At 36.2% G+C, this 144,179-nt stretch overlaps 2 protein-coding genes across 2 annotated transcripts; one reads left to right on the forward strand and one right to left on the reverse strand.

Moving 5' to 3' along the window:
* Positions 1-20,437: 20,437 nt before the first annotated feature.
* LOC102810182 (uncharacterized) lies at positions 20,438-67,610 on the reverse strand. Its single transcript, XM_085498093.1, has 14 exons — positions 67,456-67,610; positions 54,681-54,812; positions 46,152-47,557; positions 45,618-45,875; positions 36,243-36,541; positions 35,426-35,783; positions 34,901-35,022; positions 34,441-34,577; positions 33,591-33,764; positions 27,013-27,118; positions 24,466-24,546; positions 23,044-23,163; positions 21,578-22,690; positions 20,438-21,224 (listed from the first exon to the last, which is right to left on the reverse strand). The coding sequence occupies exons 1-14, from the start codon at positions 67,473-67,475 to the stop codon at positions 21,132-21,134; spliced, it is 4,419 nt and encodes a 1,472-aa protein (XP_085354219.1). The 5' UTR covers positions 67,476-67,610; the 3' UTR covers positions 20,438-21,131.
* A 54-nt stretch (positions 67,611-67,664) lies between these two features.
* LOC102800894 (uncharacterized) lies at positions 67,665-86,095 on the forward strand. Its single transcript, XM_085498624.1, has 9 exons — positions 67,665-67,965; positions 71,806-71,952; positions 80,140-80,247; positions 81,783-81,873; positions 82,089-82,182; positions 82,560-82,605; positions 82,837-82,958; positions 85,148-85,306; positions 85,621-86,095. Exons 1-9 carry the CDS (start codon positions 67,825-67,827, stop codon positions 85,814-85,816), a joined length of 1,104 nt encoding a protein of 367 aa, XP_085354750.1. The 5' UTR covers positions 67,665-67,824; the 3' UTR covers positions 85,817-86,095.
* The last annotated feature ends 58,084 nt before the right edge of the window (positions 86,096-144,179 follow it).

Here is a 144,179-nt window from a genome sequence, read left to right on the forward strand (position 1 = left end):
AATGACCCATGTGGCTAACAAAATCACCAAAGGTAGTATCAATGACCCATGTGACTAACACAATCACCAAAGGTAGTATCAATGACCCATGTGGCTAATACAATTACCAAAGGTAGTATCAATGACCTATGTGACTAACACAATCACCAAAGGTAGTATCAATGACCCATGTCGCTAACACAATCACCAAAGGTAGTATCAATGACCCATATGGCTAATAAAATTATCAAAGGTAGTATCAATGACCCATGTGGCTAATACAATTACCAAAGGTAGTATCAATGACCCATGTGGCTAACACAATCACTAAACTTAGTATACATGATCCATGTGGCTAACACAATCACCCAAGGTAGTACCAATGACCCATGTGGCTAATAAAATTACCAAAGGTAGTATCAATGACCCATGTGGCGAATAAAATTACCAAAGGTAGTATTAATGACCCATGTGGCTAACACAATCACCAAAGGTAGTATCAATGACCCATGTGGCTAATAAAATTACCAAAGGTAGTATCAATGACCCATGTGGCTAACACAATCACCAAAGGTAGTATCAATGACCCATGTGGCTAATAAAATTACCAAAGGTAGTATCAATGACCCGTGTGGCTAACACAATCACCAAAGGTAGTACCAATGACCCATGTGGCGAATAAAATTACCAAAGGTAGTATCAATGACCCATGTGGCTAACACAATTACCAAATATAGTACCAATGACCCATGTGGCTAATAAAATTACCAAAGGTAGTATCAATGACTCATGTGGCTAACACAATCACCAAAGGTAGTATCAATGACCCATGTGGCTAATAAAATTACCAAAGGTAGTATTAATGACCCATGTGGCTAACACAATCACCAAAGGTAGTATCAATGACCCATGTGGCTAATAAAATTACCAAAGGTAGTATCAATGACCCATGTGGCTAACACAATCACCAAAGGTAGTATCAATGACCCATGTGGCTAATAAAATTACCAAAGGTAGTATCAATGACCCGTGTGGCTAACACAATCACCAAAGGTAGTACCAATGACCCATGTGGCGAATAAAATTACCAAAGGTAGTATCAATGACCCATGTGGCTAACACAATCACCAAAGGTAGTATCAATGACCCATGTGTCTAATAAAATTACCAAAGGTAGTATCAATGACCCGTGTGGCTAACACAATCACCAAAGATAGTATCAATGACCCATGTGGCTAATAAAATTACCAAAGGTAGTATTAATGACCCATGTGGCTAACACAATTACCAAATATAGTACCAATGACCCATGTGGCTAATAAAATTACCAAAGGTAGTATCAATGACTCATGTGGCTAACACAATCACCAAAGGTAGTATCAATGACCCATGTGGCTAATAAAATTACCAAAGGTAGTATCAATGACCCATGTCGCTAACACAATCACCAAAAGTAGTATCAATGACCCATGTGGCTAACACAATCACCAAAGGTAGTACCAATGACCCATGTGGCGAATAAAATTACCAAAGGTAGTATCAATGACCCATGTGGCTAACACAATCACCAAAGGTAGTATCAATGACCCATGTGTCTAATAAAATTACCAAAGGTAGTATCAATGACCCGTGTGGCTAACACAATCACCAAAGATAGTATCAATGACCCATGTGGCTAATAAAATTACCAAAGGTAGTATTAATGACCCATGTGGCTAACACAATTACCAAATATAGTACCAATGACCCATGTGGCTAATAAAATTACCAAAGGTAGTATCAATGACCCATGTGGCTAACACAATCACCAAAGGTAGTATCAATGACCCATGTGGCTAACACAATCACCAAAGGTAGTATCAATGACCCATGTGTCTAATAAAATTACCAAAGGTAGTATCAATGACCCGTGTGGCTAACACAATCACCAAAGATAGTATCAATGACCCATGTGGCTAATAAAATTACCAAAGGTAGTATTAATGACCCATGTGGCTAACACAATTACCAAATATAGTACCAATGACCCATGTGGCTAATAAAATTACCAAAGGTAGTATCAATGACTCATGTGGCTAACACAATCACCAAAGGTAGTATCAATGACCCATGTGGCTAATAAAATTACCAAAGGTAGTATCAATGACCCATGTCGCTAACACAATCACCAAAAGTAGTATCAATGACCCATGTGGCTAACACAATCACCAAAGGTAGTACCAATGACCCATGTGGCGAATAAAATTACCAAAGGTAGTATCAATGACCCATGTGGCTAACACAATCACCAAAGGTAGTATCAATGACCCATGTGTCTAATAAAATTACCAAAGGTAGTATCAATGACCCGTGTGGCTAACACAATCACCAAAGATAGTATCAATGACCCATGTGGCTAATAAAATTACCAAAGGTAGTATTAATGACCCATGTGGCTAACACAATTACCAAATATAGTACCAATGACCCATGTGGCTAATAAAATTACCAAAGGTAGTATCAATGACCCATGTGGCTAACACAATCACCAAAGGTAGTACCAATGACCCATGTGGCGAATAAAATTACCAAAGGTAGTATCAATGACCCATGTGGCTAACAGAATCTCCAAAGGTAGTATCAATGACCCATGTGGCTAATACAATTACCAAAGGTAGTATCAATGACCCATGTGGCTAACACAATCACCAAAGGTAGTATCAATGACCCATGTGGCTAATAAAATTACCAAAGGTAGTATCAATGACCCATGTGGCTAACACAATCACTAAACTTAGTATACATGATCCATGTGGCTAACACAATCACCCAAGGTAGTACCAATGACCCATGTGGCTAATAAAATTACCAAAGGTAGTATCAATGACCCATGTGGCTAATACAATTACCAAAGGTAGTATCAATGACCCATGTGGCTAACACAATCACCAACAGTAGTATCAATGACCCATGTGGCTAATACAATTACCAAAGGTAGTATCAATAACCCATGTGGCTAATACAATTACCAAAAGTAATATCAAAGACCCATGTCGCTAACACAATCACCAAAGGTAGTATCAATGACCCATGTGGCTAACACAAACACCAAAGGTAGTATCAATGACCCATGTGGCTAACACAATCACCAACAGTAGTATCAATGACCCATGTGGCTAACACAATCTCCAAAGGTAGTATCAATGACCCATGTGGCTAATACAATTACCAAAGGTAGTATCAATGACCCATGTGGCTAATACAATTACCAAAGGTAGTATCAATGACCCATGTGGCTAACACAATCACTAAACTTAGTATACACGATCCATGTGGCTAATACAATTACCAAAGGTAGTATCAATGACCCATGTCGCCAACACAATCACCAAAGGTAGTATCAATGACCCATGTGGCTAATACAATTATCAAAGGTAGTATCAATGACCCATGTGGCTAATACAATTACCAAAGGTAGTATCAATGACCCATGTGGCTAATACAATTACCAAAAGTAGTATCAATGGCCCATGTGGCTAATACAATTACCAAAAGTAGCATCAATGACCCATGTGGCTAATACAATTACCAAAGGTAGTATCAATGACCCATGTGGCTAACAGAATCTCCAAAGGTAGTATCAATGACCCATGTGGCTAATAAAATTACCAAAGGTAGTATCAATGACCCATGTGGCTAATACAATTACCAAAGGTAGTATCAATGACCCATGTGGCTAACACAATCACCAACAGTAGTATCAATGACCCATGTGGCTAATACAATTACCAAAGGTAGTATCAATAACCCATGTGGCTAATACAATTACCAAAAGTAATATCAAAGACCCATGTCGCTAACACAATCACCAAAGGTAGTATCAATGACCCATATGGCTAACACAATCACCAAAGGTAGTATCAATGACCCATGTGGCTAACACAATCACCAACAGTAGTATCAATGACCCATGTGGCTAACACAATCTCCAAAGGTAGTATCAATGACCCATGTGGCTAATACAATTACCAAAGGTAGTATCAAATACCCATGTCGCTAACACAATCACCAAAGGTAGTATCAATGACCCATGTGGCTAACAAAATCCCCAAAGGTAGTATCAATGACCCATGTGGCTAATACAATTACCAAAGGTAGTATCAATGACCCGTGTGGCTAACACAATCACCAAAGATAGTATCAATGACCCATGTGGCTAATAAAATTACCAAAGGTAGTATTAATGACCCATGTGGCTAACACAATCACCAAAGGTAGTATCAAATACCCATGTCGCTAACACAATCACCAAAGGTAGTATCAATGACCCATGTGGCTAACACAATCACCAAAGGTAGTATCAATGACCCATGTGTCTAATAAAATTACCAAAGGTAGTATCAATGACCCGTGTGGCTAACACAATCACCAAAGATAGTATCAATGACCCATGTGGCTAATAAAATTACCAAAGGTAGTATTAATGACCCATGTGGCTAACACAATTACCAAATATAGTACCAATGACCCATGTGGCTAATAAAATTACCAAAGGTAGTATCAATGACCCATGTGGCTAACACAATCACCAAAGGTAGTACCAATGACCCATGTGGCGAATAAAATTACCAAAGGTAGTATCAATGACCCATGTGGCTAACAGAATCTCCAAAGGTAGTATCAATGACCCATGTGGCTAATACAATTACCAAAGGTAGTATCAATGACCCATGTGGCTAACACAATCACCAAAGGTAGTATCAATGACCCATGTGGCTAATAAAATTACCAAAGGTAGTATCAATGACCCATGTGGCTAACACAATCACTAAACTTAGTATACATGATCCATGTGGCTAACACAATCACCCAAGGTAGTACCAATGACCCATGTGGCTAATAAAATTACCAAAGGTAGTATCAATGACCCATGTGGCTAATACAATTACCAAAGGTAGTATCAATGACCCATGTGGCCAATACAATTACCAAAGGTAGTATCAATAACCCATGTGGCTAATACAATTACCAAAAGTAATATCAAAGACCCATGTCGCTAACACAATCACCAAAGGTAGTATCAATGACCCATGTGGCTAACACAAACACCAAAGGTAGTATCAATGACCCATGTGGCTAACACAATCACCAACAGTAGTATCAATGACCCATGTGGCTAACACAATCTCCAAAGGTAGTATCAATGACCCATGTGGCTAATACAATTACCAAAGGTAGTATCAATGACCCATGTGGCTAATACAATTACCAAAGGTAGTATCAATGACCCATGTGGCTAACACAATCACTAAACTTAGTATACTCGATCCATGTGGCTAATACAATTACCAAAGGTAGTATCAATGACCCATGTCGCCAACACAATCACCAAAGGTAGTATCAATGACCCATGTGGCTAATACAATTATCAAAGGTAGTATCAATGACCCATGTGGCTAATACAATTACCAAAGGTAGTATCAATGACCCATGTGGCTAATACAATTACCAAAAGTAGTATCAATGGCCCATGTGGCTAATACAATTACCAAAAGTAGCATCAATGACCCATGTGGCTAATACAATTACCAAAGGTAGTATCAATGACCCATGTGGCTAACAGAATCTCCAAAGGTAGTATCAATGACCCATGTGGCTAATAAAATTACCAAAGGTAGTATCAATGACCCATGTGGCTAATACAATTACCAAAGGTAGTATCAATGACCCATGTGGCTAACACAATCACCAACAGTAGTATCAATGACCCATGTGGCTAATACAATTACCAAAGGTAGTATCAATAACCCATGTGGCTAATACAATTACCAAAAGTAATATCAAAGACCCATGTCGCTAACACAATCACCAAAGGTAGTATCAATGACCCATATGGCTAACACAATCACCAAAGGTAGTATCAATGACCCATGTGGCTAACACAATCACCAACAGTAGTATCAATGACCCATGTGGCTAACACAATCTCCAAAGGTAGTATCAATGACCCATGTGGCTAATACAATTACCAAAGGTAGTATCAATGACCCATGTGGCTAATACAATTACCAAAGGTAGTATCAATGACCCATGTGGCTAACACAATCACTAAACTTAGTATACACGATCCATGTGGCTAACACATCCACCCAAGGTAGTACCAATGACCCATGTGGCTAACACAATCACCAAAGGTAGTATCAAATACCCATGTCGCTAACACAATCACCAAAGGTAGTATCAATGACCCATGTGGCTAACAAAATCACCAAAGGTAGTATCAATGACCCATGTGGCTAATACAATTACCAAAGGTAGTATCAATGACCCATGTGACTAACACAATCACCAAAGGTAGTATCAATGACCCATGTGGCTAATACAATTACCAAAGGTAGTATCAATGACCCATGTCGCTAACACAATCACCAAAGGTAGTATCAATGACCCATGTGGCTAATAAAATTATCAAAGGTAGTATCAATGACCCATGTGGCTAATACAATTACCAAAGGTAGTATCAATGACCCATGTGGCTAATACAATTACCAAAAGTAGTATCAATGGCCCATGTGGCTAATACAATTACCAAAAGTAGCATCAATGACCCATGTGGCTAATACAATTACCAAAGGTAGTATCAATGACCCATGTGGCTAACACAATCACCAAAGGTAGTATCAATGACCCATGTGGCTAATAAAATTACCAAAGGTAGTATCAATGACCCATGTGGCTAACACAATCACTAAACTTAGTATACATGATCCATGTGGCTAACACAATCACCCAAGTTAGTACCAATGACCCATGTGGCTAATAAAATTACCAAAGGTAGTATCAATGACCCATGTGGCTAACACAATCACTAAACTTAGTATACATGATCCATGTGGCTAACACAATCACCCAAGTTAGTACCAATGACCCATGTGGCTAATAAAATTACCAAAGGTAGTATCAATGACCCATGTGGCTAATACAATTACCAAAGGTAGTATCAATGACCCATGTGGCTAACACAATCACCAACAGTAGTATCAATGACCCATGTGGCTAACACTATCACCAAAGGTAGTATCAATAACCCATGTGGCTAATACAATTACCAAAAGTAATATCAAAGACCCATGTCACTAACACAATCACCAAAGGTAGTATCAATGACCCATGTGGCTAATACAATCACCAACAGTAGTATCAATGACCCATGTGGCTAATACAATCAAATACAATCACCAAAAGTAGTATCAATGACCCATGTGGCTAACACAATCACCAAAGGTAGTATCAATGACCCATGTGGCTAACACAATCACCAAAGGTAGTATCAATGACCCATGTGGCTAATACAATTACCAAAGGTAGTATCAATGACCCATGTGGCTAACACAATCTCCAAAGGTAGTATCAATGACCCATGTGGCTAATACAATTACCAAAGGTAGTATCAATGACCCATGTGGCTAATACAATTACCAAAGGTAGTATCAATGACCCATGTGGCTAACACAATCACTAAACTTAGTATACACGATCCATGTGGCTAACACATCCACCCAAGGTAGTACCAATGACCCATGTGGCTAACACAATCACCAAAGGTAGTATCAAATACCCATGTCGCTAACACAATCACCAAAGATAGTATCAATGACCCATGTGGCTAACAAAATCACCAAAGGTAGTATCAATGACCCATGTGACTAACACAATCACCAAAGGTAGTATCAATGACCCATGTGGCTAATACAATTACCAAAGGTAGTATCAATGACCTATGTGACTAACACAATCACCAAAGGTAGTATCAATGACCCATGTCGCTAACACAATCACCAAAGGTAGTATCAATGACCCATATGGCTAATAAAATTATCAAAGGTAGTATCAATGACCCATGTGGCTAATACAATTACCAAAGGTAGTATCAATGACCCATGTGGCTAACACAATCACTAAACTTAGTATACATGATCCATGTGGCTAACACAATCACCCAAGGTAGTACCAATGACCCATGTGGCTAATAAAATTACCAAAGGTAGTATCAATGACCCATGTGGCGAATAAAATTACCAAAGGTAGTATTAATGACCCATGTGGCTAACACAATCACCAAAGGTAGTATCAATGACCCATGTGGCTAATAAAATTACCAAAGGTAGTATCAATGACCCATGTGGCTAACACAATCACCAAAGGTAGTATCAATGACCCATGTGGCTAATAAAATTACCAAAGGTAGTATCAATGACCCGTGTGGCTAACACAATCACCAAAGGTAGTACCAATGACCCATGTGGCGAATAAAATTACCAAAGGTAGTATCAATGACCCATGTGGCTAACACAATTACCAAATATAGTACCAATGACCCATGTGGCTAATAAAATTACCAAAGGTAGTATCAATGACTCATGTGGCTAACACAATCACCAAAGGTAGTATCAATGACCCATGTGGCTAATAAAATTACCAAAGGTAGTATTAATGACCCATGTGGCTAACACAATCACCAAAGGTAGTATCAATGACCCATGTGGCTAATAAAATTACCAAAGGTAGTATCAATGACCCATGTGGCTAACACAATCACCAAAGGTAGTATCAATGACCCATGTGGCTAATAAAATTACCAAAGGTAGTATCAATGACCCGTGTGGCTAACACAATCACCAAAGGTAGTACCAATGACCCATGTGGCGAATAAAATTACCAAAGGTAGTATCAATGACCCATGTGGCTAACACAATCACCAAAGGTAGTATCAATGACCCATGTGTCTAATAAAATTACCAAAGGTAGTATCAATGACCCGTGTAGCTAACACAATCACCAAAGATAGTATCAATGACCCATGTGGCTAATAAAATTACCAAAGGTAGTATTAATGACCCATGTGGCTAACACAATTACCAAATATAGTACCAATGACCCATGTGGCTAATAAAATTACCAAAGGTAGTATCAATGACTCATGTGGCTAACACAATCACCAAAGGTAGTATCAATGACCCATGTGGCTAATAAAATTACCAAAGGTAGTATCAATGACCCATGTCGCTAACACAATCACCAAAAGTAGTATCAATGACCCATGTGGCTAACACAATCACCAAAGGTAGTACCAATGACCCATGTGGCGAATAAAATTACCAAAGGTAGTATCAATGACCCATGTGGCTAACACAATCACCAAAGGTAGTATCAATGACCCATGTGTCTAATAAAATTACCAAAGGTAGTATCAATGACCCGTGTGACTAACACAATCACCAAAGATAGTATCAATGACCCATGTGGCTAATAAAATTACCAAAGGTAGTATTAATGACCCATGTGGCTAACACAATTACCAAATATAGTACCAATGACCCATGTGGCTAATAAAATTACCAAAGGTAGTATCAATGACCCATGTGGCTAACACAATCACCAAAGGTAGTACCAATGACCCATGTGGCGAATAAAATTACCAAAGGTAGTATCAATGACCCATGTGGCTAACAGAATCTCCAAAGGTAGTATCAATGACCCATGTGGCTAATACAATTACCAAAGGTAGTATCAATGACCCACGTGGCTAACACAATCACCAAAGGTAGTATCAATGACCCATGTGGCTAATAAAATTACCAAAGGTAGTATCAATGACCCATGTGGCTAACACAATCACTAAACTTAGTATACATGATCCATGTGGCTAACACAATCACCCAAGGTAGTACCAATGACCCATGTGGCTAATAAAATTACCAAAGGTAGTATCAATGACCCATGTGGCTAATACAATTACCAAAGGTAGTATCAATGACCCATGTGGCTAACACAATCACCAACAGTAGTATCAATGACCCATGTGGCTAATACAATTACCAAAGGTAGTATCAATAACCCATGTGGCTAATACAATTACCAAAAGTAATATCAAAGACCCATGTCGCTAACACAATCACCAAAGGTAGTATCAATGACCCATGTGGCTAACACAAACACCAAAGGTAGTATCAATGACCCATGTGGCTAACACAATCACCAACAGTAGTATCAATGACCCATGTGGCTAACACAATCTCCAAAGGTAGTATCAATGACCCATGTGGCTAATACAATTACCAAAGGTAGTATCAATGACCCATGTGGCTAATACAATTACCAAAGGTAGTATCAATGACCCATGTGGCTAACACAATCACTAAACTTAGTATACACGATCCATGTGGCTAATACAATTACCAAAGGTAGTATCAATGACCCATGTCGCCAACACAATCACCAAAGGTAGTATCAATGACCCATGTGGCTAATACAATTATCAAAGGTAGTATCAATGACCCATGTGGCTAATACAATTACCAAAGGTAGTATCAATGACCCATGTGGCTAATACAATTACCAAAAGTAGTATCAATGGCCCATGTGGCTAATACAATTACCAAAAGTAGCATCAATGACCCATGTGGCTAATACAATTACCAAAGGTAGTATCAATGACCCATGTGGCTAACAGAATCTCCAAAGGTAGTATCAATGACCCATGTGGCTAATAAAATTACCAAAGGTAGTATCAATGACCCATGTGGCTAATACAATTACCAAAGGTAGTATCAATGACCCATGTGGCTAACACAATCACCAACAGTAGTATCAATGACCCATGTGGCAAATACAATTACCAAAGGTAGTATCAATAACCCATGTGGCTAATACAATTACCAAAAGTAATATCAAAGACCCATGTCGCTAACACAATCACCAAAGGTAGTATCAATGACCCATATGGCTAACACAATCACCAAAGGTAGTATCAATGACCCATGTGGCTAACACAATCACCAACAGTAGTATCAATGACCCATGTGGCTAACACAATCTCCAAAGGTAGTATCAATGACCCATGTGGCTAATACAATTACCAAAGGTAGTATCAATGACCCATGTGGCTAATACAATTACCAAAGGTAGTATCAATGACCCATGTGGCTAACACAATCACTAAACTTAGTATACACGATCCATGTGGCTAACACATCCACCCAAGGTAGTACCAATGACCCATGTGGCTAACACAATCACCAAAGGTAGTATCAAATACCCATGTCGCTAACACAATCACCAAAGGTAGTATCAATGACCCATGTGGCTAACAAAATCACCAAAGGTAGTATCAATGACCCATGTGGCTAATACAATTACCAAAGGTAGTATCAATGACCCATGTGACTAACACAATCACCAAAGGTAGTATCAATGACCCATGTGGCTAATACAATTACCAAAGGTAGTATCAATGACCCATGTCGCTAACACAATCACCAAAGGTAGTATCAATGACCCATGTGGCTAATAAAATTATCAAAGGTAGTATCAATGACCCATGTGGCTAATACAATTACCAAAGGTAGTATCAATGACCCATGTGGCTAATACAATTACCAAAAGTAGTATCAATGGCCCATGTGGCTAATACAATTACCAAAAGTAGCATCAATGACCCATGTGGCTAATACAATTACCAAAGGTAGTATCAATGACCCATGTGGCTAACAGAATCTCCAAAGGTAGTATCAATGACCCATGTGGCTAATACAATTACCAAAGGTAGTATCAATGACCCATGTGGCTAACACAATCACCAAAGGTAGTATCAATGACCCATGTGGCTAATAAAATTACCAAAGGTAGTATCAATGACCCATGTGGCTAACACAATCACTAAACTTAGTATACATGATCCATGTGGCTAACACAATCACCCAAGTTAGTACCAATGACCATGTGGCTAATAAAATTACCAAAGGTAGTATCAATGACCCATGTGGCTAACACAATCACTAAACTTAGTATACATGATCCATGTGGCTAACACAATCACCCAAGTTAGTACCAATGACCCATGTGGCTAATAAAATTACCAAAGGTAGTATCAATGACCCATGTGGCTAATACAATTACCAAAGGTAGTATCAATGACCCATGTGGCTAACACAATCACCAACAGTAGTATCAATGACCCATGTGGCTAACACAATCACCAAAGGTAGTATCAATAACCCATGTGGCTAATACAATTACCAAAAGTAATATCAAAGACCCATGTCACTAACACAATCACCAAAGGTAGTATCAATGACCCATGTGGCTAATACAATCACCAACAGTAGTATCAATGACCCATGTGGCTAATACAATTACCAAAGGTAGTATCAATGACCCATGTGGCTAACACAATCTCCAAAGGTAGTATCAATGACCCATGTGGCTAATACAATTACCAAAGGTAGTATCAATGACCCATGTGGCTAATACAATTACCAAAGGTAGTATCAATGACCCATGTGGCTAACACAATCACTAAACTTAGTATACACGATCCATGTGGCTAACACATCCACCCAAGGTAGTACCAATGACCCATGTGGCTAACACAATCACCAAAGGTAGTATCAAATACCCATGTCGCTAACACAATCACCAAAGATAGTATCAATGACCCATGTGGCTAACAAAATCACCAAAGGTAGTATCAATGACCCATGTGACTAACACAATCACCAAAGGTAGTATCAATGACCCATGTGGCTAATACAATTACCAAAGGTAGTATCAATGACCTATGTGACTAACACAATCACCAAAGGTAGTATCAATGACCCATGTCGCTAACACAATCACCAAAGGTAGTATCAATGACCCATATGGCTAATAAAATTATCAAAGGTAGTATCAATGACCCATGTGGCTAATACAATTACCAAAGGTAGTATCAATGACCCATGTGGCTAACACAATCACTAAACTTAGTATACATGATCCATGTGGCTAACACAATCACCCAAGGTAGTACCAATGACCCATGTGGCTAATAAAATTACCAAAGGTAGTATCAATGACCCATGTGGCGAATAAAATTACCAAAGGTAGTATTAATGACCCATGTGGCTAACACAATCACCAAAGGTAGTATCAATGACCCATGTGGCTAATAAAATTACCAAAGGTAGTATCAATGACCCATGTGGCTAACACAATCACCAAAGGTAGTATCAATGACCCATGTGGCTAATAAAATTACCAAAGGTAGTATCAATGACCCGTGTGGCTAACACAATCACCAAAGGTAGTACCAATGACCCATGTGGCGAATAAAATTACCAAAGGTAGTATCAATGACCCATGTGGCTAACACAATTACCAAATATAGTACCAATGACCCATGTGGCTAATAAAATTACCAAAGGTAGTATCAATGACTCATGTGGCTAACACAATCACCAAAGGTAGTATCAATGACCCATGTGGCTAATAAAATTACCAAAGGTAGTATTAATGACCCATGTGGCTAACACAATCACCAAAGGTAGTATCAATGACCCATGTGGCTAATAAAATTACCAAAGGTAGTATCAATGACCCATGTGGCTAACACAATCACCAAAGGTAGTATCAATGACCCATGTGGCTAATAAAATTACCAAAGGTAGTATCAATGACCCGTGTGGCTAACACAATCACCAAAGGTAGTACCAATGACCCATGTGGCGAATAAAATTACCAAAGGTAGTATCAATGACCCATGTGGCTAACACAATCACCAAAGGTAGTATCAATGACCCATGTGTCTAATAAAATTACCAAAGGTAGTATCAATGACCCGTGTGGCTAACACAATCACCAAAGATAGTATCAATGACCCATGTGGCTAATAAAATTACCAAAGGTAGTATTAATGACCCATGTGGCTAACACAATTACCAAATATAGTACCAATGACCCATGTGGCTAATAAAATTACCAAAGGTAGTATCAATGACTCATGTGGCTAACACAATCACCAAAGGTAGTATCAATGACCCATGTGGCTAATAAAATTACCAAAGGTAGTATCAATGACCCATGTCGCTAACACAATCACCAAAAGTAGTATCAATGACCCATGTGGCTAACACAATCACCAAAGGTAGTACCAATGACCCATGTGGCGAATAAAATTACCAAAGGTAGTATCAATGACCCATGTGGCTAACACAATCACCAAAGGTAGTATCAATGACCCATGTGTCTAATAAAATTACCAAAGGTAGTATCAATGACCCGTGTGGCTAACACAATCACCAAAGATAGTATCAATGACCCATGTGGCTAATAAAATTACCAAAGGTAGTATTAATGACCCATGTGGCTAACACAATTACCAAATATAGTACCAATGACCCATGTGGCTAATAAAATTACCAAAGGTAGTATCAATGACCCATGTGGCTAACACAATCACCAAAGGTAGTATCAATGACCCATGTGTCTAATAAAATTACCAAAGGTAGTATCAATGACCCGTGTGGCTAACACAATCACCAAAGATAGTATCAATGACCCATGTGGCTAATAAAATTACCAAAGGTAGTATTAATGACCCATGTGGCTAACACAATTACCAAATATAGTACCAATGACCCATGTGGCTAATAAAATTACCAAAGGTAGTATCAATGACTCATGTGGCTAACACAATCACCAAAGGTAGTATCAATGACCCATGTGGCTAATAAAATTACCAAAGGTAGTATCAATGACCCATGTCGCTAACACAATCACCAAAAGTAGTATCAATGACCCATGTGGCTAACACAATCACCAAAGGTAGTACCAATGACCCATGTGGCGAATAAAATTACCAAAGGTAGTATCAATGACCCATGTGGCTAACACAATCACCAAAGGTAGTATCAATGACCCATGTGTCTAATAAAATTACCAAAGGTAGTATCAATGACCCGTGTGGCTAACACAATCACCAAAGATAGTATCAATGACCCATGTGGCTAATAAAATTACCAAAGGTAGTATTAATGACCCATGTGGCTAACACAATTACCAAATATAGTACCAATGACCCATGTGGCTAATAAAATTACCAAAGGTAGTATCAATGACCCATGTCGCTAACACAATCACCAAAAGTAGTATCAATGACCCATGTGGCTAACACAATCACCAAAGGTAGTACCAATGACCCATGTGGCGAATAAAATTACCAAAGGTAGTATCAATGACCCATGTGGCTAACACAATCACCAAAGGTAGTATCAATGACCCATGTGTCTAATAAAATTACCAAAGGTAGTATCAATGACCCGTGTGGCTAACACAATCACCAAAGATAGTATCAATGACCCATGTGGCTAATAAAATTACCAAAGGTAGTATTAATGACCCATGTGGCTAACACAATTACCAAATATAGTACCAATGACCCATGTGGCTAATAAAATTACCAAAGGTAGTATCAATGACCCATGTGGCTAACACAATCACCAAAGGTAGTATCAATGACCCATGTGTCTAATAAAATTACCAAAGGTAGTATCAATGACCCGTGTGGCTAACACAATCACCAAAGATAGTATCAATGACCCATGTGGCTAATAAAATTACCAAAGGTAGTATTAATGACCCATGTGGCTAACACAATTACCAAATATAGTACCAATGACCCATGTGGCTAATAAAATTACCAAAGGTAGTATCAATGACTCATGTGGCTAACACAATCACCAAAGGTAGTATCAATGACCCATGTGGCTAATAAAATTACCAAAGGTAGTATCAATGACCCATGTCGCTAACACAATCACCAAAAGTAGTATCAATGACCCATGTGGCTAACACAATCACCAAAGGTAGTACCAATGACCCATGTGGCGAATAAAATTACCAAAGGTAGTATCAATGACCCATGTGGCTAACACAATCACCAAAGGTAGTATCAATGACCCATGTGTCTAATAAAATTACCAAAGGTAGTATCAATGACCCGTGTGGCTAACACAATCACCAAAGATAGTATCAATGACCCATGTGGCTAATAAAATTACCAAAGGTAGTATTAATGACCCATGTGGCTAACACAATTACCAAATATAGTACCAATGACCCATGTGGCTAATAAAATTACCAAAGGTAGTATCAATGACTCATGTGGCTAACACAATCACCAAAGGTAGTATCAATGACCCATGTGGCTAATAAAATTACCAAAGGTAGTATTAATGACCCATGTGGCTAACACAATCACCAAAGGTAGTATCAATGACCCATGTGGCTAATAAAATTACCAAAGGTAGTATCAATGACCCATGTGGCTAACACAATCACCAAAGGTAGTATCAATGACCCATGTGGCTAATAAAATTACCAAAGGTAGTATCAATGACCCGTGTGGCTAACACAATCACCAAAGGTAGTACCAATGACCCATGTGGCGAATAAAATTACCAAAGGTAGTATCAATGACCCATGTGGCTAACACAATCACCAAAGGTAGTATCAATGACCCATGTGTCTAATAAAATTACCAAAGGTAGTATCAATGACCCGTGTGGCTAACACAATCACCAAAGATAGTATCAATGACCCATGTGGCTAATAAAATTACCAAAGGTAGTATTAATGACCCATGTGGCTAACACAATTACCAAATATAGTACCAATGACCCATGTGGCTAATAAAATTACCAAAGGTAGTATCAATGACTCATGTGGCTAACACAATCACCAAAGGTAGTATCAATGACCCATGTGGCTAATAAAATTACCAAAGGTAGTATCAATGACCCATGTCGCTAACACAATCACCAAAAGTAGTATCAATGACCCATGTGGCTAATAAAATTACCAAAGGTAGTATCAATGACCCATGTGGCTAACACAATCACCAAAGGTAGTATCAATGACCCATGTGGCTAATAAAATTACCAAAGGTAGTATCAATGACCCGTGTGGCTAACACAATCACCAAAGGTAGTACCAATGACCCATGTGGCGAATAAAATTACCAAAGGTAGTATCAATGACCCATGTGGCTAACACAATCACCAAAGGTAGTATCAATGACCCATGTGTCTAATAAAATTACCAAAGGTAGTATCAATGACCCGTGTGGCTAACACAATCACCAAAGATAGTATCAATGACCCATGTGGCTAATAAAATTACCAAAGGTAGTATTAATGACCCATGTGGCTAACACAATTACCAAATATAGTACCAATGACCCATGTGGCTAATAAAATTACCAAAGGTAGTATCAATGACTCATGTGGCTAACACAATCACCAAAGGTAGTATCAATGACCCATGTGGCTAATAAAATTACCAAAGGTAGTATCAATGACCCATGTCGCTAACACAATCACCAAAAGTAGTATCAATGACCCATGTGGCTAACACAATCACCAAAGGTAGTACCAATGACCCATGTGGCGAATAAAATTACCAAAGGTAGTATCAATGACCCATGTGGCTAACACAATCACCAAAGGTAGTATCAATGACCCATGTGTCTAATAAAATTACCAAAGGTAGTATCAATGACCCGTGTGGCTAACACAATCACCAAAGATAGTATCAATGACCCATGTGGCTAATAAAATTACCAAAGGTAGTATTAATGACCCATGTGGCTAACACAATTACCAAATATAGTACCAATGACCCATGTGGCTAATAAAATTACCAAAGGTAGTATCAATGACCCATGTGGCTAACACAATCACCAAAGGTAGTATCAATGACCCATGTGTCTAATAAAATTACCAAAGGTAGTATCAATGACCCGTGTGGCTAACACAATCACCAAAGATAGTATCAATGACCCATGTGGCTAATAAAATTACCAAAGGTAGTATTAATGACCCATGTGGCTAACACAATTACCAAATATAGTACCAATGACCCATGTGGCTAATAAAATTACCAAAGGTAGTATCAATGACTCATGTGGCTAACACAATCACCAAAGGTAGTATCAATGACCCATGTGGCTAATAAAATTACCAAAGGTAGTATCAATGACCCATGTCGCTAACACAATCACCAAAAGTAGTATCAATGACCCATGTGGCTAACACAATCACCAAAGGTAGTACCAATGACCCATGTGGCGAATAAAATTACCAAAGGTAGTATCAATGACCCATGTGGCTAACACAATCACCAAAGGTAGTATCAATGACCCATGTGTCTAATAAAATTACCAAAGGTAGTATCAATGACCCGTGTGGCTAACACAATCACCAAAGATAGTATCAATGACCCATGTGGCTAATAAAATTACCAAAGGTAGTATTAATGACCCATGTGGCTAACACAATTACCAAATATAGTACCAATGACCCATGTGGCTAATAAAATTACCAAAGGTAGTATCAATGACCCATGTCGCTAACACAATCACCAAAAGTAGTATCAATGACCCATGTGGCTAACACAATCACCAAAGGTAGTACCAATGACCCATGTGGCGAATAAAATTACCAAAGGTAGTATCAATGACCCATGTGGCTAACACAATCACCAAAGGTAGTATCAATGACCCATGTGTCTAATAAAATTACCAAAGGTAGTATCAATGACCCGTGTGGCTAACACAATCACCAAAGATAGTATCAATGACCCATGTGGCTAATAAAATTACCAAAGGTAGTATTAATGACCCATGTGGCTAACACAATTACCAAATATAGTACCAATGACCCATGTGGCTAATAAAATTACCAAAGGTAGTATCAATGACCCATGTGGCTAACACAATCACCAAAGGTAGTATCAATGACCCATGTGTCTAATAAAATTACCAAAGGTAGTATCAATGACCCGTGTGGCTAACACAATCACCAAAGATAGTATCAATGACCCATGTGGCTAATAAAATTACCAAAGGTAGTATTAATGACCCATGTGGCTAACACAATTACCAAATATAGTACCAATGACCCATGTGGCTAATAAAATTACCAAAGGTAGTATCAATGACTCATGTGGCTAACACAATCACCAAAGGTAGTATCAATGACCCATGTGGCTAATAAAATTACCAAAGGTAGTATCAATGACCCATGTCGCTAACACAATCACCAAAAGTAGTATCAATGACCCATGTGGCTAACACAATCACCAAAGGTAGTACCAATGACCCATGTGGCGAATAAAATTACCAAAGGTAGTATCAATGACCCATGTGGCTAACACAATCACCAAAGGTAGTATCAATGACCCATGTGTCTAATAAAATTACCAAAGGTAGTATCAATGACCCGTGTGGCTAACACAATCACCAAAGATAGTATCAATGACCCATGTGGCTAATAAAATTACCAAAGGTAGTATTAATGACCCATGTGGCTAACACAATTACCAAATATAGTACCAATGACCCATGTGGCTAATAAAATTACCAAAGGTAGTATCAATGACTCATGTGGCTAACACAATCACCAAAGGTAGTATCAATGACCCATGTGGCTAATAAAATTACCAAAGGTAGTATTAATGACCCATGTGGCTAACACAATCACCAAAGGTAGTATCAATGACCCATGTGGCTAATAAAATTACCAAAGGTAGTATCAATGACCCATGTGGCTAACACAATCACCAAAGGTAGTATCAATGACCCATGTGGCTAATAAAATTACCAAAGGTAGTATCAATGACCCGTGTGGCTAACACAATCACCAAAGGTAGTACCAATGACCCATGTGGCGAATAAAATTACCAAAGGTAGTATCAATGACCCATGTGGCTAACACAATCACCAAAGGTAGTATCAATGACCCATGTGTCTAATAAAATTACCAAAGGTAGTATCAATGACCCGTGTGGCTAACACAATCACCAAAGATAGTATCAATGACCCATGTGGCTAATAAAATTACCAAAGGTAGTATTAATGACCCATGTGGCTAACACAATTACCAAATATAGTACCAATGACCCATGTGGCTAATAAAATTACCAAAGGTAGTATCAATGACTCATGTGGCTAACACAATCACCAAAGGTAGTATCAATGACCCATGTGGCTAATAAAATTACCAAAGGTAGTATCAATGACCCATGTCGCTAACACAATCACCAAAAGTAGTATCAATGACCCATGTGGCTAACACACAATACTCCCAAGACCAATGCAAATTTAACAAAATATGATTCGGCTTATAAAATACAAAATCCATGTTCTAAATCCAGCATTACTTATGGGCATTACTTAGGGTAATTCAGGAATCAAGGCATCCCCAATGATGAATCTTGAGTCAATACATCCAGAAGAAATGTTGATTAGAAGGAGTATTATATTTAATTAATAATAAGGCATTATAGTCCCACCATATGAACCACAAGTGCAATAATTTAGAATTAGGCAATACTAGGGGAGAAAAAACGGGTAGGGTGGGCGTTATTTCTGTACTTCAAGAACTCACTTAACTCTGTTCTATCTGTAATTCAGAAACTCCCTAGAAAAGCCCTGTACATCAAACAGTAAGTACTATTTGGTATACCGGTAGTAGCCGTATTCACAATAAGAAATGTAAAATTAATAGTTAGATATACTTCATGATAGTACATGTACAATAAGTCTATAGTTGGAGTAAGAATTCCAGTAAAGACGTTCATACCAAGCCAAATTAAGTAAAAGTTGTATTCAGTTAAAATCTGTCAGACTTTCAACATAATCTTTATTTAGTTTTTGTGAGTGTGAAAAAAGATTAAGCTCCACATCATTCATGGACATCACACATTGTTATGTACAGTACAATTTGAATTTCAGGATTGATTTACAGTTCTGGTCTGACTTAATAGTTTTTACGCTATGTTTGGATTTGCAAGTATTTTTTTCTGTTTTAAATAAATTCCATGTACTTAATAAATCATAAGATACAATATGTTCATATCTAAGTACATTTAAAAAAAACACAAAACACATCAACTACATGCACCATAACATATATGAAATACATTGGGTTTTATTTTGACTTTGTTGCTTTTGTTGTGGCAACCACACTGAAAAATATTTGTATTGTATGAATAAATAGTGTATTTTCTCCATATTAGAATCAATAAATGTATTTATCATATGATATAGACACACCACTGTCATTTATGTAAGCACAATACATTATATTACTAAAAGTTACTATGACCTAAGAGTTACCATGGTCATTACTTGGTAATGTCATACGACCAAATATTCATGCACACGACAAGCAAATCTTTTACTAATTAGGTAAATTTTATTTGTAAAGCAGTCCCATTCAAGGAACTGTAGAGTCATTTTAAGTAGTAGTTATTATCTGTAATACAATGTTCAGTCACATCAATCACTGCATAAATTAATGCTCTTCTACAGACCAGACACCACTAGGATAGGAATGTTCAATACTACCAGCATCTTCACCCATTGCCACTCTTCGATGTGTTACAGCCTAAAAACAAATACAATGTATACTTTAATATGTTCAATCAGTTCTACTATTCAACACTCACAATGCCACACAAATACAAACAGTGAATACAAAAACACAGTGTATCAAAACTCATAAAATTAAAGGAAATGATTCTCAGATTGCCAAATTCCGTCTGGCTACCTCACTAAAAAATACTTCACAAATATTAGGTTCAGGGGGAACACTAGAGCTGAACTGTGATGATCAATTGTTACATCACATAGATCTTTTTATGTTCTCTTGAAAAGCAGTTAACAAGTGTTAATCCAATTGCACAAATGATGATAGATCAGTACATGTTTTCAGAATGATATTGTTCAACAATGACCCACCTTCTTCAATATTTCTGCAATGCTGGTTAGCTTATCATGGCTTATTCTTGTGAGATCAGCTAACTGACTTGGATGTGGATTATCAGTAGACTTTAATTTTGCTTTTTGTTTCAGTAGCTCAGACACTGGGATTTTAACATGACTGGCTGCAGGAGCAGCCAACGTTTTTCTCAGTGGATGCGTCTTCTTCAAGGAATGACTTGTTTTGGGTCGTGCACCTTGTGTGATGGCAAGTGATCTTGCTACATCTGGTAGAGGAGGTGGTAAAGGAATGTTCCCAGGTTGTTTCTGCACAGTTGGGAGGGTTTTTTCCCAGGCAGTGGACAGCCTAGCAGGCTTATCAGATGAATCTCTTGTTTCAGATATGTGTATTTTTTCTGGTCTTCTTGGACTTGTTCCTTTGGTAGGCGATGATTTTCCATTTTCAAATCTGATGGAACTATGATCACCCTTCTCAGATGTCACTTTGTCTTTTGGCAATTGAACAGAGCTAGCTGGGTGATCAAATTTAACAAGTGATTTTAAAGATAACACTTTGCTTTCAGCTGCTGGTAATTCCCCTAAATGTGTATCAATGTCACTAAATCTTACAGAGTGTTTACCACTCCCCCCTGATCTATCAGAATGTACATCTGTTGCAGATTTCACAGAGCATTGTTCACTAATAACAGATCTTTCACTGACTAAATCAGATTCATTACATTCCAGTACGGATAAATGTACATGATGCTGCTCATCCACAGCAGTGTTGTCATGCATAGTATCCAATACACTCTGTGGAATCTTCAATTCAAATTCATCAATACTTTCCTTAATAGACTTAACGTTCCAATCCTCATCCTCAGACATACTGTCATTCATCTGATATACATGCTGGCCGTCCAAACAAGGAATAATATTGTCATCCATACTGAGCTGAAGATCTAGTTTTGGGACTACTCTGACACTTGTCATTAACTCCTTGTCTGATAATTCAACTGATTTGTTAACAAGTTCAATGATACTTCTTGCAGACTGAACGTCGTTCATTGCTTCTCTTGGGATTCCAGCTGCAGCAAACAGGTCTCTCCATTCTGGTGGGAATGACAAACCTTCCAGGGATATTAAGATGTCCTAACAAAAGGAAGAAATTATACAACAAGATTGTGAGGCAATGGATGGATTGTACTAATAAATGACAGGCATAACAGAAGACAAAATGATGAGTTTCTATTAATCATGGCACTGTCATCAATATATTTTAGATTTTAGACTATTTTTTAAAGATATTATATTAAAACTGATATCGAAACGCATGAAGAGGGAAGGGGTACTCGATATGCAGAAAAAAATATTTTAAATGTCACAGATCTAGTGAGAATTTAAGCCAATTAATACTATTGCATATATCATACAGTGTTTGAAGCTTAGGTTTTTTTTAGAAATAAACAAATTGGTATTACAATTTGTGTAACCTAGCTCATTACCTTGAAAGATGGTCTTTTATTTGGTTTAGAATCCCAGCACATAGTAATCAACTTCCCTAGCTTTATCGGACAACTTTCAGGAATCTCTGGTCTTTTATTCTCACGAACTCTCTCCATTATCTGCAACACAAAGGTCAAATACAATAGTTAAAAGGGGATGGTTCTCATGTTGAAAGTATGTTGTGAATTCATACCAGAATGTATATAAGCATGTTGTGAATTCATACCAGAATGTATATAAGCATGTTGTGAATTCATACCAGAATGTATATAAGCATGTTGTGAATTCATACCAGAATGTATAAAAGTATGTTGTGAATTCATACCAGAATGTATAAAAGCATTTTGTGAATTCATACCAGAATGTATATAAGTATGTTGTGAATTCATACCAGAATGTATATAAGCATGTTGAGAATTCATACCAGAATGTATAAAAGTATGTTGTGAATTCATACCAGAATGTATATAAGTATGTTGTGAATTCATACCAGAATGTATATAAGTATGTTGTGAATTCATACCAGAATGTATATAAGTATGTTGTGAATTCATACCAGAATGTATAAAAGTATGTTGTGAATTCATACCAGAATGTATAAAAGCATGTTGTGAATTCATACCAGAATGTATAAAAGTATGTTGTGAATTCATACCAGAATGTATAAAAGCATTTTGTGAATTCATACCAGAATGTATAAAAATGTTGTGAATTCATACCAGAATGTATAAAAGTATGTTGTGAATTCATACCAGAATGTATAAAAGTATGTTGTGAATTCATACCAGAATGTATAAAAGTATGTTGTGAATTCATACCAGAATGTATATAAGTATGTTGTGAATTCATACCAGAATGTATAAAAGTATGTTGTGAATTCATACCAGAATGTATAAAAGTATGTTGTGAATTCATACCAGAATGTATAAAGTATGTTGTGAATTCATATCAGAATGTATATAAGTATGTTGTGAATTCATACCAGAATGTATAAAAGCATGTTGTGAATTCATACCTTAATGTATACAAGTATTTTGTGAATTCATACCAGAATGTATATAAGCATGTTGTGAATTCATATCAGAATGTATATAAGTATGTTGTGAATTCATACCAGAATGTATAAAAGTATGTTGTGAATTCATACCAGAATGTATATAAGCATGTTGTGAATTCATACCAGAATGTATAAAAGTATGTTGTGAATTCATACCAGAATGTATATAAGCATGTTGTGAATTCATATCAGAATGTATATAAGTATTTTGTGAATTCATAAAAGTATGCATTTTAGTTCACTGTATATTACCACTAGAGGGCAGTGTTTAACAGCTGCATACTACATGGAGTCAGTATATACGTTATTGTCTGCAATTTCGACTCATAAGTCAATTGGACAGGAGAAAACTAATTCACCATACCTGAAACATTGAAAGTCCTTGATAAGGCCGCTGTCTTGTCAGCATTTCCCATAGAATGATCCCAAAGCTATAGACATCAACCTGAAAATGACATTATTTCATAAATGAATAGCTATATAGTCAGAATATTGTACATCATGTTGGTAGTGTTTATATTTCATGAGAATTGATAAAAGTCAATGTTCTCTCTGTCAAGCACCAAGTCTAATTTGCATAATAATACATCTAATTTGCATAATTGTTTTTGCATAATAATTAGTTTCAACAACAAACATTGTGAAACAACAACTACATATCAATATAAAACATATAACACTAAACTGTAAAAATTACACTGATTGTATAGAATGTTTCAATGGGGAAGCATGATTTGGTTATGTCAAATATCGGGATGGCATGTGAATAGATAAGTATGAGACAAGTGTACCATAATGTATAGTAATCAGTGTTACTGTATGACAGATATACCATAATGTATAGTAATCAGTATTACTGTATGACAAGTATACCATAATGTATAGTAATCAGTGTTACTGTATGCCAGGCATACCATAATGTATAGTAATCAGTATTACTGTATGACAGGCATACCATAATGTATAGTAATAAGTGTTACTGTATGCCTGGCATACTATAATGTATATTAATCAGTATTACTGTATGACAGGCATACCATAATGTATAGTAATCAGTGTTACTGTATGACAGGCTTACCATAATGTATAGTAATCAGTGTTACTGTATGACAGGCATACCATAATGTATAGTAATCAGTGTTACTGTATGCCAGGCATAGCATAATGTATAGTAATCAGTGTTACTGTATGCCTGGCATACCATAATGTATAGTAATCAGTGTTACTGTATGACAGGTATACCATAATGTATAGTAATCAGTGTTACTGTATGCCAGGTATACCATAATATATAGTAATCAGTGTTACTGTATGCCAGGCATACCATAATGTATAGTAATCAGTGTTACTGTATGACAGGTATACCACAATGTGTAGTAATCTGTGTTACTGTATGACAGGTATACCATAATGAGAAATAAGAAAAAAAGAGAAGGAAGACAAAATTGTTATTGACAGGATTGATCAGTCAGAAAAAGCACAAACCGACTAGGTGTTGTCTTTCAATGAACATGTGATTCCATTGAGAGTGCAAAGCACTGAGCTTGTGTAACAAGACACTTCAGCCAAGGTTGTGCAATGAAAAAAGATATCAGAGTGACTATATTGTAGCAATGTTTGACTACAAAGTAGTAGTGTCCATTTATACATCACTGAGCTTGTGTAACAAGACACTTCAGCCAAGGTTGTGCAATCATAAGAAACTAAAATAGCAGCTCTAGTGGTGTTTGGCTTTTAAGGTAGCTGGACTATTATTTGCATATCTGCATTCTACGGTGTGTTACTTAATCAAAAGTGAAAAATAACTTTTTTTGTAAAAAAAATAATTACGCATTTATGGTGGTGATTAGAAGTTTTTTTTTCACTTTTCCTAGTTGTTCAATAGTCTCGTAAATTGAATGTGTCTGGTCAGTTTTATTCAAGCAACGCGTGTCCTGAATTTTAATTTCTGTTTTAGTCGCATTGCCCCCAACTCAAACCACAACACATTGGTAAATAATCCATGAAATAGTTTGTCTGGACACATTCAAGTTCCTCTCATTGTCACCTTAAAGCTGTGAAAATTTGGTGTAAATCTGACGACAATAAGTATACGTTATTTTTTGTTTAAAGACCTTGTATTTTGAAAAACATAAACTCCTAGAAAACGTCCATGAAGTCACAGCAAAGATTTTCAAGCTTGTTTATCTGCACAAGTGACTTGTTTTCCCATCAAAGTGTGTTTTAACATGTGTAGGGAAATCCAAATGTGTAAGGCTATTGGAAACCAACAAAGTAAAGGAATAGGATAGCTATAGTTCGATAAAATCGGCAGATGAAAACACCAAAATCAATGATTTTTTTCAGTGGCTGTGTGACCTTGTGTCTGACACATTCATATGCAAATGACAAATCTGTGAAATAAACAGGGGCGGAGACAAACCACTCAAATGTTTGGAAACACTAATTGTGTGTCAGATAGCTACTGATAATATAAATAATACATCCTAACATTGCTTTGTCTTGAGTTTATCTTTAAAACTTATAGGCACACAGATTAAACCTGTGTTGTTGATTTTGGAAAACACAACTGAAGCTACATTGCTTCCCTTCAGAAAATCTATATTTTAACCAACTTACATGACATTCTAGGTTACGTTGACTTTATCAGATGAAAGTTGATAGTGCATTTCACCAAATAATAAATAAATGTGAAAATCGTAATTTTCAACACAAATAATAGTCTCGCTACCTTAAGTGACATAAATTATACAACTGTGAAATTCCTACATTACTTCTAAAAAAACTTTCTTTTTTTAATTCTAAGTATTGTGTTCGTGTTTGAGATGACCTTAAAAGTAAATCTGTGGAGGCTTTTTGATGGTGATGGAAAAACTACAGTGACTGTTCAATGGACACACATCAATCTTACCTTAGTAGAGATGTCACCTACTGAAGGATCTAACAATTCAGGTGCCATCCATGCCGGTGTACCTTTCATACTACCGGTCTTTGAAGCAACAACATCAGCATCATGTCTAGAAGTAAGAAAAAAAACCCAGCAGTTAAATATCTTTCATTAGAAGACTCCTCCTATATGAGTATTGCTTTGTTATTTAGTTATCTTATCCTATAAAAACATCCAAACTACATGAAAGCTGGCAAACTGAATGACACTACAGAACATTGTATTAATTGTGCATGGTACAAAATGTAGTTGTGTATTTGATGTACCATTATATATGACACATCATATATTTATGTACAATGGTCAAAACATAAAAGAATATACTACGAATGCTTACAACAATGTGATCAAACATTTCACAATGTCCATAAAAGACAATTTCTTTAAGCATTATGGTTTATCCCTATACAAGTGTTGTATTTCCAATTCTGTCTATCAGTATTGCATTCAGTGACAAGTTTTCACTGAAATCTAGGGTACAAGCCAATTGATGATACCACAAATCTAGTTTTCACTGAGATCTAGGGTACAAGCCAATTGATGATACCACAAATCTAGTTTTCACTGAGATCTAGGTTACAAGCCAATTGATGATACCACAAATCTAGTTTTCACTGAGATCTAGGTTACAAGCCAATTGATGATACCACAAATCTAGTTTTCACTGAGATCTAGGTTACAAGCCAATTGATGATACCACAAATCTAGTTTTCACTGAGATCTAGGTTACAAGCCAATTGATGATACCACAAATCTAGTTTTCACAGAGATCTAGGGTACAAGCCAATTGATGATACCACAAATCTAGTTTTCACTGAGATCTAGGGTACAAGCCAATTGATGATACCACAAATCTAGTTTTCACTGAGATCTAGGGTACAAGCCAATTGATGATACCACAAATCTAGTTTTCACTGAGATCTAGGGTACAAGCCAATTGATGATACCACAAATCTAGTTTTCACTGAAATCTAGGTTACAAGCCAATTGATGATACCACAAATCTAGTTTTCACTGAGATCTAGGGTACAAGCCAATTGATGATACCACAAATCTAGTTTTCATTGAGATCTAGGGTACAAGCCAATTGATGATACCACAAATCTAGTTTTCACTGAGATCTAGGGTACAAGCCAATTGATGATACCACAAATCTAGTTTTCACTGAGATCTAGGTTACAAGACAATTGATGATACCACAAATCTAGTTTTCACTGAAATCTAGGGTACAAGCCAATTGATGATACCACAAATCTAGTTTTCACTGAAATCTAGGGTACAAGCCAATTGATGATACCACAAATCTAGTTTTCACTGAGATCTAGGGTACAAGCCAATTGATGATACCACAAATCTAGTTTTCACTGAGATCTAGGTTACAAGCCAATTGATGATACCACAAATCTAGTTTTCACTGAGATCTAGGTTACAAGCCAATTGATGATACCACAAATCTAGTTTTCACTGAGATCTAGGTTACAAGCCAATTGATGATACCACAAATCTAGTTTTCACTGAGATCTAGGGTACAAGCCAATTGATGATACCACAAATCTAGTTTTCATTTAGATCTAGGGTACAAGCCAATTGATGATACCACAAATCTAGTTTTCACTGAGATCTAGGTTACAAGCCAATTGATGATACCACAAATCTAGTTTTCATTGAGATCTTGGGTACAAGCCAATTGATGATACCACAAATCTAGTTTTCACTGAGATCTAGGTTACAAGCCAATTGATGATACCACAAATCTAGTTTTCACTGAAATCTAGGGTACAAGCCAATTGATGATACCACCAATCTAGTTTTCACTGAGATCTAGGTTACAAGCCAATTGATGATACCACAAATCTAATTTTCACTGAAATCTAGGTTACAAGCCAATTGATGATACCACAAATCTAGTTTTCACTGAGATCTACTAGGTTACAAGCCAATTGATGATACCACAAATCTAGTTTTCACTGAGATCTAGGGTACAAGCCAATTGATGATACCACAAATCTAGTTTTCACTGAGATCTAGGTTACAAGCCAATTGATGATACCACAAATCTAGTTTTCACTGAGATCTAGGTTACAAGCCAATTGATGATACCACAAATCTAGTTTTCACTGAGATCTAGGTTACAAGCCAATTGATGATACCACAAATCTAGTTTTCACTGAGATCTAGGGTACAAGCCAATTGATGATACCACAAATCTAGTTTTCATTTAGATGTAGGGTACAAGCCAATTGATGATACCACAAATCTAGTTTTCACTGAGATCTAGGTTACAAGCCAATTGATGATACCACAAATCTAGTTTTCACTGAGATCTAGGTTACAAGCCAATTGATGATACCACAAATCTAGTTTTCACTGAAATCTAGGTTACAAGCCAATTGATGATACCACAAATCTAGTTTTCACTGAGATCTAGGTTACAAGCCAATTGATGATACCACAAATCTAGTTTTCATTTAGATGTAGGGTACAAGCCAATTGATGATACCACAAATCTAGTTTTCACTGAGATCTAGGTTACAAGCCAATTGATGATACCACAAATCTAGTTTTCATTGAGATCTAGGGTACAAGCCAATTGATGATACCACAAATCTAGTTTTCACTGAGATCTAGGTTACAAGCCAATTGATGATACCACAAATCTAGTTTTCACTGAAATCTAGGGTACAAGCCAATTGATGATACCACAAATCTAGTTTTCACTGAGATCTAGGTTACAAGCCAATTGATGATACCACAAATCTAATTTTCACTGAAATCTAGGTTACAAGCCAATTGATGATACCACAAATCTAGTTTTCACTGAGATCTAGGTTACAAGCCAATTGATGATACCACAAATCTAGTTTTCTCTGAGATCTAGGTTACAAGCCAATTGATGATACCACAAATCTAGTTTTCACTGAAATCTAGGGTACAAGCCAATTGATGATACCACAAATCTAGTTTTCACTGAGATCTAGGGTACAAGCCAATTGATGATACCACAAATCTAGTTTTCACTGAGATCTAGGGTACAAGCCAATTGATGATACCACAAATCTAGTTTTCACTGAGATCTAGGGTACAAGCCAATTGATGATACCACAAATCTAGTTTTCACTGAGATCTAGGTTACAAACCAATTGATGATACCACAAATCTAGTTTTCACTGAAATCTAGGGTACAAGCCAATTGATGATACCACAAATCTAGTTTTCACTGAGATCTAGGGTACAAGCCAATTGATGATACCACAAATCTAGTTTTCACTGAGATCTAGGGTACAAGCCAATTGATGATACCACAAATCTAGTTTTCACTGAGATCTAGGTTACAAGCCAATTGATGATACCACAAATCTAATTTTCACTGAGATCTAGGTTACAAGCCAATTGATGATACCACAAATCTAGTTTTCACTGAGATCTAGGGTACAAGCCAATTGATGATACCACAAATCTAGTTTTCACTGAGATCTAGGTTACAAGCCAATTGATGATACCACAAATCTAGTTTTCACTGAGATCTAGGTTACAAGCCAATTGATGATACCACAAATCTAGTTTTCACTGAGATCTAGGGTACAAGCCAATTGATGATACCACAAATCTAGTTTTCACTGAGATCTAGGGTACAAGCCAATTGATGATACCACAAATCTAGTTTTCACTGAGATCTAGGGTACAAGCCAATTGATGATACCACAAATCTAGTTTTCACTGAGATCTAGGGTACAAGCCAATTGATGATACCACAAATCTAGTTTTCACTGAGATCTAGGTTACAAGCCAATTGATGATACCACAAATCTAGTTTTCATTTAGATCTAGGGTACAAGCCAATTGATGATACCACAAATCTAGTTTTCACTGAGATCTAGGTTACAAGCCAATTGATGATACCACAAATCTAGTTTTCACTGAGATCTAGGGTACAAGCCAATTGATGATACCACAAATCTAGTTTTCACTGAAATCTAGGGTACAAGCCAATTGATGATACCACAAATCTAGTTTTCACTGAGATCTAGGTTACAAGCCAATTGATGATACCACAAATCTAGTTTTCACTGAAATCTAGGTTACAAGCCAATTGATGATACCACAAAACTAGTTTTCACTGAGATCTAGGCTACAAGCCAATTGATGATACCACAAATCTAGTTTTCACTGAGATCTAGGTTACAAGCCAATTGATGATACCACAAATCTAGTTTTCACTGAGATCTAGGTTACAAGCCAATTGATGATACAACAAATCTAGTTTTCACTGAAATCTAGGGTACAAGTCAATTGATGATACCACAAATCTAGTTTTCACTGAAATCTAGGGTACAAGCCAATTGATGATACCACAAATCTAGTTTTCACTGAGATCAAGGGTACAAGCCAATTGATGATACCACAAATCTAGTTTTCACTGAGATCTAGGGTACAAGCCAATTGATGATACCACAAATCTAGTTTTCATTGAGATCTAGGGTACAAGCCAATTGATGATACCACAAATCTAGTTTTCACTGAGATCTAGGTTACAAGCCAATTGATGATACCACAAATCTAGTTTTCACCGAGATCTAGGGTACAAGCCAATTGATGATACCACAAATCTAGTTTTCACTGAGATCTAGGTTACAAGCCAATTGATGATACCACAAATCTAGTTTTCACTGAAATCTAGGGTACAAGCCAATTGATGATACCACAAATCTAGTTTTCACTGAGATCTAGGGTACAAGCCAATTGATGATACCACAAATCTAGTTTTCACTGAGATCTAGGGTACAAGCCAATTGATGATACCACAAATCTAGTTTTCACTGAGATCTAGGGTACAAGCCAATTGATGATACCACAAATCTAGTTTTCACTGAGATCTAGGTTACAAGCCAATTGATGATACCACAAATCTAGTTTTCACTGAGATCTAGGTTACAAGCCAATTGATGATACCACAAATCTAGTTTTCACTGAGATCTAGGGTACAAGCCAATTGATGATACCACAAATCTAGTTTTCACTGAGATCTAGGTTACAAGCCAATTGATGATACCACAAATCTAGTTTTCACTTAGATCTAGGTTACAAGCCAATTGATGATACCACAAATCTAGTTTTCACTGAGATCTAGGGTACATGCCAATTGATGATACCACAAATCTAGTTTTCACTGAGATCTAGGGTACAAGCCAATTGATGATACCACAAATCTAGTTTTCACTGAGATCTAGGGTACAAGCCAATTGATGATACCACAAATCTAGTTTTCATTGAGATCTAGGGTACAAGCCAATTGATGATACCACAAAGCTAGGTTACAAGCCAATTGATGATACCACAAATCTAGTTTTCACTGAGATCTAGGTTACAAGCCAATTGATGATACCACAAATCTAGTTTTCACTGAGATCTAGGGTACAAGCCAATTGATGATACCACAAATCTAGTTTTCACCGAGATCTAGGGTACAAGCCAATTGATGATACCACAAATCTAGTTTTCACTGAGATCTAGGGTACAAGCCAATTGATGATACCACAAATCTAGTTTTCACTGAGATCTAGGGTACAAGCCAATTGATGATACCACAAATCTAGTTTTCACTGAAATCTAGGGTACAAGCCAATTGATGATACCACAAATCTAGTTTTCACCGAGATCTAGGGTACAAGCCAATTGATGATACCACAAATCTAGTTTTCACTGAGATCTAGGGTACAAGCCAATTGATGATACCACAAATCTAGTTTTCACTGAGATCTAGGGTACAAGCCAATTGATGATACCACAAATCTAGTTTTCACTGAGATCTAGGTTACAAGCCAATTGATGATACCACAAATCTAGTTTTCACTGAGATCTAGGTTACAAGCCAATTGATGATACCACAAATCTAGTTTTCACTGAGATCTAGGGTACAAGCCAATTGATGATACCACAAATCTAGTTTTCACTGAGATCTAGGTTACAAGCCAATTGATGATACCACAAATCTAGCTTTCACTGAGATCTAGGTTACAAGCCAATTGATGATACCACAAATCTAGTTTTCACTGAGATCTAGGGTACAAGCCAATTGATGATACCACAAATCTAGTTTTCACTGAGATCTAGGGTACAAGCCAATTGATGATACCACAAATCTAGTTTTCACTGAGATCTAGGGTACAAGCCAATTGATGATACCACAAATCTAGTTTTCATTGAGATCTAGGGTACAAGCCAATTGATGATACCACAAAGCTAGGTTACAAGCCAATTGATGATACCACAAATCTAGTTTTCACTGAGATCTAGGTTACAAGCCAATTGATGATACCACAAATCTAGTTTTCACTGAGATCTAGGTTACAAGCCAATTGATGATACCACAAATCTAGTTTTCATTTAGATCTAGGGTACAAGCCAATTGATGATACCACAAATCTAGTTTTCACTGAGATCTAGGGTACAAGCCAATTGATGATACCACAAATCTAGTTTTCATTTAGATCTAGGGTACAAGCCAATTGATGATACCACAAATAATGTAAACATAGTCATACCTGAGTTTAGAAAATCCAAAATCTCCAATCTTAGCTCTGCCATGGGTTCCTATGAGTACATTCATAGTTTTCAAGTCCATGTGTAAGACAGATGGTTTGTGTCTGTGTAAGTAATTCATACCTAAACATACATCTCTGGCAACTTGGAAATATGATACATGATCTAGTGGGGGTCTGAAAACAACAACATTTGTACTTTGTTATCAACTACACCGAAAAATGTCTCATTTACAATGCATGTTCATCATAAGCCAACCCTATGATTATGAAATCTTTCATACAGCCTATCACAAATCTACTGAAAATAATATTATAACATTGACTTTTATTTATACTAAGTATCAGTCCACGGCATTGTAAATACTGCAATGAAATCCTGTCTTGTCACACACGCATAACCAAAACCATGTAGTTTTATATATTACTGTATTTGAAAAGAGATATACAAAACATCTGTACATTGACTTATGACCCTTTGTTTATGTTAACTATGCATTGATTGTAAACAAGGGAAGATGCAATAAAATGTATTACTGATATACTGATTCAATAAAAGTCTGTATTATTTCAAAACATGTGCATATTTTTGAAAGTGCATTCCATGATATTTTTTTTCCAAGCCACATAATGACACTTGTACAAAGATTTTATACTTGTACAGTAAAAGCAATAATTGTTACTATTTGCTAATGAGTTCTATTGTAAAATTACATGTTCATTCTTTTTCGAAAGATATTGTTTCATTTCATGATACGTCTTTGATATACTTGAAATGAAAGAAAACAGTGTTTCTACCCAGTCATGCAGCAATCACAGAAGTCAAAACTTGTGTTCAATACTAGATACTTACATAGTGGAGTTATGTAGAAGAGAATAGAGAGATCCTTTGGACATGAATTCCAATACCATCAGTGGTAGTTTACTTAATGTACACACACCTAGGAGTAACACCACTCTAGGATGGCGTAGCTCTCGAAGTAAATTCACCTGTAAATTAAAATATATTTTATTATATTTGCAAAAACAGAATGAAATCTAGTTTCTTTTATTTTTATAATAATTATTTCTGGAGTCACACAGCATATGTTTTTATTTCGTGTGAAAAAAATAAAGTAAATATTCAAGCATTATAAACAAAGAAATATAACTTACAATAAATAAATAATTTTTTTTTCAAATATGTCATTTCATGTATAATAAAATTTTGAAAATAAAAACACATTCAATTTTGCTGACTGTGTATGCTTACACATAACCATACAAGAAAAGTGAATAAAAAAAGTTGACTATCAGAGAGTCAGTGATATTACCTCTTCAGCAAAGTAGTTTTTATCCTGTATAGATAGTGGTGTTTTGAGTCTCTTAATGGCAACTTCTGAACCATGATAGTAACCTCGAAATACCTGGGAAAATGACCCTTCACCAATCAAGTCTGAAAATGGAAATTATTATTATTAAATCTATTTTATTAATTTTGAAAATGGGTGTCCTCTAAACTCTCAAGTTCAAGCACTGAGTCACAATGATTACTTTCACTGCTATTCTCTAAGACAAGCCTACGTCACAAACTGGTCAAAATCCCCCAAACATTGCCAGCAACCAATCACAGACTAGCTTAAACAATAGCTTTCCCTGACGATAATACTTAGCGTGGGGGAAATTACGTTGCTAACTTGAAAAATCTTTTGTTGTTGTCTCGTTTCCGTTTCCGGTCTGTCTTAGAGAATAGAATAAATCCAGACTTTGAGAAAATTAGTCTCTTATTAAATAATAACAGTGTGCAGTCCATGAATGACTAGAATACAGTTATAATAGTTGAGTCATTTATAACATACCAGCTTCATTGATCAAAATGTCATTTTCTGGAATTTCACAGCTTTTGTTTGGCTCTCGGTGTTTCAATCTATGCAACTCAGATTCCAAGTGACGTATGTGCTTCCTGTGCTCTTCCTTTTGTTTGCGTACCTCCCTCATCAGTTCTCGTTTAGTCACTGTGTTTTTAGATTTAGTCTTCCCTGGTTTAGTAGATTCCACCACTGCCTTGGTTTTGGTAGGCTCGACTTTGTCTTGGCCAGTGACTGATGTCTGCTTGAATATGTCTGACTGTATGTCTTGTAACTGTTTTTGTAGTTTGTCCACTAGTTCTTTAGTAATGTCAGTACTGTCTTTACCTTTTTGTTGCAGGCTAAGAACCTTTTATACAATACATATAATTATATATAAGTTGCTATAAGTTGCAGAATACTGTATTGTCAATATATCCCTGAACATCTGCATCCTACCATATTAGGAAATGTTGATTCCAAATATGGACTGATTAAGCAATAATTCCAATTTTATAGCCACTGACAGTGTGTTTCAAAAGAAAATTCAGCAAGAGAAAGTTTCACCAATTTTCACCACTTCCCAAACCCAACTTCTTTTTGACCTTCCATGTAACTTGGGAATGATTCTCGTTAAAATATATTATTTAGTAAAAATATCTACATCTGGTCCTTCTTGCAGGTTATAGATTTGAATGAGAAATAAGTAACTAGAAGAGAGTTGTTGTCATTACACAAATAAAATTTGAAAACAGTGATACGAATTAACATAACACACATAAATTTCTACTACACTATGTGGAGGACTGTATAATATATACATATATACCTGTATTTCTAATTCCTGTAATCTACATTCTGCAGTTGGTGGAGGTGAAACATCCACACTTTTACTGCTTCTATGGGAGTCTGATTTCTTGCTTCTATTTGTCCCTCGTTCAATCCTACCAGAATCAATCAGCTGATCTCCTTGCACCACAAATGAACTACTAGCAATGTTTGATGGGATGGATGCTGATGATGGTCTTTCTGATTTGCCAACCTTCTGTACATACACACTGTTCCTGGTTTTACTTGGACTCTCAGGTTTACTTGTATTGCTGGGTGTTACTTGGCTTCCCTGGACGCCTGATGGTGATAGAAGTGTAAACTGCATTAGAGTAGAATCTGACTCATTGAAATGCTGATCTACCGTAATATGAGGTGTTTAGTTCATTTATTTAAAATCTTTTTTATGGGGATACCAAGCCTATATATTTCAAAATTGAACACTAAGTATATTCCCGATTTGTATGATCCACTGAAAAAAACTGGTTTGAGTAATTACAACAATAATGAAAGCTTGGATGATTGAAATGTGCTAAATATGTGACCATAAAGTGATGAATGAAACACTACATGAAGAAAAAGAGTGGTTACCAATGTCACCATGGCATTGATTTTACACAGGGAATGATGAAACACTACACTAAGAAAAGGAGTTGTTACCAATGTCACCATGGCATTGATTTTACACAGGGAATGAAACACTACACTAAGAAAAGAAGTGGTTACCAATGTCACCGTGGCATTGATTTTACACAGGGAATGAAACACTCCACTAAGAAAAGAAGTGATTACCAATGTCACCGTGGCATTGATTTTACACAGGGAATGAAACACTGCACTAAGAAAAGAAGTGATTACCAATGTCACCATGGCATTGATTTTACACAGGGAATGAAACACTACACTAAGAAAAGAAGTGAGTACCAATGTCACCATGGCATTGATTTTACACAGGGAATGATGAAACACTACACTAAGAAAAGAAGTGATTACCAATGTCACCATGGCATAGATTTTACACAGGGAATGAAACACTACACTAACAAAAGGAGTGGTTACCAATGTCACCATGGCATTGATTTTACACAGGGAATGAAACACTACACTAAGAAAAGAAGTGGTTACCAATGTCACCGTGGCATTGATTTTACACAGGGAATGAAACACTGCACTAAGAAAAGAAGTGATTACCAATGTCACCATGGCATTGATTTTACACAGGGAATGAAACACTACACTAAGAAAAGAAGTGATTACCAATGTCACCATGGCATTGATTTTACACAGGGAATGAAACACTACACTAAGAAAAGAAGTGATTACCAATGTCACCATGGCATTGATTTTACACAGGGAATGATGAAACACTACACTAAGAAAAGAAGTGATTACCAATGTCACCATGGCATTGATTTTACACAGGGAATGAAACACTGCACTAAGAAAAGGAGTGGTTACCAATGTCACCATGGCATTGATTTTACACAGGGAATGAAACACTACACTAAGAAAAGGAGTGGTTACCAATGTCACCATGGCATTGATTTTACACAGGGAATGAAACACTACACTAAGAAAAGGAGTGGTTACCAATGTCACCATGGCATTGATTTTACACAGGGAATGATGAAACACTACACTAAGAAAAGAAGTGATTACCAATGTCACAATGGCATTGATTTTACACAGGAAATGAAACACTACACTAAGAAAAGGAGTGGTTACCAATGTCACCATGGCATTAATTTTACACAGGGAATGAAACACTACACTAAGAAAAGGAGTGGTTATCAATGTCACCGTGGCATTGATTTTAGACAGGGAATGAAACACAACACTACGATCAAAGAAAGCTTAGAAAGAACTCCCGTGTGCTGAGAGTATTGGAGACACATTAAAAATTAATTCAAAATTACTTGAACTTGAGATATTGATGGAAATGCAGAAAACTAATTATGCAAATAAGGTAACTAATATGAACACATTTAAGTGTAAAATTAATAAGGTCTGCGCAATGTAAAAGTAATAAGATCTGCGTAATGTAATATCTATGTACCAAGTTTCATTGAAATGTGATTAGAACCAAAAGATTATTAATTATTGTGCTAATTAAGAGAATTAATATGAACAGATTTTAACCCAAAATTAATCAGGCTGTCTATTGTCCTAGAGCATTTATGTACCAAGTTTTATTCAAATGTGATGATCAATACTTGAGATATCAGTATTAACTAATTAATTAATTATGTTAAATAGGTGATTAAGAAGCATAAATATTTACCAAAACTAATATGGTGTATAGTCCTACACATGTAGGTTCATGGAAATGTGATGAGCACTCTTTAAAAGTTTCATTAAAATTAAATGAGTGGTTCTTAGGACAAATTAACTAATTAAGCAAATTAGTAGTTAATATGCACAATAATTTATCCTAAAATTAATCAAGTCTCTGCATAGTCCTAGAAGATCTATGTCGCAAGTCTCATTGAAATGTGATAATTAGTACTTGAGATATCAGGTGAAGGGCTGAAAATTAACTAATTATGCTAATAAGGTGATTAATATGCACAAATATTTCTCCAAAAACTAATTAGGTCTCTGCACAGTCCTCAAGTAACTATGTACCATATTTCATTGAAATGTGTTCATTACTACTTGAAATATCAATAGCTGAAAATTAATTAATTATGCAAATTAGGTAATTAATATGTACTGATATTACACTAAAAACTATCTGTGCAGTCTCATATGACATCTATGTACCAAGTTTTATTGAAATGTTATGATTAGTACTTGAGATATCAGTGGAAAAGCCGAAAATTGATTAATCATTATGCAAATTAGGTAATTAATATAAACAGATTTTTACCCAAAACTAATCAAATCTGCGTATTGGTTCAGAGCATCCATGTGCCAAGTTTCATCAAAATCCAATGAGTGGTTCTTCAAATATCAGTGGAACAGTCATGGAACAGCTTGAAATCAGTTAATTATCATGCAAATTAGGTAATTAATATTCATAGATTTTTACCCAAAACTAATCAAATCTGCGCATTAGATCAGAGCATCCATGTGCCAAGTTTCATCAAAATCCAATGAGTAGTTCTTCAAATATCAGTGGAACAGTCATGGAACAGCTTAAAATCAGTTAATTATCATGCAAATTAGGTATTTAATATTCATAGATTTTTACCAAAAACAAATCAAATCTGCGTATTAGTTCAGAGCATCCATGTGCCAAGTTTCATCAAAATCCAATGAGTGGTTCTTCATATATCAGTGGAACAGTCATGGAACAGCTAAAAATCAGCTAATTATCATGCAAATTAGGTAATTAATATTCATGGATTTTTACCATAACCTAATCAACTCTGCGCATTATCCCAGAGCATCTATGTACCAAGTTTCACCAAAATCTGATTAGTGGTTCTTGAGATAACGGTGGAACAAAAAAAGTGACATACATACATACATACATACATACATACATACATACAGACATACGGACATACAGACAGGGTAACTGCAAAGACTCCCTTTTGTGCTTCGCACACGGGAGTCAAAAAGGAGTGGTTACCAATGTCACCATGGCATTGATTTTACACAGGGAATAAAACACAACACTAAGAAAAGGAGTGGTTACCAATGTCACCATGGCATTGATTTTAGACAGGGAATGAAACACTACACTAAGAAAAGGAGTGGTTACCAATGTCACCATGGCATTGATTTTACACAGGGAATGATGAAACACTACACTAAGAAAGGAAGTGATTACCAATGTCACCATGGCATTGATTTTACACAGGGAATGAAACACTACACTAAGAAAAGGAGTGATTACCAATGTCACCATGGCATTAATTTTACACAGGGAATGAAACACTACACTAAGAAAACAAGACATGAAATGTCACAGTCCCCGTTATTTGATTATAAAGTTGTACAAGGAACATCTGCAAACAGGTGAATAAATATGTACTCTTTGTGGTTACAACTCATCATAAAGTGATTTCCGATGATCTAGTTTTGTACTGACAACTAAAAACTTCCACTGACCCATGTTCAGAATCTCAGAGTACACAAGTGCAACAAAACTATTTGTCATACATGTATACTTGCTCAAGAAACTGCATTCATAAATCTGAGTGAACCTTGATGTACCGGTACATGATTACCAAGACCTGGGTTTGTTTCAACATCACCACTGGGCATCAGAATCATTCTCATGTTGTCAAATACAATTTGTACAGTAAGGTTTATTATTTAAAATGTATTCATTGTACATAGAACAACATCTGTTAATTTAACCAATTGTAAAAGCTATGTTTTCAGAGCAAGTACATGTAATAATTAAGAAAGCCAGTTGCGATAAAGGTTGGTCTGCTCACTCCCTTCAATGGAGAAGAAACAAATAATTGAAATCTTTTTAGTGCAGTGATAGTATTGCATTTCAATCATTATTAATAGGTATAAAATACTGTAAACCATTTAATTTTCACTTCTAGATATATTCAGGATTTTGTAAAATTTATGTACAACATTTCAATAAAGTCCCTGACACTCCATGTTGTAGGAACCCAGAAAAAATTGCCTTGCGAAATTGAAGCAGTTCACAGCACCACTGTAAAAAAAAAAAAAAAAAAAAAAAGGTTAAAATGAGTATAGTCAAAGACATGCACATGTGGGTTCATAAGACATATGTCCCAATCTGAGTGGTTCTAGGGATAAGTATCACCAGATTTTACTCTCCGTGATTCAATATCAGTCCTATGTATAACGCTGTGTTGATCAGGCGAACTAATTGGCCCTACAGGTATCGCTATGAAATCACAGTAGTTTTGTATTCTTCTAGCATTTCGACCATGGAAAAATATTTGTTTTTGAAAGTGGACGAATTATTAGAAGAAAAACAGAAACTATTTTTTTAGTATGAATTCTAGTAACTGAAATGCAGGATTGAAAAAGAACAAGACAATACGCAGGATTGATAAACCTTCAGCGAGCACTCCTGAAATTTCAGATCATTGGTACCATGTTTTTGGATACATAAAACATAAAATCACATTTGTTATTGCTCAATCACTTGACCCTGTATGGCACAAGAATGCAAGCTTCTATCATAAAATTGGGTTATTTATTTGATGCAACGAAACATGCATTCACAGCAGACGGAAATTCGTTTGAGATATTACTGGATTTTTGTATTCAGTTTTCCATTTCAACCACAATCATCACTTAGTAAGCTGTGATCGCACATTGGGATACTGACTGTGCATAAATGCGCAGTGTAGTGTCATCAGAAGACTGATTGTTTGAGAATATTTTGCACCATTACGCCATTTCAAATATTATATTAATTCACAGACAACAAAATAAAGATTTTCAACAACGTACAAGTTTTCCCACAGTTGATGATTGTATGGCAATTACAAGGCTTCGCCAGTTTTACTTTGGAAGAAGTTGAAAACAGGTAACAGGAAGGGGCTACATGACTACATCTTTTTTTTTTGAATTTTAATCAAGCATGATTTTTTTTAATTTTTTTTTTTTACAAATGTCTATTTCAGGGCAACAGAAACAAAAACAATAAATGTGTAGGTAGGCATTTTAACAATTGCACAATTAATATTGGATGAAAACGTCATTACCGATAATCATAATTAAAAATAAGATCACATTTAATTTAGTCAGTTTTCATAATGAAATGCATAATAACATGTACTTATAAATTTGAATAAGGTTCAACAGCCTTTTCATTTAGTGGCAGTTTATACACCATAAAACCTCTGGTTTAGGTGTCACACTCAGATTAGAGTGAAAGGCCTTTGGTTCATAGGCATCGCGAAATGTTGGAATTGAATCCCCCAAAAAATTCACATACTGTAACATCCATTATTTTTTTTATAATCTTGTTGATAACGAAAAGTAAAGTATGTTCTAAAAGAAGTTTCGAATAAATACAAACACGAATACATTGCTTAGTGGTTAGTACCGGTAGCGAATGATCACGGTAGCACAATCGGATCATTCTGTGTTTCGCAAGTGAATAACTTACTTGTTTTCGAAGTATTGCAATTGTTGATTATTATTCAGTAATGATTATAATAACGCACAAAAATTTAATTCGTTGAATTTTTATAAATTGGAAGTAATATTCAACTTAGTTTCATCGTAAACGAATGATTTCGGTCGAATGTAAATGCGCGAAGCGATAGATATCCGCCATGTTCTCATTTACACATGGCTCATTTAAATATGTTAATGACGATTCAGTGACCTCGTGGTGAACGCAACGCGGTAGTAGATTTACCGATGTTCTGGCAAGATCTTTATGCTTTGATTTTGACAGGGAAAACGGCATGATTTTTTTTTAATCAAAAAATTAGTTGTTTTCAAAATATAAACTGAGCATTCAAAGAATAATTTAACATTGTTCGCAGAAATAACAGCTCATTGTCGAAACGAAGCTTACCCATTCGGGCTATTCACAATAGGTGTCAATGACTACAGTAAAATATAAAGTAGACTCTTTTAGGCGCCAGGAGTGAATGAAATATCTAAAATATTTAAAAACAAGCAGCCTATCGGCTGAGATAGCTCCGCTGTTAGCAATGCACATTTCAATTAAAGAACTGAAGACATCATTAGAAAATGAACAATATGTATAGTATCAAAGCAATCGGACTTACAGTATTTAACAAGAAGTCGAAAATATCACTTTTTACCAAAAATTACAAAACTATTCACCAAAATTAGAGAATTGAAGATACCATCACAAAATGAACAAATCTGAGAGAGGTCCACATGTAGTACCTATATATGTAATATCAAAGCAATCAGACTATTGGTTTTTTACAAGAAGTCGAAAATATCACTTTTTACCAAAAATGACAAAAATATTCACCAAAATTATACAATCGAAGATATCATCATGAAATGAACAAATCTGAGAAAGGTCTACATGTAGTATCTAAATATGTAATATCAAAGCAATTGAACTATTGGTTTTTAACAAGAAGTCGAAAATATCACTTTTTACCAAAAATTACAAAAATATTCACCAAAATTAGAGAATTGAAGACATCATCACAAAATGAACAAATCTGAGAGAGGTCCACATGTCGTACCTATATATGTAATATCAAAGCAATCGGACTTGTGGTTTTTAACAAGAAGTCGAAAATATCACTTTTTACCAAAAATTACAAAAATATTCACCAAAATTAGAGAATTAAAGATATCATCACGAAATGAACAAATCTGAGAGAGGTTCACATGTAGTACCTATATATGTAGTATCAAAGCAATTGGACTTGCGGTTTTTAACAAGAAGTCGAAAATATCACTTTTTACCAAAAATGTTAAAAATATTCACCAAAATTAGAGAATTAAAGATATCATTACAAAATGAACAAATCTGAGAGAGGTCCACATGTAGTACCTATATATGTAATATCAAAGCAATTGCACTTGCGGTTTTTAACAAGAAGTCGAAAATATCAATTTTTACCAAAAATGACAAAAATATTCACCAAAATTAGAGAATTGAAGATATCAACATGAAATGAACAAACCTAAGAGAGGTCTACCCAAGGTACATATACACCAAGTATCAAAGCATTCAGGCTTGTAGTTTTCAAGAAGAAGTCGAAAAAGTAAAACATTGACACGGACGACGACGACGACGGACGACGACGACGACGGACAATCACTCATATGATAAGCTTCGCTCGACAAAGTCGACAGCGGAGCTAAACATTGACACGGACGACGACGACGGACAATCACTCATATGATAAGCTCCGCTCCATAAAGTCGACAGCAGAGCTAAAAAACTAAAAAAAAATGCCAAAAAAACGCTGGGCGATTTCATGGGTCGTTGCAGACTACTCGACCGAACGTCCATACACGTGTTGTCACTGCACATCGGCCATGTTGAATCGTACGAGATCGGCAAAATCTTCATTACAGCTAACAGTTTAATGCTCACAACATGAAAATACGAATATAATCATATGCAACCTACTATTATTTAATGAATAAGTTGATCGACACAGGGACATCCCCCCCCCCCCCCGAGTTGCGGATATTTCGGAAATCGCAACACAAGCAAAAGACTGGATAACGATTTACTAACTTGAAACTATGTCCCCATGAATTAATCGTTCATGTACAATAATTTGACAGGGTATACAATTTAGAAACTAGTTTCGTAGATTGGAGACAATTGTTTGCTTTTTTGGCTTTTCATAAGAATATAAAGCTGGCAATCATCATAATATTCACGTCCGTACGTACGTCACGGAATGTACAGTAATCGTACCCCAAAATACATTCTGTTTTGTAGAAACTGGAGAACTTACCTTTGCAAACACGTCTCTTATGCCGCCTTCTTGAAGTTCTTGAAATCAAATAAGGTTACTACATTTGTAGTTCTTCTAGTAACTAGTGAATGAGACCACTGAGCCGAACAGAATACATGTATAAACGGTACTATAATAAATTGCACGCAATGGAGAAATCACGTGCTGTAGCGTTACTCACAGATCTAATCTACTGTAAAATATTTTATTTCAGCTGGAATTATCATTCGCTGAAAAGACTTTTTCTGGCTGTTTTTGTATTGAATTTATTTTCATTGATTTTTGACAAGTTTGACTGTAAAATATAGGAAAAAAGGAATATTCGCTGGATTAACTGAAACATTCCTTCAGTGAAAATAGCAAAAAAATGTTGCAAGCAAAAATAAAGTATTTTACAGTAATTAATTTATTCTGAGCATGCGCAGACGTTCTGTCAATGTTGCCGGGAGAGGTAATTTTTGATAAAAATCGTGAAAAAGACCCACTTGCGATTTTCAGATCTGGAAAAAAAATTACGTGCATACTCGGAAGACACTTGTTCATCAACCTGCCAAGTTTCACTGATACCTGCTGTAGAATTTCTGAGAAAATGTTGGAGACGGAAAAAGGACAAAACCTGAATTATATAGTCCCCTTTTCAGGCTGCGCCTGAACGGGGACTAAGAAGTGGTTACCAATGTCAGCATGGCATTGATTTTACACAGGGAATGAAACACTACACTAAGAAAAGGAATGGTTACCAATATCACCATGGCATTGATTTTAGACAGGGAATGAAACACAACATTAAAAAAGAAGTGGTTACCAATGTCACCATGTCATTGATTTTACACAGGGAATGAAACACAACACTAAGAAAAGGAGTGGTTACCAATGTCACCATGGCATTGATTTTACACAGGGAATGAAACACAACACTAAGAAAAGGAGTGGTTACCAATGTCACCATGGCATTAAATATACACAGGGAATGAAACACTACACTAAGAAAGATGAGATTGACATATTACCTTTAGTATACACAGCTAGTAAGTCTTCGATGCCGTCACTATTATGCTCACTGTCATGTGTTCTGTCAGACATTACCTCATCTGACGAAGAGCTTTTTCTTCTTTTATTTTCTTTGTTGATCTTCTTTCTAAGGTGAAACTGAGCAGCCATTTTGTCTCTCTCTGCTTTCTTCAACTTCTGTATCTTCTCTTGATGTTGTTTCTCTTTTTCTTGCAGCTCACGTTGCCGCTTCAGTTTGTGACTTGCAGCATGTATGCCTATATAATAACAATGTAATGAATGAAGATACAATACATGTAAGTGAATAGTCAATAGAATATAACAAAATAATTTGATAATTCACTGAAAGGACAGGTGAATGAACATACATGTATGTGTTCCTTCTGTATTTTCATAAATTAAGGAATGACAATGACAAATCAAATAATTTGACAGCTTAAACACCAAATTTGATAAATAAATAAATAAAATGACAGTTCTCCTATCCCGCTATACATACAGAGTACTTTTATTCTAGTATAAACGGTACTTACCAGATGCAAGTGTTCTTTGTGTAACATTAGAAGAGACAGGTCTTATTTTAGGAATTTTCTTCTCAATGCCCGTAGTGTCAGCACTTCTTACTTGTCTTGCCTCTATATTCTGTGAACACATCTCTGTACTTGTGTGGCCATGGCCGCCTGAGGCTTCTATTGTCACACTCCCTGCAGAACTGTGGTATTCTTTTATATTGTTTTGCTTTGCTTGGTCTCTCCTTGTTGATGACATTTCTGAACTTGCTCTTTGCAAATCAAATTTTTGGCTACATGCAGTGACTTCTTTGTTCAACAGTTTAATGCCATGCATAATTTTACTTAGTGGACCAGGTGATGTAATACCAAACTCCCTCAGCTGTTTTTCATTCAACAGTTTTAATCGTTTCATTGTCACTTCATTCTCTACAAATACTCTAATATACTGCTCTGTATCAAGCAATTTAAGTCCGTACATCCAGACACTAAGTACCGGATCATACAACAGGGGGTCTTTATCCGGATGAGGTCTGTTGGCATTAGTTCTGGGCTCATTGTTCAGTCGTAATGGAACACTTACTCTATCTGCATTTACCTCCTCTTCTCCATCAACTATTTTAGGAATGATTTTCCGACTTTCAGAATCCTGAGATTCTGATTCACTACCGGATGCATTGCATTCCAACTTCAGGTTTTCATTCTTACGACCATCTCTAGTCTGACTAATTTCAGATGTGCTTGTTACGTGTTCTTTAAGGTTATTTTGTGCACAGATTTGTTGCGTAATAATAGAAGTAGAGGTTTCTCCATCATTGGACTCCGATGAACTACTTACACCAGGAGCAGGTATGCAAATATGTATAGGATCTTTGGTTGGCGGATCTCTAATATTTTCAATAATATTACTTGTCAACGTACTGTCTATTTTTGATTCAGCATCACCCTGCATAACTTTGGTCATTTCACCGTCACTCTCAACAGATTTGGGACTGGATTCCTTCTTCGGTGTTTTTACTTTGGCACTGGCTTTAGCAAGCACTTTGGCTTTCATGGTAGCAATTCGTTCACTGTAAGGAGCTGTACCATTGGCATCATCTACAGCTTCTACATTGTTTATATTAGGGGACTTACCGACTCTAATACCTTTGGCTGATAAACCCTGATATGTTCTACCTTCAGACTTCAGACCAGGGTTTGATGTCTGACCCAAAGAAGGCATGTCTGGATTTGATGGTGTAACTCTTTGGTTTTTTTCTTTAGCTGTAGCAGAAGCTTTGGTTTCACCTCTATATACATTCTCTTGAGTTCTGGATTTCTTTTTTGGTTCAGATTTGCTGGCTGGATATTTACCAAGAGTCTTACTTGATTTGTATCCAGTCAGCTGTCCCCTAGCACCAGTAACCCACTTAGCACCACCAACCTCTTTCCTGAAAATAATGCAGATAGATGAACCAAATATGTTTGTAGGATCTGGAAATTTATAAAGAGCATGTACATATACATGTATCTGAAAAAAGGTTTGCATTTATTATTAACAAGCCATGCATGGCACAGTCCCCGTTAGTTATCAAATTTAAGATATATAGTTTTGTTTATAGTAATATAGCTGGAATATAACCATGTCAGGAATATGAGTTTTTAACATTAAAATCATTGACATTTGTATCTGATCGTCAAAAAAGTACTTGTCCATATTGAGAGATATTGCTCTGGAACAGCATTCAAAATCAGCCATTTTGAATACATGTATATATATAACATGATGTATAACGAATATAATTTGAATATAATCAGTCAAAGCATTTAAGAGATATGGCTCTAGAAGCCCAATCATTAAAACAAAATGGCCGCCAGTCAACCATTTTGAATCCAATCTGAAAAATAAAATGACGTGCATCAGGAACCTGTAATGTCTAATGTATGTACCAAGTTTGAACGAAATCCATCCATAAATGCTTGATATTTGATGATTTTTTAGCACAAAAATGGCCATCAAACCAATATATCTGTCTATCTATGACATGATGTATAATGAATATTTAAAATTTGAACATAATCAGTGAAAGCAAGTCAGAGATATGGCACGAGAACCACATTCATTAAAACAAAATGACTGCCAGTCGGCCATTTTTAATTTTATCTGAAAAACAAAATTATTTGCATCAAGGTCCCATAATGTCTAATGTATATACCAAGTTTGAAATTAATCCAGTGTTCTCCCCACATAGAACAAAGCATAGCGGCATCGCCATGCTTGGTGACCCGGCCGCCACGCTTGGGCTCGGACCGCCATGCTTACAACTTCACCGCCATGCTAATAGGATGCATTGTTTACATCCATTTGACCCGCTCACACGTAGCACTGCATAAATTAACACTGTCAATGCCACGGTGGTTTGAACTTGCCGGGACGAATTAAACAGTCCCATTGTTAAACACGTGTGAAGTACGGACGCTGTCAATGGGGAACAAATTGTCACTCGAGTTGCAAACACTGAGATGCTATATGACAAAACATGTAAAGGACAAAAAGGTGATGCCACCCGGCTAAAACACGGCATGAAAAAAAAACATCACTCGTTACTGTCAACTTTTTTTAGATTATTTATGGATACCTTCATAGATTAATGGGTACGCGTATGTTATAATTTGTCCAAGCAAAAAAAATCAAATTTTTGTATTCTTCCGGTCACATGTTGACCTGTGTAGGCATTGACGCTGCAGTACGGCGTCTTCTACACCGATCTGACGAATATCGCGCTAGGTGTGCCGGGAGTTTGTTCGAAATTTCGAACGTTCCGAAGTCAATCGTCGATTGACACGTATTTTACGGATATATTAAATCGTTTCAGAGACCTGTTTACTAAATAATGATAAATGAAACTTAGAAAGCTTGTAAGAACAAACTGGGCCCAAATCGCGCAAATTGCAATAAGTTTACACTGGTTCGGATGGAGTTCTACGCGTGATTTTATTGCGCTCAAGGACGTTCTATTTTCGAACTAGTTGAAACCAGAAATAACGCAAATACTTTCAAACTTCAAACACAAATTTGATCATCGTTATTATGTGTTAGTTTCTGTTGTTTCAAAGATTGAATTATGTATGACAATAATATTTCACTCTATAAACAATATTTCACTAAAATATGTGATTCAAAGGCAACCCAAATTGTAAAAAGCAATATCAAGTTCCGCGTATAAACACTGTTGTAAAGAGGCGGCGGAGCGGAATTTTAGCCCAAATCGGCTAGTAAGGCGTCATATGACACAGGGATGTGCTGGGACAGCGCTTCGGGTGACGACATAACGGTAAGGCGTCATATGACACAGGTTTGTGCTGGGACAGCGCTTCCAGTGACGACACAACGGTAAGGCGTCATATGACACAGGTTTGTGCTGGGACAGCGCTTCGGGTGACGACATAACGGTAAGGCGTCATATGACACAGGTTTGTGCTGGGACAGCGCTTCCGGTGACGACACAACGGTAAGGCGTCATATGACACAGGTTTGTGCTGGGACAGCGCTTCCAGTGACGACACAACGGTAAGGCATCATATGACACAGGTTTGTGCTGGGACAGCGCTTCGGGTGACGACATAACGGTAAGGCGTCATATGACACAGGTTTGTGCTGGGACAGCGCTTCCGGTGACGACACAACGGTAAGGCGTCATATGACACAGGTTTGTGCTGGGACAGCGCTTCCAGTGACGACACAACGGTAAGGCGTCATATGACACAGGTTTGTGCTGGGACAGCGCTTCCAGTGACGACACAACGGTAAGGCGTCATATGACACAGGTTTGTGCTGGGACAGCGCTTCCAGTGACGACACAACGGTAAGGCGTCATATGACACAGGTTTGTGCTGGGACAGCGCTTCCAGTGACGACACAACGGTAAGGCGTCATATGACACAGGTTTGTGCTGGGACAGCGCTTCCGGTGACGACACAACGCCTGTGTAGGTATTTCCAAGATGGCGGCCTCTCAACGTCTTGCGAACGACAGCTGCTATCGTCACGAGCTATGATCGATGGAATCCCGATTTCTATACATAATTCTATCGTTACGTTTTAATTTTAATTGAATAGTGACCTCATGTTTTTTCCTTGAAATTCCCGAGTCCTTGTCGTTGACCTGACAAAACCAACATGTAAATAACATGTTTTGCAGATGGTATGCTATCCATACGGCACTGGGTTCCCAATCGCGACACAGTTCAATCGTTATGTTTACATTTATTTGAACCTCAATCCTCATTGTGTTTTTTTTATTTTTCATTTTTTCCCACTAGGAATGTTGTGCAGTTTATGCTCAAAGCACAACATGATTGCAAAGAGTGGGTCTTCTTTATGGAACAAAGTCCCGTGCAAGTCTATGACGAGTTTAACTACAGTAAGGCAGCCAATGTTTGGAGCACAGCAAAGTCAAGGAGGATTAGTTTAGACTAACTTTTATGGAACAGTTCACTTTAAATGACGATCTTGTCAAATTATGGTATATTATGTAAAGTACTATGTAATTTAAATAAAATCTCTCATACATTTTAATACTCTCTTGTATGTTTGTTTTTGTGAGAGTGAATCCTGAAAAATATGCAAATTAGTATGCAAATTAGTATGCAAATTAGTCCGCCATGCTTGCCTCTGAGCCTGGGGAGAACACTGTAATCCATCTGTAAACAGCCAAGAAATGCTTGATTTTGATGATTTTTAGCCCAAAAATGGCCGCCATTCGGCCATCTTGAATCAGATCAAGAAACAAATTGATGTGCATATGTCTAATATCATGTATGATGTATGTGTGAAGTTTGATTGTGATTGGTCCAGGCATTTCTAAGATACAAGTCCGGACGCACACACGGACACCTGGAGGTCAAAACATAAGTCCCCGTTTTCGGACTGCATCCGAACGGGGACTAAATAAATAACCTTTCCACCACCAGACTCGCCCAAAATTTGTCTGCACTTTTTTCTAATATTTTTCAACCTTTCTGGAAATGAACACTAATTTTGAAGCTAACAAGGCACAATTTAAGTCAATTTTCAGTTTCAGTTCTTCTTAAAAAGCAAAGCAGGGTTCTCCACAGGGGGTTTTAGCAGAGTGCCATACTCTGTTATCTGAAATTGGCGCCCTGTTTAAATTGTCAGCGCCCTGTTATATTTCCTGTGCGCCCTGCATGGTCCCAGACAAAGAATTGTTCACAAAACAGGCCATCACTCATTGTCTTCCGAAGATGATTCATCGTGCTCAGGGTAACTGGTTCATTGTTTTAAGGTGTGAAAACTGTGAAAATTCCGCCTTGTTACAACCGAACTAAAATTTGCAAGTTTATTCAACACGATAAAAAATGAACATGTGGCCTAGAAAAGTGTATTACCGTACCCATATTTTTACTCCCAGGGTGAAGACAAATATACAAAATCGTTATCGGTAAAACCATTCGTTAAAACATAAGATCTATGGTTGAAACCAAGTTCACGCCGTGATTTGTAGCAGCAACATCGTCACCGCCGAGTGGAACAAAGGCAGCCATGCTCTTGTATGATCGGTAAATGACCAGAGCAGCCGACATATGATCACAGACATTGCTGATCACCAAGAAGTCCACACAAATGCTTGCTTAAACATGTAAATGTTTATATTTTGACGAATGTCACTATTTAAAGAAGAATTTTCTTTAAATCACTATTTAAAAACTCCCGTAAAACGGCCATGCTTTCAACTCGCATCATAAGTGGAGGAAATAAATTTACTTGTGCTCTTCTTGAAACAATATTCTGATTGGTTGTTTTTCACGTGAATGCGTGGCTTTGGCCAATCAAAGGCATCGTTACATAATATCAGGATGCACGCAGTAAAATGAACTGTTTCCGGGTCACTGCTGTTTTTAACGAAGCAGACATCAACAAACTTTCGATACGAATGAAAATTCTTCTTCTAAGTATGTTTTTTGTTATACATAATTCTATTATTTTTGATAGTAACTGTTAACTGCAGATCGAAAATCTTCTATTGTGTAGACTTTATTTTTCGTTTGATCATCTTTCTTTTTGGTGCCGATGATGCACATTCATGCAAGTTTTTCAATGAACGTTTGTGCGACATCATAAATTTTAGTTTGCTTCGTCCAAATAAATATAAATTAAAATTTTTACTGAAAATTAAATAAAGCATTTTACGTCTTTTTCTTGATGTGATCATTACTAGTAAACAGCTGATGTCGACGCGTGATGAATCGTGCAGCTAAAATCAGCTGATTGTATGTGCTGACATTTACTTAAAGTGCCTGTGCAATGCCCACCCACACGCTTCCCATTTTAGATCTGTGCCCCACTGAAATGGGCAATTATTGATTTTTTTGCTGAAAATGATTACTCGTATCCAAGTAAATTTGAGATATTTCCCGTGCTGTAGCCACGCCCACCTATCCTGAAACGGTCGACTGTTTGCGCCACCAAATGCAAAAATATGAGAGGAAGCCATACCCCTGGGTCGTACTTTTATATCACTGTGTCATTCAATGTACAACTGTACTTTTAAACGATATACGTTTGTTAATCGGCGTTTCTTTTGTCTATCTTATTTTATTTTTGAGAGAGCGAATTTTTAGAAGTTGTTTTCACAACAAACTTTTATGATGGTTAAACGTTGTGTTGTGGGCGGTTGCAGTAATGCGTATAGTCATAGTGTAAGTATTTACACGTTTCCAATCGATCCAAAGGTGCGAAATCGGTGGACGAAAGCCGTGAAAATAACGAGAAAAGCTTGGGGTGGACTTCTTCCTAACAGCGTCATATGCAGTGTCCACTTCACCTCAGATTCTTTTTTTTGAAAAACTGTCCTTGTCTATGACAAAACAACTAGGTTTTAACGAGAAACGCAGACAATACAAAACGTTTTCGAAAAAATAGATTCCGGACCAACTCATGATCACTGAGACGGATTTCAGAAGGGAGAGACGTAGAGTACGTGTTTCAAATGATTTGATTTTTGTTGTGATCCTGATTATCGCTTTATAGAGACCACCCGTGTTATGTAAAAGGTAGCAGTAGCAGTAATTTTGATAATGACACGAAAACGAAGCGTCGGACAAACAGGAAATTACGCAGCCCTCAGGCTGTTTTCATTTTCGCAGGCTAAAAGTGTTGCCTTTACTTGCAGCTTGATCGGCGTAATAATTTACGGAATAAGAATCCGGGCTTGAGCTGTCAATGTATTTTTTTAATATGATGTCATAATCATGAAAATCACGCCTAATCCACTCTGAATTGTCTGTATGTGAGTCGCTCTCAATTATTTTTGTTATCCAATTAAACGCCGTCATTCACTTGCCCCCCTCATGACCCGACGCGTTCACCCATTACAACGCGGCAGTCATTTATTTAGTAACTGTGTTTTGTCGGTTTTTTTAAAAATTATTTCTCTATTTTATAAATCAATAGTGTCTCGTAATCTGCTAAATAACAAGACGATTCAGCCGTCAAATTTGATTTTGTCCAATGCCGGAGTCCAGCGACAGTGTACAAACGTGCTCCGGTGACGACCACGGTGACTAGCTACACCAGACCGGACATATTTCGCATCTGACTCAACCCCATGCAACAAACTTGATACTATGTGTTCATTATGGTCCATTCTTCCTCGACGAACAAGTACATAAGTGGCAATTTAGTCAAAGACGAGAAAACAGCACAAGAAATTTGCCTTATTTACACGTATCGGCAATGCAAGCTGCCCAGCGACTTCCCCTTCTGACGTCACAAGGGGAATTTCTGTATGCAAATGAGAAGCTAATGAGGAGCCTAGTTTTAAAATACACAAAAATAAAGTTTCCGTAGACTGAGCTTAAAACACATTTTTTCACTTAAAAAAAAATATTTATGCTTAGAAACATAAAAATTAATAATATTTATGTATCAATGGATAATTTTAGACGTGAAAATAGCAGCCATTTCACAGGCACTTTAATGATAGCTCTTCAAAATTCTCATTAATTTTGTAATAATAAATATATATATATATTATGCATATGTAATAATATGTAGATTAATAGATTTTTTGGTTTCCATTTTTTCAACATCCATGCCAATGATGCAAGTTACAAATGTGCCACGCCCACTTTACATTGGCGCGCCCTGTTTAATTTTCAAACCGTGGAGAACCCTGGCAAAGTGCTGTGTAGACTATAAACATGACTATTTTTGAAATTGCGATGAAAAGAGGGAACTGGTGGTGAAAAGGTTAAGAATATTCACGCATGTTCAAACAATAAAAATAAAAATAATTTTTATAAAATTGAATTTAGTGTTGTAGTACACCAGAACTCAAAAAAATACTGGAGGCCATTTTCTAGATGCCAAACCTAACTATCTTGATGCATTTCAAAAATGACCCAGATATTTTTATCACAATGTCAATGTCATAATTCAAAGGTACATATAACAATGTGCTTTCATAAGAAGGCCAACAATGTGTAAATGTACAAGTGACAATTTAAGCAAATTCTTCATGTCAACATTTGTTTCGTCAAAAGTCTTATTTACCTTATTTGTCCTCTTAATGAGTCTTCTTCAGCATTAAGTATATGTCTATGTCTTTTCAAAACCGTCTCCATTTTCTGTATTTCCTTGGAAAGTCTTTCATTCTCTTTACTGAGGCTGGATGTCTTTAATGCACTACAAAAAGCAAGTATCAAGTACTAAATGGACAGAATACACAGTCTGAGAAAAAATTTTGAAATCTATAAAATACACATTCTAATATTGATGATATCCTTATGGGGATCTTAACAAAATTGTACATTAATTACACAACTTAAAGTAGATAAACTGTAGAAAAAATAACAATACCGTCAATTAGATATTTGCTCCATGGTTAAATGCAAATACACGTATAGAGATTTATTATTCAGATTTCAGTTTTGTTTATCATTCTTCCTTTAATAATTTGAAACAGTTGCATTGAATGAACAATTCGACAAAATCTACACGACATTTCATGATTTGAGAGCATTTGTGAAAATAAAAAGTCACTGTGACTCCCTATACCATTATATCCTATTCAGCTGATACCCCGTCCTGGGCGATCTTTTGGAGGATTTGATTTTTTTTAGAAATGTGTGGACCAAAAGATCACCCAGGGCGATGTTATGGCAGATATTACGAAGCCCATCTTGTCTGGGAAAATAATTTTTGTTTTTGTTTATAGTAATATAGTTGGAATATAATTTTTTGTTTATAGTAATATAGCTGGAATATAACCATGTCAGGAATATGAATATGATGATTGTTAAACATTAAAATGATTGACATTTGTATCTGATCGTGAAATGAGTACTTGTCCACAATGAGAGATATTGCTCTGGAACAGCATTAATTAAAACAAATTCAGCCATTTTGAATACATGTATATATCTATAATATGATGCATAATGAGTATATAAAATTTTAACATAATCAGTCAAGCCCATCTCGAAGCCCATTCAATAAAACAAAATGGCCACCAGTCAGCCATTTTGAATCCGATCTGAAAAATAAAATGACATGCATCAGGGACTCATAATGTCTAATGTAGCTTATAAGTTTGAACGAAATCCATCCATAAATGCTTAATATTTGATGATTTTTTTAGCACAAAATGGCCACCATTTGGCCACTTTGAATAAGATCATCAAACCAATAAATCTATATATCTAAGACATGATGTATAATGAATATTACAAATTTGAACATACCGGTAATCAGTCAAAGCAAGTCAGAGATATGGCTCCGCCAGTCAGCCATTCAGTATCTTATTTGAAAAACAAAATGATGTGCATCAAGGTCCTATAATGTCCAATGTATATAACAAGTTTGAACAAAATTCAGCAGAGAAATGCTTAATTTTGATGATTTTGAAACGCAATGGGTTGTGTCTTTTTTTTAATAGGCCCAAATATTAAAAACTTACCATTCTAAGCAGTGAAAAAGTGTTTTCTCTAAAAATTTACGATCCAGGACCGTTGTTTGATCCACAGGGGGGTAAAGTGGCAACTTTGAACTCAGGTTGATCTGCATTTTTCGAATGCTATGAAGTCTGAAGAGCAAACACGTCTTTTGCACTTCAGGCCATTTTGATATTTGCGATTTGACGGATAGTTGGTGCACAATATTAAAAATATCGTCGCACCAAGTATTTTCTTAATCAAATAAAAACATTATTTTGAAACAAAAACAATATGTTTGTTGTAGTAAGTATAATTTTTAATACATGAAATGAACAAAACTCTCATCCGCTTACATCACAAAAGAACGGCGGCTTTTGCACGTTGTTTTAGTGCTGTCAGTTTTCTGAGTTTCTCACTTTCGTGTTTGTAATCGCGTGTACGTACATGTGTACAGCGGTAGCTAACATGGCAAACACGTTTGCTGTGTGCATGACAGCAAAAGCTGGATCAACTATTAAATTTTAAATTAAGTTTAAAAAAAAAAAAAAAAATCCGACCGACCGATTCAATTTATCAATTTAGACTTGAGGGCAACATAAGTTTTTTTTTTTTTGCCTAAATCTAACCTTGCACACATAATCTTGTATTGACATGTTTTTGTCAAATATCAGTGCATGAACTATGGAGGTCAGTGCCCATTGCCACAAAGGTTGCTAAGGTAACCCGCCAGTTCAGCGTGTGACTTGGGGGGGGGGGGGTAAACTTCGATCAACACACACTTTATGTCTGCATCGCTGCCCAGCAAGTGTCGCAAAAAAGTACTGCGTCCCAAAATGATCACTCAGTTGTCTCATAGTATGTTGTACCAAGTCCATGATACATCCCGTTTCGACTTTGGCTTGCTTTGTCTTCTAAGTGCATGTTGTGATCTCTCAACAATGTACTAAAACACTTTGCATTTATACCTTACGTGATTATATTTTGTCTACACGAAAAATTAATTAAACATTAATGGCCCTTTTCAGGGCCAATACATCCCACGAAAGAGTATACCAAGAGAAAATCTTTTTGTGTCATGTTTTCTCAATTGTGTTGCACCTTCAAAGTGAATTATTTTTAGGGTCATCTCTGAAACAGCGCGCTATATGCAAGATGTCGGACGGCATAAATGGGGTCTGTTAAAATGTTTGTTGGTTCAGTCAGGCAATGTGTGGACCAAAACATTGCCAACTATTTGAAACACGGCGCATGGGTGGGGTTTAGGATGGGCGGGGTATAGTCAAATCTGATAGTTTCTGTGTAAACATGCACGACATACAATTTTTAATGACATGACACAGAGTTCAGCAGTCAGTACTACTCATGCTTTCAATCAATTGTGTCTTCTTGCACAGTATCAAAGAGACACATGTATACCATAAACCGTATTTTTCAATAATGTAAGACTAAGAGGTGTGTCTAACAGTCAAATTAAGTTACACATTATATTTTGAAAATAAAACAAACGATACAGTTTTTTGTTTCTTTTTAAGTCCACAAAAGCATTTTTATTCTCATTCAAAATACATTGCGCTTTATAAATATAACAGTTTTCAGTTCAGCTCATTCAAATCCAAATGAGAAGACAGGATTGCCTAGACAGGTGCCTACCCCTACTTTTTAAATCATTTGTGCATCTATAATCACTAAACATGTACATATATATATTAGAACCATCTAAGCTTATACAAATGTGTAACTGATGTTTGAGTTCATAAATATTTAGAGCATTGGAATAAAATTAGGGTTAGGGTTAGGGTTGGGGGAGGTGGCTGGTTAGTGGTCCATATAATACTTCAAGGGGTCTGGTTAAGTTTTGCCATATAGTCCAGTCATTCTAGCAAAAAAAGGGGGCCAACCCGTCACAAACTGCAACAGAAATAATTTCTTCACAGTGCTTTTCGGAAAGGTATCTAGATTGACATACTAAAAGTCTAGGAAAATCTAGGCTTCCGAAATATAACTAATTTGCATATACTCAAAATGACTGTTTTGCACATTTTTACAACTATTTGTACATATCTTTAATTCTAGATGAGGTATTATAAAAATTCATGATGCTATGGTACTGTTTTGAGTCGGAGAAGGTACGAGATTGCCAAATGTGTTGGTTGGGTAGATGAAAATTTGCATAAATTCAATATGGCCGCGATAATATAATTATTTAATGTAAGTTCTGGCTTCTCTTCTATGGTGGCATAAGTAATAAGTTTAAGATGCTAGAATACAATTTTAAACAGAATCATACAGTACAGAAAAGATGTAAATAAAAGGTTTCCTTGGTAGACAGATGCTTCATCTGCATAACTTCAACATGGTTGTCACATCTAAAAGAAAAACTAGAGAAATGAAACACCTTGGTTGGATCTACAAATCTGCTATACTATATACATAATAGACCATTTAAACATAAATTGTCAACTCTATAAACTATATTTTTGATTTAACAAACTGTATAAAATAGTTATATTTCTGTCCAAAAGTTTATTGTTTGATTAATGTAATTGCCAATCGTCATCACTATTCTTCATCAGATATCTGAACTACATTTGTGCATCCAGATCCTCGACATTGACCACAAACTGCAGAACATTCAAGGTTGTGCTTTCTGCAGGTAAATCCGAGACTGCAACAGTCTTTGGAGTAGTTGCATCTCAGTATCCTCAAGAGAAATTCAGGTGTTGCCTCCTTGCCAATCATTACAGGAATAACAATCGGTTGTGGATCACGTGCTGGGATTTTCTTCCTGGCGAGAAACCCTTTATCACGACTTGATTGTCCATAAAGGTGACACACCCGTCCAAGAAGGAAATGGCCCCTAATTCAGCCCAACGTCTCCTACCTGAGGCGAGGGTAACAGTCTCCTAATAATAGGACAACCGTCTGGCCTCGTCCCCAGAGAATCCCAATAGTGGGTGACAAAGCTGACCTATAGCCAACAATCGCTGAAAGGTCAAGTTCATTTCGTCAAATGTTAGACAAAAAGTCAGCTGTCTGGCCAACAAAGGATGACATGGATCTCCCTTCCACTACACCAATCAGTGTACACACGTAATTTCGAGGTGTAGGCTGTGTTGGTGGGATCCCTGTTGGCCCTGGCCAGGACGTTAGCAGCCCACTGAGTGAGTCAACTGAGAGCCTTGATGCATGTAAGTGGTACACCATTGGCCTAAAAGGCAGTGCGTAGTCCAGTTGGGACAGCAGATCTGGAAGTCCGGAAGCACCCCTGGTGTTTTGACTAACATTTCCAACAGTAGTGGAAACCAGACCTTGCTTGGCCCCACCCGCGTTAAAGTGCAGATGCACTCATGTTGAAGTTTCTCCAGTACCCGGTGAATAGCCCCTGGAAGGTGGTGTGAGGCTGTCTCCACATTGTATTCCAGGTACCAAAGAGGAATTTGCTTCGTTAAGACTGACAATGCTGGGGATCTGGTCCCCCCTTCTTGTAGCTAAAGGAGACCACCGCTGTGTTGTCCGTGCGAAGCAACTATAGGTAGAAAGTGAAGTAGTGCTAAGTGCACTTCTTTCAGTTCTAGCCAGTTGATATGGCAGTTGTGAATCTAAGGCAGGTGCCATATTTTCCAGTGGGCTTGTTCGTCCAATTGGTGCACTCCCAAACATGCGAGGGAGGCATCAGTTTCCAGTGTCATAACCGTGGTGAGTGGGTCCAAGAGAACCCCCTGCCCGAGGTTGGCAATTGCTGACCACCAGCGTTTGGTCTGAGAGTGTTACTCACCTCTCCAGTTCCCGTAAGAGAGCCCGGTGTTGCAACAAAAGTGCACCGTAACAGGCAGCTGCATAACGCGGCATGGGGGAACTACATGTACCCTGCAAACCGCTAACATCATTCCGATGATCCGCATTAGTTCTCGGAGGGACAGAGAATGCTGACTAGGCATTTGGCTAGGTCTTCAGGCAATGGCCTGCGGCGACCTTACCAAGCCCACCTCCTTGTAAAACTCCCTGCCCAGGAAGACCAATTGTTGTGTTGGCTGAGGGTGGGACTCGATTTACTAGGATGCACAACTGGTCTAGAGAATCTGGTATTAGCCTTACTGTTTGACTTACCACCCCTTGTTGGGTTGTGTAGCAGCCAGCCATCTACATCTACCAGGTACATTGTACATGTTGATGTGTACCAATATGATGTGTACCGGCGCAGCAGTAGCACCACCTGTTTCCAGGATATGTATGGAGTCATGCAAAACCTGAAGGGGAGCACCCCACGCTTGACTACTTGACCGAACTGGGCGAATCGAGGGAGTCGCTGACTCACTGGGTGTATCTGTATGAGGCTAACCAGTAGAAACAGAGCACAGAAAATAATATGGTGCTCAGCGTTTCCAGGAAGCTCATTCTGATTTTACTTTACCAACTGGTCAGTGGGATCCCAAAGCACCAAAAAGCTCCTTCCATTCTCAAAAAAAGAAGAGGGTGGGGGAGGTCCAGCCTGTGTAACTGAGGCGGTGGTGCGCCCAGTGAAAACAGCCAAAACTGCATTCCGCTGTACAGAGGCAGCCCCTGCCACGAGAGCCAGATGACACTGCAGGATATCCCGCTTAGATGTGTGGTTTCCCACCAATAGCTGTGTTTCCTTGTCTAGGAGGCTGGTGTGTTCAGCCATTGAGACTTCAGAGTGCTGGCAACGCAAAACAATTGAACAAGGTTGAGGGTCGCCACTCTGCTCTCAGTGCGTTGATTGTTTTCGACTAACCGGCCAAAATATTCCATGAACACCCCCCCCTCCAGTGAACCCCCCAAAAAAACTGTGGTATCGGAAACTGGGGAGGAACCAAAGGATCCGATCAGGGCAGGAGATTTGACTTTAGACTCTGCTGACTCCGGGTGGGGGTTCAACATCAGGTCACTAGGAGTGGTGTTCCCCCCTCATCCCACGGTGTGGCTCTCGGAGTAATTACGAGGAACAGACTTCGAGGGGCCGCCCGAGGTTGCACACTTAAATGATATTATTTTGACGGCCATATTGGATTTATGCAAATGGGGGATTGTTATTCAATCAAATGTATGAACAAATAAATGCATTAGCTGACTTCAGTGTACTAGTATTAGAAATGTGCTTCTAATGGAGCAAATACAGTAGGTAGTAACAGGATCGTTAATAAAAAAAATCCATATTCATCACTCGAACCAAAATATATGCACAAATGATATGTTAATTAACTTCCACCTTGCTCAGATGTGTAAGCAATGATGGTTAATTATATACCCTATATATAAAATATGTTTTTAAAATTCAGTCCCCCAACGCATTGGTTTTTGTCGCCAGAGTGATTTAAATCGCAAATTTTTGTTCCCCGGGTGTCTCTAATAAATATTCTATCTAACCGTTGGACTGAATTAATGATATTATCAAAAAATCATAGAAGATTGGGTGGAAATCGTGCGTTTTTGGCAACAACGTTTTTTCACTCGGAAACACAAGGACGATATTACTTTTGCTTTTGTTTTGATTTCGTTGTGAGTCTAGAAACATAGCAATGTTGTTTTTGGTGAATACATGTTCTGTTCCAGTAAAAGATTTTGATATGCCAGTTGACCAATTTATAACAATTCCTTACTGGAACGTCTCCTGTATAAATAGTCCTCTACTCACCAAAATTTTACAATGGTACTACCGTACTCGACCGCGTTAGCGCCCATGCCTGGACAAGCGCCCACCCCCACTTTTGCGCAATTTTTATATTTGGGGTCACATTCGGCAAAGCGCCCACCCCTTCAAAATGCAACTAATTTAAAACTTGGTCTTGCATAACGAATCTTGGTAATAGTTTTTATATGATACAGCGTAGATATCGATCGCTGTGAACATGTTGTGAATGCGTAGAACACGATAACCATGCGTAAACTACGCTTCGACAATGACCTGTTAATACATGTACAAGTAAAATGTGATAAATATTTCATGCCATATTCAGTTTACCTCTCAAAAATGGCTAGTTACTAGACTTTTGGAAAAACCATGTCGTTTATTCGCTGAAATCAATTCCAACAGATCGTACTTCGACATCGATAATTCACTTCCTCATTGCGTTATCGGAAAGTCTTCGGGAATTTCCGAAGAATTGCGTCAGTACAACACAGCATTCTGATTAGTTAATAACCAACTTGACCCATTAGGTCAAAGGACGCTGCTGTAGGTCAAATCTGCAATTGCATCATGGCAGAAAGTGATTTTCATCAAGAGTTTTCTTACGATCCAACAACTTCGTCAGTGGAAATAATATGACAATTTTGACTTGTACTGTGTTCCAACAGACTCAAATGTTTTTAATTCCGTAAATTATGGTGGTACGTAATTAATATTGTAATAAAATGTGTGTATTTTTTGTGATCATTTCTGTTTCTTCATTGTGAAAATCAATGACGACGCAACTACATTTGTAATTTAGTAATTTGATTTTCCCTCAAAGACGTAATCTGTCACTTGATGAATCAAAATTTTCATTTGCACTCTTTTTCGAGGGGGGTGCTCGGGCAAGCGCCCACCCCTACAAAATCGTGATTTTCTGAGTTGAGGCCCCTGGGCGCTTACGCGGTCGAGTACGGTAGTCCAGAATGGACTTCCTGTTCAATGCAGACTCACTCTCAGAAACTCACAACATTCACTTGGGTGTTTTTAAGAATGGAAGATAATGGAAACACCAATTGCATCACTCATGGTGATCGATGATTGGCAAGCTTTCCAGGATACAAATATATCTGCATTTAGTGTTAATTTCGATGTATTGTGTGTACATACTGTACTCGACCGTGTTAGCGCCCATGCCCCATTTTTGTGCAATTTTTATATTCGAGGTCACATTCGGCAAAGCGCCCACCCCTTCAAAATGCCACTAATTTAAAACTTGGTTTTTGATCATTACTTAAAGAATACTGGTAATTGTTTTTTATATCATGATACAGCCTGGATATCGACCGCCGTGAATATGTTGTGAATGCGTAGACCACACAGTAACCGTGCGTAAACTGTGCTTCCACAATGACCTGTTAATAAAAGTAAAATGCAGTAAATATTTCATGCCGTATTTAGTTTACTGATAAAAATTACGAGTTACCATTTAAAAAAACAAACATGTCATTTATTCGCCGAAATCAATTCCAACAGATCGTACTTCAACATCGATAATTCACTTCCGCATTGTGTTACCCAAGAGTCTTCAGGAATTTCCAAAGAATTGCGTTGGTACCACAAAGCATTTTGATTGAATAATAACAGACTTGACCGATTAGGTCAAAGGACGTTGGTGCAGGTCAAACGCAAATACATCATGGCGGAAAGTGTTTTTTATCGAGAGTTTGCGTACGATTCGACACATTTGCCAGTGGCGATAATGATGGAGATTTTGACTTTGATTGTCTTCAAACAGACTCAAATATTTTTAATCTTGCAAATTTGGGTGGTACGTTATTAATATTGTAATAAAATGTGCAAATTTGACCATTTCTGTCAATGACGACGCACCTAATTTCGTAATTTTATTTTTCCTCAAACTTTCAAAGACGTAATATCCTCACGTAATATCCCCCTAAATCTGTCACACGGTGAATTAAAAATCAGTTGCACTCTTTTCCGAGGGGGGTGCTCGGGTAAGCGCCCACCCCTAAAAATCCTGATTTTATGAGTTCAGGACCCTGGGTGCCAACACGGTCGAGTACGGTATGTGATTCTTAATTTCTGTGTGTGAAATCATATCGCTGCTTGACAGCGACGGCAGACAGATTGTTGCAGGATTGTATCAGTAGGCCTCGAAGAAAGTCACCATACAGCATTAATCAACGAAATTCACATTACAGTCAACGTACTGGATACGATATACTGCAAAGTTGAAATAACATAACTGTTAAACGGCTGTTGATTTTTTGCACAAAAGTCATATCAGAAATTTCCATGAACACATAACAAACAGCAATCGACAAAACATTCCACAGAAACAAACTAAACATTAAAGAGAAAGCACCATGAAAATGTAAATTCAAAACGACGTCAGTGAATACAATATCCTGGAGCCCCAATATTGCAAAATCATTTATTAGGAATCCTGCATGAAGTTACAGGTACAGGGTTCTCCACGAGGGGTTTTTACAGGGCGCCGCGCCCTGTTATCTGAAATTGACGCCCTGTTTAAATTGTCAGCGCCCTGTTATATTTCCTGTGCGCCCTGCATGGTCCCATACAAAGAATTGTTTACAAAACAGGCCAACACTCATTGTCTTCCGAAGATGATTCATCGTGCTCAGGGTAACTGGTTCATTGTTTTAAGGTGCAACTGTGAAAATTCCGGTTTGTTATCGTAGCAGGTCACCGCGAGGTGATAACACCACCAAACAAAAAGTTACAAGTTTTTTCAACACGATTAAAAATGAACATGTGGCCCAGAAAAGTGCATTACCGTACCCATATTTTTACTGCCAGGGTGACGTCAAATATATAAAATCGTTATCGGTAAAACCATTCGTTAAACATAAAGTCTATGGTTAAAACCAAGTTCAGGCCGTGACTAGGTAGCGGCAACATCTTCACCGCCGAGTGGAACAAAGGCAGCAACCGGGCAGCTATGCACTTGCATGATCGGTAAACGACCAGCGCAGCCGACGTACCATCACAAACATTGCTGATCACCAAGAAGTCCACATGAATGCTTGCTTGAACACGTAAATGTTTATATTTAAATGTCACTATTTAAAGTTGAATTTTCTTTAAATCACGATTTAAAAACCCCGGTAAAACGGCCATGCTTTCAACTCGCATCATAAGTGGAAGAAAAAATTTACTTGTGTTCTTTTGGAACAAATATTCTGATTGGTTGTTTTTCGCGTCAATGCGTGGCTTTGGCCAATCAAAAGCATCGTTACATAGTATCAGGGTGCACACAGTAAAATGAACTGTTTCCGGGTCATAGCTGTTTTCAACGAAGCAGACATCAACAAACTTTCGATTCAAATGAAAATTATAATATTCTTTTAAATATGTATTTTGTTTTTTTATACCTAATTCTATTATTTTTGATAGTAACTGTTAACTGCAGATAGAAAATCTTCTATTGTGTACATTTTATTTTGTTTGATCACCTTGGTTGTTGGTGCCATTCATGCAAGTTTTTTAATGAACCAATTACGAACGTTTGTGCGACATACATTTTATTTTGCTTCGTCCAAATAAATATAAATCATAAATATAAATTTTTGCTAATAATTAAATAAAGCATGTATGTATGTATTTATTTGGGAAAATAAATTAACAAACTTGTTACGTTTTTTTCTGGACGCGATCATTACTTGTAAACAACTGATGTCGCCGCTTGAGGAATCGTGCAGCTAAAATCAGCTGATTGTACGTGCTGACGTTTACTTAATAATAGCTCTTAAAAATCCCCATTCATTTTGTAATAATAAATATATATTATGCATATGTAATAATATGTAGATTAATAGATTTTTTGGTTTCCATTTTTCAACATCCTTGCCAATGATGCACATTACAAATGTGCCACGCCCACTTCACATTGGCGCGCCCTGTTTAATTTTCAAACCGTGGAGAACCCTGAGGTACATGTACATGTATAGGAAAATGCATAATTGCATAATGACAACGGAAATGAATGCTTTCTTCTGTCCAGATTATAATAATAAATTCTCTTACTAATATTTGATTGGTGATGAGTATGTACATACTAAAATATACCCATTAATTAAAATTACCAAAGCCTTCAAAAGTAAGCAAAATTATCCAGTGTCATTTTGGATTTGTCAAAAATGAGTTGAAATGCTGTGACACTATATTTCTTTACTCAAGAAAGAAATATCTTATTAGAAGACTGTAAATTAAAAATGTCTAATACAGTTAACCAAAATTTAATATTCACTTGCATATTAAATAGTAGTACATGTAGTACTGCAAAAACGCAATTTATAGAATCTAATTGTGAATCTATATTTTATATCCCTTAGTTTGCTACATGTATGTCTGTAATTTTGAAACTTGTTTCTGATCTGTATCCTTACCATACTGCACCCACTGCACTAGTGTAATAAAGTTATTATTATATCTAATTATATCTACCGGGTCATTGGTGTTCGGAATTGTGAAGCCAGTTATAAAAATTCTAAAGAATTGTGAACAAATATTTTTGTGAACATCACTGAGTGCAAAAGATGCCCATCACAAAGTGTCTTCTTGTATTTTTTAGTTAGTTTTTTAAGTGTTGTGCATTTTTTTTATTCATTTGTACTCTTATATTATTTTTTTCTCTGTTCTGTAGTTTTAGTGACCTTACTGCTTTACTTTCCTACTAATAAAGTCATAGCCCTGAGTACAGTCCTGTAGGCTGGCCTCCTTCCGCTGATCATTCGGCACCACAGTCCTGAGAAGTCGCATAGACCGAGGATTCGACACCCTCCTACAAATTTATGGCGGAAAACCGTTCTGCAGTTTTCATGATTGTAACCAGCTAAAAAATCTATCGACCAATCTAGTGATCACAAATACTTTTTTTGTGGCAGAAAAAATGAACCTACATTACTGGAACGTTGGCGAAAGCTAGTTTTACGCAACGAAACAACGTTTTGTTAATAAATACGTCAAGAACAAGATGGCGGCGTATATTTTCGGTTGACGTTGGAAAATGGCGATTTGAACAACCCTAGTGTAATGTAATTTCCCTTCCAGTTAGGGTATTTAGTATAGTTGGACGTATCGACCTGCTTAATTTTTAACTGCAAAGCTGAATGCCTCTTAAATCGCTCGATGCATTCCTTCACAAAAGTATCGAATCCTCGGTCTATGCGACTTCTCAAGACTGTGGGGCCAAATGATCAGCGGAAGGAGGCCAACCTACAGGACTGTACTCAGGGCTAATAAAGTCAGTGCTGTGACAATAAATATACTACTATCCTACTAGGTGTATTAAATACATATTGAAATTATGTTTCTAAAATAGTTTTACATGTAGAATACCCACAGAAAGTAATTAATTTTTTTTTTATTTTACTAACATTTTTCTTATATTTTATCTCTTTTGAATTCTAGTGTTATTGTATTTCTTTGTATTTATGTTCTTTAGTTTCTTACCATACACAAACCCTCTGAAGGTTTTTAATAGTGTAATAAAGTTATTATTATTATTTTACACGCCACATTCACCACAGCTTAAAGAATTTCGCTTATCCCTGGCTTGTGATCATGAAAACGTTTTTTTGTAACACGCAACAACATGTTTCAACATTAGATTGGACATGTAACAGTCCAGTCAAAACGGGATCACCGTAACATGTTCTAAGTTGAATGATTAAACTGGCGCAATCACAGGGGCACTGGAAATCTTCGGACAACTTACCTTCGACTGTGTGCCGACATGACTGCAATTTCAAAAGTTCACGAAATTTAGCTTATCTTGCATAGACACTATCATATCTCAAAATAAAGGTTCCAGTGCTCGCTTGCTTCCAGATATGTATTCACCTGCACGGCCATTTTGAAAAGTGTTTATTCCCACAATGCTTTGCAATTGGAGGAAACAAAAAAAAAACGATCATAAGTAAAATGGCGGCTATTTTAAAAGCAGTCAACGAAATAGCCAAAGGTCGTGGATTTTTTTTGTTCACGCATGCTCAAGGAAATGGTGCATATTCCAGACTGTGTACATTCATACTAAATATTGGTTTGTCTATATACTAGTATTGTTTTAATTGCCATAAAACACCTCATGATGGAACAGCTTGTCAAAATATTGAAAAATGCTGGAAGTTTTATTGAAATACTACAAAGTTCACGATGCGAAAGTGTTGCAAACTGGGACTCCAAAGCCCTCTTCAGAGCTAATGAATGGGCGAAGTATTTTGAGCAGGTGCGTGAAAACATGTCTATCCCAAAGCCCAGTTGCAAGAAATTGGAAGTTGAACACAAACTTCTGTTGAATCCACTATAACTTTATACCACAGTCAGCTGGCGCACACGTGATTATAAAATAAATACGATTATTGAGTATATAAGCAAATACTAGTATATAAATACGATACGATTGTTGATTAATATTGTTAATTGTTGATAAATATATAAATACGATACGATTGTTGATTATACAATACTAGTAGTTAGTGATAATTCATTTGAAAAAATCAATCTATTTTTTGTCCACCCACTGCCAGATATCCTATCACCTAAACACTAATGCAATCTCAGATAAAAGTGACAAAATAAACTACAAAATCTGAGACACCAACAAGCACTATTTATGGAATAACAAATCTAAATTGGACTTTAACAGGGCTTTACAGAGTAAAGAAATAGGCAAGCTAATTGATGAATTCAATAAAAAAAGACTTCAACCAAAATATAGAGTCAATTGACCATGCATGTGAATTGATATCAAATATGTACATTGGAGCAGCTGACAAAAGTCTGAAGAAAAAAAAAAATGTTAAATCAAAAAACATAACTAAACAAGCCAAATGGTTTACAAATGAGCTAGCTAATATGAAAAGAAAAGTATTTAAATTGTCTTCTAACCTTAGTAGAAATCCTGGCAACATACATTCAAGAATACAATGTTACAATCTTAAAAGAGACTATAAACGTCTAATCAAAAAAAGAAAGAGAATTAAAAATGAGATACTTAATAGACTTGGCAACATGGGAAACTCTAATTCACACAAGTACTGGGACTTAATAAAAGAATTTAAAAATAACCAACAAAATGAAAACCATGTTGAAAACATTAAAGATGAAAAGTGGTTTGAACACATTAAAGAACTGAATTCTTCCGAGCAGATGAGACTATAACGAAGATGCAGACATTGACCTATTAGAATGGAGCTCTCAGACAGTAGATATGCTTGACAAAAATATTTCAGAACTTGAGATACAAAACGAAATAAATAAGCAGAAAGCTGGAAAAAGCCCAGGTCTGGATAAAATTAAAAATGAAGTGCTGAAAACAGGCAGACATATTTTAATAGAGCCTTTACAAAAATTAATCAATCATATTTTATCTAGTGGCAAGTATCCAAGCAGCTGGAATACAGGTATCATTAAACCAATCTATAAGGTGACAAAACAGTCACCTTTCTGAGCACATTAAGTAAACTATTCACATCAATTCTGAAACAACGTCTAACCAACTATATACAGGACAATAAAATAACAAGCCGGGAGGCTGGTTGGCGATCCGCTCAAAAACAAGCAACATGTTTTCAAGGTGTGACATAAACGTGAAGCTAACGTCACTTTATAACTAAATGGGTCCGTATACGAAGTTCGCAAAAAACATTCAGTTATTAGAAGTCACTTAGTTTATTACTAGGACGTATTCTGCTGTTACATTTATTATTTCCAACCGTTTTGCGATAGTATTTTCTAGAATGAAGGCAGCATTTACAGTTCATTCAAAGTTGCGTTGGGATTACGTTGATACCGTGTAACAATGTCGGCGCCGGTGATCTCTTAAAAAGCATGATCATTTGAACACTGCTATTACAAAACTGGTAGGAGGTAATACATTTGGGGCGAAAGTATTCAAAAATCAGTTTTTGGATGTTGCAATGGCAGTGGTGGGCCAGGATTTGTTTCCAATTAGTGATGGTACGACCTACCTGTATGAACAAAATTGGCCGAGCCAAAAAAATCACAGAGGAGTTAAAAGCCGTTGCTGGTTAAAAGTTACCCCAACCTCAAATTTCTCGGTAATGAAAAAAGATATCAAAAAATCAAATAGTAACTTTGTGCCCACACTCAAGCTGAGTAGAATGAGCTATGTCTGAAGTGTTTTATCCTAAATTTGTAGGAGGAGATACATTTGGCGGGAAGCTATCCAAAAATCAGTTGTTTCGGATTTTTCCTAATAACTAGTAGGATGAAGGTGTGATCTACCTGGCAAGTTTGAGAAAAATCGGCCAAGCCAAAAAAATCACAGAAGAAATAATATAATACGTGAAAACACTGAAAATAACACACACAGACACACACAAAATGACAAAAGTGATAACATGTATAAGGGAAATTCTAGCGGAGTGGATCGCCAATAATTAAGGAACAAATTGGGTTCATGCCAAAATTTGGAACAAGAGATCACATATTTGTATTTAAACAACTGGTCACAAAATATCTTATCAACAAGAAATACATTTTTGCATGTTTTATTGACTTCAAAAAAGGATTTGACTCAGTCTGGCACCCTGGACTAATGTACAAATTAAGAAAAAATGGTATCACAGGAAAATTTTACCAAATAATTAATAGTATTTACCAAAATTCACTTGCATGGGTAAAAACAAAAAATTGCTTAACAAAAACATATACGTTAATGACATTAAAGAACATACAAAAATGGGGGAGAACAACCCGCCATCTTTGCTCAAAGTTAACAGCAAAGAGACCAATGTGGCATGTCTTTTAGAATTAGGAAGGTATCCATTAGTTACAACAGGGATAAAACAGATGATCAAATACTGGTCTTGAATAAAAAAAATGCCTGAAAATTCTCTGGTATATGAAGCATACAGTCTCGGCTTAGAACTAGACAACTCTGGCACCTACAATTGGGTTTCCGGGTTAAAACGTATACTTAAAGATCTAGACATACATGTAGACCATTTGTGGCAGGAAGAAAAAAGCAAAATGCGAACAATGTAAATATAGATAAAATAATATCAGAAAAACTAAAAACAAAGTTTGAAAAAACTTGTAAACAGATTTTAGACAATGATAAAAAAGGGAAAAATCACAAAAATAAATTGCGCACTTACAGAGAACTGAAAACAGACTTTGGCTTTGAAAACTACTTACACGTAGTCAAAAATACTCATCACAGGTCATCAATGACAAAATTGAGGATTAGTGGTCACAGACTACAAATAGAGACTGGGAGATATAACAACACAGATATATCTGACAGAAAATGTCTATGTTGTGAAAATAACGCCATAGAGGACGAAGAACATTTTCTTTAACATGTGATCTCTACGCGAGTTTTCATGATGGGGCTACCACATTTCAAAGTTGGTAGCCCACAATGGCTCCTAGAAATTGCAACAATCTGCTACCTACAATGTACATGTAGTTGATGTTTATCATCTGTTTTATTTCTGTATAAAATTAGAAGTTCAGAAACAATGGTAAATTTAAAAATGTTGTGTCCAAAAACAAAATTATACGACATGGCATGTACAGGTCAGATAGGTAGTCAAGATCTTTTAAAGAATATTTTTATAATCTTAAATTACAAAATCAAAAACTGGGCTACCAGACTTTATTTTGGGACTACCAGCTTCACAAATTGATAGCCCACTTGGGCTACCAAAAATATAAGTTAATTTCGAGCCGTTGGGATTATATTAAGCCAACTGATAACAAAATTTGGCATTTTTGTGTGGGAAAATCCCTTGCATATGAACACATAATTACACGAAATACACTTTCCTGGATATTTGAAACTGAAATTGTCATTTGACTGTAAGACCGTCGCTGATTGGCTGCTGAGCTGGAATGACAATTTTTGCTGCATTCAAGATGGCGGCCCCCATATAGTAAATATCATATTTATTTTATTCTCACGTGTGCGCCAGCTGACTGTGGACTTATACAAGTAGTATAAGTAACACCAGGGATCTGTAATGACATCAGCTCCCTGGTAACACCATGTAGTAAATATTGTATTAACTGCTATTGAACAACATTTATTTATTGTCAGATGTACGTCAAGCTTCAATCCAAATCAATCTTTGTTGAAAAATTAGACAAGCAGTTGAAATTGTTACAGAAAAAACATGAATATGCCCTTGGAAGTTTGGAAATTAATTTTGAATTGTTTGCCAAGACACAGACAGTTTTACTACAGGTAAATCCCCTTCACTTTGTCTCATTATTTTACATAATATTCTGCATGTGTCGTTAATTTTCAGTTGTGTTTATATGCTGCTAAGGCCATATAAGAATGCATACAATTAATATTTTGGGAAGGTACATGTACTGATATATTAATGAAGTCAGAACAGCATAAAACATTACATTATTTCTTGAATAAGATAATGTCATGACCATCCTATTATGCATACCTTTGTTAAGTAGTTAAGTCAAGGGCATACTGCGCTTCCACTGACTAAGCCAGATTAGTTGTGTTCACGTTACACGAAGTACGGGCTAAGATTTAGGCTTATCTAGCATATTTGCATTTCGGCTAGACTCAATTGCGTCCACACACAGGGAGGTCCAGTTGTTAGCACGGGCTAAAGAACGCCATCATCAGTGACCTTTGGCAAGCCGCTATTTACGAACGAAAAATGGATGACATGCGCGAGGTTCTATTTCTGCTGCTGACATGTTTCGTTCAAATTTTGAAGCGACGTGCAGAGGAACGCGAGAAAAGACGGACCCAACTTGTTTGGATGCAAAGAAACAGTATACAACGACGTAACAGAGTTTTATTAATGCATGTCGTAGACATCGAACCAAATTTATTCTGTCTACAATTGGAGCTGCTGTACGCTCTACTACAGCGACCCGATCAGTGTAGAAGCGTGTACACTGAGCTCGGTTGCAATTTTGGAATGAGAAAGTTGGATATATTAAATTTTGGATCAAATTTAACCCGTATTTAGCATTTGACCTCTTAGCCCGTGCTAAGGAACTGTGCGTGAACGCAACTATTCTGTCTTAGCCATTTTGGCTAATGCCTCGGCGTTTTCTTTAGCCAAATGCTAAATGTTTTAGCAATTGTGGTAAATAGAAGAAATTAATTAATAGCCGAAAAAAATTTATTTAAAGAGCATATTATGTACAGTTTTAACAATCTTTCGGAACAGTGTGCTTGTGAGGAAGAAGCATAAACTGTAATTATATTGTGGTTACACAGTGGATGTATACAACAAAATATTACACATTTGTTACTTTTTTAAAACACAATTTATTTAAGGTTAATACTGATGCATGAAAGAAATACAGTGATATTTCTGTAAAGTATTGGCTACTACACATTCTTATGTTATTATAACACATTGTTTAACTTTTATAATATATCAGTTACAATCACTCACAACATTATACCATCATATAAGGGTAAAAAAATATTACCAACAGTAAAACACAGTAACTTTTAGTGAAAACCAGAAAAGATTGTTGTATAAATATACAGGGCATCTATTTATTCAGATGGCTCGTACTTCTTGTTTTTTTCTTGTAGCCCATTTTTCAAAGGCTGCTTCCAAATTGAATTTAGCTATATTATATGCCTCCAAATTAAACTTCGTGAGCATGTTTACATTTCCAGCTTTAAGAAAGTTGCGTCCATCAGTTTTAATACTGCTATATTTGGATATGCGCCTCTCACAACATACTGAAGTGACAAGGATGCACAATCCAATTGCAGCAAGCATTAACAATTTGGGAAATGTTGTCAGTATTGTCATGCAAAAACCATGCGCGATGTATGTCTGCTTCAATGTTGACAACGACGATTCTAGATACACCCAATGAGTCAGCGACTCCCTTCCCTTGATAAATATTATAGACTTATTTTGGTGTAAACAACTTTTGTTTAATATTAATTATATTCCACCATGACAAGTTGTTAAAATGAGAGAATAAATAAACTGTATGGACAAATATTTGATACTTATTTTGGTGTAAACATCTCTTGTTTAATTACTGTATTTTCTACCATTACAAATTGTTAAATTGAGAGAACAAATGTCTCAACAAATATTTGATACTTATTTTGGTGTAAACATCTCTTGTTTAATTACTGTATTTTCTACCATTACAAATTGTTAAATTGAGAGAACAAATGTCTCAACAAATATTTGATACTTATTTTGGTGTAAACATCTCTTGTTTAATTACTGTATTTTCTACCATTACAAATTGTTAAATTGAGAGAACAAATGTCTCAACAAATATTTGATACTTATTTTGGTGTAAACATCTCTTGTTTAATTACTGTATTTTCTACCATTACAAATTGTTAAATTGAGAGAACAAATGTCTCAACAAATATTTGATACTTATTTTGGTGTAAACATCTCTTGTTTAATTACTGTATTTTCTACCATTACAAATTGTTAAATTGAGAGAACAAATGTCTCAACAAATATTTGATACTTATTTTGGTGTAAACATCTCTTGTTTAATTACTGTATTTTCTACCATTACAAATTGTTAAATTGAGAGAACAAATGTCTCAACAAATATTTGATACTTATTTTGGTGTAAACATCTCTTGTTTAATTACTGTATTTTCTACCATTACAAATTGTTAAATTGAGAGAACAAATGTCTCAACAAATATTTGATACTTATTTTGGTGTAAACATCTCTTGTTTAATTACTGTATTTTCTACCATTACAAATTGTTAAATTGAGAGAACAAATGTCTCAACAAATATTTGATACTTATTTTGGTGTAAACATCTCTTGTTTAATTACTGTATTTTCTACCATTACAAATTGTTAAATTGAGAGAACAAATGTCTCAACAAATATTTGATACTTATTTTGGTGTAAACATCTCTTGTTTAATTACTGTATTTTCTACCATTACAAATTGTTAAATTGAGAGAACAAATGTCTCAACAAATATTTGATACTTATTTTGGTGTAAACATCTCTTGTTTAATTACTGTATTTTCTACCATTACAAATTGTTAAATTGAGAGAACAAATGTCTCAACAAATATTTGATACTTATTTTGGTGTAAACATCTCTTGTTTAATTACTGTATTTTCTACCATTACAAATTGTTAAATTGAGAGAACAAATGTCTCAACAAATATTTGATACTTATTTTGGTGTAAACATCTCTTGTTTAATTACTGTATTTTCTACCATTACAAATTGTTAAATTGAGAGAACAAATGTCTCAACAAATATTTGATACTTATTTTGGTGTAAACATCTCTTGTTTAATTACTGTATTTTCTACCATTACAAATTGTTAAATTGAGAGAACAAATGTCTCAACAAATATTTGATACTTATTTTGGTGTAAACATCTCTTGTTTAATTACTGTATTTTCTACCATTACAAATTGTTAAATTGAGAGAACAAATGTCTCAACAAATATTTGATACTTATTTTGGTGTAAACATCTCTTGTTTAATTACTGTATTTTCTACCATTACAAATTGTTAAATTGAGAGAACAAATGTCTCAACAAATATTTGATACTTATTTTGGTGTAAACATCTCTTGTTTAATTACTGTATTTTCTACCATTACAAATTGTTAAATTGAGAGAACAAATGTCTCAACAAATATTTGATACTTATTTTGGTGTAAACATCTCTTGTTTAATTACTGTATTTTCTACCATTACAAATTGTTAAATTGAGAGAACAAATGTCTCAACAAATATTTGATACTTATTTTGGTGTAAACATCTCTTGTTTAATTACTGTATTTTCTACCATTACAAATTGTTAAATTGAGAGAACAAATGTCTCAACAAATATTTGATACTTTTTTTGGTGTAAACATCTCTTGTTTAATTACTGTATTTTCTACCATTACAAATTGTTAAATTGAGAGAACAAATGTCTCAACAAATATTTGATACTTATTTTGGTGTAAACATCTCTTGTTTAATTACTGTATTTTCTACCATTACAAATTGTTAAATTGAGAGAACAAATGTCTCAACAAATATTTGATACTTATTTTGGTGTAAACATCTCTTGTTTAATTACTGTATTTTCTACCATTACAAATTGTTAAATTGAGAGAACAAATGTCTCAACAAATATTTGATACTTTTTTTGGTGTAAACATCTCTTGTTTAATTACTGTATTTTCTACCATTACAAATTGTTAAATTGAGAGAACAAATGTCTCAACAAATATTTGATACTTATTTTGGTGTAAACATCTCTTGTTTAATTACTGTATTTTCTACCATTACAAATTGTTAAATTGAGAGAACAAATGTCTCAACAAATATTTGATACTTATTTTGGTGTAAACATCTCTTGTTTAATTACTGTATTTTCTACCATTACAAATTGTTAAATTGAGAGAACAAATGTCTCAACAAATATTTGATACTTATTTTGGTGTAAACATCTCTTGTTTAATTACTGTATTTTCTACCATTACAAATTGTTAAATTGAGAGAACAAATGTCTCAACAAATATTTGATACTTATTTTGGTGTAAACATCTCTTGTTTAATTACTGTATTTTCTACCATTACAAATTGTTAAATTGAGAGAACAAATGTCTCAACAAATATTTGATACTTATTTTGGTGTAAACATCTCTTGTTTAATTACTGTATTTTCTACCATTACAAATTGTTAAATTGAGAGAACAAATGTCTCAACAAATATTTGATACTTATTTTGGTGTAAACATCTCTTGTTTAATTACTGTATTTTCTACCATTACAAATTGTTAAATTGAGAGAACAAATGTCTCAACAAATATTTGATACTTATTTTGGTGTAAACATCTCTTGTTTAATTACTGTATTTTCTACCATTACAAATTGTTAAATTGAGAGAACAAATGTCTCAACAAATATTTGATACTTATTTTGGTGTAAACATCTCTTGTTTAATTACTGTATTTTCTACCATTACAAATTGTTAAATTGAGAGAACAAATGTCTCAACAAATATTTGATACTTATTTTGGTGTAAACATCTCTTGTTTAATTACTGTATTTTCTACCATTACAAATTGTTAAATTGAGAGAACAAATGTCTCAACAAATATTTGATACTTATTTTGGTGTAAACATCTCTTGTTTAATTACTGTATTTTCTACCATTACAAATTGTTAAATTGAGAGAACAAATGTCTCAACAAATATTTGATACTTATTTTGGTGTAAACATCTCTTGTTTAATTACTGTATTTTCTACCATTACAAATTGTTAAATTGAGAGAACAAATGTCTCAACAAATATTTGATACTTATTTTGGTGTAAACAACTTTTGTTTAATTATTTTCCACCATTAAAAATTATTAAATTGAGAGAATGAATGTATGGACAAATATTTGATATTTATTTTGGTGTAAACAACTCCTGTTCAATTATTTTCCACATTTAAAACTTGTTAAATTGAGAGAATAAATGTGTGGACAAATATTGGCCATGTATTTGTGAGTAAATGCCCATCGTTTAATTAATTTCGACCTCTACAAGGTTGTTGAATTGAGAGAATAAATGTGTTGACAAATATTTGATACTTAAAATGTATTTAGGTGTAAAGAACCCATGTTTAAAATAATGAAAAAAATATATTGGTATCATTGGATATTTGATTTAATTGTGAAACTTTCCAACAAAATGTTAACTGTTGTATTCAAACCCTCAATCAACAATTCTACAGGCACAGTATAAATTCCACAACACCACAAAAGATATTCATCTGTTGCCTGAATTGTTTTCGTAATATAGGGAACACCATCATGACTCTTTTAATATCTAGCAAAACTTACCTTCTGTTTATCTCTTGTCACATCTGGTAACAGTTGAACAAATTGCGCATTGTTATGTTAAGTTTAGTCCCCGTCTGCATCCATCCGTCTGTGCGCCCGTGCGTCCATCCATCTGTGAGTCCATCTGTCCGGAGTCATATTCTTAGAATCCTTTGGACCAATTCTGTTCATTCGTTGCATGTGCCTAATACTTATGTGGGACATTAGCACATGCAGTGGTTTAGCGATTCAATTCAAAATGGCTGACTGGCAGCCATCTTGTTTTTTGAAAATGTTGTTTTTTGGACATGCTTTGTCAGTTTTCATTCAAACTTGGTACATATATTATACATGTTAGGATACATGTCCATGACAATTTCTTTTGCAGTTGGATCAAAGATGGCCGACTGGCAGGCATCTTTTTTTTTTTTTTAAATGTGGTATATTGGACATGCTTTTTCAGTTCAAATTTGGCACATGAGATGACACGCTTGTGTACCATGTACATGTCCATGTCAATTTGTTTCAAAATCAGATCAAGAATGGCTGATTGACTTGTATATTTCTAAGATTTATGTACTAGTACCATTTTCATTCGTATTTGGCACATACATCATACATGTCACTTTGTTTCATAATCAGATCAAGAATGGCTGATTGACTTGTATATTTCTAAGATTTATGTACTAGTACCATTTTCATTCGTATTTGGCACATACATCATACATGTCACTTTGTTTCATAATCAGATCAAAGATGCCCGAATAATGACTGTTTTTATTTTTGGCCATATTACTATATACTGATATTTTGTATGTCATAAATGGATACATGTACATGTCAATTCAATTTGCAATTTGATTAAATATGGCTGACTGGTGGCCATCTTGTTTGTTTAAAATGTGATGACTTGGACATGCTTTCACTTGTGATCTATGTTTTTCTTTGGTATATTTTAAACCAGTGGGGTCGTCACGCAACATGTGTTTGAATTTGCTGCAAGTAAACAATCTGTTGTATACGTCACTTGGGACTCAAGTTTCAAGGATACACTCGCGACAGCCTCCACTTTAATATGACGAGCACAATGTACTTCAATGTTCAGATAAGTTGAACTGGAAAGCCAAAACAATTGCTTCAGTTCTGGTGAGTGTGTATCTAGTACGATTTGAACCTTTGACGTTTTTATTCATTTCCCATGTTTGCTACGCCGTAATATGCGGTCACTTCCCGTTTTATTGTGATTTTGTGAGTGTTCAATGATGTCTTCCTCGCCCGTCACGCCATGACCCAGTTTCAACCACACGGCCATGCTGCAACGAAGTGCGTAACCCTCAGCAAGACCCGAATGGCTATATGATCGTTCTGTTCAACTGTTAAGCTAGGATTTATTATCGTTATCATTATTATTATATTGTCACATGATTTTTTCCACCTCATTTGTAATGTCTTATTAAAGTATCTTTATTGTACATGTAATTTGTATATACCAATTCATACATGTATAAACCGAGCAAACGACCCCGATTGAAGGTCATGTATTTTGTGACAATTCATGTGTCAGTACGGCTTCTGGAAATGTGCCCTTTTCCATTTGTTATAGTTATAAAATTTGCTGATATCATATTTTTGATTCCGACGAATTGGAAAGCATAAACAAGATGGCAGGCCAGCAATCGACTTTGTCAATGTTTTTGTGGGGTGGGGGCAAATTTTCATTTTAATTAACGTTTTTGTTACCTTAACTCATGAAGTTCACCGATGTTGTGTTTTTTATTTAAAATTCGAGTAAAGATTGTGATTCTTAGTTTCTCTCAGTTGAAAAAAAAATAACAGTAAAAAGTGAATAGCGAGATCCATAATGTGAATATTTTTTTAAAACCTGTTCTAAATCTAATTACTACTCTATTTATTTTTTTACCTCATAAAGTTTAAACTTTCAAAAGTATTTATAGTTTAATGTACTGATCATAGTTACGCCGATGTACTCATATAAACGCATCATCCCACTTCTTTGCCTTCGTGTTATTTGAACAAGGTTCACCCAAATCAAAATCACTGTCATCCCCGTCTTCACTTGTACGATCATCATCAGAAATATGTTCTAAATTTTCGAAAACATCTGCAAATTCCTATTTGTGACTTTCTGGACATTCAATGACATGCGAGGACACCATCATTAAAAGAAACTGTACCACTGATTTACATAATAACGAGCAGGCCACTCAGCAAACTCAAATCAAAAAAATCGAGAGGTTTCGTTGAAGTGCAAATAAACTATCTGATATAAGACCTGATTTAATTTAATTGGATTAAAGATTGATTAAAACAGATCCCAACAGCCGCTACATCAAAGAAAAGGCAGAGTTGCATGTCCCTCTTTTCTAGTTGCTTTGGTATTATATAGTTTATTAGCTATTTATTATGATATTGCAGTTGTGGTGATGTTACGAATACAACTGGGTGGTCGGACAAATAGTACATTTTCGATAAATGACATAAAGCAAAAGAAGGACTGTTGGCCAAACCCTGTATTTTTTGGGGGCTAAACTGGAAATAAATATGAATTTTAAGAAATGTTAATTTTTAACAACCATGGATGTTTTAGTCTCTTTTACAGAATCCTCATCTGGGAAAACATTTACATTATGAGGTGGTAAAGTTGTATCAACAACGTTCAAACAATGAAGTCTCTGAGTTTGATCAGTTTATGTGTGTGAGTACCATTATGTTTGAATTATCTTACAGTAAGGTTTGCAAATACGTATCAATATGGCAGTATGATATACCCTCAATATGTGTTAGGTGTATGTATTGCCTAGTTTAGCAAACCTGACTACAGTACTGATCTAGCTGGTGTGTAGCATGGAATGCAGTGGCCCTAACCTGACTACAGTACTGATCTAGCTGGTGTGTAGCATGGAATGCAGTGGCCCAAACCTGACTACAGTACTGATCTAGCCGGTGTGTAGCATGGAATGCAGTGGCCCAAACCTGACTACAGTACTGATCTAGCTGGTGTGTAGCATGGAATGCAGTGGCCCAAACCTGACTACAGTACTGATCTAGCTGGTGTGTAGCATGGAATGCAGTGACCCAAACCTGACTACATTAGTGATTTAGCTGGTGTGTAGCATGGAATGCAGTGGCCCAAACCTGACTACAGTACTGATCTAGCTAGTATGTAGCATGGAATGCAGTGGCCCAAACCTGACTACATTTAGCTGGTGTGTAGCATGGAATGCAGTGGCCCTAACCTGACTACAGTACTGATCTAGCTGGTGTGTAGCATGGAATGCAGTGGCCCAAACCTGACTACAGTACTGATCTAGCTGGTGTATAGCATGGAATGCAGTGACCCAAACCTGACTACAGTACTGATCTAGCTGGTGTGTAGCATGGAATGCAGTGGCCCAAACCTGACTACAGTACTGATCTAGCTGGTGTGTAGCATGGAATGCAGTGGCCCAAACCTGACTACATTAGTGATTTAGCTGGTGTGTAGCATGGAATGCAGTGGCCCTAACCTGACTACAGTACTGATCTAGCTGGTGTGTAGCATGGAATGCAGTGGCCCAAACCTGACTACAGTACTGATCTAGCTGGTGTGTAGCATGGAATGCAGTGACCCTAACCTGACTACAGTAATGATCTAGCTGGTGTGTAGCATGGAATGCAGTGGCCCAAACCTGACTACAGTACTGATCTAGCTGGTGTATAGCATGAAATGCAGTGACCCAAACCTGACTACAGTACTGATCTAGCTGGTGTGTAGCATGGAATGCAGTGGCCCAAACCTGACTACAGTACTGATCTAGCTGGTGTGTAGCATGGAATGCAGTGGCCCAAACCTGACTACAGTACTGATCTAGCTGGTGTGTAGCATGGAATGCAGTGACCCTAACCTGACTACAGTAATGATCTAGCTGGTGTGTAGCATGGAATGCAGTGGCCCAAACCTGACTACAGTACTGATCTAGCTGGTGTGTAGCATGGAATGCAGTGGCCCAAACCTGACTACATTAGTGATTTAGCTGGTGTGTAGCATGGAATGCAGTGGCCCTAACCTGACTACAGTACTGATCTAGCTGGTGTTTGACTCATTTTTTTTAAAATGCTTTTATTTTCATATCACAAACCAGCTGTAATACCAGAGTAGTTGCTTGATTTTGTTAAATGTCCATGAAATGTAATAGAGTAATGATATAATACAATATTGTAGCTGCAATTGTATTTATTATTTCTGTTTAGGATGCAGCTAGATACAGTCAGAACAAAGCTGTTGTTGATGTTTTATTCAAAATAAAAGATAGGCTGACCCAGAGTGAGAAAACCTCAAAAGGTATGGAGTATACCCATTATTATGCATTTTTTCTTTCAAGGTGTTCTTACCCTTGAGATATTGGAGGTATTTCTTGAAGAGATGAATACATTACATGAACAGTATTTGCTTCATTAGATCAAAACTTTATTAGTTTGGTATATAGATATTATAGTTTCTATAATGTACTTCTATTGGAAATTAAATATGCATTTATTTCGCAAAACCCTTTTTAGTTTCTTACGAGACAAGTGAAGATGTAATGGTCAAAACTGAAGCAATACTGCTATCCAGATATCTTAGTACAATACATCTTGAACAAACACAAAGGTTAGTCTCATTATGTATGTACATGTAAAAAATGTACCAGTATAGAAATTAAGTACTAGTATATTATTTTTAAGATGTACCAGGAATATGTTCAATGTATTGTTATTTTATCCCATAGTGTTTTTTTTATGATGCTTGTGGTATAAAAAGCAGAATTACATAGCATAGACCTGATTTAACATTTTTTGTAATTTCTCAATTTGTTAAAATGTTACCAAAATGTATCAATACCGGTATATGTTTTGACATATGTCTGACATAAACTGCACTTAATTGTTTTTACATGCAATCATAGTCCCTCTGTTATTCAATTATGCATTACATTTGGCTGCAAGTACATGTACATAAAAGAATTTGCTTGTTTATTTTTACTCTAGTGTAATTTCTAAGCTGGATAAACTGGTCACTAATTCCAAATACTTGGTAAGTTGAACAAGCTCTTTCTATTCTCTATTTTCTATAGCATATGATATGTTATTGTTTAATCTGTGCTGTTTAGTAACCTTGATGGCATGTAGTTAATGACATTTCATTCTACAATGCTATTGATTTGTTGCTGAAAAAATGCCACCTTTACAATGAAGTCTCCCTTTTTTTCATACTTTTTCATAATTTTTTAAATAAAATGACATGTTTGTTTTGTTGTGTTGTTAGGAGGTTATGGTGACAGTGTTGATATTACCAAGAGAAGACATTGGTACAAATGGAATTGAAATGGATCAATGTAATCAACTTGTGTTAGACTATTTACTGAAGAGGTATACTGGTGATAAAAGGTACCTACCATGATAACTCAATTAGAAAGTACATTGGATATATTTGAAGTTAGTTAGTTCCTTTTATCTGAAAGTGAAAAGCAGTCTTTATATTTAGTCAGACCACTCACAATTATTTTTTGTAGTTTTTATTTAGTTGGGTCTTCTGGCACTGCAAACTACTATTTGTATTCCGTTGATCTGACTTGTACTTTGTTTACATCTGTCATGCCTTATTATGTAAATAGTAATTAAATACAAAAAAACTACATTAAGGTAGCGAGACTATTATTTGTGTTGAAAATTACGATTTTCACATTTATTTATTAATTGATGAAATGCACCATAAACTTTCATATGATAAAGTCAATATAACATAGAATGTCATGTAAGTTGGTTAAAATATAGATTTTCTGAAGGGAAGCAAGGCATCCTCAGTAGTGTTTTCCAAAATCAACAACACAGGTTTAATCTGTGTGCCTATAAGTTTCAAAGATAAACTCAAGACAAAGCAATGTTAGGATGTGTTATCAGTAGCTATCTGACACACAATGAGTGTTTCCAAACATTTGAGTGGTTTGTCTCCGCCCCTGTTTGTTTCACAGATTAGTCATTTGCATATGAATGTGTCAGACACAAGGTCACACAGCCACTGAAAAAAAATCATTGATTTTGGTGTTTTCATATGCCGAATTTATCCAATTATAGCTATCCCATTCTTTTATTTTTTTGGTTTCCAATAGCCTTACACATGTGGATGCCCCTGCACATGTTAAAACAGACTTTGATGGGAAAACAAATTGATTGTGCCGATAAACAAGCTTGAAAATCTTTGCTGTTACTTTATGGACGTTTTCTAGGCGTTTATGTTTTTCAAAATACAAGGTCTTTAACAAAAAATAACGTATACTTATTGTCGTCGGATTAACACCAAATTTTCACAGCTTTAAGGTGACAATGAGAGGAACTTGAATGTGTCCAGACAAACTATTTCATCGATTATTTACCAACGAGTTGTGGTTTGAGTTGGGGACAATGCGACTAAAACAGTAATTGAAATTCAGGACACTATTTTTTAAAACGCGTTGCTTGAATAAAACTAACCAGACACATTCAATTTACCAGACTATTGAACAACTAGGAAAAGTGAATAAAATACTTCTTATCGCCAGCATAAATGCGTAATTATTTTTTTTACAGAAAAAGTAATTTTTCACCTTTGATTGAGTAACGCGTCGTAGATTGCAGATACGGGCATGCAAAATACACTTGTGAAAAGCTTGAAGTCTGGCGATTCTAAAAATATATACTTTCCCGGGTCTATTTGTAGTCATTTAGTCACAATTAGAAGATGAAAACAAGTATGCAAATAATAGTCCCGCTACCTTAATTCTATTAATCAATACACATCCATTAGGCACACTATTCACTGCAAAATATTTAAATCAACAACAAATCAACTTCTGTAACATAAATTCTATATTTATTCAATTAATTCACCCCCCCCCCCCATAATTTATCTTTACATGGCAAAGTTAATTGTACATATAATCTAAAACACTCAAATGTATCAGCGTTATAATCATACAATGTATGCACTTTTATTCTCAACTGGTGATGTACATGTTTGTAAGTATTCTTCATTCATCTGTTTGGCTAATTTTTAGCCGTCTTTTATTCACAACTGGTGATGTATATGTTTGTAAGTATCCTTCATTCATCTGTATGACTAATTTTTAGCCGTCTTTTATTCACAACTGATGATGTTCATAAGTATCCTTCATTCATCTGTATGGCTAATTTTTAGCCGTCTTTAAATAAAGTTGTTATTGGGATCTGAACTTGACTAACAGTGTATTGTTAGACAAACAATAATGGATGAATCAGGGATGAGCTGTTCATATGTGATTATCTTTTGCCTGTCAGTCATAGCTCATCTTTCAATTGCATTTTTGACTTCTTCTTGAAAACTACCAGCCAGTTTGCTTTGTAGATACCTCGGGTGAACCTCTATCAGATTTGTTCATTGTTTGAAGATGTCATTAATTTTTGTATTGCTGTGCATTATTTGACTTGGCTACTGCAATGTTCTTATAGGACAACCACACTTAAGGATGTGTCATTTAGCAAGGGCAGAATAAAGAAATTTTCAAAATTAGTAGAGAAATTGACAATGGCTTATTTTCTCTGTGATATTTGATCTTCCCCAGACCACATTCTTCTGACCTCAACATTTGGAGCCTTTCAAGTAAACTACTATGTCAAGTTGCTGCTTCTTATTTCACATTCTTCAAAGCATACACAGCATACCTTACAGATTGGGGAAATGGAATGGTGTTGCAATACAAAATGGATAAGTATTCTTGGAGGTATGGAACATCACTCATTATATTTTATTGTAGTTGCATGCCATAAATAAGATTGTAACTCAAAAGATTACATCTTTTATAAGTTTAATATAGCAAATTGTAAAGTAGGATTTACATTGTACAAAGTATTGAAGAAATGTGTTGTGAATTGTTTTGTTGTTGCGTCACCTTTGCTCAAGAGTTTTGCAATAAATCACATTGATTTTTGTGATAACTATGCCCATACATGTAGCAGTTTAATTCATTATCAATTAATTTTACAATTGCTGTTCACTTTAATGGCTTCATACTCTTTCTTTCAACTTAATTTCCAGGCACAAAAGCCATCAAAGTGACTTGAGTTGGCACAAGTTGGTACTGACTTTTTGCAATCTAATGCTTGGACCATATTTTGTTAGAGACACTGTTAGAAGACTACTGTACACATTATCACAGTCGGGTGTATTTCAGAGTAATAGAAACATATGGCATGAACTTTATGAATGTGTTTGCCAAGAAGGGGTTACGTAGCAAGTTTGTGAAATTAGAATTTGAATTTATGTCAGAAAAAAACATTCTGTATTCCAATATAGCTCCGATTTTATTTATTGTAAATGGTAATCAGTCTGTTATTAATATTCACAATAATCCTACTTTAAGTAGTAAAGAGCCACCATATTAGCAAATGCCTAAAATAATGAAAATAGAAAATGACTTTTCGCTTCTGTCAGTCCAATAAAACCAATAAATAAATAGTAAAATGTTAGCATACTAGCATATTATGTCTAACATTGGACATGAATTGAAAAATTTGTTCATTCCATTTGGTGCTATATTTCCACCAACAACAGAAATAAATATATCTGAATTGCTATTGCCCTCTAGAACTTAAAATGAGCATAATGAGTATTGGTACAATCCTGTTTTGAAAGAGATCCAACCTTTGCCGATGTGTTCCTTGGAGAAAGATCTAGCTCAATTTTACCAACTGTTACAATTAGATTTACTCATTTGGAACCTGTTTTTGTGAAAGCAATGGCCTTGATCTACTCAATGTTCATTTACACAGTCGTCCCTGAAACCATACATGCTCAGACTGTTAGCAGGTGAAGTAAAATGCCCCCATCTCATGGCATGATCTAACTACTAACGTCACTGTTACCTGACTCTATTTACTTTGACATGCAAGCTATAGAATGTATGTACAACTATGCATTGAAATCCTTTTAAATATTTTAATTATTTATTACCCAAGCGATATTTTCATTTCATTAGAGACATGTCACTCTTGATTCTTTTACAGGCCAGTATGACACTAACTTCAATGAATTTACTTTACTTTATCATGTTTAAAATCACGTTTTCATACACAAGCTTGCTTGAGTACATATTCTTTTATTTCAGTTGTGGTGGTAGTGCGTTAGGATTTTGTGTTGACAAACTATGTTTGTGAACCTTAACTTGGCTTGAAGGAGCATATATGGGCAACAGTTTTTGAGAATTAGAAACAGATAATTTTGATACATTCTACAGTAGATTAATCAAAATCAAAGTGTTTGTTGCAAATACTATACTCGATAGTGTTATCCTTGCTCCAACATGTGTATTCAATGTGATTGGTGTTCATGTGTGGGTATCCTGTATAAAAAACGCGTGGATATACGAACCTACTATGTATTATTTTCTGATCTTATCTGGTATAAGTCTGACTATTTATATTTATGCAAATAGTTACTACCGGTACCATGCAGGCCCATACATCATGATTTTCCCCATACAGTAGGCATTCGTTATAAACAAATCCGGACAGAGGGACTATACGTTTTATACGGGGAGATGGTTTCTTTATAGAGAAAGTTCAGAGTTGAATGCACCACTTCACCTGTCAACTTCCCCTCGTTGGGGGCATGGCCAGGAGATCCCCACAAGCGGAGGCAATCTGACAGAAAGACAGTTTGCTTACAAGGGCATCATACACCGGGTTTCTATTCGCACATGTTTGTAGTACCAAAGGCTACTGGTGGCCAGTGTCCAGTTCTGAATCTAAGCAAGCTAAAAAATCAGTATGTGCTCCTTGATCAGTTCCGCATAGAGATGCCAAGCACTGTTGTACTCTCCATGCACCGTTTGATTCGTTAGCCACGCTAGATTTAAGCGATGCTTGCCGGCACATACCGATGCACCCAGTGAGTCATTGACTGCTTTGACTCGCCCATTTGGGCCAAGTATTAAAATTCAGGGTGATCCCTTTGGGTTATGCACAGCTCCATACATGTTCACTAGAGTGTTGAAACAGGTGGTGCTGCTGCGGCATCAGTCGTTGGTACACATCAACCCATACCTTGACGACTGGTTGTGTTTACAATGCGCTTAATTTTCAACCAAAAGTGTTTTAATGACAAACATTTTTTCCCCAAAACAATAAAATACTTCTGTTTTGATTAAAACTTACAAATGTTTTCAATTTCAAAGTGTTTATGAATTAAACTGTGTGTTTTATTGCAAAACATGGAAGTGCTTCTATGACTTACAGTATACATTAACCCTGTACGTAATTACAATTTGACTTCGTTATATCATTTGAACCCATCAGTATGGTACTATTAGAGCAACCACAGTATATACCTTGTGTTCTACTGATATATGCAGAATCATCAGGTGGATGTCAAAAAAGTGTGGATTCATAGATGTTATAGGAAACTTATAAACGATTTGTAGTTGCTCCACATGGATCACAAGAACTACTTAACAAACTAGAATACAAATTGAAACATAGTCTGGAACTATATATACATGTTATAATAACATTCTGTTACTTTTTGTTGTCTTATCTTAGTAGTAGTATTATTAACTTCAATTCCGCATTTTACACTCTGCATCTCTAAAAGCTCAGAACAGTTTAACACAAGAATAAAGGCGCATGAATTTTGGAACTCCTCGTTACACTGAGTGAATGGATGAATGTGGTATTATATTTGATTCACAATGTCTGGAAATTATACACTACGTGTTTTATTTAAAAATAGTTAAAGATACACAAGATGTTTATAGTTGTTAAATTAGTTGATTGAGGCTTATTTTATGAATAAACCAGTATTTGGTGATGGATTTTTGTATTATATTTGTAATTATTACTATATAGTTTTGTTACCTTCCACTAATAATATTTAGAAAACAAGGATATATAATTCAGTCCAACACATCAACACCAATAGTAGTATGTTATAAGAGAAGTGTATGCAACTGTTTCTGATGAACGAGGACCGACATGTTCTTAAAGGAATGAAAAAGTTCATTTGGCGAATTAGATAATTGAAATGTTCAAAACTGTTTCATTGCACTGTATTACATATACTCTATAGCTTCCATGTCAAATAAAGTAAATACATTAAAGTTAGTGGATAGTTTGTGCCCATCGGTCGAATCGCACAGTTTCGCTAAAGTCAACCATTCATAACCAGCCTGTATTTCACTGCAGCTAGGTTGAGTCATTTGATTGGGCGCGCCAAGGAGCCGGTGCCACCAATCAGAGTTGCTGTATCATAAATGTGAAGATCGGGGAGCTCATCAAACATTAAACAATGGAGTTTCCAAAAGTGAGTGAGGACGATGGAATGTCTAAATATTTGGGCAAACTGTGTTTTAGTAAACTGACAAAGCTGATAACATATCGACTTGCCCGATTCGGTTTCGTTGCAACACAGCCCGGCAACACAGCAACAACCACGTCATTTTCCTCAGATACAGCACTAAGCGCTTTCTTTTGATGAACAGTAATCTCGTTCAGAGCTTGGAGGTACCTCCATGTTCAGAGAAAAAGCTAGCAACACGTTTACTAGTATTTGATTCCGCCATTTTAATTTTACCAAGAAATGTTTCATTCCACTTGTTTTCTTTCGTGAGTTCTGATTGGGTGATGCAAATGAGCTGAAGTGAATCTTATAATCAAGGGTTTATGTTGAGGCTACGAATAAATTGTCCTTGGCTGGCGAAGATGGATTGTGTCATAATGGCCTGTAAAGTATCAAGAGCGACATGTCTCTAAATAAATGTAAATATTGCTTGGCTAATTAATTAATTGAACTGATCAAAAGATGTTAATGCATTGCATTCTATATGATTTATAACTTTTATGTCAAATAAATGAAATAGAGCAGTCAGTAGGTGTTTTTTGGCATGGATGCGTTACATTCTGCTCGCTAACAACCTGCACGTGTATCGTTCAGAAAAGACCTGTGAGAACTGTATTTGGTTTCTTGTTATGTCTGCAGCCATGTTTGTAAACAAAGTCCTATTCTGACAGTGTAAAATTGTCACCATTTGTCTTTTAGCAGTGTGAACTACTAAACCCATTTCGGGAACTGCCCTATGTTCTGACACACAGTATACTTCTGTCAATCTTAATCTGACTTGCTCTCATGGGGCCACAAGTAATTATAATGCAAATGATACCCTGCATGGTTAATACTGGGAATCCAACTGTAGTGAACCCGAGTTCGACCATGATGCTCGAATATCGATGAAGGCGGGATCTTGCATATTTTTATCAGATAATTATCAGAGAATTATCAAACAATGTTGCCCATTGTATCAGTCTAATACCTCGACAATTATTTGAAAATATCCCTGTGTGTTGGGAGTGTTTCCAACCTTAAATCCTTGAATAGCCTAACTATCGAAGTTTTAGATTGATAATTATCAGAGAATTATTTTACCCTTTTATTACCTTGCCCGTACCATCAAAGATGGAAGGGAAAGGTATATTAAGGGAAAAATTTTGTCCGGCGTTGTCGTTAATAATTGTTATTGTGTGCATAATAACTTTACTAGTTCTATTCCAAACTTCATCAAACTTGGTCACCTTATTCATCAGTATAAAGTCTTCCCTGAGTTTGAACAACAGATGTCCTGTATGAAAATATCATGCACAAATTGAGAAAGTCTGATAAAATATTTTAACTGTTTCTACTTGACTGATCACTTGTGATACACATCAAAGGTCACTGATCTCAGTGGAAATGTGCATTGTTGTATGTGTTCAATGAAGCAAATGATTTATCTTGTAATAATATCTTTGGTAATGTATCTCAGAATCTCATACTGGGTTTCAAAACCAACTCATGGAGAGATTGCACAGTCTGATACACATTTGCAAACCTACCAATAAAATCTTTACAGAAAACAAGATGTCAGAAAATCAATATAAGCACTCCTATGAACTGGGTGCCAAACGTTGATCAAGATCTGAAGCTAATAGAAAATCTGTTTAGTTCAAAGTTATCAAATCAAAAACAATACATAAAAAATACATAAAAAGCAAAACATTTCATCCACATTTTAAAAAGAAAATTGTATTAAAATATCTGTATTCTGTATTTGACAAACAGTTCATTCGACAAATGAAAACTCACAAGAATATGTTTCAGCTATTAGAACAGAAGGATAGATTTTTTATAATACTGGTTTAAAAACGCACTTCAAAGATTGCAGTGTTTGAAGATGTAGATTCTCAGGAGGCAACAGTACTGTTGACTTCTCCCTCAACTGGACACCAACTGACTATTTAAGTTGATTTGCATACAAAGCAGAGCTTGCAACATGATAGCTATTCATAAAGGTTTTTTTTTTTACTTTTCATATAATACAGTAGTCACACAATGAGGCAGTTCATATTTGTCTCAGTGAATCATTAATTTTTGACAGACACCTGTAAAAAATACTTGGACAAAAGCCAGCTAAGATTTTCTGTTATCTTGCATGTTTTATGAATCTATTCACGTCTAAATGCAGCACTTTTTTTTTTTTGCGATGAGGCATTTGTTTTTTCACTAAAATATCTGAATTACTTTGAATAAAGCTGGAAATTATGTCCCTTAAAATAATTAAACAAATAAGGTACCAATGTTTTTGTAAGATATTTACATCTTTAAAGGACATTCAGTACACTGATTCCCCACTGTTGGTTCAACCCCAAAACTTGTTTGTATTCAAAATTAATTATGACAATCCATATTTATATTGAAACAAACTATGATAAAGGGAAATATATTATATAACAAAGGGCAAGGTCACCAGAGTTCAACTATGTTTTATAGAATTTGTACTGGTGTTTACATCCGGTAGCACCTTTCTAAATTTATCTACATATTAATTAAAATCATTTATTTATTTATTATGCAAGAGATAAATAGGCACTTTATTTAGCATTCAGTAGTGTTTGCATAAGTTTTTGAGGTTAACAAAAATACCAAGGTCTCACACTATCTCTTTACATTCCCATATTCTTTGTTTACCTCCATACGTTATACTTTTTCCTATCAATCTAAGTTCTCAGAGAATTATCAGGAGAATTCCATGTTTTATAAAAATAAACCACCACTCTGTTGTAGACCCTGTCTAATATTGATCTAAAACATCAAGAATTATCAGATAATTCAAATGTACAATAGGCCGGCTTCCTCTAATGCAAGGAGCTGGGATATTGCACAAGTTTACACTACCTGCAAATTTGATTCATAATTCACCGTTCAATGTTAAGGTCCATATTAGACAACATCCACGTCAGAATTCCACATTTGATTTTTTTTAATCTTAAAATTTCTAGCCCATTCTCTCATAATTATCTCATTGTTAGATCAATATCAGAGAGGGACCTACATGTACAATAGAGTCGGTTTATGGTATTTTAATATTTATCAAATTTGAAGATTGCCTTGAGTAGCAGTCATTATAATCAACAGGCTCTCGTGATTTGCTTGAAACAATAGTTCAATAAGGTAAAATCCATTCTATTTATAGATAATGGCTACTCGAATTAAATTATTCCCGTCCATATTTTGAAAATATTCGGGTTCAATAAGTGCCCAGTTCTAAATTATCCTGTTTTTATGCACTCAGAAAACCTGATAACGTTAAACATACTATTTTAAAGTTCTTCACTACAGTCAGATTTTATGTTGTATTTTACACTCGCCAAATTCTAGCAGCAACCCAGAGTTGCGGAGTACAATAATCTTTGGTTTTGTACTCCGTTTTACCTCATCACAGGAGCAATCAAACAGAAGTAATAATATATATATATCATACCAATATGAATAAAATCGACAGTTATGGTAGAAATAGCAGCAAATAACTGCATTGATCTTTTTGGGAGGGCGTGGTCATTTCTGTCAGAAGCACATCTACTTGTTTCAAGGTGTGATCCTACCACATATGAACTAAATTGACCCAATGGTTGCTGGGATAAGAGCAAATAACTGCATTGATCTAATTTGCATATTTTTGGGAGGGCGTGGTCATTGCTGTGAGAAGCACATCTACTCGTTTCAAGGTGTGATCCTACCATATATGAACTAAATTTGCTCAATGGTTGTTGAGATTAAAGGAAATAACTGGATTTAGCTAATTTGCATATTTTTGGGGTTGGGAGTGGTCATATTAATAATTACCTAAAAGATGACTTTCGATGATAAGGAAGCTACAACCAAAGTTGCCAAACTACGTTGAGCTAGAACCTGGCTAGGGTTTGGGTGTCATTCTATATTAAAACCTTATAGACCGGCAGCCCAGAGCATTTTGATCAAACGAACGAGGTACCAATATCTGAACACATGAGCATTCGTGGTGTAACCTAACATATGCAAATATGGATGTCTGCCGGGGACCACCTGCTGCGTGTGGCCCCTGGGGGGCCTCTAAGAAGGGCCAAAAATGCACTCGATTAAACATTGGAGGTACCACCCCAAACCAATTTCAAATTAACAGGTACATCACACAGAGTATAAAATGGCTCCTGCCAGACAAATTTTTTGCTGCATTAGGCCCGACAGACGCCCCAAAAGGACCCTCCAAGATTTAGGCTAGATCAAACATTGGAGGTACCACATGAAACCAATTTCAAAAGAATGAGTACATACCACAGAGCTCAGAATGTTCAATGCAAGACAAATTATCCGCTGCATAGGGCCTGCCAGACAGTCTCCAAATGTGACCCCTACGCCTACTATCTTAGATTTGACCAAGAGTAATTATTGAAAGTACCACTTGAAAATATTTTTTAATATTATGACACATCCCATAGAGTACAAAGAACCCCATGCCTGTCAAATTTTCTGCTGCTTAAATCCAACTAGAGTTCCCCAATAGGGTATAAAAATCACATAAATGATTGTGAATGACATCGTAATGTGAACCGTGGTTACTGAACGCGTCAGCCAATCAGAAAAGTTACTATGAGCATGCGCAATGAAGTCATCAATGAGCACTGAGGTCACCAGACAGCAGCAAGTTTAAATAGACACGATCTGAAAGGTAAGTATGCTGGTTCAACACAGGCTTCCTGTGATTTTCCAGACATCCACAGGATTCTCACAGCGTTTCTAACAACGTGAATTCGTAGTGTAAGATTTGAAAAGTCCCTTTCAGCATTTACAGCAGTTGAGCTGAGAGCAAGCGTGCACGACAGGCTAGTACGCTATCAATGTTTGGTGCATCCAGAAGTGAGTTAATTAAAAAAATGTATTGGACCTAAACCTCCCATAGTGTAGTGTACATTTTGTCTTTATTTAATGTCACAAAATAATATAAATAGAAGAAAGCACTCGAACCTGTGTATTCCATATGTATATATTGTCATAACATTTTATCACCCATCCCAACCCTGGCAAACAAAAGTAGCTATCGTCCTGATGATTGAAATTCCTTGCTCAAAAACACTGGTGTAGGCATGCATGTAACTCTTGCCTAATGTAGCCGTTACATACTGGGTAAACCAATAAATATTAAATAAATTTTAGAAAATAGATATACCCGAAATGGGTGTTGACATCCTCATTGACATTCAATACATTTTGCATATCATTTTGGTTTATTCACTTCAACCACAAAAACTACTAGATATATGTAACTTGTTATTCCCAAGGTACCAATATGCATGCAATTTGACCACATACAGGGTATAATAAACATGGAGCTTCTGATAAAGTATTCACAATTGTTACCAGTTAAAATTTACCAAAAAATTAATTTTCAGACAACATACACGTCCACAATGGATGGTGACAACCCAAGTGACAACATTCATAATTCTGAAGCTAATCAGGTATGCACTTATATTTTTTTCAAATGTTTATTCAGTTCAATCACATATACATATAATAATATCATAGCTTGCTAAACCTAGGACCAAGTGATATGCGTGCAATTGATGCCGTGACTATGTGACTATGATAAGTACTCAAAAGCTTTTGATGAGGTATCCACCAACCTCTTTTTAAACTTAATCAATATTAAAACTGTTTTGTATGTGTACAATTTACTTGAGGCATACTAAAGTTATGTCATTCCTTTTCAGGCTACAGACAAGGTGGCAATGGATTGTGAGAACACCACTGACAACATTCATTTGCCAGAAACATCTAAACAGGTATGCTTTGATTTATTCACTTCAGTTAAAATTTATCTAACAGGACATCTGAATGTGTTGCTATCCCCAGGAGCAACTAATACCAATGGAATTGATCTTGCCAGCCTTACCAACCATGATGATCATAAAGTAATTATTGTTGGTGTATCCGTTATGAAGCAGCTGATCCAGTGTGCATCATTTGCAAGTCAAAGGGAAGTGACCCACTGAAAGTATTTGTGGACAAAACATGGGGTACATTCAAGACAACAGCAGAATTTAGACTTTTATTAAAGTCAGATCGCTACAGAGATATAACTACAGAAGTCAATCTGAAGCAAGAAATTGACAATGCAAGGTACCATTCGAAATGCTACAGACATTTCACTGCTTCACAGCTTCACAAAGTGACCATCCTTCACCAAAAAAGTGACTCGATGCAGAAGTTCAATGCCACCATCAGATGCAAAGGGTTTATTGAGGGGCTCTTGTATATTTTGTCCTGTACAGCGGAAGACCGTCAATAGGAAGGTTGAACCATTGTCAGATTATCTTACCAAAGATGGGTGTGATGCTATAATTGCAGCTGCTCCAAGAAGCAGAAATAAACGAGTAAAAGCTTTAGTTATGAGTGGAGTTGACCTTATAGCAAAAGAGGCCCAATACCACAAATCTTGCCGTCGTGAATTCTTCAAAGAAGTCGAGGCTGTACCAAAGACTGTAGACCCATCAAATAGACGTCTACATGCAACGACCTTTGGAGCAATATCAGATCTCATCGAGATGGAGGTAATTGAAAATGGTAGAGCAATGCTTTCCACCTCAATTCTCGAATTTTACAGGACCGAATTTCTGAGTGTGGGAGGAACAAAAGAAAATATTGAAAGTTATACAGTGCAGGCTTTGATAAAAAAGATAGAGGACAAATTTGGAGAGAAAATCTCTATATCTATCTATGACCATCGGAAGGGTAATTTTGTGTATAGTTCCTGTATGTCTGAAAGTGATGCTAGAGCAAGCCTCCATAATGATGTTGAAAAGCACCTCCATGTGATACGAACTGCAGCACTTTATCTTCGAGCTGTGATACAGGCGATGCCCAAATGGAAAACACCGACTGCAACATCTGTAGCAGCACTCAAGGCATGCTCACCTGAACTACCTGAAGAAATGTTGCTGTTTTACAAAACTCTCCTTTGTGGCCTCCGTAAACCGTTTGGCAATGATAACAGAGATGCAGTGGATAGAAAAGTTAAAGCCATGACATCAGATGCTGTGTACAACACATCAAGAGGTGCTGTGCGACCTTGGAAACACACCATACTTGGACTGGGACTTGGAACTTTGACTGGTTCCAAATTGATCTTACGTATCCTGAATCGTCTTGGAAACTCCCTGAGTTATGATGAGGTCAAGGCGTTAGAGACTGAATTTGCATATTCGGTTGAAGAAAATGATCGAGATACTCCCGATGGTATGGAATTGAATCCTAACCAAGGCACAGGACTTGCATGGGATAACTATGACGTTAATATGGATACCATTGATGGAAAGGGCACCCTGCATGCTACAGTTGGGATCTGCTACCAAAACATGCAAGATGCTACAAGCACAAACAAGCTGGTTAATGATGAGCCGATTGTTACTGGCATCCGCGATGGGAGAAGCAGACGACAGTTCAATGGGAAAGAACGTGAAATTGTACCTTACTACAAACAGCTTAAGAAAGCTAGATTTAATTTGTCACTACTAAATGAAAATCAGGAACCAGAGAAAGTACCAACTCTATGTGTCATTGATTTTTACTGGTTGCTCCAGTCTGAAGTTGCAAAGCCTTTACCACTATTTCCTGGCTTCTATTCAAAATACACCACAGATAAATTGCCACAACAAAGAATCTGGTATATGGATCCAATATCTGCCTCACCAACCAGAAATGAGGTTGTCCGTGAAACCATGATTAGGACAATGAATGTGGCTATGGAGACTGGCCAAAACTATGGCATTGTCACATATGACCTGGCTGTAGCTCTGAAAGCATACTCTATCCAATCACTGGATGCACCTCTATTTGACAAACTCCTCATTATGCTTGGAAACTTCCACTTGGAGTTAGCCTTCTATGGCGCCATTGGTACATTCATCAATGAGAGTGGTGCACAACACCTGCTGACAGAATCTGGGATATTGGCTGAAGGGTCACTGATGGGTTTCATTCATGGTAAATACTACAATAGGTGTGTCCGGATCCATGATATCCTGGCTCTTGCCATGGAGCACAAGATTTATGACAGCTTCAAGTCAACTCTTACAGAGGAAAGACAGGATGCTGTCAAGGATCTGCTTGCAAATGTTCCCCAAGATGTCAATGCCCAGGAACAGTTCCTCCATGCACATCCACTTTTCCAAGACCATATGGAGCAGTATGACCTGTTCTTCAAGGACATGATGAATGGAAAACTTGGCCCAACTGCCCAATACTGGAGCATGTATGTCTTCATGATTAATCGAGTTCACAGAGACCTCATGCGTGCACTCCGCATGAACAATGTTGATGACTACATCACCACACTGCCAGCTATAATTGACATCTTCTTTGGTTTAAATAGGCCCAACTATGCTCGTTGGGGTGTGCTCTTTCTCAATCAGCTCATGAATGCAGCACCACAGAGTAAAATGGTTCTACAATCAGGGGCTTTCTCCATTAGACGAACTGGAAAACATTTTGCCAGATCAGCAATTGACTTGACGCTGGAACAGACCATAAATAGAGATGCGGCATCACCCATGAGAGGAATTGTAGGGTTCCATTATTCACATAATGCAATCAGAAGATGGTGCATCACATCAACTCATCGGGGCATGTCTGTGACAGAGCTGCGAAGTATGGCAGGACTAGAGGCAGTGGAGCAGCCTGCAACTCAGTTACGGACCAGCAGAATTGAGAAGGACAGTCGCCATAGGGATGCCTTGATCAATGCAATCACAGAATCGTGTGACCCTTTCTCTTCACCAGCATCAACGTCAGCTTGCCTCCTGAACATAGCTACAGGCAAAGCAGCTTCTAAGGAAACACAAGAGTATTTGATTGGAAGCCTGGTTGCTGGCCATACACTTCGTGTGAAGTTTCAAGAGGAATGTGCTGCAGATGAGCAAAGATTCCTGCAGCCCATCAAAAGACAAAAAGTGTCAAATTTTGCACAGGAAAACGTGAAGAAGAGGTGTCCTATTGCCAAAGGAAAATCTCCAGCTGAGAGTCTGAGAGATGTCTTCATTCACATACTTGTCATCATTTCAGAGAAGATGAACTTCAACCTCAGACACGTCATGACCTTTCCAATTACAGAGTACCCACTGTCTATCACACACTCGGATGGATCAGGTCTTAAGACAGACAAGAGCAAGTTGCTCAGGAAACTAGAGGAGCTACAGGGCGGTTTCACAGAAACACCACTACCACCCATCAATGTGACATTGATGGATGGTGGACTATTGATCCACTCCTTCTTATCTGCCATTGGGAACATCACATCATATGGACACCTTGCCAGGACTATTCTAGCATATGTTTGTTCCAGCCACGGAAATGAGATTCATGTATTGTTTGATACTTATCGGCCCATGTCCCTGAAGGAGAGTGAGAGGAAACTACGTCGAGCAGATGATCGCAACTTCGTCATTACTGGTCCAGAGCAAGCACCCAGACAGAGCTGTCAGAAGTTATTACAAAATGGGATTTTCAAAGATCAGTTGGCTATGTTTCTTCTCAAAGAATGGCAAAAAGACCAGTATGGACCAATCTTAGCCGAGAAGACTCTAATAGTCTCACATGGTGGCAACTGTGTCAGTTTTGCTTTCAATGAGCTTGATTTCAAGATGACAGTTGGGCATCCAGTCCATCTCCAAGGGAGTCATGAGGAAGCTGACACTCTCCTCGCCTTCCATGCAGTGAATGCTACTGGAAATGTAGTGGTCAGAGCCTCCGATACTGATGTCATTGTTATTCTAATTGGAATGCTAGGAAGGCACCTGGAAAGTCACATGGAAACATCATACAATCGTATTATTATGGAATGTGGATCAGGAAATAACCGTTGACATATTGATGTCAGCAGTATTGCCACTGCCCTGGAGTCAATGCAAAATGGACTAGCTGCAGCAATGCCAGGTCTTCACGCATTTACAGGCTGCGACTTCACCGCATCATTCTACAGAAAGGGTAAAGTGAAGCCACTAGAAGTTCTTCAGAAAAACACTACAGGAACGCTCACCCAATTTTTCAGCAAGCTGTCTTCTGAAGATGCACCAGACCAGCGTAAAGCAGAAGAGTTCATTTGTTCTTTGTATGGAATAAAGGGTGATGTCAAGGATGTCAATGAGGCAAGATACGCAAAACTGCTTCAGATGACTGGAAACAAGAATCAGGTAACTGGTATCTTTGGGATAGGGGCTATTATATATTGTTGGCTGGGTGGGGTCAATCAACATAACCACATACACTTATGCAGATGTGCTAATCAAAACATGTTTTGGAGATGTAACCTCTTCCAGCACCAATTTGATAGATGGGGACATTATACATGAACAAGTAGGAGTGATGATGGATACTCATAAACTATCAAGATCGAATAGCCAATCAGAACATAAAAATGTGTACTAAAATGTCTAATTGCACTCACCGTGGTGCACACAATGTCTTGCCATGCATGCCTGTAGCTTTGGGTTGATTCATATTTCGTTCACGGGAAAGTACTTTATAACTGCATAGTAGCGATATTTTAGATCATTGAGCCTCAACATCTAAATTAGGTTAATAATAACATACCATTGGTTTTCTTGTATTTAATAACACTTTGTCAACGACAACTCATCTGCAGTTATTAACCAATAATTAAATCCCTCATCTGTAAATTGATTTTAATCCATACCTACATCTTATTTCAGGAAGCCTCAATGACCAATGTGAAGAAGGTTGACTGCGCTCTCCTGCCACCCTGTGCAAAGACTGTGCACAACAAATTACAACGGGCCCACTTCATTAGCATTCTGTGGGGAAATGCTGACTCACCACATCCAGGACATGGTTTGGACCCTCTTAAGTATGGGTGGAAGGACAAGAATGGATATTATGCCCCTGACTGGTTCTCAGGACCTGCCATCCCACATGATCTTTTCAAGGCAGTTGAACGAATGGATGACAATGTGGAAGATCGTCAGAGTGACCAACAAGATGTAGCGACAGAGTATGATGATTCAAGTTCTGAACTACCTTGGAGTGATGACTCAGAAAGTGAAACAGAAATCTGAGCATCCAACAAACTTTAAGGATTATATTCATAGACAAAAGTTTAAGTTTTGTGTGTACTAACAGATGTGTGTTGACCAGATTTTCCTTAGCTAAGCCATTTATTTATTTATTTATTCTTACAGTTCAAATTATTTTATTTTATCTTGTTAGGTGTGTATTTATATGTAAGGCAATAAATTGTTATTGTTAAAAAGCTGTACATCAATTTTGAGATACCCAATGGGGGGATTACGTGTATGCAGAGACCAATTTGTGCTGCAGTAACATTTCAGACACAGATACAATAGTTGGTTTTACATGGTACCTCTAATGTGTGATGTGGACCAAATTTTGAGATCCCATTGGGGGATATAGTGGTATTTTCCATATTTACTCAAGCAGTAGTAAGATAGTAGGCATAGAGGCCACATTTGGAGACTGTCTGGCAGGCTCTATGCAGCAAATAATTTGTCTTGTAGGGACCATTCTGAGCTCTGTGGGATGTACTCATTCTTTTGAAATTGGTTTCATGTGGTACCTCCAATGTTTGATCTAGCCCAAATCTTGGAGGGGTCCTTTTTGGGCGTCTGTCGGGCCTAATGCAGCAGAAAATTTGTCTGGCAGGAGCCATTTTATACTCTGTATGATGTACTTGTTCATTTCAAATTGGTTTGGGGTGGTACCTCCAATGTTTAATCGAGTGCATTTTTGGCCCCTCTTAGAGGCCCCCCAGGGGCCACACGCAGCAGGTGGTCCCCGGCAGACATCCATATTTGCATATGTTAGGTTACACCACGAATGCTCATGTGTTCAGATATTGGTACCTCGTTCGTTTGATCAAAATGCTCTGGGCTGCCGCTCTATTACACCATGTGCATTCTTGCTCCAAATAATTGGCTCCCTAGGGCTGGCAGCACACGAGCAAACCATACCCCCTAGAGCAGACATATTGAAACAAAACTTGCCATGATCAGGTTCATTTGTATATTAAGGGGATTAGTGAGTGAAACAACTGGCAGATATAAATGTCAACTATGGAATGTTGTTTTAATACTCGTGGCACCTACAAGTATAAACTATTGGTTTCAATGTAGAAGTTATTTCCCGTTATAGCAGACGATTAATCAGTAGATATGACGTGTTCAGTACTTTGTGTGATTGGCTGTATGATTGAAGGCTATGCCTTATAGTCTTTATACTCCCTTGTGATTGGATAAGAGTTGAGAAGTGAATAACGCTGATCTTAGTTAGTTGTGGCAAGCTCACCACGAGAGAGTGAGTCTTGAGATGAACGCAGTCTTGGGTCACCCTTGAGAGAGTCTTGGGGGACTTTTTCCCCGGGGCATTCTGTCTTGGTGAGTTCTTGGCGAGCGACTCAGGCTTAGAAGTTGAGCGTATTCTACCTGTGTGTGTGTCATTGTGCAGTGAAAAGGTGGTGAATTTCCCGAGCCCTGGTACCTCAGATATTGGTTTAAGAACAAAATAATTAAGCCATCATACATGATGGAGAATCCGAGCAATTCTGAAACGGTCGACTGTTTCCGGATTTCTAACTCTCGCCGAAAGTGCGCCACCAAATGACAAAATGTGAGAGGAAGTCATACCCCTGAGCCATAATAACATAACACTGGTCATTCAGTATACTTTTAAACGATATACATTTTTCGGTCGGCGTTTTTTCCTTTTTTTTTTTGTCTATTTTATTTTTTTAATCTGCTAAATAACGAGATAATTTCGACGTCAAATTCTATTTTGTCCAGCGACAGTGTACAAACGCACGCCGGTGTCGGTGACGATCATGGTGACCAGCTACATCAGAACGGACATATTTCGCATCTAACTCAATCCTCATGCAACTTTAATTGATAGTATGTGTTCATTATGGTCCATTCTTTCTCGACGAACAAGTACAGTTGTGATATATTTCTAAAAGTCCTCATTTAATCCCACATAAGTGACAATTTAGTCAAAGACGAGAAAACTGCAGAAGAAATTTGCCTTATTTACACTTGTCGGCAATGCAAGCTGCCATGCGACTTCCCTTCTGAAGTCACAAGGGGAATTTCTGTATGCAAATGAGAATGCTAATGAGGAGCCTCGTTTTAAAATACACAAAAATAAAGTTGCTGTAGACTGAGTTTAAAACACATTTTTTCACTTAAAAAAATAATTCATGCTTAGAAACATGAAAATTAATAATATTTATGTATCAATGGATAATTTAGGCGTGAAAATAGCAACCATTTCACAGGCATTTTAACACACAACGACATCCTGTGCAGAACTGTGTAATGGCGTAGGAACGCCCGAATGTGTGTTTTTCATGCGAACGAAAGTAGCACCTCGATGGCAGACGACACTGTGCTTGACTAACCGATTTAACAGGATGACACCGATACACGACGTTGAAGAGATGAAGACCTCGGAACCCTTTAGAAAGGATGAATATTGAAAAGGACTGGATGATCAATGTTAAGGGGGCGACATCGGAAACAAGGTAGAAACTGAAATCAAGTATAACCGTGAGGAATGCGAGAAAAGCGCTTTGAACTAATGCATTGCAAAAACGATCGAACAGATGAAAGGAGAATAGAGGGGGGGGCAAGGGTTATTTTCGTTCAACGTAATTGCAATATTTTTTTGTTCGTACAACGTAAATAGAAAAAATAAATTCCGTAATTCTGTAATCACAGGCTAGACGTACAACGTAATCAATCAAATATTTTTTTCGTACACTGTAAAAATGTGTCATTTTTCTCGTACGTACAAAAATTCACATCCAAATAAAAAAATCGTAAAGAATAATCCAGGGAAATTACATTTTAGAAACTGTAAAACGACTAGATGACACAATTCACTACAAAATTGAATGTCAGGACGTAAAAGGCCCTCTAACCGAATGAAGAGCATTACGAGGGTAATATGCGCATGCGTCTCTTCACACAGCCAGCAATGGTGGAGAATTTATGTCGGAGAGCTCTTCGGACCATTCAATGTTCCATTTGTTAACACTGTAAACTGTAAAAACGTCTTTTTTTCTTCGTAAATTGTGAAAAGCCCTTTTTATTTCCCGTAAAACCGTACCAGCTACCCCCCTTGCCTCCCCTCAGAATACGCTATGCAGAAGTCACGAGTAAAACTAAAGATATTAACGTGTACTGTACGGTCACTGCGTATCAGGACGTTGAACTCTTTTTCAGAATTCCAGCATTATTGTTTAGTATGTAACGCATTGCTTGCTTTCTATTGTCAGTTATTTCGAACTTGTTTTGTGATATCGAATTGTATGTATGCAGGCGATCAGATCTTTGTTTTGAACTAATATTTTATTGACGTTGCGAGGTCCTTTATAACGATTTAAGCATTTTTCGGTAGACCATAGACCTTAAAAGTCTTTTAAGGTCTATGAGTAGACGAAGTATTTGCAACACATTGTTATGAGTTTTGTAAGGGTTTAATGTGTTTTAATGAGTTTATGAATACAGAATATGATGGAAGGAATAATGCCCCACATAGTTCTAAGAGTTTACAAGAGTTGTTGATGTGCAGAGTTATAGATGTTGAAAATTATCAATTTTTTATCGAGTTCTTGGCGAGCGACAAAGACGCGTATTCTACCTGTGTTTATGTCATTATGGTACTTCAGATGTTGGTTTAAGAACATGATAATTAAGCCATCATACAAACAAGCGTTGCTGACGCCACTTTCAGACGACAGAGTTATCAGGGGGGAATTCTTTTCTCTGGAGTTCTCCGCACGTGTCAGAGGGAAAACTCGTCTAGTCTCTATATCTCGTCCCCTTGTGGTACGGGATCGGGGAAGTCACTTAAGCTTTACAGTCAAATAAGACACACACAACGAAATACGTTTCAACTCTCGTCTTAGTCGGACTGTCGAGCACTCTATAAGACACAGCGCCCTGGGGAAAAGTCCCCAAGACTATCGCAAGGCTGACCCAAGACTCGCCCAAGACTCTCCAGGACTGGACTCTCGACTGCGTCTATCGGGGAGTACTCGCCAAGACCAACTCAAACTCTCTTTATTCATTTTCAAAACTCTAACCACTTACAAAGCAGTAAAAAGACTCTAGGGCGTAACCTTCAATCATAAAGCCAATCACACTAAGTACTGAATACGTCATATCTTTTGATTAATCGTTCACTACATTAATAACTACGAATACCAACTGTCAGAATTAATAGTCCGAATAGCTACGGTTATCTCGTAATTAGTTTCAAATCACTGAGCCAAGTTCCGTCCAGGACCTCGCCTGCCTAAACGATGACAGACATAACACAGCAATTCGCTAGTAATCAGCTAATTAAGTCGATTAACAGATACGCGAAAACAAATTCATGACAGAGTAAACAATTACTAATTTTGATAGTTCACTAGTTTTTAAAATTTTACGTAAAATGAAATCGCCTGCAGGAAAAATTAAGTATATACAGTATATTTATTAACAAATATATATTGACGTATTTTAACAGTGCTGGGTCAACAGAACCGCGGAATTGGCGGCAACGGTTTCATAGCGATTTTTTTACAGGGGTGTAATCACATTTTTTGTGTGTGTATTATTCTTCGTCTACAGAAGTGCAATTCAATATGGCCAAACTATTCATGAGTACATATTCACTGTTCTTCCAGCAATACATTATTGGTATATTCCATCAAATGCTGGCCAGAATAAACTTGGACTGCATATAAAATCTCTGTACTACCTTGTAATAATATGAGGTTATTACGAGTAAAGTCTGCATTAAATGGTGGTAATTGGACATATAAACGGTTGGTGTTCTTATCTATAATATTATTTGCCATTTATAATACCAAATTGTGACCTGGATCTGCAGTGCCTATTATGGTGTTGCAGTGCCAGCTACAGTTTATACTTGTAATTTATGTGTAATCGTTCTGTCCATGCTCAATAAAGGCGCTCTCCAACTGGCGACTGCCATCTTGTCTGAGTTATTTATAGTTTACAGTACCCTCATACCGAAGGGTGGTTGATTGACTTTGGGGTTGAATGACCATATGGCCTCACTAAATCTAAATATATATTAATTGACATTATGCAAATTCTGAGATACTCTGATACCAGAAATAAGAAAGAAAGACATTATCAGTAGAACAATAATCAATAGAAGCACATTGACGATTAGTTTTTAATAGGTTAATATTTTCTCTGTTCCACTGTATATCAAAGAAAGCTTAGAAAGAACCCCAGTGTGGGAATTGAAGGCATTAAAAAAATATACAAAATATTGGAAAGTACAGTATATTGTAATTTATCATTTAAAAGTGGCTAGGCTGTTTGGTCATTTTATCACAATTGTGAAAATAATTTGATCCACAGTATTGTGAATGACAAAAAATTGAGTAACTTATGTCAATTAAACAAACAAATTGGTTTGTGGAATATCCCAGGCCAGGCACCCAAATTCACCCAAAATATCCTATATAATATACTATAATAGGGCGTCTCTACATCGCGCGTTAAAATTTGCATATAACATTACCGCGTAACAAAGTTGTGATAAATTAAAGAGTGGTATAAACAAGGATCAGTGATTACTTGAAATCGATACCAGGAGGGGGGGGGGGCTAAAAGAAAAATTATATAACAATTTATTATTTAATAATTTATTAAAATACTATAGTTTATCCAACTCCCTGTAGTTTATCTTTCAAGTTAGTATTTCTACGAAATGCAATAAGGGGAGGATTTGGAAAATGTTACTGAGTAACAGATCATTCCGAATTAAATCCCAGTTTTTTAATAGGGCTCTTTTGAGCTTAGACCCTTCTATATAAGGGTTGAACGTTGTTGTGAATATTGTTCACCCCTCATTGTTAGGCACTGATTCACGTAAATGTGAGATACGATTGTCATGTTCATTAATTGAAGAGTATCTTTTCGATATCATTATCACGCAATTTTTCAATAAATAGATTACGTTTGTGTAAGAAATCGTTTGATTATTACATGTTCGAGCATACCGAACTTGTTTTCGCCTTTAATAAATCCTTTGAATACTGATGTAGGGTGACAAGAATTACGTTTCAAATATTGAAATGTTTCCGTTGTCTTGGTGTGCGTTTTCACGTCTAATATATTCAGATCGTGGAAACGTTGTCCTTTATATAGGCCAAGAAGATCACGGTACGTGACCTGTGTCATGGAGTATTCAAATGTAAGCCGTTATTTCTTATGAGGCATATTAGCATATTATTAATTCAGGCACGGTACATTTGAATACCATGAAGATGTCATCTTGAAAACGATACCAAGTTTTAATATATCAAGCACCAAGTAGTAAAATTCGATTTTCCAGTAGGTGGAATGTAATATCAGCAATCTCAGGTGAAGATTGTATTTTTTCGATTTTGTTAATAAAATCAGTAGTATCTTCGATGTATGCATGTTGCCTTTTAACGATTGGAATTAAAAAGTGGTTAAATCAATTCTGATATTTTCTCTGTCGGACCAGAGCAACCACCGACTGATTATTAGTCTACCGACGAATATACTGCCCTCTGGTGGTGGTTTGTGTACTTTAGGCAGTAAATACCACCGGGGCGTTCTAACTTTGTAGTTAAATGGGTCTGTATATTTCTACGTGTCGTTATCAATTAATTCCAGATTGTACATTTTTGTAACGAGCTCATGGACCAAATTATTTGTAACTATGGTATTGTTACCACTAATTTTAGTATAGTATTGCTCGTTGTTTAGTTGATGAAGGCTTTCATATATAGTCAGTCAGTTGTATTCATGATTGCTATGCCACGACCTTTGTCGAATGGTTTTATTACAAATGTGTTATTATGATGTAGTATGTTTATTGCTGCTCTTTCGGCAGAATTCATGTGTTGTTTGGGCTTATTGGTAGTTATTTAATTACCAGAATGGTCTGGATTTTTTTCAGGTGGGTCGGTAAATAAATGTCAAGTAGTTTAGTGTACTGTTTAGAAGCCTGGTTCGGAAGATCGTGGTTTGGAAGAGAGAAAACATCCAGGAGGTGAACTGATAGCAAAACCCTTTCATGATGTTAATGAGGGCTATTATACAAGTCATCTACTTTACTTAAAATACTGAAAAAAATAAAAACAACTGTTGTGTGGAAATAAATAGAGAGAAGGTCTGCTGAAAAAAAAAAATTCATATCAGTCTGGGGGAAAAAAGTAGGCTTCATTTCAATCTTCCTGCCTGTGGGGGGGGGGGGGGGCAGTATTTCAAATGGTCCGCCCCTAAGTATTTCTATAGGCTCTGCGCGAGCTGCTGTGGAACACCAATTGAATGAGCCGGTGAAAATACTAGTAGTTAAATTCAAGAAAACTGAACTTTGAAGTAATCCTAATTTATATATGCTGCACACGCAGGGGTAATCTTGTTACACTGTTCAGGGGAGTCTCAACAATCATCTCAAAGTGCCGTTTTCTGAGAGATTTCGGCCTTTGTTTTCACTGTGATGGATGCCAGGCGGTGAAAATGCCCGGATGTCTGCCCCGGGAATACCATTGCTGGATCACTGGTTAAATCAAGGGCGTTAGGCAAAAGTGTTGGATCAATGATACGTTCTGCTTTGAAAGATTTAAAAAATAATATTCGTATTAAATATACACACACTAAAACTAGATACTGCGCTATTATCTATATTCAATTTCCTTACCGATTTGACACGAATTTGAATTATTAATAGCCACGTACATGAGAGTTGTAAAAAATATTTAAGGTAGAAGCCTACTCATAATTTTTGACAAAATTGGCCATAAATCGCATGACAATGTTCATTAGTTTATTATGTACATTCATGAAGCTAATGTCCCATGGTACAATGAAATAGCATTATTTTGTGTGTTACGGTTAAGCTTTTTGAGAAATGTGTCCCAATATTTCTTAACAATTGTTATTTTTAGAACAATTCCATAGAGCATAATGTTAAAGAAAAATTGCATTTTTTGCCACTTTTTAAAACGCAAATTTTTAAAATAATTTAGAACAACAAAAAGTACTCCGTCATTAACACTATATGATTTTTTTCAGCCTATGTCATTTCGGTTTCAAATACCCGGCGAAAGTATTTTTCATGCTAAGGATTTTTCCACGACGAATTTGGCCAAATTTTATTATCACGTGTACGCCGCCTGACCCTTTTTCCTCCTCCGCCCATGTGTCATCCCAGAACCACTAGCGTGCACGGAATTATGGGATGGTATCAGGCAGTGCCTGACATTTTTGTTTACGTCATTTTCAGCTGTTATAACAAGTATCTTCTCCCCCTATTTGTCAAATTAAATAGGTCACATTAACAAATTAGAGACGCGAAATTAGCTTTAAAACATTTCCCAACAAATTTAAAAGCATTAATCATTGATGGTACTTTAAGTTCAATTCCAGGGAAAACTATAATAGAAATGGGTATCGCATCTCACATACCACCTCAACGGCCACCACTCGGCAATTCTCAAGCCTCGCTGTGAACACAGTTGCATTCAACGTTTGTCAGCCGCAATTTAGCAGTGGCGCTGATGTCCTATTATAACATTTGATTCTTTTCGATTTATTCACGTAAAATGGCAGGATCTTCTGCAACGCGGTATACTGATGTTGTAGGTTACGTCCACAGTGTGACAAAAGTTAAACTCTCTACACAGTCCAGTACGAAGTATTTCAATGCGACAGTACAAGACCAGCATGGTTTTAGTGAAATGGTGATTTTTTCACCAAACAAACACAAAGATTTCATTAACGCAGAAAATAATAGGTAAGTTGTATCTATTAGCTCCGCTGCCGACTTTGTCGAGCGGAGCTTATATGAGTGATTGTCCGTCGTCGTACTTTTTTTACTTCTTCTTGAAAACTACAAGACTGAATGCTTTGATACTTGGTGTATATGTACCTAGGGCAGACCTCTCTTAGATTTGTTCATTTTATGATGATATCTTTAATTCTCTCATTTTGGTGAATATTTTTTTTTCATTTTTGGTGAAAAGTGATATTTTAGACTTCTTGTTGAAAACAGCAAGTCTGATTGCTTTGATATTACGTATTATGTATATAAGTACTACATGTTGACCTCATACAGATTTCATTTTGTGATGATATCTTCAATTATCTAATTTTGATGAATATTTTTGTCATTTTGGTAAAAAGTAATATTTTCGAATTCTTGTTGAAAACTGCAAGTCCGATTGCTTTGATACTATACATATTGTTCATTTTCTAATGATTTCTTCAGTTCTTTAATTTAAATGTGCATTGCTAACAGTGGAGCTATCTCAGTGGACAGGCTGCTTGTTCATCTATCATTCATGTTTTATTTCAAATTACTTTTCGATCAGTCCAATGGCACAACTTGTGATGTTACTTTTCAAATTTCAAAACTTCAGCGATTTCCGAAGGGGGGGGGGGGTTATGTAGTAAAAAATATGTGCATTTCATCTGGCAAAACCTCAAACTTTGCAGAGCTTGAACTCGTGCAATGTGGCATCAAAAGCAATTACCTACTTTCCTTTAGTAGCCTTCGTGATAAAGAGTTCCTTTTAATGTTTTCTTTCGTTGTTTATGCAGTTTTAATTCAGTATATATACTCATTCACGTTTATGATTATAAATTCAAAACCATAACAAAACCTATTTTAGACAAGCTCAATAAATTAAAACTACCATTTGCTCAGCTCATTGAAAAGCATGTATTGACGTGTGAGATAATTATGCCATTTGTTTCTCATGTAAAAATTGAGTATACTTTTTCAATGATGGATTGATTTAGACTTTGACAAATATATTATATAATTATTAGTGAATATTAAAAACCATGATTACGTACAGCTTAAAACTAATTTCTGCAACTTTTAAATACATACATCTAGTCTTAAACTAGTTCATATTTTTGTCATCAAAACGTGCCTGTGAAATGCCTGCGACTTAGAAATCCCAAATGATTTACTGGTTCTTTTTTTAGCTCTGCTATCAACTTCGTCGAGCAGAGCTTATTATATAAGTTATTGTCCATTGTTCATGTCAACTTTTTACTTTTTCAACATCTTCTTGAAAACTACAATTCTTATTGCTTCATGATATTTGGTGTATATGTACCTTGGTCTTTAATTCTTTAATTTTGATGAATATTTTTGAAATTTTTTGTAAAAAAATGTAAAATTTGTATTTAGTCCGATTCCTTTGAATACTGTACATGTAGGTACATGTACCTCGAGTAGACCTCTCTCAGATTAATTCTCTAATTTGAATAATAATCATAAATATTTTTGTAATTTTTGTTGAAATGTGATAATTTTGATTTCTTGTTAAAAACTGCATGTCCGATTGCTTTGATGTACATGTACCTGTAGGTACCTCACATAGACCTCTCTCAGATTTGTTCATTTTCTAATGATATCTTCAATTCTATAATTTTAGTTAATATTTTTGTCATTTTTGATGAAAAGTGATATTTTCAACTTCTTGTTAAAAACCACAAGTCTGATTGCTTTGATATTACATATATACCGTAAAAACCCGCAAATAAGCGCCACCCTCAATTAAGAGCCACTCAGTGAAAATTTGTTACATTTGACCCTCCATTAAGAGCCACCAAGAGTTGAGTGGTTTTGTCAATAAGAACCCAGAAATAAGTGCCAGCCACCCGGTTGTTTACAATCAGGCAGACACCGAGCTTATCGTGCCTCACTTCCACCCTGCATTGTTTATTGCCCCACAGAAGGTGTGAGAATGATAGACGAAAGAAATGCACTGAGAGCGTGAATGTGACTGTCAACTTGTCCATTTTATATTTCTGACACACAATCGACGAATTCACAAACTATTCAGTAGTAACTACAATGTACTAGTATGTTTTTTGCCGAAACACCGAAGGACACGTTGAGATATTCATTGTCAATGTTGTCTTTATAACCAAGTAAAGAACGTCACGATTTTAGAACGCCTTTATCGGAAAATCGGAGGTATCGAAAATACATTCTCACAGACTGACCGGAACAGGAAGTCCGCAGAAAACAAATAATTTTTTCCTTAGCGTGGGGGGAATTTGGTTAGCGTGGGGGAAAACAGAGGTGTTAATCCGGTCATGGCAATGTTTGAGGGATCGTGACGTAGCTCCGACTGAGAATGTAATGATTACGCAGCCCACTCTCGCTGATCGTGATTTTGGGTTATTTTTTGCATTTTATTTGAGACGTTCGTTTTTGGATGATTCAAGACAAAATGTTCAGGGAAGTAACAAAATAACTGGCATTAGTTTGGAGAGGACTCTCTTGCCGAAAATAATCAAAATTGAAGTCTAATGGATTAGTTCCACAAACTTGTGCGATCAACTTGTCTTACAGCAAAGTGAAGTCTACGTGACCCGCCTGACCCAAATATTTAAATTAGCTATTTGTGAGAATTGAAAATAATCTGAACTTGTACCAATCAGAAAATGCCTTGTAACAGGCCTGAGCTTTCGTGAATGATTTCGTCTCTCCGATTGGTTACAGGAAATTATTTTTAATACATGTAATTGTTACTTTCTCGGTATTGTTTCGTATTTGGTTTTATTGGGGTGGGGCTATAGTTTGACCCTGTTTGCGTGGACTGTGAAGTACGTGAATATCATTATAAGCTGGCTTGATTATGAAACAGGAAATATAAACCAAAGCTGTACTGTCAGACGTCTAGCGCAATTAAAACAATGCCCAAGTACCCAAGCTGTACAAATCTATAGAAAAACGTGTTTTTATTTATTGTTTTTGCCATAAATACAAGTGATTGGGCATCATTTTTATCATTCGTTCCATGCTTCCTTTGCAAGTATGTCCTCTCCTGTCGCTGCTGGTCAGATCAATTCTATCCGAAACTATTTTATATTGTCACCAAATCAACCACCATGCCAGCCACAGCCACGCAAGTTATTCCCAGTTTTCAAGAAAAAAGTTTGCCGTACCAAACTTGGTAAACAATTGTACAAGTGATTCGAGTGTTGGGTCAGATACTGAGAGTGCTACAAAATCCGACTTCAGGCATCGCTACGCATTGTCAGTGAAACGTGACCTTAGGCCACAGTCAGCTGGCGCACACGTGATAATAAAATAAATACGATATTTACTATATGGGGGCCACCATCTTGAATGACTCATAAAACTAAATAAGAGACAAGTTGTGAAACGCGTTTTTCAGATTCCTACAAATCAGGACAAAAATACCAATCTTTCACAAAAATACGGTCCGTTGGGGTTATATTAAGCCAACTGATAACAAAATTCGGCCGAATTCGTCGTTTTTGTGTGGAAAAATCCCTTGCATACGAACACCTAATTACGGGAAGAACATGGAACACTAAGCCGGGGTATTTGAAACCGAAATTGTCATCTAAGCGTTAGGCCGTCGCTGATTGGCTGCTGTGCTGGAATGCCAATTTTTAGTTTCAAATACTCCGTCTGTATTTTTACAGAATAAATTAATTGCAATGATACATCATTAATAATTACTTGTCTGTTTTGGTTGTGTGTGTTTGCCTATCCCCTTCCCTATTTCACAATGAAAAAGTTTGATGACCCTGGTTTAAGAGCCACTGGCTACAGGGTTGTCAACATGTTACCTCAAATAAGCACCACCCAGAAATGAAAGTGTTACAAAGTGGCTCTTATTTGAGGGTTTTTACAGTACCGGTAGGTACTACACATGAACCTCTCTCAGATTTGTTCAATTTGTGATGATAACTTTAATCCTCTAATTTTGATGAACATTTTTGTCAGGGCCATCTGAAAATGCATTCTATTTGTACTTTAGTTAACATTTGATCTTTGCGAGAAGTCATTGTATGGTAATTATATCTGGTCAAGGTTTATATTCAAGCTCAGTTGCTTGAGCTTAGTACTGTCATCAGTACAAACAAATTCTGTTAATTTTGCTTAGTTTTTCTACTGTAAGCAGTTATACTCTTTACTAATCCTCATTGTTCAGTGAGTAATGAACTAAGTGCAACAAGTTTTGTAAAGTTGCTACTGTACATGTGCAATAAGTTGTATCCTAGAGTTAACATATAATAATTATACTATAAGTTGCTATAAAGCATATTCAGTATTCTTCAGTGCAATAAGTTTTCTAAAGTTATAACTGTACAATCAGTAACAATCAAGTCACATAAGATAATTATACTATAAGTTGGCATATATACATTTTTTGTAGTTAACTGAACTGTATTTGCTAATATCCAGACTATTAATTTAACTTCGCACAATTATATAAGTGTCATTCCAATATTATCATTATTTAGAATGCCTTGACTTAAGAAAATGAGTTTTAGACTAAAATGTGAACACAATTGTTCCCTGGGAGTCTGTAATAAAACTGAATTTACGTCCTAAATTCATAAAGGTGTGTGTCATTTGAGGCCTCACTTATCACTGCGTGTCCCGGAATCTATTCGGTCGCTAACGCTAGGAAAAAAGTATCTCACCCCATGATTATTATCACCGTTTTTGTCGCCAGAGGGATTCACGTTCCAAATTTTGGTTCCCTGTCACCTCTAATAAACAACCTACATGTATCTAACAGCTTGGTTGAATTGATGATAAGCAAACAATTGGTATATTGGCCCTGACCTTCTCTCGATCAGAAACACAAGGGAGATAAGACTTGATTTTCATAGACGCAGGTCGCTTAGATTGGACGGTTACTTTTGTTTCAGGTTTGTTCTTGTTTCGGCTGAATATAGAACAAGTTCAAGCCAAAAATTGTAGCATTAATGTTCATGTCGCTGTACGTTAAAACACACTCTTGAACTTGACAACATTCACTTGCGGACCACTAAGCAAATAGGTAGAAATAACAGTTACATCACTCGTGAAGATTGATGATTCAATTGCTGACCGGGATAGCTGCATTTAGTGTTCATTTCTATGCAATGTAAAATCGTATCAATGCTGTAGAGGCTAACAGATTGTTTTGGTTCTGTGGCTGGGTCTCATGGCAGGGGCAACTGACATTTGCTGACTTTTTTTTACTATTCCGACGTGTTCTGGGCTGTATATAACAGTCGGACACTGACAAGTAAGTAGGTTGGTACTCGTAAACAGCCCGGGACATAGTCAATATAGCAGTCTGAATCAGTTAGGCCCTGAAAATAGCATCATTGCACAGTATTCAATTAATGAACGGAGTTCACAGAACAATCTTGTGCTCACAAATAATCCCATAATTATTGACAAGTTGTTACTACCTTACACTAAAATATATTTGGATATTTAGAGTACTAACAAATTCCCACATCAAGTCTGATTAGACTTAAAATACATCACGAATATTCACTTTTGAGATTTTTGGTATGTCTTGGTTCTTGGATATTTCAGCTTCATCGTCCTGTACTGCATTTAGTGATTCGAACTTCCCAGATTGTGTAAAAACGAAGAGTTTCTCGATTTCGATATTGAAACCGAAACCGCCTTGGTTTAATTATTTACCAGGGGGACGGCCACTTAGGTACATGCTCTGTAACTTGCAATGCATGAACCTAAAACCATTAGGTAATCAAATTCACAGGAAGTTGACAATCCCTAATATTGCTAAATCGCCAGTTGTGAACTTTATCAGAATATCTGTATGAAGTTACACATCATTCTAGCATGGAAAAATATATTACTTTTGTGAAGGTTATATACCGTACTCGACCGCGTTAGCGCCCATGCCCGGGCAAGCGCCCACCCCCCACTTTTGCACAATTTTTATATTCGGGGTCACATTCGGAAAAGCGCCCACCCCTTCAAAATGCAACTAATTTAAAACTTAGTCTTGCGTAACGAATCGTTTTTATATGATACAGCGTGGATATCGACCGTTGTGAACATGTTGTGAATGCGTAGAACACGGTAACCGTGCGTAAACTACGCTTCGACAATGACCTGTTAATACAAGTAAAATGCGGTAAATATTTCATGCCATATTCAGTTTAGCTCTCAAAAATGGCTAGTTACTAGTTTTTTGGAAAAACTATGTCGTTTATTCGCTTATTTATTCACTACAATTGGGTTAAAAAATTATTTATGAATATTCAAAATTAATGTAGTGGTCATGGCTATCCATTCGACCCAGTACTGATCTTCAGCGCCGTTGCGACGCCGAGAGCAGAGAAACTGAAGGCTGAATTCCCTGCGTTTAGAGGTTTCATTTCAAAGTGACTACACTTAACCCATGTTCTTGATTAAATAAACTATCGACTGTTAAAAAAGCTATTGATATAATGAATTTGTTTGTAAACATAGTCATAGTTTTATTTTATTAATTTATAATTATGATAACCATGATTTAATAATACAAATTAAATGCGATGTATACCCTAGTCCCTAGTTAGTATAACAATAGATATGATAATTACAATCTAAATTTGTATATTCTTTATTATTTTAATTCAAATGATATGTAAATTATCCGAACGAAGGGCTGACTTGAAAAACGTTAATGTTTCCCCTTTCACATGAATGTTTGTTAGTCCCCGTTCGGACGGAGTCCGAAAATGGGGACTTATGTTTTGCCCTGTGTGTGTCCGTCCGTGCGTCCGTGCGTCCGTGATCACCTGTATCTCGAACATGCATGGACCGATTATGTTCAAACTTCACTCATACATCACACATTATATGGGACATATGCACATGCATTTTTTTCATGATCCGATTAACGATAGCCGAATAGCGGCCATTTTAAGGCCGAAAATGCATCAAAATGGCACATTTTCACCATTCCGGACCCGGATCTCAGTTATGCATGGACGGATTTCGTTCAAATTTGGTACATACATTAAACATAATAGGATCTTGATGCACGTCATTTTTTTTTCCGGATCAAGTTCGAAATGGCCGACTGGCGGCCATTTTGTTTTAAAGAATTCAGTTCTGGATCCGTATCAGAGACATGTCTGGATTAATCAAGTTCAAACTTCACACACACATGGTACATCATGTCACAAATATGTATGTGCATTTGTTTCATGATCCCATTAACGATAGCCAAATGGCGGCCGCTTTAAGGCCGAAAATGCATTGAAATCGCACATTTTCACCATTCCGGACCCAGATCTCAGTTATGCATGGACGGATTTCATTCAAATTTGGTACATACATTAAACATAATAGGACCTTGATGCACGTCATTTTTTTTTTCAGATCAAGTTCAAAATGGCCGACTGGCGGCCATTTTGTTTTAAAGAATTCAGTTCTGGATCCGTATCCGAGACATGTCTGGATTGATCAAGTTCAAACTTCACACACACAAGGTACATCATGTCACAAATATGTATGTGCATTTGTTTCATGATCCCATTAACGATAGCCAAATGGCGGCCGCTTTAAGGCCGAAAATGCATTGAAATCGCACATTTTCACCATTCCGGACCCAGATCTCAGTTATGCATGGACGGATTTCATTCAAATTTGGTACATACATTAAACATAATAGGACCTTGATGCACGTCATTTTTTTTTTCAGATCAAGTTCGAAATGGCCGACTGGCGGCCATTTTGTTTTAAAGAATTCAGTTCTGGATCCGTATCCGAGACATGTCTGGATTGATCAAGTTCAAACTTCACACACACAAGGTACATCATGTCACAAATATGTATGTGCATTTGTTTCATGATCCGCTTAACGATAGCCAAATGGCGGCCGCTTTAAGGCCGAAAATGCATTGAAATCGCACATTTTCACCATTCCGAACCCGGATCTCAGTTATGCATGGACGGATTTTGTTCAAATTCGGTACTTACATTAAACATAATAGGACCTTGATGCACGTCATTTTTTTTTAGGATCAAGTTCGAAATGGCCGACTGGCAGCCATTTTCTTAAAGAATTCAGTTCTGGATCCGTATCCAAGACATGTCTGGATTGATCAAGTTGAAACTGCACACACACATGGTGCATCATGTCACAAATAGATATGTGCATTTGTTTCATGATCCGCTTAGCAATAGCTGAATGATGGCCATTTTAAGGCCGAAAATGCATTAAAATCACGTATTTTCACAATTCCAGAACCGGATCTCAGTCATGCATGCATGGATTTTGTTCAGATTTAGTACAATGTGTTGTACATATGCAGGTGCATTTCGGTCATGATCTGCTTTGAATGTATATGTCACTCAAATATGAATGGAACGGGGACATGTCATTGACAATGACTTGTTGATGAATAACATGCATCTTTATTAGTTGTAATCAAATTGTAATTTATGTTCGAAACTTTTTTTCACCCAAATTGCGAACAGTAAACATGGCCAAGACATCTCATCTGCGCATGCGTTCCCTGTCAAGTGACATATTTGGTCCAAATTTCACATCCTGACTTGTGTAACAAAAACAGTAGTGCTTGGCGAATCAAATATTAGACTTTAATTATCCCATGTTTTCTTTACTAAATTTTGTTTTATTTTTGACTCCCGTGTGCGAAGCACAAAAGGGAGTCTTTGCAGTTACCCTGTCTGTATGTCTGTATGTATGTATGTATGTATGTATGTCACTTTTTTTGTTCCACCGTTATCTCAAGAACCACTAATCAAATTTTGATGAAATTTGGTACATAGATGCTCTGGGATAATGCGCAGAGTTGATTAGGTTTTGGTAAAAATCTATGAATATTAATTATCTAATTTGCATGATAATTAGCTGATTTTTAGCTGTTCCAAGACTGTTCCACTGATATCTGAAGAACCACTCATTGGATTTTGATGAAATTTGGCACATGGATGCTCTGAACTAGTGCGCAGATTTGATTAGTTTTGGGTAAAAATCTATGAATATTAATTACCTAATTTGCATGATAATTAACTGATTTTAAGCTGTTCTATGACTTTTCCACTGATTTTTGAAGAACCACTCATTGGATTTCAATGAAACTTGGCACATGGATGCTCTGAACTAATGCACAGATTTGATTAGTTTTGGGTAAAAATCTGTTACCTAATTTACATAATGATTAATCAATTTTCGGCTTTTCCACTGATATCTCAAGTACTAATCATAATATTTCAATAAAACTTGGTACATAGGTGTCCTATGACACTGCACAGACCTGATGGTTTTTAGGGTAATATCAGTACATATTAATTACCTAATTTGCATAATTAATTAACTTTCAGCTTTTGATATTTCGAGTAGTAATGATCACGTTTCAATGAAACTTGATACATAGTTACTTGAGGACTGTGCAGAGACTTAGTTTTTTGGTAAATATTTGTGCATATTAATCACCTTATTAGCATAATTAGTTAATTTTCAGCTTTTCACCTGATATCTCAAGTACTAATCATCACATTTCAATGAGACTTGCGACATAGATATTCTAGGACTATGCAGAGACCTGATTAATTTTGAGATAAAAAATTGTGCCTAATTTGCATAATTAGTTAATTTTTTGCTGTTCTATGGCTGTTGCACTGATGTCTAAAAACCACTCATTGGATTTCAATGAAACTTTTAAAGAGTACCCATCACGTTTCAATGAACCTAAGACTATGCACCATATTAGTTTTTGGTAAATATTTATGCTTCTTAATCACCTAATTAACATAATTAATTAATACTAATATCTCAAGTATTGATCATCACATTTGAATAAAACTTGGTACATAAATGCTCTAGGACAATAGACAGCCTGATTAATTTTGGGTTAAAATCTGTTCATATTAATTCTCTAATTAGCATAATAATTAATATTCTTTTGGTTCTAATCACATTCCAATGAAACTTGGTACATTGTGCAGACCTTATTAGTTTTACACCTAAATCTGTTCATATTAGTTACCTTATTTGCATAATTAGTTTTCAGCTATTCCATCAATATCTCAAGTATAAGTAATTTTGAATTAATTTTTAATGTGTCTCCAAAACTCTCAGCACACGGGAGTTCTTTCTAAGCTTTCTTTGATTCTAATGTGCATTAAATATCTAATTAATACAATAATTAGGCGTTTCAGATTCTCAAAAATAATCATTTATTGGTAATATTTTGTACTAATTTTTGACTCCCGTGTGCGAAGTGTGTCTGTCTGTGTGTTTGTTCCACTGATATCTCAAGAACCATACATTGATTTTTTATGAAACTAGATGCTCTGGGCCAATGCGCAGATTTGATTAGGTTTTAGTAAAAATCCATGCATATTAATTACCTAATTTGCATGATAATTTGCTGATTTTTAGCAGACTATTCCACTCATTGGATTTTGATGAAACTTGGCATATAGATGCTCCAAACTAATGCGCAGATTTGATTAGTTTTGGGTAAAAATCTGTGCCTAATTTGCATAATGATTAATCAATTTTCGGCTTTTCCACTGATATCTCAAGTACTAATCATCACATTTCAATAAAACTTGGTACACAAACCTGATAGTTTTTAGGGTGATATCAGTGCATAGTTAATTAATTTTCAGCTTTTGATATTTCAAGTAGTAATCATCACATTTCAATGAAATTCGGTACATAGATTTCATATGACACTGCACAGACCTGATAGTTTTTAGGATAATATCAGATATTAATCACCTAATTTGCATAATTAATACAATTTCAGCTTTTGATATTTCAAGTAGTAATGATCATCACATTTCAATGACACCTGGTACATAGTTACTTAAGAACTGTGCAGACCCCTGATTAGTTTTTGGGTAAATATTTGTGCATATTAATTACCTTATTAGCATGATTAGTTAATTTTCAGCTTTTTGCCTGATATCTCAAGTACTAATCATCATATTTCAATGAGACTTGCTACATAGATCTTTTAGGACTATGCAGAGACCTGATTAGTTTTAATTGGATATTACTTACCTAATTTGCATAATGTTCCACTGACATATAAAGAACCACGAATTGGATTTTAATGAAACTTTTAAAGAGAACTATGCAGAGACCCAATTTGTTTTTGGTAAATATTTATGCTTATTAATCACCTAATTAACATACCTAATTAACACTGATATCTCAATTACTGATCATCACAATTGAATAAAATTTGGTACATAATGCTCTAGGTCAATTGACAGGCCTGATTAATTTTGGGTTAAAATTTGTTCATATTAATTCTCTAATTAGCATAATAATTCATATTTTTTTGTTCTGTTCTGTTCTGTTTATATTAGTTACCTGATTTACATAATTATTTTTCAGCTTTTCCATCAATATCTCATGTACATGTATAAGTAATTTTGAATTAATTTTTAATGTGTCTTCAATACTCTCAGCACACGGGAGTTCTTTCTAAGTTTTCTTTGATTATTGCTGGGAAAGGATTGACCAGCTTTGTTATTAGTCCAAGAAAATTGTTAAGCTTGGAATGTGTCTGAACCCCTCATTAGTATGCAAGAATGTAGGAATGTACCAAGAGAATTGTTTTTCTGGAGTAAAGTGTAGTTTATTTTACTTACAATGTATGAATGGTCAAAAAGTGCATGGAGATTATATGAAAATGTGTGGATGCTAACAGAATGATGTCATCTGGTCACAGTTGCGCAATAAATGATGGACTATTTTGGGCGTACATGTAGCTATAAAATGTGTCACCGAAGTACTCACACGCGTGCATAGTTTGTGCTGTGAAGAAACTCCATTAGAAAATAAGTATTGTTTAATTTGTAGTGAGAATGTATTCAAATAGATTTATGTTTATGAAAGTGTATTTATATAATAAAAATTGTTTATGAAAATGTTTTTTATACTTTTTCGATGGATTGAATTTACAAAGGATGAGTTATTTTGTTATACCATCACTCGAATTGTGTGTTATGAATTTCTGATAGTTTAGGCTTTCTGTTCTTGCAAACGGGAAGACATTTACTGGTGTACAGTGGACATCGATATAATCGAAAGTTGTGAAATCATGGTACTGTTTTGGCATTATACAACTTGCAGTTCTCTTTTGATGGATTGTGTGTGACTGGTCGTGTTATTGAACTGTAGTATTATGTAAATCTGTCCCGGGAAAATCTGCAAGCAAAGTTTAAATTGCCATTTTCACGCTACGTTATAATGTGGAGTCGTCATCTGTGTATACATGATTGTTCGTCTCGTGTTCCCCAACACATTTAAGAGCCACTGTTGAAAAAAGTCGAAAGATGGGGGTCGGCGGATTTCTTCTATATTCTGAGGTTTAAGTACATCAAGGGTCCTTACTACGAAAATAAGGTTAAAAATTTCTGATCATAATTATCTTCATAGTTATCTCACCCCCCTAAAATAGACCCTTTTTGGGTATCTTCAAAACCTCGCATCTTTCAATTTATGGTCATTTTCATGACCCTCTTAAAGTAATTTAAGAGTTTGGGATTCAAATGAAATTTCCAGGGCTTAAAATCTTACCCCTCTTCTTTACATTCATGAAAACAAATTTTAAAACAAAGCATGGAAAGCTTCCATTTTTGCAATAGGGGTGTTGCAATTTTTTGCATTTTTCAAGAAGGGGAAATAAGCAAAATTTTGGCAATATTCAAAGCTGTATAAAAATAATGGCCCAACTTTTTTCAGGCTGATTTTTTCATAGAATGTGAACCAAACATAGGTCAACCCATTACAAGTTTCAAGTCCGTGGAGTGTCTTCAGCTCTTTTGTCAGGAGCTGCTTAAAATTCAACCTTTTCAAGGAAACATGAAATTATTGAATCTTGTACATGGTGCCAATGAATTATTATTATGTGCAGTAAACCAAACATCGGCATTTGAAAAAACACCTTACACCAAGAGGATGTCCTTAAGAAATTCTGGCAAATATAATTTCAGGGATTTCCATCTGTTTACACCCCTATATCGAAAAATGATCTGCCCCTATGTGATAATGTACATGTGTACATCTAAATCATACATACGAGTCATAGATTACTTACAACACAAGTACAACACAAGTGCAACACAAAACAGGAATATGATAAGGAAGGCATATAATGATAAAAAATAACTTAAATAGTAATCCATTGGTACATGGACTTTATAAAAACATTACAGGTCTTAGAATATTTAACCTTTAGGGTCACACATATCACGAAAATACACAACAAATGACACCATGAAGTTTTAAGAACAATAATTGGTATTAAACGGGATGTCAAGAAAACCTACAAATCTAAATTAACAACCTCACAGAATGACAACAAACAAAATACCCGCCAACAATACAGACAACAATCAAGATTCCTTCTTCCCAGCTGACCCATACCAATTCCAACAAACACTATTGTCTCAAATGCTATTTCCAGGATTGTCATTTCAACCTGATTGGAGGATGCACATGTACGGTCAAAGACCACAACAAAATCTTCAATAATGGTACAAAAACAACAATGCAGAAAGAGGACTTCATGGAAGTCAGGAAAACGAGCATTATCAATTTCATATTGGAATGTGCAAGGTGTAACTAGCAAATTAGAAAATAATGACTTTGTGAAAGATATAACATGTCATGACATCATCGGATTAGGAGAAACTTGGCTAAATCAAGCTTCTCAAAATGTTCTGAATATTCCTGGATATTACTCATACTCTATAACTCGAAAAAATCAGTCAAGAGGTGGAATATCTCTATTAATCAAACAACCTCTCAAAAAAGGAATATCTATAGTCAATACCAACTCTGATGACATGATATGGTGTAAGTTACAAAAGGATTTCTTTAATGTAACAAAGGATATATATCTATGCTTTATATACCACCCACCTGCAATTTCAAAATATTGCAAGCATGACTTTTTTGATGATTTACAAAATGAGATATGCAACTTCTCCAAACATGGCAATGTTGTTATACTTGGTGACATGAACAGCAGAACAGGGTTTCTCCCTGATCATATAGGCAATGACAATAACCCATTTATACCATTTTCATATTTATATGAGGAAAATAACATTACGTCAGTACGAAACAATAGTGATTCATCTGTCAATAGTCATGGTAGATCTTTAATAGAAATGTGTAAAATTACTGGTCTTATAATATTGAATGGGCGTTTACCTGGGGATTCTAAAAGCAGTTATACCTGTTATCACTATAATGGTGCGAGCACTGTAGATTATGCAATAGCATCCCCTGATCTAATTCAAAATATTAAATATTTCAAGGTACATGACTTTACATGTACATCTGATCACTGCCAAATATCTTGTCTAATTACAGTGAATGATATTATTCGAACAGAGACAAGTGACAATAATTATTTAAACAATGAACCCAGAAGCTGGATATGGGACAAACTATCAGTATTTGAATATCAAGATAGATTAGCATCTAAAACAAGTCAGGAACAGATCAAATGCTTCTTAAATAATAGTTATGCTTAGGATAAAAATGGAATAAATGAGGCAGTGAATGATTTTAACAAATTAATTGACAATTCCGCTAGTCAGGTTTTCAAAAGAAAAAGAAGCATTAATAAAAGGAAAACTGAACTAAAATATAGGAGGAAATGGTATGATAGAGAATGTGTAATTCTTAAAAAGGACCTCTCCAACACAGCACGCTTACTCAGTAAGTACCCATTTGATGCTAAAGTTAGAGAAATATTTTATGCCAAGAAAAAAAAATATAAGAAATTAGTTAGGAAAAAGAGATTACAAGAACAAAATTCATTAGTTACAAAATTGGCAAACTTAAAAAATGCAAATTCTCAACAGTTTTGGAAATTGATCAACCAAATTAGGGATTCAAACAAAAATAGGTCAAACCCAATTTCACCAGAAGAATGGATCAAATATTATAAACAATTAAATAACGACAATTTAAACACAAATTTACCAAATGACTTGACATCTACAATTAAATCAACAGAAAATATAGAACACATAAATAATTCATGCATACTAAACAAAGAAATAACAGATAAGGAAATAAAAATAGCAATTAGTAAACTTAAACCCAGAAAGGCAGCAGGATATGATGGGTATTGCCCTGAATTATTGAAAGACAGCTCAGATTATTTAATTAAACCTCTGAAAAAATTATTTAATAATATATTACATTCTGCTATTTACCCAGATATATGGAATATCAGTATAATTTCTCATATTTATAAAAAAAGAAGACAGATCTGAACCAGATAATTACAGGGGAGTCGCAGTTTCAAGGTGTATAGGCAAAACATTTTGCACAATAATAAATATTAGGCTATGCCAATTCATAGAAAGCAAGAATATCATAAACAACAATCAGGCAGGATTCAGAAAAGGGTACCGGACAACTGATCACATTTTTGTCTTAAAAACAATAGTTCATAAATATCTGAAACAAAACAAAAAAATTTATACTTGCTTCATCGATTATAAAAAAGCGTTTGACAAAGTGTGGAGAGAAGGATTATTCTATAAACTGCTAAATAATGGTATTACTGGAAATATCTACAAATTAATTCAAAATATGTACCAGAATACAAAGGCATGCATTCGTTTCGGTGATAAGATATCTCCGATATTTGAAACTATCACAGGTGTAAGACAGGGATGTGTTATGAGTCCAATGCTTTTCAATCTATACGTCAATGACTTAAATAGTCCAATACAAAACAATGACATAGATCAAGTTCAACTTAATAACATCAAAATTAGCTCACTGTTTTATGCAGATGATCTAGTTTTAATATCAGAAACAAATAAAGGTCTACAGAGATCAATCAATAATTTGGAGAAATATTGCCAAAATTGGAAACTCCAAGTGAATATGTCAAAAAGTAAAATTGTAATATTTAAAAGAGGATACTTGAGAAATACTGAAAAATTTACATATCAAGGTCAAAATATTAGTTGTGTATTTTCATACAACTACCTTGGGGTATCATTACAGTCGAATGGTAAATTCAGCGACACAAGAAATAATTTGGCAGACAAAGCCACAAGAGCTTTATATGCAATGATGACTTCTGTGCCAAAAGAAACTGACTGCAAAACAATGTTACACCTATTCAAAACATGTATAAGACCAATACTATTATATGGATCAGATGTATGGGGCTTCGAAATTCAAGAAAATAATAAATGGGACATTACACCAATCGAGAAAACCCATCTGAAATTTAGTAAAAGAATGCTTGGATTGAATAAATTTTCATCAAATCTAGCTTGTAGAGCAGAAATAGGTGAACTACCACTACTAGTAGACATCAAAATAAATCTTATAAAGTATTTGGCACGGATCAAAGAACTTCCAGAATGTAATTTAACAAAACAGGCATACCATGAACAGATAAACTGCAAACTCCCATGGATTATGTCAATTTACAAAGAGTTAAATAAGGAAGATAACACATTAGATATAAAGAATATCAATGACAAATTGAATGCAACAAAACAAAATATAAAGAGAATAGGAAACAATATTAAACGAAAATATATTGAATTCTGGAAGGAGACAATTATGGATAAACCTAAGTTGAGAACATATACTCAATTCAAAACAAACTACAACTTTGAAAGTTACTTAATTATACTGAATCTAAAACATAGAATTTCTGTCTCTAGATTCCGAACAAGTAATCACAGCCTAGCAATAGAAAAGGGTAGCCATACCCAACCTAAAATTTCTTTGGAAAACAGGATTTGTAAACAATGTACTTTAGCAGACATAGAAGATGAAATGCATCTCCTCATCAAATGCCCAAAATATCACACACTGCGAATGGATATATTCTAAAATATACAGTTTCCTGATGAAACAAAAACTGACCAACAGAAATTTACATACTTAATGAAAAATTCTAACACAAATGTAATCAAACTTGTTGGAGAATTTATACACAGCTCGTTCTTAATGAGAAACGAGAAAGATACTTAACAAAAACACTAAAATCTATCATTTATTATTTGCTATAGTTATTTTGTTATTTTGTTTTTTAATATCTTACTTTTGTTGCTATAAACTGATGGAAACACTGTATTTCTAAGGATGCAATAAATTATCTTTAGGGAAGAGTAGGAAATCAAACTCGCGGTTTACCGCGGTCATTACCGCGGTGGTGGTGGGTGCTCGCCGGTCGACCGCATTTTATGCAAATTTATGCATAGATTCCATGACCCCGGTTTACCGCGGTCAAGTGCGGTAGGCTCGCATGGCAATTTACACCCTATTGTTAAGACTATGAATGGACACAATAGACTGGGAAACTAAAGGTTACTTGCCGCCAAGTTCAAATAATAAAATCGAGTGGTACCAGAAGATTGGAAAAATCGTCTATATTAGTTCGCAGAAGAACACTATTTTATTTTCACGAGTCTTGGTATAACATCGCAAAGCAACCCAGAATAATGTAGACCCCACATAATGTAAAATATTATCACATTATTTTGAATTTACATCATGTATAGTCTCAGGATTTATTTTAAAAGATTAATGTTTCGCATATACCAATATAATCGGGCGAAGTACAAATTCCGAGTGTAAAACACTCGATGAGAGGCCACAGTTTACGTTACCTCGAGACCATGCACTAAGTAGGAAAAGCAACCCGAAGTCGAAGAGGGAGTGTCACACACTTGGTGCTACAATATATACTACAACAACTGGGTGATCAGCGAAAAAAATAGCGCACTTCTTGGCGAAACTGACTAATCTAATAAACCTTGGCCCAAGTTTAACCCCAAGTCACGCGCTGAACAAGTGGGTTGTTACCTTGGTGACCATTCGCGCTCCGCGCGTTGACCTTTTTATTATACACATCCCATTACGCAAATTTTTACTGGCTCTGCGTTGCCGACGTAAAAATTGTTACCGTTCTGGTTGTGAATATTTCACCATTGCCGACGTGATAATGCGTTGCCTTCGTAATAATTACGCAAACTTATTTTCCATTGTTTACGTACTGGCTGTGAATATTTCAACTTTGCCGACTTGATAATGCGTTGCCTTTGCAATAATTACGCAAACTTATTTTTTATACCCCTGTCGACCCCTCGAGTCACACTGCTGCTATCACACTTTCTATTTCAGTAATTGACGGTCTATATGTGTTAAGTTGTCACCTCCAACTGATTGAGCGGGCAATTAAATACGCGATAATACCAGACTTAGTTTGTCTACTTTAAAACTGACGGCAAAACACAATACAATCGTCCGGAGCCATCGAACTACGCGACTTAGTCGAAACCGCGACTTACTGCCTCAGAGACGGGGCCACTGAATAACTGTTGTTGATAATGATATTGTAAACAAACACGCACACACAAAACATTAAAGCCAGAAAAGTCAAGTCAAGAAACAACATTTCAAATAATAATAATTATGGTTTGACATCTATATCATTTTGAAATAAACTAAATTTCATGTAAATAAAATCCATGCGTTACAATTTACTGTAATTTCAAACTTGGGGCAGCGTACTTTGAACGCAGAGTATTCGTTCGCTTTCATTTCCAGTGAAAACAAAACAAAACAACGTCAGGTGCTTTTGAACTACGTGCGGTTGGCACAGTAACGGGCAATGACCTCAGCGGTTCACACGCAATGAAATTCTAATCAAGCCAGCTAGCTTTATCGTACGGTATCATAAACTCAATAATTATTCATTCAAAATGCCTTTCACACTCACGAGTACCATGGAACACGAACATGTAACAGAAAAATAACGTCTTTTGTTTAAAAAAGATTCTGTCAACCAAGAATACATGCGCAAGGCAAGATTTATGAAACGAAACAGAAAATAATCATGTCATTGTCAGTGCAATGCAGACAAGACAGCCTGACCTGTTTTGATTAGTTCGCCCGTTTCTCGTTTGCTGGCCATTTTTTCTGGAGTGTGACACAAATGGTGAACATGATACTGCCAAATTAATCAAGAACCAGGATACGGCTTGGATACGCTGAAACTTTGTAAATCGTCCTCTTTTCAATTGTAAACTTTATTCCAGTGTTACGCTAAATACAAGTACTAAATACTAAACAAGCGCGCATATCGTATTCATTTACAGCATCGGATTTTAAAACAATGACTCGTGGAATCACAAAGAAACTGTTAAGTACGTATTTCACACATTACCGAGGACTGCGGTAGAGACCGGTACAGCGGTAGAGACCCCTAATTATAAGCAGTCCGCGGCTCTCCCCGGCGTTCTGCGGTACACCGCGGTAATGACCGCGGTGCACCGCCCGTTTGATTTCCTACTCTTCCCTTATTATAATGATTACAATAAATTTCTGTCAATTTTTATGTCATTTCCTTTATGTTCTCAACTGGCAGGCGCAAATATTTACATTAAAATCAGTTTGGATTTCAGAGGCAGATTGATAGGGGTTTGCTCCCCCCCCCCCCCCCCCCCGAAACAAAATTGGGGAGGCAGGCCTAAAGACATAACCCCCGAATTCAATTTTTGCATGAGGTAAAAGCGACTCCTGAGAAAATTATTTATGTTTGTTTTGCTCCTTGTTTAAAAAAAATAAGTTGCCTTTGCTAAGCTAAGATATTTGCAATTAGTAATCAAAAAAGGTAATTAATTTAGTATTTTGTGAACAATAATTACATTTTTATATAAAGTGTATCATTTGGTGCCATACGAGAGTGTTCTTAACTTGAAATGTCAAAAACGTGCTTAATGGATTTTGCAAACTAACCCAGGTAGATTGGAAAGATCAATGTATGTACAAGACGACTGATAGTTAACTATAGTTAATACACACGTATGCAAAGCAGAACCTAATTAACTTCCAAGATTTTCCCTCGACGGAGTAATGACTGAGTGAAACCATTGCAATCGTCATTGTTAGGCCTAGCATATTTATACCTGAATACTATCAAATCATTTTAGCAATGATGGAAGAAACTAAAAGTTTCATCATCTACTTTGCAAGTGTTCCATTCAGTTTACGGAGTACAATGTTTCTTTCAGTTTACGTAGTACACTGCTGTATGTACTCTTCCAGTGGCTTCAAAAAGCTAACTCTTCTCGACAATGGTCATGCATCCTTTATTTTGAATTGTTCACATATATCTTTCGAGTCTTTCAATTTGAGCGATTTCTCCAGCGTGCGATTTTCATAGAGATGACATAAGTTTATTCCTCTGAACATAATTGGATGTTGCAACCCCAGTTTTTGGAAGACAAGATCATGCATATCAAGGCGTTCGCTATCAGCATCATACTTGTCGTCATCGTCCTCGCTGTCATCAGGCTTCTGGTTACTCTGCATTGGGTCAGCAACAGGCAGGTGACTTCTTCATTTAGCCTGCTTCTGCTTAGCTGCAAGCCTGCTAAAATAACTTTCTATTTGTATGGTTGTTTTCCACTCTGATGAAGTGAACATCAGATCTCCATCATCCCTCTTCAGGAACCGCATTTCTTTGGAGACTTGAGCTGGATCAGCTTTACGGCCTGTTTTGTTACCGGTTTTAAACTTCTCAATTAGATAGGATCTTACACCTTGAGTTACTTTCTGGTGTTTTTTCAGTCCTTTCAAAACACAGCCCTTTTCAGCAACCTTCACTGCAGCGATCTCTTCTCGACTAGAATCGATTGTTGGCATTAGTTTTCCTTTTGAAAGGTGACACCTTAGCTGCCCACTTTTTCCTGATGGCATCATACATTGTTCTTTTGGCACTTCTCGTTGGTGTTCCTCGTTGGTGTTCCTCGGTGTCCATATGGTTTTTGAAAGATGTGAATGACTGTATGCATCCTTCCTCTTCACAGGAAAATACTTGCTGGACATGTGAAGTCTCTGGAGTGGAATGTCTGAGTGTTCCTTTCTGCTGGGATGTCACTTCAGAGAGAGAAAGAATAGTTATGTCAGTAGGTCCCTAGTTGTATTGACGATTTGTAATGAACTTGCCAGTTGTTTTCTCTGGCCAAGTTTACCTACCCTACAACCCTTGGTACCTCCGTGGGAATCCAAAGCCTTCTTTATGTATTCAGCATTCACCACAACATTCTTTTCATTGACATAGTGCCTAATATGTGCTTTCATTGGAGCAATCTTTCTGTCACAGATATCCTTGCCAGACTGGGGATCAGATAAATCGTATCTCTTCATGGTTATACCTGTTCTGTTGCCAATGCCAGTGCCAGTGAGAGCGAATAGAAGCCGCCCATTGTGGTAGCAACCTGTGTTGTCACTCTTGAGGAAGGCATTGACAATCTTTGGGTTCAGTTGCTTGGCCGTGGAAAGGACATGTTCAACAATCGATGCTACAGCAAATCAATTCTGTACAAAACACTCTACTTTTTTGCCATTTTCTAAACCTTGGAGAGATTTCTGTTGGCTTGCTGAACATACTCGTAGTACCCGTTACTGGATGAGCTAAAGCTTTGATATTGCTTTATGATTCTACTCGGAATAACAGTTCTGATAGCATTTGGAATTGTTATTCTTGTTCCATCCTCCAGTTTCAAATCTCGTGTTCCGAAGGCAACATCTTGAAGGTAATGGGATGTAGATATCAATGAAATGGTCTACCTTTACTGTATTCAATAGACTTTGTTGGATTGTTACTTTGGGTGGAGGCTTTCCACTTCCTACCTCAGATGCATGTTTTCATGCAAGGTAAATTGTGTACTTACTTAAGCCAGGAATGAGTTCTTGCAAGTCTGACTTAAGGTAGCAGGATAGTTTTTTTGCATGAAAAATGTAAACACCTATAATCGGAATAAATTTTACAAGAAACCATACAATCTATATATGTTTGGAAAGCTCTTGACTTGTATTTTTCTATTATTAATATTTTGTGAACATTGTGTTTGTTTTAGCGTCACGTGATTCTGAAAATCAGGGGGGCTGATAATTTAACTAACGTGAATAAAATTTTAATTGTCATCTCTACAGTCATTCATGCGATCAAAAACTTTACACTGTTTTGAAGCAAAGGTCATGAAGTTTAAATCCGTATTTCTATTTTTTGCATTAATTTTTTTTTTTCTTTCCGAAAATCACAAATTTCAAGCACGTTTTTTGGTGTTAAAGTTAGAGTATACTGGTGGTTTGCGCGAGGTTTGTGAAAAAACGTAATAGAATTTTGCAAATATGTAAATACGGATATGAAGCCAACATATCCAAGAGTAAGAAAAGCTAAACGGCGACATCGTAGCGCTATTCACTGAAACGCCATTTAAAATTAGGTCAACGATAATTGCCAGAAACCGAACACCGAGAAATCGGCACTTTTATGATTTCAAACTTCAATCAACGTTAACCCCCGTTTTAGCAGCAAAATTTACATGGGCTAATTGTAAATGAAATGCTTTGAAAGTTGTTTTCGAGAAAAATCACTTTGTTTTTTGGCCGTTTTCTTTCACGCTATGGAGTTTTTTGACGGTCTGTGCTGATAACGAACGGTGACGTCATTCATTAAAGCTTGGATTATGCAAAGTGGGCGGTTCTGTTTGCGAGTAACAAACAATACAGACACTACACTTGGCAGTTGAAGTGTTTGCAAATACAGTGTATTTGTAAACTTATTAGTTCAAGCATGCCACGAGTTTCGGAGTCTCCTAGAGGCAGCTCGTACATACTGGCGAAAGGGCGGACCCGTTACTGGTTGAGGTAACCTCTCATAGCTTGACAGTTTCACCAGAGCGCGCCGTCCCTTTCCAATCGCTCGCATTCCAATGGCAGCTTTTCTATTTATTTCGAAAACTGCTCCCTTTTTTCGGGATGACGGGAAGCTAGGCTGGCTCAGTTTAGATCGAATACAATCCTCTTTGCGTGCAAAGAAATTCAAACTGACTGCCTAGACTGTGACGCCTGCACTCCACTATTGATATATTGCCTACTTTGCAAAATTGACAAATCTCTTTTTCTAGGGTGCCATTCAACAGTGACATGTCAACGAGTCGATACTCTCCGTCTTCAAACGATCGGCCGTGACATTCACTCTCACTTTCTTCTTCTACGTCGGAAGGTAAGAATATTTTCCTGCGAGATACAAACTTCTCTCGAACTTTTTGAACAGGAATATCACCCACTATATCGAAGTCTGATTCATCGGACTCTCAGTGTCACGGTAAAACTGTCTTCGTCCACTTCATGGCTGACACTAGTTTCGACGGGGAAATCCGTTCTGTACGACCCAGCATCGTCTCTTTCAACATCTTTTTGACAGGAGTGATCATTCTGTTGACGTTTTTCTTCTTTCTTCCTCGCTTTCTTTTTCTTGGAAATTTTCGCGTGCTTACTATCTCGTCCATAATTAGTGAATGACAACTAAACTAAAGAATTACTGATAACCCTCTCCTTCTTTGCATATTTTGCACATTAATGAAGGAAGCTGTCCTGTTTTTTAATTGGTGTGAATAGAATAATTGTAAAATGTGACCCAGTGATGTATGCCGGCATGTAGCATTTCCTGTGCTATTAAAAATCAAATCCCGCAAAACAGAGTTTTACCGTCGCATTAACCTCGGGTCTTATACTTGTAGATGAATCTCTTCAAAATTTAATTGTAACCGGACTCACTGTTATCATCTATAAAAACTACCTAGATTTTAGATGATACTTTTATTTTTTACCCAAGTCGTATGAAAAAGTCAACCCTTACCTTGCGTGAAACACTGGCCCATATCCGATGTCAAGACGTCGGCCCGGGGGGGGGGGGATTTCGTCAATTTAACTAGCTACTATTTCGTTACCGTGCATTTTGTTCGCATGAGTACATTAGATAAAACAACCAAGTATTTATCAGACAGATTTATTACATGTAACATAATTTACGAATTTAGAAAAACCTAAGCATGCAATGAAAATAATCCACACACACAAGTGCCAATATTTAATGAAATGCCTACTTAGTGAAATCTCCTCTGAAAAATTGATTATATAAACCAGGTCCCAGCATATTCTTATCATTGATCAACCTTTACATGTAGTTTGTGGCCTGTTATCAGAATTTTCATGCAATGCATAGCCACCACAGATGGCTGTATTTTATTGTTTGCAACCATATTTTGTAAAAGGGAGCCCCCTCCCAATGTAACTGCATTAACCCTGTGGTCAGACACCTTTCAATGACAAAGCCAAGAAAAAATATTACAGAAATTTATTGCAAGTATGTATTCTGTTAATATATATTTACATTGAAGTTGTTTTTTGTTTATTCAAAATTTGTTGTTTCAAAAGCGATTGTTTTGTCTTTGCTGTACTTCCTGTCTAGAAAGGCAGCAGTGCACACATATTATCAGCTGTGTGTAAACTACAAACAGATATCTTATCAGTTGTTTGTAAATAGCAAATAAAGAAAGTGGCCCAACTTAAAACTGTTTACCCTCAGTTCAGTTATGTTTGTAAACCATGCATATTAATGAGATGCACTAGTTGGGTGTACACTGGATAAACAAAAACTTAGCCATTTGTTTGCACACAAGAAAAAAAATCAGTTTACTTGTACCAGATATTTTTTTTTTTCAATAAAATAAATACACCAATGTATGTAGCATGCCTTAGGGAGGTATTAGTGTGATTTTCAAAAAAAAATGTGAAAAGTGCCCAAAAAACTATTCTGCTACCTTAAAGAAGTCATTGACAAATATAGACAGAATCTAAACTTTCTCTTCAGCTCATATGGGTTCATAGTTCATTATATAATTCAGAAAATGATTTTGATACATGAAAAACTGACAAACTAAAAAATCAATGTATATTATTTAAATAAAAAGAACAAGAAACATATGAATGAATATACCTCTTAAACAAGCAAGGTGTCAAAATAGCTAGATACCAGGAGCAGCTAGGTATAATGTAATGGAGCTATATGAAGTTGTACCACTTTGATACACTAATCATGGATGGCAGCCTCTTTTGACCAATAGTCAGGTCATGGGTCAGGTCCCTCAAGTTCAGCTGACCTGTGATGCCTGTGTGGTATCTGTGAGCATGTGCAACCCACATATTGTTCATTGCCGTGATAAAGAAATACATGTTGCAACACAGTGTACTCCAGAAGACAATGCAGTCATTATATGAAATACATGGGTCTCTCTTTCCTTCTCTCTCTCTCTCTCTGTTTCTGTCTCTCACTCTCTCCTTTTCTGTTTCTGTCTCTGTTTCTATGTGTATGTGTGTCTCTCTCTCTCTCTCCCTCTCTTTGGTTGCATCTCGGTGATTTACAGTAACAAAATAAAAATGAATTATGAGTTACACTTTAGTCACACCCATTTTATCTATACACGAACAATGTCTAGGATCATTGTTCTTGTTGCAGATATGATTCAATACATGAAATAAAATAATAAAATAAGGAATAACATAGGCCTAATAATATAATATTTGATAGAATCGGTCAATCTTCCACAATGGTGGATGCGTTTCAGTAGAATATTCATGATAATAGACAAGAAATACATATCAGCTGAAAATTACACTTTTTCACCATTTTGAAAAAAAGGACCTACTTTAAGAGGCTGTAGAGCAAAAAATAAAAGATACTCCACGGATTTGAAACCTGGAATGACCTAACCTGCGTTGCCCCTATATCCCACACAAAAATCAGCTCGGGAAAAATATGGGCCATTTTTTTATAGCACTTCAAAAATAGCCCCAAAAGGGCTATTTTCCAATTTCTTTAAAGTCAGCAAAATTGTGTCACCCCTACTGAAAGAATGGAATGATCCAATCATTTGTGCAAATAATGAACTATATAGCCTGAAAGGGAAAGGCTTGAAGAAGCCAACCTATCAATTTCAAATGATTTGGACAAGATTCAATACACTTAAATTCATGATGAAAACAGTACGAAATTTGCTAATTTTAGCGGCACCCAAAAAGGCCATTTTTAAGGGGTCGGGATAATTATGATTAGAAAATTCTAATGCCGTTTTTATTAGTTTAAAACTAAATCTATTAAAACCTCAAAGTATGAAAGAAATTTGCCGACCCCCATGTTCCACCCCCTGCCTGATTCTCTCAGACATGTGCTCTTAAAAACTCACTTTTGAATTTGGGGCACTTTGTGTGACTGACCGTGGTGTTTGTAAACATTAGTCAAACTGTAGTAGTGTGTAAATTTGCCACAATGTGGAGTTGCCATCGTCTCTTGTTTACCAACTCATTTAAATACGAGGACTGAAAAGTGATTTCCATTGACTTCGTCTGTTATAAATCAGTTGATTGTATTAGCTTCCTTCGAACTTCCTATTGCTATTGGGATTATGTCTACTACACTTGACGGTGTAGTGCATATCAATCTTCTTGTATGAAACGAACCCGGAAATCGATGGCAAATCGACATGGTCTCATCACGTAATTTCTTAACTTGTTCTTGACCGCAGTACGCTTGGCTATGAAGTACACATACACTCATGGGAATAGTGCATCGTGGGTAATACTGTATTGATCAAGGTGAAACAAACATGGCTGCCGTAATGCCTGGTGTTAGACTACATCGCTGGTGTTTCTCTTCCTGTCTTTGAGTTCTCTGTTTTCTTTGATTTTTTTTTTATTTCAATTAAACAGCGATTTGGCTGTGGCCATGCATTTAGTCATTGTCGACTGTTTTTCTCGAATTGGTTGATTGTCATAGTCAATACGCTAAGAGCTGAACAGTAGTCATTTCTAAGGTTCATAATAAATATGATTATTTAATTTAGTTTAATTCCTTCAGTTAAAAATTGAGTTTCCAAAAAAAATAAATAACACGTACCTTCATGTATACTTCAAGTTTTCATTAAAACAAAGTCAAAGTCTTTGAAATTGTTTTTCTGCCTGTTCGCCAATCCATTGCTCCTAAACACACCTTTAAATACTCTTTATTTTCCCAGCATCGAGATGGCTCTGCCAACTCTTGTATATTATACTAGCAACTAAATTGTTTTGTCACTCTATATTAAATAGGTGAAACCTGATACCAGTAATATTAGTAAAACTTTTTCCACCTTACTCCACCAGTCACTGTCTTGCCTCAACTGGCCTCTTATACTGGAGAAAATTTTAATAACGATGTGCACATCTGACAAACCACAATGACGTTGACCTAAATTTGATAATCAAACTGTAGAACAGCCCCCTGTCCTGAACATGTGAATATTATATACCAAGAACATTTAACCTTGAATTGACATTCTCCCTCAAAATGTGGACAACACAACCTTTGAAAATAAATCAACTTGGTAGTAAGAAATGAAAATTATGTTATGAAATTTCACTATTTCAAGAATTTATCCAATTCTTTGTCTCAACTTAACCAGTATTAACTATTCCCTCCCAAGGTTTCATTACTTTTGCTATGTTTTTTATTACAAGTGTAGAGAAAGGCCCTCTGGGCGTATGGGTGGGTGGGTGTTTGCCTGGTACATTTAGGGTACATTTAAAAGATTAACATTACACAAGCTAGTGTTTAATAAATCAACCTCATCTTTATATTTAAAATATTTTTTCACAATAATATTTCCTGCATCTATTTCATTCCATAAATACTCGAACCTCTGTCTTTCTGAAATGTTCAATTATTAATTTTTAATTCTATTCCACTAAATTTGAGATATTTCTTGTGTTGTAACCACGCCTCACCCATATCTTGATGCATTCAACTGTTTGCGCTTTTAACACTCCACTGAACAAGTGCACTGCCAAATGCCAAAATATGAGAGAAAACCATACTCCCATAACCATACTCGAGCATTTCATCAGCGCTTTCATAAAACACAGTAACAGTAAGAGCAGTAAGTGTCTAATCACTATGTATTTTTGTTCTCATTTCAGAAGCCCTGTTAAGTTAGAACACATAATATGCGTACCATCACGCAAATACTTGTCAAAAAACGACTTGAAATTCACAGATTATTCACGCCTGACAATTGTCAAGAAACTGAAGTTCAACTTCGATACACACCATGCAGATCAACCTGTCAAAACTCAAAAAATAATGGATATAAAGAACAAGGTGGCTAGTGGACAAAAAGTAAGTAATTACCTCCTCGGTGTGCAAAACATACAAAAGTTTAATGAGTTTGGAATATCTGTGTATCATTCTGTGCCTGTACAACAAATCTCAAAATACCCAAGTGGATTTTTATTATATTTGGTACACATGTTTCTTGGGGTAATAGGTAGAAGTGATACTTCTAGGACCATATAGCTACTTTCCATATGAATCGCTTCTTCAGTCTGTAACAAATTGTCAAAACAAAAATCATGTGATATCTGCTGTGAATGTCGTGAATTACCACGAAGATATGATGGTCACCTGTAATGAAATCAAAGTAGCCATTACTAAATTGGAAAAGGGAAAATGTATTGGAAATGACAGACTGTGCTCGGAACATATCATATTTGCGAATCAAATACTGTGTGTTCTACTAGCCTTGTGCTTTACTGCATTCTTTGTTCATGGACACCTGCCAGACTATTTTATGGATACAATGATTGTCCCAATTGTTAAAGATAAGACTAAAGATATCACAAGAGTGAATAACTATAGACCTGTTGCTATAGTAACAGTTTTATCGAAATTATTTGAGTTGTGCATTTTAAATCGAATTGAAAAATTTATTGAGACTAGTGATTTTCAGTTTGGGTTTAAACGCAAGCATTCAATAGAAATGTGTATCTTCGTAGTGAAGGAAATTGTCGACTTCTATAAAAGTCACAACTCGCCCGTTTTTGCTTGTTTTATGGACGCAACAAATGCGTTTGACAGGGTAAACCATTGGAAGTTATTCAAAAAATTACTTGATAGGGGAATGCCTGTATTCATTGTGCGTTGTCTATTGCATTGGTATCGAGGTCAAACTTTTTGTATCCGATGGGCTTCAGAAATATCTGCGTCCTTTAGAGTGACCAATGGAGTTCGACAAGGAAGCATTCTTTCGCCGACGTTATTTTCAATTTATATTGATGATCTCAGTACTAGGCTGCAACAAGCGGGTGTTGGATGTCATTTAGCTAATAAAATAATGAATCATCTTTTTTATGCTGATGATATTTTGTTAGTTTCACCTTCTGTCAAATCATTGAAAAAGCTCGTTGAGATCTGCGAGTGTTATGGTGAGGAGTTTGACATTCTTTTCCACAATACTAAGACAGAATGCATGTCATTTTTTCCAAAAACGTGGGGACAAACAAGGGTCCCAAGCGTGTACTTGTATGGTAAACCTCTGGTTTTCGTCTCAGTGAAAAAGTACCTGGGCTATATGGTGTCATCAGATGGCAAGGATGAAGCTGATATGAAGCGACAATTGCGGTGTATTTATGCTAGGGCAAATTTTATTTTACGAAAATTTATAAAAAGTTCAGAGTACGTTAAGTGTTTGTTATTTAGAACGTATTTATACAGTGTATATTGTCTGAATGTTTGGTGTGATTATCGTACACAAATTGTGAATACTGTGCGAGTGGCTTATAATAACGCTATAAGATTGATCTTTAGCCTTAAACGGGCTAGCAGCGCCAGTGGTAATTGCGTGAATAGAAATATTTTCAACTTTGAATCTCTTCAGCGCAAGGCATTATATAACTTCAGTCAGCGTCTACTTACAAGCGATAATGCTTCAATTCGTACTTGTGTCAACTCTGACAGTTTTTTCTTATCCAAATTTTGGACTAATCTTAGACGTTGTATTTATTAGTGTTCGTGTTTGTTATGTATTTAATATGGGACTTTTTTGGCCTGAAATAAAGGATTAATAATAATAATAATAATAATAATAATAAAACAGTTCTTCATTGAGATACCATTGCTTGTGTTTTAGAAATGGCAGGTGAGCTGGAAATTGCTCTTCTGAGAACAGTAAGGAGAGTAACAGGAGAGTGATTACTTACATTTTGAAAAAATACAATCAGAACACTTTATGGATTAGCAAGAAATATCAAGTGCAAGTAATTGTTATTACTTTTGAATAAAGTTACAGATTTTTCAGTGTTTGTTTATATACTCAAAATTGTTAATTCTCTGAATCTGAATCAATGACTGGTTCAGGGATGGAGAGAGTATCATCTGAGTCACTGCTTGAATATTCACTTTGATGGTGATCATCATCACAATCCTTATCATTGACTTCTGGCTCATCAAGCTTTCTCTTTTTGCATGAACTGCCCAATTCCAAAATGCTGCTGTCATCATCAGTTAATAGCTTGCAACGTTTCTGCATGTACTTGTGAAGTGCAGAGTCATTGATATCAAGTCTCTCCTTTTCAGACCAAACAACATTGTTTGCTTTGATGACTGGCAGATCTTCCATGGTCTGGTGGTTCATTGAAAGACGTCTGTCAGACAGCATTGCTGTCAGAAAACTAAAACCAGCTTCTACAGTGCTGTTACTTAGTCCAATTGAGAGAACTATTTCTTCCAATAAGCAGATGTTTGGAAACTCACTTCTTCTGTATTGAAGGATTCTTTCCCAAAGGTCACTAGCTTTCACTCCTTGGTAGTAGTACTTGACTGTACGTTTCAAGTTCTTCCATTCTACTTTTAATTTACTGGCATCATATTTTGTCTTGCCAGATGACAAAGTTATAGAGAAATGTTCAGCTAAAGGAGGTATGTAAATGTGTCGAAATGGACATAGTGCGAGTGGTTAGTGCTAGTAGATCTAATCCGAAAAAGTACTAGATCTAGTGCTAAAATGGCACTAGATCTAGTACTAAAATGGCACTAGATCTAGTACTAAAATGGCACTAGATCTAGTGCTAAAACGGCACTAGATCTAGTACTAAAATGTACATAGTGCGAGTGGCATTGATATCGCGTTGTCAACGACGTCGAGACATCCCGTAATTGTCTGAAAATAAATTAATATTTACGTAAAGTTGTTGTATCTTTCATTTATTGGAAATGTGCTACAGTGGGAAAACTGAGTATGTACATGAATGTCATTGTCCACGTGTATCGTAACTAATAGACCTTTGAAACAACACGATCGGCCGGGAAACTAGCTCCATGGTCAGTGAAACTGCAGGTCGAACTTCGCAATTTTTACAAATTGTGAATAGATACACTGTATGAAATGGTATTGTGTGGAAGTTTGTGTTTTCAACTTCGGCGTATGTAAACTTGTAACTTGTATGTAAATGGTGGAATTCAGTGTTGATTTTTTTTTTTAAATCGCTGACGTGTCGTTTTATTTCTGGTCGGCGCCACACTCAATGAAAATAGATCTTCGTAAATGAAATTATGATGGCATATGTGAACTAAATAAAAAATGTGTATACTGCTAGTCTAAGTCCCGGGTCCCTGTAAAGCTCGGCGGATTTTGTGTGTACGGCGACCTGTGAATGGACATGTTGCTCAGTACCGCTGGGAACTAGACAGAAAATGAACCGTTGTCTGGTTGTCATGACATTGACCTTTGCGGACATAATCAACCAATGGTAAAAGTGGATTCATGCAATTCTGTTGTTACATTGTACCATGGCGGTACTAACGGGAAAAAGCCATGACGCTATTGTTTTAGCTTTACCCTGTGATAGTTTGTCAATATTCGTTCACAAACATTGGTCTCGTTAGCTCTTAGCCCCTTTTTACAATGGATTACGCTAATCTCAAGCATTCGGTAATATTCGGAGCATGGAGGTACTAAAGGGTCCACGACGCATCTCAAGTGACCATTTATAAAGCCTGGCTTATTTCCTTTTGTTTCAACACAAGTTAATCCTGATATGGACATTGTCTAGCTCATCTTTGATGTCGATGATAGTTTGCGATTGCTTACACAAGTAACCAGTTAGCGGAATATGATATACCTCGCCGATTTTTTAACGTGACCATATAATATATGTCTAGACACTTTCTCTGCAATGATATTTGTTAGGAGTCCTTTGCTTTGATTTTTTGCTGTAGACTCTCGAAATCTTGTTCTTGTTACAGTTGCTAATAATTAAAACATGTAAAATCTGTGAAGTAACAAGTTCGTCTGTTGAATTTCCGGTTGTGAAATGCGTATTTTAACCCTTCACAGCTTTATTCAAGAGCGTGTTTATTGTGACTAGTGTGAATGGGTAAGCCTCGTTTGGACAAAGAGCTGTTATCACTGTAAACAATGTTAAATTATTCTTCTAATGCTCAGTTCATCTTTTGAAAACAACTATTTTTAGATTTGAAAAAAAAAATCATGCCATTTCCCTATCAAAATCCAAGCCAAAAGATCGTACTACAACATCGGTAAATCTCTCTGCGTTGCGTTCAATAACATTAACATATTTAAATGAGCTATGGTGATTTGAACAGCATCGAGCGTTTATATGCGATCGAAATCATTTGCTTACGATGAAACTAAGTTGAATTTTATTTGAATTAGATAACAATTCAACGAATTTATTTTTTGTGCGTTATTATAATCACTACTGAGTAATAATCAACAATTGTCAAACGCAGCATGATCGGATTACGCAACTGATCGTTTGCTACTACGCAATGCAGTTGTGTTTGTTTTTATATGAAACTTCGTTTAAAATATTCTTTCGTTACCAATAAAATAAAAACAAATGTATTTGAAAAATGACACTGGGCGACACTGTAATGACATTTCAGGCAGTCTACTTTTTAATTCAGCAAGAATTATTAATTATTGTTAATTCTGAAATAGTTTCTTTCGTCTTGGGTGGCCCAACTAACGGCGTTGAAAGTCTGCGTAGTTGGATACTTCAATGAAAATAAGTCCCCCAAAAATATTTGATGATTATTTTTTGAAATTTTGAACCCCAAATAAGCGCCCACCAGCCGTGAAATCCCCAGGACGATTTTTCTGATGAGCGAATTTACAGCAGAATCCAGTATTATATAAAGAAAGTATTATTATGGATATCTCACAGATATTGCCGATGTTTTATACTGTTTGTAGTTTGCATATGAAGTGGTTGTTGATGCCCCTCCTATTATTCGACGTCGTTGACAATGCGATAACAATGCCACTCGCACTGTGCACATTTTAGCACTAGATCTAGTGCCATTTTTGCGCTAGATCTGGTGCCATTTTTACCACTAGATCTAGTACTTTTTCAGATTAGTGCTACTAGCACTAACCACTCGCACTACGCCCATCTCAACACATTTACATACATGGCTAAAGACTGGAGGTGCTCTATCTCAGTATTGGTATTCTCCTCAACCCAGTTGGCTGGGTTTGCCCACAACATATGTTTATAAATATTGTTACTGATGAACAGTGAAGTGAATCTCTGGTCAAAACATGCATTCTGGGCTGGCAAACATGTATTTTTTAATCGGTTAACTGTAGTTTCATCTTGTCCAGAATGTTTCATTTCCTCGTAATTTACAGTGATATACTCTCTGTTCTCTGGATTTCTTTTTCCATGCCAGGTTTTGGTAGCAAACAAGTCATCTTAGTGTTCACAAGTTTTATACCAACAGTAGAAATAGGAGATTCTTCTTCTCTCTCTAGATCTGCAAGCTCACTTTTCATTGCTTCTAATGCTGGAATGGCTTCAAATACAAACATTTCTCTCTCTTCAAATTTGAGGGACAACTTTGCAATGATGTCTAAAATAACCTTGAATAGACAACATGCTGCAAGAAGCAAGAAAGCGAACATCTTTCATCTTGTTTAAAATTCCTCGCAGCTTTGCTGATACTTGTCTGTATTCATTGTTTGCTATAGAATTCTCTAAGGTCTGAAGTAGAGGTACATTGTACCCAGTTGTGTAGCAAAGTGGTCACCCCAACTCTTTGGTGGTTCACAAACCTTGTCCCATGAACTTTAGGAAATTTATAAATTTGAACACCAAGAGCTTCAGCTGTTACCTTGAAATGTCTTTGAAATTTGCCTGATCTTTTTATTAGATAATATATCGTTACCATAAGGTCTTTCACATTGCTAAAGTCTTTCACCTTTAACAGACTGTCTTTTAACGCTAATTCTACTCTGTGAGAAATACAATGAATTGTCAAAAGCCAGGGACGACCATCATTCACCATTCTTGTTAAGACTCCAGAGTAAACCCCTGTGTTGACAGATGCTCCATCAGCAGTTGCAGAGACTTGTTTCTGTATGTAGATATCTGCTGGGATTATGACTTTATTTTTAAATATATCATCAATTGACAGCTTGATATTTTCAGCATTGGGATCCCCATATTCACCTATATCTTGTAGGGACACTGTTACATAGACTGGTATTCCACTTTTTACTAACCTTACCAGTACCAACTCTTTCTCACTGCCAGTTTTCCTAGCCACAGAACCATCACTTAGAATCGAGAAACAAGTTGTGTTACAGAGCAAAATGGCTACTTTATCACGAATAGCATTGGCAATCACATGAACAAACTCTCTGGCTGCTCTACTGGAATCAGTTCCTTGAATTAATTTCACTCCATTAGCTTTTTGTGCCATAACAAGTGTTTTAAATGTAGTTAAGGGTTGCCCATTAACTGCCATGAGATATGCAGTTTTCAGCAGCTTTCGATAGGCTTCCTCTGACTGCTCATTAATAGCAGCATCAATTCGAGGCTGACTTCTTTTAGAAACATCACTACTGGAACCACTATCATCACTCACACTGGCTTGATGGTCATCTTCCAACAACATCCTGAACTTCTGGGCAGCAATGTGACCCTAGATCAATATAAAATCATAGTGTTAATCAAGATAGCCATTATTAAAGTAATAACATTATTATTGATTATAGTCAATAAAGTAGATTAGCTTTGATTAACAAAAATTATGAAAATAATAAAATATATTAAAGAAACACTTACAGAAATATTCTATCAAATTTTCACTGTAGTTAAATTATTAACACATTCACTGGTTCAAGTCTTGAACTTCATAGTAAACTGTAACAGTAATTTTAAAATATTTATGGAATTAACTTTAATTAAAACATGTAGTGGTATTAAAACATTGATTAATATATTTTACATAACAATGATTATATGGTACTAAATAACATACATGTAGATACATACAAGTAGAACTATAACTAGAACTATAAATTGTTATGTATCTGATATAATAAAGTAATAAGTGTTGATAAAATATTAGCCAGTCATAATGTTCAATGTATATAAATAAAATTAAAGCAAACTACCCAAACTAACCTTGGATGATAAATGTCTTGTAACATTATGCTTTGTCACATAATTCGTCCCTTTAACATACACTTGGAGGTCTGTTTTGGCTTGGCCTCTAATGTTCCCGTCTGCGAGTATCTTGTCAGTATATTTTGCGCAAAGTTTGCACCACACTTCCGTAACAAGCTTGTGACCTTTTTCGGTTTCGTCTACATGATAACCCATATCCTTTCCAACCATCCAGTTTAAAAATGTTGACAACTGGACGCTATTTCCTTTTGATCGGCTTGTCGAAAATCTAGAG

The sequence above is a fragment of the Saccoglossus kowalevskii genome, chromosome 4 (assembly GCF_978046115.1).
Source record: "Saccoglossus kowalevskii chromosome 4, keSacKowa6.1, whole genome shotgun sequence".
Taxonomy (NCBI): Eukaryota; Metazoa; Hemichordata; class Enteropneusta; family Harrimaniidae; genus Saccoglossus; species Saccoglossus kowalevskii.

Coding starts and splice junctions, on each gene's coding strand:
- LOC102810182 (XM_085498093.1), bottom strand. CDS start 67,475: ATGTCGGCACACAGTCGAAG. Junction 35,023..35,425: donor CATTTTGATCAATGAAGCTG/GTATGTTATAAA, acceptor TTCCATTTTCAG/ACTTGATTGGTGAAGGGTCA. Junction 27,119..33,590: donor TTTGGATTTTCTAAACTCAG/GTATGACTATGT, acceptor TCTTACTTCTAG/ACATGATGCTGATGTTGTTG.
- LOC102800894 (XM_085498624.1), top strand. CDS start 67,825: ATGATGGAACAGCTTGTCAAAATATTGAAAAATGCTGGAAGTTTTATT. Junction 67,966..71,805: donor GGGCGAAGTATTTTGAGCAG/GTGCGTGAAAAC, acceptor ATTTATTGTCAG/ATGTACGTCAAGCTTCAATC. Junction 71,953..80,139: donor CACAGACAGTTTTACTACAG/GTAAATCCCCTT, acceptor TGGATGTTTTAG/TCTCTTTTACAGAATCCTCA.